Here is a 142092-nt window from a genome sequence, read left to right on the forward strand (position 1 = left end):
AAATGTTGTTCAGCATTATTAAATCAGAAAGTAGAAGTAGTTTTGAAGCACGATATACTGTATTTACATGATATTAAACGGACACTTTAATATCCTATGTCCAAAAAAAACCATAGTATGTCATGAAACAAAATGCCAGTAGTATCGTGTGGCATGAAAATGTCCACGTATAATATGCCATAAAAGTTTTATAAAATACCTCTGAGTAAAGGATGGCGTCCATTGCACTGTTGCTCCCACCAACCAACCAATACTGAACCAAAAGTCAGGATATTAACACATGTAATGCCCGTCCAACACATTTATGGAAATGCATTAATAAGGTGTCCTAACCAGCAGAGAGCAGCAGCTCCCAGGTTCAAATCAGTGTCCATTAAACCATCTTTGGATTTGAAGATTGACGAAGAACCGAGGAGAGCGATTTGAGTGCTTTTATTTCACAGGGGCAGCAAATACACAGAATTCATATAAAAACAAGTCAATGGCATTTCTTTACACAAGTGCAGAACACAAATAGAGTTCCTCACTGAGGTAACTTGAAAAAACAACACATGCTGCTTTAATAAACGATTTGCGCTGCTACAATAAGTAGCATGTAATGGAGTGTAGTGCATTGCACTTTTATATTAAAGAAATAGCATTCCTATTGCTACGCTTTCAAGACTCCATCAGATTGAGTCATTTTTTAATGCTGAGAATACAAGGGCGAGTTTGGAATGCGTCCAAGCACGAACCACGTAATAATCAAGAGAACGAGAAACACGTCCTTTCTGTCATTTTTCACTTTGCTTCTGGGATGAGAACTCTGGTGTGGACTCAGTTTGAGTCAGAACTAATATTAAAAAAAGCGCCTTTCTAATCTAGAAGGAGATGTGGTTGGTCCTGTAGCTCTGGATGAGAGAAATCAGTTCCGTCAGGTCTGAGATGTGAGGGTAAGTGTTCATGACTTGCTCCACCGTGCTCTGAGGGAAGAGGGTGCTCAGCTGGCTCCTCAGGCCCTTCCTCTGCTCGCCCGGCGGGTTCTTGGCTCGGCCCTGCGCCCACGGGTCCCTTGGCAAGCTGTGGCTCTGTCTGTAACAGGGCTGCCTCCAGCACTCCTTCTCTGAAAAGGGGCCGTGATGCGCCCCGTTCTGTGGAGGCAGAGTAGGGCAGGAGCCCCACGCCGGCTGGTGGTGGTGGTCCATCCTCGTCTCTTGGTGGCCGCACCTGCACTGGCTGCAGGCGGGGCGTTCGCAGGGCAACGAGCCGTTTTGATGAGGGTAGTAACCTCCCCCGCCCAGACAGGGCCTCTGGGTGTTCCCGCCGAAGGACCCCGAGAGGGAGTAGTCGTCGTGGCTCAGGCTGTAGCTGGCCACTCCGCTGCTGAAGCTGTGCGGAGGACGCTCCGAGCTGTAGGGAGCGTCCTGGATGTAGAGCCGGGACATGAAGCTCTCCATGGAGCCGAAGGCCTCGTCCACTTCGGGGCTCGGGCAGAGGCGGAGGCTCGTGTTGGATTGGCTTCTCGGGCTGCCGGCGTCCCTGTGATAGATGAACTGCTCGCTGGGCGAAGCCCTGTGGGACTGATCCTCTAGGCTGAGGGGCGGAGGGGTGGATGACGTGTATCTGAGCTCCGGCTGATACGCAGCCGGGCGGCAGTGCGTGTCCTGCAGGCTCGGTTTGGGAGAGAAGTTCTTGGCTTTGTCTCTCAGCGCCCTCAGCTCGTCGGCCACAGACAGCTGCGATTGGTTGGCTCGCTCCGGGTGGTAGAACTTGCACTTGACTCCGTAGGTACACTTCTTTCCTGATAGAACAAAAAGAAGAGGTTATTCATGGGATCCCCACACAAAAACAGCACAGCCCTATTCGTTTTGTCAATCAGCAAGGTATTTTGCGGCAATTTTCTGAATGCTCATTCACAAAAATGTTACAACTCCTAATGAGAAGAAAAAATCAGTTTAATTGAAGGCTGAAGAAAACTGTAAAGAAGTAACGCAAGGACAGAGATGTTCACACAGCTGCAGTTCCTCTATGGGACGAGAAAACATTTTGGTCTTGTGAAATCTTTTCTAAACCAGTTGGATCCTTAAAAAAAAAAATCCACTGGTCAAACCGAGTGGCAAAAGACTGGGACAAAAAATAAAAAATCTGCAACTTGATAATGTTCCCATGAACAATGAATTGCTCTGATGGACTGCCAAGCAGTTGGGTTCGGGTATCCATGTTGCCCAACGGTGGACTGGCTTTTAGGCTCTCTCAGTGGCACACCCTTATTCATAAGGCAATCCTTGGTCTGCTCCCAAACTACCTGTGTGTTTGCATCCACCAGAGAAGAGTCGGACAATATTCTTTGCGATCTCTGGACTTTTTTATGCTCACTGTTCCAAATGCCAGAACGGAAATGGGAAAAAGGTCTTTTGGGTACTCTGCCCCCTCATCATGGAATATGTTGCAGAATGTTTTAAAGCTCAGGGAACTAAGACCACTGACTGCTTTTAAATCTCAAATGAAAGAAATAGAGGCAGGTTTCCAAAAATGTAAATGTTTCTTAAATTAACTCTACGTCACTGTTTCTTAGCTCTTAGTTTCTTTTAACTAGTCTTGTTCTGTCTATAACTAAGTGTTTTTTATGCTGCTGCCTGTCTTGGCCACGTCTCCCTCGAAAAAGAGATTTTTTATTTTAATGGGACTTCCTGGTTAAATAAAGGTTAAATAATAATAAAAAAAAAAGATTCCCTGACTTTCCCTCCCACGTCACCAAAGGGGTCACTGTTCACTTGTCCAAGGAATAATATCCTGGAGTGGCACACCATTTTCCCATTTGTTTGTTCCCAGACGATGTCTGCTCGTGACCCCGACTTTTCATATTATTACGTCCTATATGTTTGGCTTAGTTTATGACCAACATACCTTCAGATAGCATCACATTCCCATCAGCCTCGGCTTACGTACTTAAGGCAGAGCTGCTAGCGTGGCTATGGACTCATCCCCCTCAGGAGAATACAAGGAAGTCTAACCTGAGCGCTAGTGTTTTTGTGTTGAAACAGAAGAGTAAAACCAACCGTAAGGACAGTGCTGCAGTTTGTTGTCCGGGGTCCACGACTTCTTCCGCAGAAAATCATCAATGGTGGGACCATTTCTCCCCAGAGGATCGTCGGGAGGCATAAACCTGCACCGGCACAGGGTCAAATATGAGGGTCAGGCGCCGTCTCTTGAAACATGCGAGCAGAAGAGCTGGCCCCGAAGCCGCCGTCAGGCTTACTTGTCATTAGCGAAGGTGTACATCAGCAGCCGCTCCTCGATGAACTTCTTCCACTGGGGGTTCTCCGTCTGCAGGTCTCGGTAGTTGTCGTTGGACACGATGATGCCGTCCGAGTCGACGGCCAGCTTGATGATGTAGCGGTCGTCGTAGCACACCACCCTCTTGCCGTTGACGCAGCGCGACGGCGTGTACACCAGGATCTTCCTCCTCTCCAGCTCATGGAGGACATGCTGATCTGGGAAACATGAATACAATCAATGTTTAAAAAGTCAGAAATGCTATATGAATGAGTCTTCCAACGAGCAGAAGATAATGGCCGACGTTATAGGCGGGGAAACCCTAACGGCTCCCATGGATAATGGACCAAGATGCACCTGTACGTATCAAACGAGCAGCCAACTATGTTTTGCAGAAATAACGTTTTACTGAGGCAGGTGACCTGCAGTGGAAACACACATGAGCTTTTATCTTTATCTTTGCATCCTTGTTGTGATAGCGAGCTTTACATTGCGACCATAAAAGGGTTGAAATTGCACTTGGCACCGAGAACGCTTCCTTGTAGCCCGATGACGCCGATCGCTTCCAGAAAAGAAGATGTTTGTTGCCGACTTGCTCAGACATGAACACAATACTGAATTTCTGGTACAATAAGGTAGTTACACTTCCTTATTGTTTGATCAGTCAAACGGGGAAAGTTCAAAACTTGTTTTTCCGCCGATTTCAGCGCTAAGTAATCTGAGCCGAGCAATCTCCTGCTCATGTCAGCTCTGTCTCAATATCGTAAAAGATACTCAGTGTTGTGTCTTTGCGGCTTCTACGTTTACTTCCGATTATTCAAATGAATCGGATCGCTTTGCTGATCGAGTTGATGATACCGGCAGTAGTCATGATCCGCATTACAGTGAATTTGTCCTTCAAAACACCCTTCTAATGTACCGCACACACTGTATGTCGTAACCTCTGATGGTGAGATTGCGTTCAACTGGGTCATCGTTGCAAGTGGAAGCTGATCTATATTTATTGCATTTACAGTAGATTGAATCTCTGTGAGTGCGCTGCGAGAAGGATGATCACCAGAGCATTTCCCCCTCAGCTCAGTGGAGCATTTTAGGCTCTTTCAGCTTCATGTTTTTTTTTTATTTATTGGGCCGGCCGGCGGATTCTGCTTCCATCAACCTCTTTTACAGCAGCAGCTGTTTCCGTGGACCAAAGCTGCATGTTTTTGGCTGATGATTAGTGTTTTTTTACTTGCTTTTAACGGTTTTTATTACTTATTTGTAATGTGCTGTACTGTAGCTTTGTGTTGTGTGCCCTTCTCCCCACATATAATGTTGCATTGTGTCTTTTCTCCTGTACTGTTTGCTCTTGTTTTATGTTTGTTATGGTCTGTCAAGGGACTACAGAATGTGAATTAGCTGGAGCTAAAATCTGGTACAGTGCATCAAATGGTGACATTTATGTTTTAACACTACGTGGTCCCTTTTAAATAAAGATATAATTATGAATTATTATTATTTAGCAGCTAAAGAGTCAGATCGTTTTCTCAGGAGTTGGTGGAGACCAAAAGCAGAGCTAAAAAAAAGTCAATATTTGACTTAATAATGGACCGATACACGGCTCAAAATGAATGGTAATGTTGCTTTGCGTCTGCTGGATGTGTAAATCGTTTTTTTTATGCCAACATGTTTGCCAAAAGGACTTTAATCGTTTGTTTTAATGTCCCAAAATCAAATTGTTGCAGCTTTAAAAGGGAAGCGGCATCAATGATGTATTGCTCGGTTGGCAGAGGTTTGTGCTCTCGGGAACCTTCTAATTTGTGTCGAAGTTCCCGGACGGCACCTGATGGATTCTGGGTAATGACTCCCACACTGGGAGTATGTCTCTGTCGCAGATGAACTGAGCCCGTAACACCTTGTAACGGAGCCAACAGCAGCATGAAAAGCCTTGATAATTTACATCCGGCGCTGGGACAGTGAACTTGTCTCTGTTGTGAACGTCAGTGACGTGAAGTGTCAGTTGGTGCAACCATAAACGAGGCTCGAATTCTGGTCGGTCCTGATTGGCAGTTCTTCATTACAACGGTTATTGTAGTTTTATTTTTTTCGCCACAACTTCCTCAACCAGGTTTTCGCGGCATCACATGACACGGCCCCATTCAGCCCATTGTGTATGAGCCACCTGCAGCTGTACAATGCAACACGGCATCCCGATTGGGTGAGGTCAGCCTGAAGGCAAAGAATGTGCACACAAACCGGACAAAAACTGAGCAAAAAGCGAGCAACAGCAACATGGCAGTTCTCACAATTCGCTGGCGTTTCCCTTTCTGACTTCACCACGGATCAGAGAGACCGGTCAGGTGACCTCACCTGTGATGGGCGCCTCGGGCCGCGGCTGCTCTTTCCTCCACAGGGGAACGAACACGGTGATGTCTCGCAGCCCTTTGTCCCAGAACCAGCTCACCGCCAGCCGGAGGCCCTGGCACGAAAACACTTTCTTGTCGCCATGGCTACAAAGACACAGAATCCAGAGTCAACAAAAAAAAAAACGACTTCTTCTTTAGTGTTTCCGTCCACCCAACTGTAAACACACACACACACACACACACACACACACACACACACACACACACACACACACACACACACACACACACACACACGTTTCAGGAAGTAGATGTGTTGCAAGGCACAGTTCTCTAAAACCCTAGATGAGGCGCGACGCTCTCTTATTAAAAAAGAAAGTCTTATTGTGAATTATAGTGGCTGACAAAGCATGGGCCACTTTATTTAATGTTTCTCTATTAGAGAAAATAAGCCAAGATTCTTGGCAAAAAAAGAAAACCATTATATTTGGCAGCATAATATGTGGGTCATCAAATCTAAACCCTGACTCCTTTAAGGAAAAAATAATATATAATAGCTGTTCCATCCCAAGGGAAGAGGTCCAGGTGAGACATTATGAGGCCGGTGTTCATTTTATCCCTGAAACAAAAGCGAGGGACGTGCTGAAGAGCCGCTGCTGAAGTAAACGAGGCTGTTTTGCTTGCCGGAGGAATCAAAAAGCTGCGTGCGTGCATTTGAGCGCCTGTGGTTCCCCTTTTCTCCGTCAGCAGGAAGTGGTGATGCCCTTTGAACACAACAGGGACCGAAGGCGAGGCTTGGCGTGAGTATTTAGGGGGGAATCTGAATACAGGTCTATCTTGCATATCTGTATCGCGTGCCGTGAAGCAGACTTTGAATGACGTTTCCTCGATCATTTCTACGTGCAGCCTCGGGCTCTTTTGTCAAACCCCATGCCGTCAGAGAGGCGGATCACTTGTTGAGGTTTCACTGCTTGGACGGGTTCCAATAAAACCACCGGAGACGCATGTTGGGAGCAGCGGCGCAATGGAAACAAGCAAACACTGGCTTGGAACCAACTGCCTGACATTCATGAGGATCTTGAATATGTACTTGTTTTTTAAAAAATGTGCCAGGGCAACAGGTTATAAACGCTGATATATTGAGTCAAGGGACATGCAGAAGCCAGGGATTTTTGGAGGTTGAGCCATAAGAGGGGCTTAAAGTCGGCATCATCTCAACTTTTTTTAACCTGTCCCTCAGTTCAGTCAGAAATGCGGCATTGTCCCAGCAGACCAGGACAACTGGCTAACTTTGAAGAGGCCCGTACAGGGAAGTGGAGCCTGATGACGGGTTCAACGCCTGAGGCCAACCACACACACACATGACAAGGTGTTACAGTAAATACTCTCTCCCTCTTCTTCCTCTTTAATCTCCCCTTGTGTCCTAACAGGAATATGTGTGGTGGAACCATTGCTCTTTTGTTTCCTCCTTTTGAATTTACAGCGTGCCCTCGGCCTACTTGACACGATGTTTGTTTGAGCAAATGCAGGCTCAGGACTTCCTTGTCACCAAAGTGGGTCAGGTAAAAGTTGGAAAAGGGGCGAGATTAGACGCCAGCGTAGCGTGTCACACATTAATTAATATTGCAAGTCCCGCCGAACGAGAATATCGGAACGGCTCAGATTGTGAGCGCGTCACTTTCTTTTGAGCCGTTCGGGCATGACGTCACGTTGAAGCGAGTGCACAGAGAAGGAAAACAAAAAAAGAAGCAAGTCGTGTTTTCACATCCCACATCTTTCAAGGGGAAGTGTGCTGCGATCAATTCTGCGAAGTGAAACACGAGTTAGGGACGGTCATGTGACCGGAAACTCACTTTTAGCACTAAAATAGAGCTGTTGTAATGTTCCTTTTTGATTTTATTGGATTATTCAAGTACACACATCTGTCACACCTGAGGGAATTTTTTATTTTTTTTCCAGGAAGTAAAGAAAAGAAAAAAAGGAAAGAATGTTTTCTCTTTGTCATGTAAAATATTTGGTAATGTTTGGATTGGCCCAAGAATGAAATGCCAGCGAGGCGGCGGCTGAAAGAAACTATGTGCATTTGCTCAAATATCATATCGAGATACTGTTTTATCCCACTTCATACTAGTACTTAGGTATATTTGTTTTACGACTACAGTTGCAGATTTTGCAAATCTCGATAAACCTCTAAAATATGTACAATGTATCAATATAGATTCCATTACATGTAAAGTTATTACATTGACCAGAATTCAAATCTTTCAAATATAATAAAGGCATCGCTTATTCTAAGAAGGACCATTCTGCTATACAAATACTTTTGATACGTCATTGAGTACATTCTGCTACTTTTACTCAAAGTACTGTACTTGTTCTACGTGTTCTCACCTCATGGCCACGTTGCTCCCATCGATAACCACTGGTCTGAAGCCAGCGACGGGCTCTTGGTCCGGTCCGGCTCTGGGTAGACTGGGACCGGGGCTGCAGCCCCTGGACACTAGCTTGGGGCTGTTGGGGACGCTTTCTTGGCCGCTGCCGCCGCTGCGAGTGTGGCATGTCTTGATCAGCTCCTCCAGGATGTCGTTGGTCTGGGCGTCGTGGCGCAGGCTCTCCAGCACCCGCAGGATGTCACTGTGCGAATACCCCAACTTCAGAAACCGCTCCACCTTGGCGTGCTGCTGCATCTGGCGGTCCATAGTGGAGCCCGATCCAGAACGGGTGATTCCTCTCCTCGGGTCGGCCTCCTCGCTTGTCAGCGTCTCCGTGGTAACAACCTATGTGTGTGTGTGTGTGGGGGGGTGGTTGTTATTTTAGAGCGGTTGACAGGTGTCACACAAAAAAAGAGGATAGAGGCAGAGTCAAATTCTCTGTTACTGTAAACACAGGAAACAGGGGGTTGAGGTTTGGCATCTCTGGTTATCACAACCTCATGACTTCCACGGCTGACGTCAGGGTGGTTAAAAAGCCCCCGTCTCTCACACACAACAACAACAAGAGGGGCCTGCACTGATCTAATTTGACCTCCAGTGCCACAGAGGTCCCGGGCCAAAACAGACATGAATGGAGCTGATGCGGGCGCGAGGGCTATTAATGGCTGGAGCCTCACCCCATTCCACACACTCACGCTTTTTATTGCTCGGTCTGGAAACCCCCCCCCCCCCCCCCCTTTGGACTTCATGACCAAAGACACTGATCACACTTTGAGGGCGAAAGAGACCGTTGGGTGACTCGCACCCCCTTCAGCGAGTACAGACCTTGAACAAAACCGAACCCATGTCCCCCTCTGAACTCCTCTCGCTGCACTCGCTCGTGCGTCAACCTGACGTTCAAAGTACGAGGGGAAACAAAAGACGTTTTTGTTTTGAAACCGAAGGCACCCTGATCTCTGCTCCGCTCCAAACCCACATCCTGCTGCTGCTGACAGTTCAGTCTGATCAACAAGCTGCAAACGAAGAGGACTCCAAACTCCAGCAACCTTTGCAACCCAGCAGCCCCCCCCCCCCCCCTCTACCTGTCTCTCACAATCTATAACACAGCAAGTCGGGACAAGACGAGCCCTCAGGCAGAGTAACATACGGTTATCACAAACACTGCAGCTGCATTTCAAGGGTCTGGTTCTGTACTTACACTCAACAGGTGGTGGTGGATCCGAGTCGCTCCCCCGCTGTGTGTGTGTGTGTCTCTCTCTCTGCGAGTGTGTGAGCTGTACTCAGGTCAGTGAGTGAGTGGCTCTGAGAAGCAGACCTGTCTGTGTGAAGCTGCTCTTATTACTCATTGGAGGAAGTGACTGCTGGCTGCTGAGAAAAAAAAAGAAAAAAACAGCAAGGAAGAGAACACTCTGTGAATTAGTGACTACTTCCTCATCAGGGCTGATCTGGGAGCCAGAAGGTTATTTTAGCCTTCTTTGTGCGCGTGTGTGTGTGTTGTGGTGAACAATAAATGCTGACTGTGACAAAGCAGTATGCAGCACCTGACAGCAAGCAATCGTTTGTACACATTTTAGTTTTTGTGAAGATTATACAGAAAGAAAATACAGAAAGGACGGGTTGGTTAGTGGGCTTTAGAGAGGAGGGTATGGATCATACTCTCATACTTATGGTATATTTGAAGAGGGAACCTCGGGTCACGGGTGTCACATGAACAAAGACAGCTGTCTGGACTGGGAGCGGGAATTGTTTTTTCCATGACAATCTTTTTATGTTGCTGCCATTATTATTTTTGGGTAATCCCAAAACCAAGAACTGGAGCAGAGTTCACCTGATTCGGGGAACTGCAGGGATCAAAACAGAGCCTGTGCCCAGTTACTAGACCCCAGAGCCTTCGGATGGAAGTGACCTACATATGCCCACAAAGACAGAACCAGGGGCGGACATCATGGAAAGGAAAGGGAACTATGAAGAAGACTAAAGACCATCTGATCACACCGGTCGGGGGCCAAATTGGGCCCCTTGCTCAGACCACGCCTCATTTTGAACTCTGCCTTCATTTTGTTCCCTCCTACACAACTGGGAAAGTTTCGTGACAATATCACGTTGACCCAATTTGTCCACAGAGAGCCATACCTGGCAAAGTACTCAAAACACACACACACACACACACACACACACACACACACACACACACACACACACACACACACTCACAGAGTTGTGACTGGTAATTGCGAACTATGGACAAAGGAAAGTAATTACTCACAGTGAAACAGTCTTTTGATGCTGCCTCTATTACCGATGTTTGCCCAACCAGGGTGTTGGACATGAATAATAATGACTAATGAGAGAGAGAGAGAGAACATGGGAGGGGCAGGAAAATAATGTGTGACGAAATTGCTGATTGGAATTAATACATAGGGTACAGCATAAGTTGGTAATTAAAGACGGTACAATAGGTTTTTAGGACAAGGGACAATTTTATATGGAAGTAAATAATGTGCTGTGTGTGACGGCAGCAGACGTCTGCAGCAACATATTGCTGCCATGGCAAAAAAAAAATTGCAAATGAGTCAGTTCTAACAGAACTTGTTAACAGGAAATCATTTTATCTTGTTGAATCACAAAGATGTCATTTTCTTTGTCAAACAAGACAAAAACATGTTTACATGAAAGTGTTATGTTGTTGCTAAACCCACTTGTAACACAACTTGTGGTATTGTTAACACATCAAAGGTGTGCTCTTCCATTGGAGGGAGGAAACTACCGGCCAATTAAAGTCACATCCTTTAGAAACAATGACTGGTTAACATGGTTTTTAAAACTGCATCATTTGGGAATTAATAATAATAATAAAACAAAAAATCTGTCATGGAAATATCTTGATAGAACTGAGAGAGTATTTATTTGAGCCACAAGTGAAGTTTGTCCGACGTCCATGGTCCAGAGGGGATGACTTCTAATACATCTTGGTGACCCCTGACCTCGTCCTTCAGCGCCACCAGCCGGTTATTAATGATCTTAACAGTCAACTTTGATGTGCCGGAAATATTCAACAAACATTCATGTATATACACTAACTCAAAAGTTTGGGGTCACTTAGAAATGTCCTTATTTTACAAAGAAAAGCACTGTTTTTTTCAATGAAGATAACATTAAATTAAATCAGTAATACGCTATACATTGTTAATGTGGTAAATGACTATTCTAGGTGGAAACGTCTGTTTTTTAATGAAATATCTACATAGGTGTATAGAGGCCCATTTCAGGAACTATCACTCAGTGTTCTAATGGGACATTGTGTTTGCGCATCGCATAGAAGACTAATGGATGATTAGAAAACCCTTGTGCAATTATGTTAGCACAGTTTAAAACAGTTATGCTGTGAGAAGCTATAAAACTGGTCTTCCTTTGAGCTAGCATCACATTTGTGGGTTTGATCATACTCTCAAAATGGCCAGAAAAAGTGAACTTTCATGTGAAACTCACCAGTCTATTCTTGATCTTAGAAATGAAGGCTATTTCACAAATTGCGAAGAAACTGAAAATGTGTCTGGGTGACCCCAAACTTTTAAACGGCAGTGTATTTTCAATATATTTGGTGACCCTTTAGCCTCAGCTGTACTTTGTGTTCAGTGCTAAATTAGCAAATGGTGCAAATGGAGGCTGACATGATGAACCTGCTAAACCAGCTCTTAAACTTATAGAATCTTCCCAAGCAATAATTGCAGTATAGTCTGCAGTATTTGACTTTGGCACAGTGGCTGCAACACGCTGCTGTGGAAACCAGCTGCCTCCGCCGGCATCAGTTATCCCGACATCAGACCCAACCCGGCAGAGTGAGCGGCTCATGCAGGCCAAGCAAGAGTCCTGGCTTCCAGTCAAGTGAATCACTCTGAAGAGAAGTTGCAACACTTTCATAAAGAGTTAGGTATCGCAGTTTTAAATCAGGAGCACCTTCAACACGCTGCTCGCGCTCAGCGCCGAGAATTTTAGGCATGATGAGAATTTTAGGCATTTAACAGATACCAGAAGTAGACAGCAACCCGCACGCTACCTGATGAATGGTGCTTTGAAAGTAACAAAGTACAGCTACTAAAATACCGCAATTTTGAGGTTACATTCCAAAGTCATGAGCGCTTTTTAGTGTAACGTCCCAATGCTTTTTGTTATGTTACTAAGGTTGTGGTCAAACCTATTCAGGATAAAAACAGCAGTGTATGACAAATATATCAAATATGTGGCGTAAATATGACTGGCATGGAATGACCACATGTAATATTCTCATACCGTGAGCATTAAACCTAAATGGTAACTTACACTCGAATGCCTTCAGTGCTCACAGGTGAACTGTATTCAGGTCTTCACCGCGCTTACGGGCACCACACCCGTCCACGGCGGTCTTGAACCCCATATCTGAAAAAATAAAAAGGCTTTCTCCGATCATGCATCCACTGATTTCGAAGTGTTCCCTTTTGTTACAACTGAGACCCGTCAGAGGCCCGTTTTTTTGGCCTTTTCCTATTTTTATATTTCTTATCCTTCCACCTGAAGAGCCCAGAATCAGACAGGTTCGATGTGAGCACCTTCCAACTGATGCTTGCCTCCTATACTGTAAAAACACACACTTTGCACCAGTGACCGTATGTAACGAGGTATGTGTGCATGGACCCTGTGTATTTGGTAGGAATTTAAAGTGACAGCGTGCCAGAAAAACCTTCCACTCAGCTACAACAACAGTGTCACCTTGTATTCGTCATGCTAACACACAGATGGCGTGACCAAGTGAGCTAAGCAGAACGCCACCGACACAAATCACACGTCGAGGGGACAACTCAGTTAACACGCTCGAGCGATTCTAAACACGACTTTGATCCTTTGTGCTCGGTATTGACTTCACGGGTCTGAAGGTGCAGGAGACCTGTCAAAAACTAAAAACGCTGCACCGTGTGCTCTGTGCTTGTGCAGGTTGCATGCAGCGCTCAGTCTGGGGAAGTCTCTGACTGCGGTTTCCCCCGGGGGAGTGAAGCTGTGCAATCCCTTTTCCACTCTGCTCGAAAGCAACCACCTTTCAGAAGCTGTTCACCTCCACTCCACAATACTTATCAGTCACGCCGAACACCACCCACACACACACACACACACACACAGGAAGATTGGAACTTTGCAGGGCGACTCTTTTCTAGAGAATGACACATCCCATCATGGTGAGGTGTACTGGGGATCACAGACAGAATTCAAGTTCAGGCTTGCACCCACAGTCCGATATTGCCCAATACGGTCTTCTTTAAAGCTTACTCATCGTGGATAAGGTCTTGGAAGGCCTTGTGCATCATGTCACACACATTTTCCTGGAATCGAACCAGACACGTTTGCATCACTTCTTTAGAATCAGACTGCAACTGAGAGCGTTGCACGTTGACACAACGTGAGGGTTGAGCAAAAAAACTAATACTTTATCAGCAAGCGTTTCGAATACGAAACACACAAATAAGAATAATTTTGTTGTATTTGTAACTCATCTCACACCTAAACATTCATGGAACTGTTTGCGACACGTTGGCTTTTGAGTTTGTGGAGTGAGAGGTGGATGTTGCGTCACCCGGCTCTGCGAGGTGGGTGGAGGGAGACACCAGTGAATCCCCTCGGTGCTTTGGAGACGGACATTTTCCATGCACACATTTTATGAATGCAAAAAAATAAAAACCCCAAATGTTAAAAAACTAAAGTCAAAGGGTGTGAGATTAACCACCTACTACTTTTGCTCTACTACTGAGCAGTTGTGGAAGTGGAAAGTGGAAGTAAATACCAAGAGGGGGGAAGTCTGTTGTGGAATTCAGATGACCTTAACAGAGGTGGAAACAATTACTCGGATGATTTACTAAAGTCAAAGTTGTAAAATTACAGTGCAGGAATACCGTCACAAGTCCTGGAGCCAACACTTTTACTTTAAAGACCCGATTCTCCCGTGTTTGTGTGTCAAAGCAACGAATGGGGACAACGATGGAATTCAAGGGAGACCGCTGCAGACGGCACTTGCTAAAAGGGTTGCAGTGCGGTAGTAAGTGTACTTTGTTAGGTTCCATCACCGGAAATAAATAATTAATGGGAAGAAGAAAAGAAAAAGAAAAGAAGAAGAAAAGACAGTCACATTTTGGGGGATTCTTTTTAATATAGATTTAAAAAAGAAGTTCGCAAACATTTGTTTTTGTGTTCTTCAGAACAATGTGACAAGGACTTGTTTTCCCTAAGTGATGCCATAGGAAGCCGGTAGTGAGGGCGGCTCGTGAATATTTAGATACCACATAATTCATGCTGAGTGCGGGCGACCTCTCTGTGGCTCCATTCCCACCTCCCTCACCTGTACCTACTCCTCTCTTTCTCATTGGACCTCTTGGAGGAGCTGCTGCAGCTCCGGTCCTTGTGGCCGTGGCCCCGATCGCGGCCCTCCTTCCCATGTTGGTGCTGGGCTTTGCTGTGTTTGTGGTCCCGGTCTCTGGAGCGGGAACGTGAGCGGGATTGGGAGCGCTGGTGTCCCGTCTTTCGGTCTCGCCGGCTGTCCCTGTCGTCCTGGAAATGTCACAGCAGTGGAATGTAAGTTCAAGGCTTGTATTGAGCATTTACCATTCTGTGCTACTTTATACTTCTACTCCACTAAATCTCAAATATTTATACTGCACTAAATGTGTCTGACAGCTTCACTTACTTAGCAGATTACAGTATTTTCTTCCCATTCCTGTGAAAACCACGTATCTCAGTGAATGTTTGCGACACACTGAAGTTCCAAAGTTTTGTGTTGAGAAAGCTCCCTTTCTTCTGAAGTAATCAAACTCTTGGATCAGCTGGAAAACGCATCATCACAATAAGCCGAGCACATGAGCTCATGAAAAGTTGACTTCTTAGAAATGCATTGTTCTCACAGGACAGGCACGCTGATAACATCTGGACGTGTAGAATATGAAGCATGTCTGTAGTTCAAATGAGCACAGTAAACTGCAACGTGTACACATGAATGCAGCAGTGACATTAATCCACAAACACAATATAGAATTGTAAAAATGTCTCTTTCTGAACCATCGTGCAGCGTCTTGTTCTTGTACAAAACGGAGCACACAATCTGTTTGTAAAGAAGACGATCTACAACCTAAAAAGCACGACAGACCATTCACACATACCGAGTGACGCCATCAGACATCTGACTGAACCCAACCAAGCTTTTGTGGTAGGTGGTTACCAACTTTAGAATTGATCTGATGCGATACCAAAGCTAAATATATGAGGGGAAGGAGCATGGGGGCTCTTTCTATGCAGTTTCAAACCACTAAGGGAGAAGTTGAGAGGGGATGTGTACTTCCTGGAAACGATGCATCTTTAGCGGACTAAACACAGACAGAGGTTTGAACAATCCTGCAATCCAGCACTGTTCAACCATCTGCTCTGTTTGGGATTTACTGGCTGCCACTTGAGTAGATGGGATTTTGTGGCGCTCAGCCGTTTATTGAACTATATAATTAGAAGATATTGTCTCATAACTAGAAGTTAACGGCACTCAAAAGAAATGCATCGTCTCCAACGGCCACAAAGAGATCATAAAGCTCAGTCAAGACTTCAGCAGGCATTTGGCAAGTTAACCTTCTCCATTCAACGCGGTGTTTACCCGAGTGATGATTACATAATATAAATCTGACTGAGAAGCATGACATTTAGTGTTGACTGTAAGCAGTCTTTTAATTTGGCATCATGCCATGAAGCCTGCCTCACCTGTCCAGCAGGATCCCTGATCCCCTAAATTAAAAGAACACATCGATGTTTTCAGAATAAGAAAAAACTAATTCTGGTGTAAAACCCTAAAACAACGCCTTGAATTTGGAATGTGCTGCCATTTGGCCACTGTTCCAAGTGTGAGGCGGTTACTCAACAACGATCCGAATGAGTGAACTTGTCTGTCTGTCAACAACCTGGTTACTGCACGCTAACAATGAACTGCAACTCTTTGCATAAACAGCTGCTGGTAGGTTTATTTTAAACTAGAGACAATGTTCCTGAATTTGTGATTAAACAAATGTAAAACAGATGTTCCTAGCCGCTTCCTTGTGTTAAAAAAAAAAAAAGTTAATCATACCTTTTCTTTTCAAATTAATACAGGCACTAGACTCCCATAGACTTTAGTTTAGACGTCACAAACACACGGGAAACAGAGTTAATGTAGAAAGCTGCATAGGGGAGGCCATCGAAATGTCACCATGGTTACTCGCTCTTTTCTGTGTTACTTACTCCGTCTCTCTTCAAACGGCTGATTTGGAGCGACGTTCAAGTGCCACTTCGACAGAGACGGACGGAATTTGTGCCACTACCGATCAAAAACTACTGCAGAATTATTTCTCCTGGGAACGAATGAGTCAGATTTGATCCTTTCCCACTGAAGACAGTTGTTGTTGTTTTTTGTCCAATGGGAAAGGGTTTTGTTGTTTTGTTGCACCATTGTTTGCACCATTAGTGCTGTTAGCACAGTTAGCTTCTAGCCGCCGGCCTGGTCTGAATTTTGAAATCAGCCCCTTTAATAATGCATGTATGCAATGAACTCAATCAAAACACCTTTGACTGGTGTGCTACACCCTACTAATATAACCAAAGAGAGTATAACACAATACTGCAATGTTGTTGTGTTGGCTTGAGGATGGATACCTTGTGCTTTCTGGGCTTCCTGCTGTCCTCGTCATCAGAATGATGATGGTGCCTCTTCTCCTTATGCTTCTTCTCGGAGGGCTGGTGGCTCGCCACCTCCTCTTCCTCCTCAATTATTAGGTCGTACTTGGAACTATTATGAAAAGTTATGGAAATCTCCAGGAAGTTGAGAAATCAATCGGCCACCGCAACAGTTTGAATAGCGCAGACTGATACGTTGTGACAGGAAGTGGAAAACTAAATCCCTGCCTATTAACACACAAGGATACTCTTGTTTCGGCTTCACTTGATCCTTGAGGGCAAGTTTGGATCGGTTCTCCGCGTCCTTCTCGTAGGCGTTGAAGTCATCTTTAGTATACTTCCCACCTAGGAAACAGAGGAGGCAGATTTAACTCAAAGCTGCTTATGGAGACTCTGTTCGGATTAGGGTTAACATGTTCACCCTTCAGAACAAAAAGAGAGACATTCATAACAGGCTTCAGTACGAGTACCTTTGCCCTTCCATTTGATCTTTGAGACCGACTGGCTGAAGTCTACGTGAATGCGTCGATCGTCGATGAGCACGTTGTCCATTTTGAAATAGGCCTTTTCACAATCTTCTTGCTTTGGAGACCGAAAGCATAGAAAAAAAGAAAGCGGTAAAAGGGGAAGTGTAATAGATGTAAATGTCATGATCTGGAGAAACAGATGATGTAATAATGTTATTAACAAATGTCATACTTTGAGTGGTAGTAAGAGTAATAAAACCTGTTGAGGAAATAACTTAAATATGATGTTCATCTTTATGAAAGCTCAAACTAACAAAAACATTTTTATTATCAATTAATCTGCTGATTATTTTCTTGATAACTGTTTAGAACAATGTTTTAGAAACGTTCCTAAACCGAGACAAATTAGACCACTAAGCCCCATTTAATATGATTTTGCCCCAGGGTGCCCTATCTGACTGATTATTTGCCGTTACATGCTATTTTATAGAAAGTGTGTGAAAGCCATGACCAAAGCAGTCATCGTGTTACTTATGGATGGAAATAAAGTACAAAATTCATAATTCCCCTTTTGCTGGGGAGCCCCTGGAACCCACTCAAGGACTCCTGGAAACCACCGATTTAGTCTTTAAAATATAAAAAAAAAAATTATGACAAATGTCAATCACACTTTCTCAGGTGACGTCATCGGTTTTGTTTATCCAACCAACAGTACAAAGAGGTTCAGTTTACTAAAGATATACAATCCTGGCCTTTGATATGTCAGACAACAATTCAATCATCAGATCTCTGCAGCGCTAAATAAATAAAGTGTGCAAGCATGAAGTCGCACTTCAAAAACTAAAATTGTGTCGCGCTGCAAACAAACTTCCTTGTTGCATTCTTCTGCCTGAACATAACGTACTGTAATGTACAAAAACAATTCAAAAAGGAAAACAAGCGTAACATCTTCCTTCAGTTCAGAATAATTCACTTGGCATCTGCCATCAGAGATCTAAGAACAAGCAAAGCATTCATTGACTGCTTATAAAAGGCGTTCGGAAAACACTGTTTAGGTGCATATTACTTAAACTATTAATCTTTCATATTTTTTGCTAAAATGATTTCACTTTATGCCTGGATGTCATGTCACTGGTGGAAGTCGGTATATCTCCAACAACCTGCCCAGCGCCCTCTAGTGGTATAGATGTTCACTGCACTTCACATCCAGCACTACGGTGCACCAAACTCCTGGGAACGAATGAGTCAGATTCGCCTCATTTAAAAAGGTTGAAGGTGTTCAGAGAACTGAAGGCCAGTGAGTGGCAAAAGACAGTCAGACCGAGTTCACAAGGTCACATTTTTATTCCCACAGTGGACAGCTAAATATAGTATACAGCTTTCACATCTCTAGAATACTTCTCTATTGTAATGACTCCAGCAGCCCATGTGATATGGTATCAACACGTCATAAGAACAACAAACAATGGTGTTCATGACTGACTTCCATGATTCACATCCTGCAGGGGGGTTTTCTCCTCCCGTCACTTTCACTAGGTGATATACTTCTCCTGTCCTCATAAATATGTAATTGTGTCTTAAACATTATTAACAAATGTCTTAAAAAGGAGAGCTTCCCTGAATATTTTTTGAGGAAATCACAACTTTTCTATGTATACTTTCATCAATACATAACTACAAGAAGGAAGACATATTGTAAATCTATGCAATATGGTTCATGATTGTCTTGTTAAGTCACCCTCATTGCACATACTCTCGTAGTTTGGAAAATATGCTTACGCCCTTTCTGTCAGAGAGCACACAGCAGTCTCTCTATGCTGTCTGGCAGAACTGTGAATATTCACACTTGTTGCAACTATTGCACTTGTTTATGCACTTATTACAACTATTTACTATTTAGTGAGTTTGATATTTTCACTTCATATTGCATCTCAATTCATGGAAGTTATTTTTCCTTAACTAAAAATAATTAGCTCAAGATCCATCCTCATGTCGCCAGTTTGCATCAATTCACTTTTGTGTGCATTCTGACCTCATGGTCATTATGCTGGTCATCAAACTAGGCTGAGGCTACTCTGTTAGGCTGTATATGGTGAGCTTGGGGGGTTTTCATGTTTATGATCACACTACCTGTCGTTCGTTGAACTATTTGAAAAGTGCGGGGTGTCTGCCTGAACGGTGCTTTGGCATGTTCGACGTGTTACTCCCTTAGTCTGTGTGGCTTTAAAACACGTTTTGCAGACGATCAGCAAAAAGCTCCTGAACTCCACAGTTGCCAGTCTACCGCAGCATTGATCGGTTAGTTAGTTAGTGTTATTGTGTGACTTTCGGATCCAAGCTAACGTGGCGTCCACAGCAGTACATTGCTTAGCTTCTTTAATGGTTCCCTTGTCTGCTTCTCCAAACTTGAATACATATAGGGAACACTGGGAAGCTACAGAATGATTAAAAAAAACGTAAGAAAAAGAAAAAAAGGACTCGCCCTTTAAACTGTACACAAAACGACACAAAAGTGCACATACGCAGTTGTCATTAGATAGTGTACATCACTTGGAAACACAAGATGCTCACCTTATCAAACTCAATGAAAGCGTAACACAGGGAATCTCCACTTTTCCAGTCTCTGATGATCTCACAGCTACACACAACAGAGAAACAGGAGAAAGGCTTTAGACACACACACACGCACAATTTCCACATGTACAAATCCAATATAAACATTTTGATCATAAAACTTGGATGGTCACCTTTTTATAGTCCCGAAGCGAGAAAAGATGATCTCCAGGTCCTCGTCCGTGGTCACTGGATTCAGTTTGCACACAAACAGCACGTTCTCTGGAGGCCTCATATCTGCATCCGGCAGGTCACCCACCTGGAGGAATGTACGACAACAGAGAGTGTATAAACGTCTCAGACTGCACCTGTGGTACATCTTCAGTTGCCTCTTCTTCTCACCATCTCCAGCAGGATGGCCTGGGTCTTGGCTTCCTTCTCCTTCAACCTCTCGTCCAACTCCTCCGCTGCTTTCCCATCCGTATCGTCGATCACTTCGTCCGCTCCGATTCGTCCGCTCTGCACAGAAACAGCTGTTATTGAGGCAGAAGATGCCATTTGTACATTTACTGTATGCATCGGTCATGTTTCTCCCTCCAGATGAGGTTTCTGGTTTCAGGTCTCGAAAATCTGTTTGCAGGTTATCTTAAGTCAAGACAGTGTTAGCTTTATATTTTTGTATGAGGGGGAAAAAGAAAAGTAAGAACTCTCACAGCCTTAATGAATCAACAGCATCATGGCACTCACATCTAGCTGCTCTTTGGTGGGCTCCGGCGATCCATCAGGCACTGGCAAATCAGGAGGGTCATCGAAAGGGTCCTCCAGGACCACCGTGTGGTTTAACCTGCAAGCAAAATTACATTCTCATCTCATGACTGGAAAAATGTACACTGAGATTTTTCTTTCTGCGATATAATACATGCATTTTTGGACAGATGGGATGCCACTCCATGTACTGTATAGGCGGTTTATCTGTATTTGGGTTTGGGTATTTGTGTCGCACCGTCAGGGTGCGGGGGAAACGGTGCAGTGCAGGATGTGAATGGAAACATATCCTGCATGCCAACGTCATTTCAGTTTCATAGCACTGGAGATGCTGTTCAGTTTCATGGCCTATTGCGTAATGTTACCTTTTTGGAAAAGGTTTGTTCACTGTAATACAGAAGAGTTTCTTATTTTTATAATGAAAAGAATTTTCCAAAGTTGCCAGTGGGCAAAATACTCCCTCAGTAAAGAGGATTTTTTAATATCTTTTGCAAACTTGCACTAACGTCTGTTCAAAATAGATGAAAATAAACAAAACCGTGACTCCTAAACCTGGATATGAACCCGACTGTGACTTCTGTGTAGCGTTACAAATCTAGTTCACCTGATATCCTGAAATGGGACAAAGTCCTTGTCCACGAAGGTCTCATTGATTTTGTCTAAGACCTCCAAGCCTTCCGTCACTTCCCCAAACACAGTGTGGACTCCATTCAGGTAGTCCAAGTTCTCACCCGTGGTTATAAGGAACTGAGGACAGGAATGACAGATTACAGACATTATGCAACACACCCAGCAGGGAGCGTTTGATCTGCAAGTTTAATATGATTCACGCTGAAAAAGCAAAAACTCTTCTGCATTCTTCATTTAATCAGCCGATTTATACAATAAATTATATTCAAGTATTTTTTTTTTTAACTTAGCTGATCAAACGTAACCATCAAACCAGTAAAAGGCATTTAATGTTACTTTTTGCAACTTGCAGGGCAAACAACTGCGTCTTATTCACCTGGGAACCGTGTTGATTGTTTCCGTTGTTCACCATGGACACCGTCCCCTTCTTCCTGTGTTTAATGCGTGGCGCTTTCTCCAAATCAAAAAACCGGGCCTGGTCCCCATAAATTTTGCTAATAAATCACACGGGAGAGAGAAAAGAAAGTGTCAGTGTTGAACTTGCGGTGTAAAAAAAAAACCGCAAGGGCGAGGATGACTGACCTGTAGATAGATTCTCCTCCACGTCCCGTCCCAGTGGGATCTCCGGCCTGCACGATGAAATCTCTCTGAAGAGGAGACAAACACAGAGTTACAGCAGTGTCCACCTTCAAAGCTGGACCAATAAATGAGGTGTCTTCACCAGAGCCTGATCATTAACAGAAGATACACTTCACGTTACTTTTGAGACAAAACTGTCCGCTGCTTTGTTAAGATCGTATGCTTGGATGGATTTTAGGATGTTGTGACAATATGATCACGAGGAGACATTATAACCTAGACAATATTGACATCCCCCAGCTGTAATTCAGAGTCAATCTAAGTGGGGATCACTACGTAAATGTAGATACGGTGTACATCAAGAAATTCCCATTGCAACATCGGCTGGTATTGTTTTTGGATTATTGATATATGGAACCTGAGCACTGCCACGTCAACTTGCTCCGGAGACCCAGTGCAACAGTGTGTGTCCTCACTACACACACTGCCCTGTGTCCAGTCAAGAAGCCAAGGACAGCAGTCATGCACCCTCGTTTGTCAGAGTTTGGTGAACAAGAACAACAATGATATAGCAAGTTGTGTTGCAGCTATTGTTTGGATTTGCACCAGGGGACCTCAGGGCCTGTGTATTTTCTAAACTCGGTTTTTACCTGCATGGGCAAATGCTTGGACTAAAATGAAAGTGTTGCTAAAAATGCATCTACATATGAAGCTGGGTGCTAGGTCTATACAGTTTTTCAATCGCGGTAGGGCATAATAGCGCCCTCCTCCGGTGAGTTTGCGCCACGGTCCACCCGATATTGACCCAAACCTTTGTTGTTACAGAAGTCTGCAAGGAACCGTTAAAGTTTTACCTGGACATTGTGGATGAGGCAGTAGTTGTAGTACTTTATCTTGCATAGTTTCAGGAAGTTTAGGCAAGCTGCGAAATGAGAAGAATAAAAAAAGAGCACAGGTTAAACCGACAGTCATTTCTACGACAGTGAAACACAGACAAACCACACGGCTATTGAGCGTAAATGAAGGAAGGACACATGAGGGGCTTATTCCGGTTGTGTTGTTCATGCCGGTTTACTGCTTGCTAATGTTAAAGAGGCAAACGAATAGACGCAGGCAAGCTAACAGCCCGAGCTAGCATACTGTACACTGCGCAGGCGCCGGTTAACGGCCGTTAAACTCAACCAGCAACCGGCTCGCGAGACGAGCAGCCGTCACGTGCGTATAATTTAATATTCTTACTTTTGGGCCTTTCTTCTGTGAACAAATCAATGACAATATCGCCCAACGTCGTTTCAAGGAGCACCGCCATGCTGACGTCCTCGGTCTCGCGAGAGAAGAGTGTTTTGGGGAAAAACTCCCCGCGCATGCGCAGCTCACGCGTCTCGCTCAATGTTTTTGTTTTAACGAACGCTGTCGTCTTGTCTGGCTGTTATCGCAAAATGGAAACGGCGGGTCTAACGATAGCAATGAGCGTCATCTCGCTCCTGTTCGCCTCGGCGACGTGCACGGAGTCTTCGCCCAGGCAACTGAATACGGTAAAGTGTCAACAACAGCGCACTGAGCCAAACCCGGTGATGTTGACGTTAGCATCGCGTTAGCCTAGCTCCCCCCCCCCCCCGGTCCTCCATTGTGTCACTAACCTCACGTCTGGTTGTCTCTTCTCTTTAATTATTGATCTCCAGGAAAACATCCTGATCAACGTGACGGCGGGGACGCTCGCTAATACGCAGCTGCAGGACTCCAACAACCTGCAGGTATACGGTAACGCTATTGGGCAACTTGTGTAACGTAGACGAAGGTACGGAGCTGGGTCATTTTTCAATCATATACATTTTTTCCCCAGATCAATTTGAACATATCGGTGGGCGAAGAGCAGGTGCTGGTCAATGACATCCCGGTGGAGCTGTCGGGGGTCACCAGGTTCAACTGTCAAGCACTCCTCTGTGGGTTTTCCTCTCATCACTCGTGACCAATCCAAGTACTAAACTATAATAACAGAAACCAGAAGAAAGTATGGATCTAACCCTTCAGAATAGACGTTGATAAAAAGGAAGTATTCCGCAGGGCCATTACATTGCAATTGCTTTAAAATGTGAGGCAAATTGCATGAATTGCTTAACTCTCAAATATATGTTTGTTCGGTTCAGCATATTTTGTTCCTCTTTTACTGTAGATTGTTGCCACACACCTTTGTTAAAAAATATACTTAAATTCTATCTGTCGCACTTTAACAACCCCTGCTTTTCTTTTGAGGGTGGCGACTAATATCAGAAATGATTCCCATCACAAACAATCCGTCTGGCAAAAACAAACATGTTTTACTTGATAAAGGACGTGACATTTATATCATAATCAAAAATGTCACGGACAAGGTTACTGCTGTTGAATTGATGGAAGTTAAACAATGTTGGAGGAATGGCATGAGCGCGTAAATTGAATACTATTTTTCCAGTAGACGGCATCAATGGAACCAGTGAGTTTGAGTCTGGGGACTTGGTGTCCACGGTCACTCGGGTGATGGTGAGCCAGAACCGACTGTACAGCGACTCAGAGGAGGTGGTGGCTCTGCAGGTGTTCAGTGAAGTGATCGAGATGGAGGGCAAAGAGGTAAGAGTCTCTTGGTCATGATAATTAGAGAGACTATACTCACAGAGCCTTATTCTTGCAACTTTATAAATGATATAAATCTTTTCAGAACGGATGAATTAAAGTAAAACAACTTTGATTTGTAACTTAAGCATTCGTATATGACTTCACACCCTTTTTGGGTTTGTATCCTGTAGGTCCAGCAGCCTGACATGTGTGAGGTAAAAATCCTGATGAGCCCAGATTTCCAGAAGCTGGCTCAGTTTACCAACATCTACCCCATCGGACACAGCGAGATCTTCAGGGTTCCCAGGGAGAACGACGTGGTTGTCACAGATCCGCCAAATCCCAGAAAAGGTATGAAAACCCGGCGCCTTTCCTGAGCCTCGTTGTTATTGTAATGCAGACACTCTATACTAGTCCAGTTTAGTGTGTGCGCTCTCAAACGTTCCTGTTTTAAAATCAGACGAAGAGCAGCTGATGTCCCAGACCACCAGCCAGTACCCCTTGAAGCACACAGAGACCACGCAGGAGGAGATCGCAGCACCGGGAAAGCTCCCGGAGACGCCGCTTCGCATGGACCCGGACCTGCTGTACGACGTCAGATACGACGATGAGTTTGATGTCAGGGAGCCGAGCCAGCCGGACCAGATTCAGATGGAAACTCCGCCCAAAGAATCGATATCCTCTTACTCTGTAAGTCTGGCACCAGACCTAGTTGATGGCGTTGTATTTTAAAGATACAGCAACTCACTGGAAACCAGTCAAACATATATAGTTTTAGAGATGAATTTGTACATTTACTAGTTCTCACATTACCAAAAGACTTAATACCACACTCTGCACTTTTCTAGACTTTTATAATTTTGAGCTAGCTAATACGGTGCATGGAATTCCTGCGGGAAGGCAGAAAGCAGCTTTATAAACCAGACAACCTCCCCATAAACTTTCAGGCCTTCGCCTTTTTATAACATGCAGTACTGGTCGCGTTCTTGTGCCGGCAAAGGAAATGCTCACGACTGCGTGTGCGTCCTTTCCTCAGGCCATGTGTCAGTGGGTGGAGGGAGTGAGGGAGCGTCTGAGGCGCTTCAGTTCCGAGTCGCTGCCTCTTTTCTTCCTGGTGATGTGGGTGGTGGTGATCGGCGTCGTCGGGTCAGCGGTCATCGTCAAGATCTTGGACATGTTCTTCCCGACCTGTGAACACAAGTGAGTTTGCGTCGTGGGGATTATGAGCACAAATAATCTGCTGGAAGGTGTACTTAACCGTTTCATCGGCGACCAAGCTGACCTTTCTTACTTGATAATCTTCAAAATGCTGAGCTCTTTTTTTTTTTTTTTTTACAGGCACATTTTTCATCTCAACCCTGTCACTCTCATGCCAGAGGACGAGAAGCACACTCTGCTGGAGAGCATAGAGTTAGAGGCAGAAGAAGAGGAAGAAGAGAAGAAGCCTTGAATGATAATTTACTTGGGCAGCTCCTTTTTAGTTTCAGTTTGTTCTTATTGATTCTTTAACTTTGGTTACCGTCTTACATTTTCAGCATTTATCGTGAGCTTGCATTCAAATTAGTGAACCAGCTGGTTTTGTTTTCACCTCGGTTAACGCCTTTGAGCACAATCGCCTCGGAGTGGGAGCGGGCCACCAAACTGATTTCCTGCTGGTCCTCCTCAAATTTAGTCCCATGTTTATTAGTATGATAGAGAAAGTGAGGGATTCACAGCGCCGATTTTGTGACGTCGGCCGCGGTGGTTGGAGCGTCGGTCACCCAGCAGCGCACCAACCTGCGTCTGCAAAACGAGCACCGCCGGTCTGAACGCGCATTTCTTTGCTAGTAGTTGAGGTTGCGACCTCGCCCGGTCACAGACCGCCGAAGTCGCACTCCGCACGATGCGAAGATGCAAAGTCTGATTGGTCAGATGGAATTGATGGAAAGCCCCCTTCTCTCAAGTCACAAATTACTCTACTTTGTTACATGTTCAAATAACACGTTAGTTTTTTTTTTTTACAAAAAAACGACCTAAATCATTGTGTGTGCTTTACATTTCACCATGCCGTAGCAACGTGGCTCATTCTTCCAAATTTGCCTTCATTATTGTTTTAAAATGTAACGCAAGAAACCAATGTCATATATATATATATTTATGTATAGACAGTTAATATATATGTATATAAATATATACATATATATTTAACTGTAAAAATGATTAAGTGACTCCCGCGAGACTTACTGTGTGGTTGCCAGGCAACCAGCGGAGACGAAGTCAGGAAGTCGGTGCTTTGACCCTTGCATCCGACACTGAGCAAAAAGGGAAATTGGCGCACATTCCTCAAATGTTGAACTATTCCTTCTAAGCAAACACAGACAAGACGACCTAAAGAAGCGCTCAGGAAAAAAAAATACTGGCAGGCTGAAAGGAGACCGACGACATAAGCAGATATGAGAACTGTAGGTTCAACAAATGAATATGAACAAACTGGACATTTCAGGGGCCGCACCCAATGAGTTTGAGTCTTTGTGTTCAATGAAAAGACGTTCTCGATGTAGCAGCTCTTGTACAGGTCACACTTTATTCTCACACAATGCTTTCTCCAAAAAATACACCCCACTGCTGAATGTGAAGAAAACTAAGGCAGAAATGCACTATAAGGAGTTTACTCAATCCCCTGTTTAATGGGAGGCGGGCGACGCCTCCTGTCTGTCGTACTTTTGACTGAAGATAAAGAAGAATAGACTTTGCATCTGTTGTTTACAGATAGTTCAGATAAAGTAGTCATATTTAACCTAAAAGGTTAAAAAGATGCTGCTTACTGTCTGGAAATGTTATTACAAATTGTGTGTCTGCACATTGAGTGAGACCTCTTCTAAACCCTGAATGTCACTACTAAAACAAACCACCTCCCTTTAAGGCCTGTTTTCCACTATTGAGGCTCATATATTGATTGTGTTTCTTCACAGTGCCTCTGTGACTAATCAGGGGGTGGGGGCGGGCTTAGCGATTGATTTTCTTTGATTGTTTTGATGTGTGGTTTCCTGTTGCCAATAATGGAGAGGGGAAGGGACGTTGTTCAGATTGCCTATGCACTCCAAGTGCTGAGACTGAAAACACAGCGCGTGCACCAGACATTACCGCAAATTCAGTGTGTAAATTATCGTTAAAGGAACAGAATCTGCACTTTGTTTTGACTTTTGGAGTGAAAACTGGACTTCACTCTGCATGGATGGTTTTTATTTTTTGGGGGGAGATTATGGACACAGGATTATGTGTGGGGGACCAGGGAGGTGGGCACAGGGCTACTTATTGGTTGAAAAAAGTGGGTTTAATCAATCCAAAACTCCAAGTGTTTCAACATGGTTTTTGTGTTCTTTTATTTTGAAATGTACTCGTCGTTCTTTTCTTTAAAAACACCCGTAAAACGTCAGCTAGTATGGAATAGTATTAGTCAGGCATCGGAAAGAAATCGAAAACAAAGTCGAAATGTTAAGAATAAAGTCAAAATTTCAATAAGTGCGCCATTTAACCCTATTTTGATTTATTCACAAAAGTTCAATTTTATGCTTTATATTTCGACCTATTTCTCAAAATTGTATTTTTACTTTATCCCTCCTCCCCTTCTTACCTGGCCCTTATACTCCTCCGTAGCTGTGGCCCTCACTGAGGTTGTGAACTTGTCTCCCAGGGGCAGAATGCATGATGTACTGCGTTAGCATAAAGGTGCATGTGTAGTCTAGCTAGTGAATGCAGTTTGCTGTTCTAGCAGCAAGTTCGACAGCAAAACTGAAAAGCTGCATGACGACTCAAAACCGCTCAACCCGTCTTGGGTTCAGCCTCAAATTCCAAATTGAGCAACTCTCATCACAACCAAGTCCTGTAGATGACACTAAGTTAGACTGCAAGGCAAACCATGTCGGGCATGAATCCAGATGTGTTGCTGAAGAATAAAATAACAAACATATAGTTTGATTTGCTCTTTGTTTAAATGTGGGAAAACCCTAATGTGTTATTATTTGAGACATTTGTGTGCATACATTGTATGAATTACAGCTGGACTGAGTATTTGGGTCTATAATCCTTCTGATTAAATGCTTTCCTTATGACCATCAAGCCTTCGTCCTGTGTGATTAATGTGGTTGCACACTGGACACTCGCTGCATTGTTCTGTCCCTGAATTAGGAGTATATCAGATGAGGACTTTGGATTTGAGTGAGCTGCCAAATGTCCCGAGGTGGGAGACTAGTATCAGTCTCAAGGGTTTTCATCACTTGGGACGTCGGCACTACTGGACTAGTCGCCGGCTTCGAGTTACCTTTTCATGGGTCCCGGGATTCGGCATTACGTGGACCGGATATTTTTTGGAAGCCTCCCTCCCTTCCTCTCATTCATGTTAGAAATTGGTCTCCTCAGTATCGACGGTTCAACAGTAGCTCAGTCAGTTATAATTGAAAGTGAAGGTTTCAGCATGTTGTCCCCCCGCCCCCTCCAGAAAACGTAATGCAAGACAATGTTAATATCTATCATCAATAACTTTATTCATAGAAATATCTTTTTTAGTGTCATCTCCAAAAATGTGAAAGATCCCACACAGTTCACACACATAAAATCAAGTGCACTAAAAGAACACAAAACAAAACAGGAGTAACATTTGATACGATTAGATACATCGCTACGCAGTAAATATTATGACACAAGGTAGCGGTAAAACATCTCTGGAATTGAAATTAACGGTCAGTGTGTTGCAAGAAAATGTACATCCTCCGAATTGTCCATTTTTCCTCAAAGCTACGGTGTAATTTGTCTTACATGTTGAGGATTTCAGGATCATTAAAAGAAACGTCAGAATTTGTGAGAAATAATAACCATTTTCAGACGTCGAGTCTTAAGTCCCCCTTTTAAGATTTTTGCATAACATTAACATAATGTACAATATGAAGAGGCGCCACTTTTAAAAAGCATGTATTTACCTTCAATATCACCTGACTGATACAGAAAAATGAACCGCCACAACCTCCCACACACATTGTTGTCATCCGACAACAATAGTTCCACATTTTTGGATTCTGGTGTTTTTCAGCATGACCCAAACTCGTCAATCCACTTTTCATACTTCTCCAGGTCAGTGGCGGACACGGATTTGGACACTTTCCTCATAGCGGACTCAAAGTCCTCCATGGTGGTGGGCATGTGCATCTCGTCCCGGGAGATGTTACGAATCTCCTCTGGCGTGAGGCCCTCGATTCTCCGCCGCATGGCCATCAGAGAGGCGTCCCTGCGGCAAAGCAACAACAACGCTAAAAATCACTTGAATGTTCCTACAATAATCCATTCAGGCTTTGCAATTATTGTGCTCTTAAAGGCAATCTTAATTTTTTCAGTAAGAGGTCCCGTTTAAGATTTGTTGCCAATTTATTTTTACTGAGCATTTCAAATGACGTAGGGAAATGGCACAACACTTTCGTTGAAGCTGTCTAGCAGAACTTTGGGAGCAGGACCACCTCAACTTTTTTGCTTCCTATAAATACCCACGAAACCTCTTCCTCTTCTTCTCTCCCTTTCTATGCCCATAAATACCACACATTTCCACTTGTGTTTGAACTTTTTGCTGCGAATTACCCTCTATTTCCCCCCAAAAAGCTATTATCTTTTAGTTCTTAGATTTCTATTATGACATGTTTCCTTTATTTGACTGTGAATATTATACAGAAACGTACTGCAGGGAGAGAAATGGCTATGGCAGGGGTGTCTTTAGGCCTGTTTTTAAAAGTTTTTTTATTTTGGTGATGTCATTAAATTAAACTATTGTTTCTCACATGGACAAGTTATTTATAACCAACATGCTACATATGTGCGTGCCCTCTGGTTTGTATGTTTTCTCCCCCTTTAAATTACAATCCAATAGCCTATCATCGTACTTAACTATAGGGCACTAGGACCTTGGGGAAGCTGCTGCGCTGGCTTTCTCACTATTCATGTTTTTTCTTCTTCTATTGAATGGGATATTTGACACTGAACTAGTTCATCTTTATCTCAGTGATAGTGTCCAAATGAGCATAAAATAATCACTGGTTTGTAAAAACTACACAGACAACAAAATATATGTAAATGTTGATCAAAATCCTATTCCCTTCTGCTCAAAATAAAACAAGTAAACAACTCAAAAGTTGACACTGTCAGGTCCATTCTCCATCCATTGGATTTGGGAGTGACGCGGATATAAAAGCTAGTTTAGCCGTCTTTCATTTACAAGCAGGAAAAGTATTTCTCTCATGCCACTTCTTTCAATCCTAGAAACGCCCCTGGGGTATGGCGTGCAGCTGTGTTTATGATATGATCCAGTAGGTCACTGGTGGACACCCAACCCTTATTGCGTTTTATTTATCCTAGCAATGACACGTATTGCCGCAATGACACGTATCGCCGCAACGATTATATTCTTTGAATACATTTGTTGTTTCATCTTCGTTTGAGAACAGAAACTACCGTAAAGATCAACATTAGCACTGTGAAGGATGGGAAACAGCTGAGGTGGCTGACCTGCACACGTTGGTAATGTCGGCTCCTGAGTAACCCGCCAACTGCTCTGCAATCTTGTCCAAGTCCACATCGCTGGACAGCTCCAGCTCCGTCAGGTTGATCCTGAGCAGCTCCACTCGTCCTTTGGCTGCGAACGGTAATGCAACAGTGAGTGGAGCATCAACCAGGTAACATGTATAGAAGGCTCACTCGGACTACCGACCGGGCAATACAGACAACTGCTCTGGGGTCCCTAAAGGCATACTCTGCTTTAAGGTCTATTTGACGCTAAATGGACCATAATTTACTAAATGAACATCATGCTGTATTAAAGAAGACTTGAAACTAGAGATTGAGACCATAAACTCAGGAGTACAATGTTTACTGAGGGAATAAATCAAGAGAGTAGAGTCATTTTCTCTTCTATACAACCGGAGGAGTCGCCCCCTGATGGACATTAGAGAGAATGCAAGTTTAAGGCACTTCTGCATTGTTTGCAGCCCGGAAATATGCACCACTGAAGCATTAGCAATGATGATCAGGGCATGTTGTCCTGCATTAGACTCTGATCTTGAGGCCCTGTTTTGTAAAAGGTGCCCTTTTACAAAACTCCTAAATTGTTTCTGGTCATTTAAAATACCAAAAAACTGGCATATAACAAACCTTGAATCAGGTGGTAATCCAGACAAAGGTTATTGCTGCTCAAAACTAAATATAATGAAACTTTGTGCACTGTACTGTACAGAAAACAAGGAATTTGGGGGCAGTGGGGGCTAATCTTGGCCACAGGGCCTCTCAAGCGGGTTAATCTGCTATGAGCCCACATTATACAGTTAATAAGGCTGTTGGAACTTGTGCAGTCCGTCTCTGTGCTGAACAGTAAAAGTTCACAGGTCACACATAAGTCTGCAGTAACTGTTTTTTGTTGTTGTTTTTTTCTTCTTCTTTTTAAAATGGTGAGACTTATGGAGGCAGTACTGTCAAGAAGTAAAAAAAGAAAGAAAGAAAGTGTACTTGAAGGCAGAGGGATGTAGATCCTCTTCTCCAGCCGTCTTCTCAGAGCCTCGTCGATGTCCCATGGGAAGTTGGTGGCAGCCAGCACCATCACCATCTTTGATGGATCATCGTTTTCTGACGCTCCACCAACACCTACACAAAAGTCACAATAATGGAAAAAGCCTCAGAAAACTGAATGCTTCAATTGTGTGCTATTGTTGTTCGTTTCCCGCAGTTAAAACGGTATATTTCAAATGCTGAGAAACAGGCAATACTGCAGAAAACTAATGTGACTTACAGCCTTTCTAAGAGCGAAAATAAAATGAGTAAGTGATACAATTGTGGTTGTGTTATGCCTCTTAGTCATCATACCATCCATCTGCACCAGTAGCTCTGCCTTGACTCTCCGGCTGGCCTCGTGTTCCTCTGAAGTCCCTCTACGGCTGCACATGGAGTCAATTTCATCAATGAAGATCGTAGTGGGAGCGTAAAAACGAGCCTGACCGAGAACACAACACCAATATACAAATGTCAAATTAATTGAATTTCAGAATGGATGCCTAATTCAGATTAGGTCTGCAGAATGTATCTGTCCTAAACATAATCTATAAATTCCCCTCCAAATTCAAAAAGGTGTATTAGGAGACTTTTGACCACTAGAGGCAGAAAGATTCGCGGAAAACTTGACATACCTTATGAAGTTATGGTCCACAAACTATGGAGAAAAATAGCTTTGAGCAAAACTATCACGAGAATCTATTTAACTTTTGAACTGTGGCATACAGGAGAGAAGTGAATTCTGTCAAACCCCAGTTCTTGCCCTAAAAGTACGCAATTTTTACTTGGGCATGTGATGTACCGTGTGCTTTATCCGACTTTGTCGAACTTTCACAGGAACCTCAATGACAACCCAAATTCCAAATATGCCGAAATCGTTTGAGAATCCTCGAAAAACCATGACTTGTCCCATAATTAAAGACTCACCATTTCAAAGAGAAGACGAACTAGCTTCTCAGACTCCCCTCTGTACTTGGAGGTGAGCGTGGACGAGGAGACGTTGAAGAATGTGGTTCTGCACTCGGTGGCGACTGCTTTGGCCAAAAGGGTTTTCCCCGTGCCAGGAGGTCCCACCATAAGCACTCCCTAAAGAAAAATGGGGTTGGTGTAACTAGTGTATTGCACGCTTTTATTTTAAAGTAATGTTATCAGAACAATATAACAGGCACTCTCGGAGCACCAGCAAGTTAACATACAGCATATAAATCTGTTTTCTTTTCTTTTTTCTGAACAGGTACCAGCAACATAAACAGTTCAGTAGTAAGGGTCCCTGTGAGGGACAAGCCACTCCTTCTTTTGACCATGTTCAGTTTGTTGCTGTTCTACTTCAGCAGCACTTGCTGGACTGTGTTTGAAGGCCCTAAACTTTTCTGCATTTGGCCAGGACATTGTCAACCGCACTGTTCTGCAGGGATACTTGTGTAGTCCGCTCCGTTTCATACGTGCATTCTCCTGACGACGGTGCGTCTTGAAGGAAGCTCATACGCGCCGTCATTCGTTGCGATTCTAAGGACGCTAGTTGGCTGCATCAATGCTGCGTAACGCCTTTAAGTGTTACTTCAGGCTCGTAGTACTCCGGTGATAAGACAATTCCAGTTTGCAGTGGTTACAAATAGCTTTGCTTTTATCAACTATGTCGTCTGGTGGAGATTTTAAATGAAAATGTCTATTTAAAGTGCTATCTAACTATCGCAAAACAAATACAACCAAAATCTCTTTAAATCAGCACCTTCCATGGTCTTCGTATGCCTTTGAAAAATGCTGGCATCCACATCGGCAACACGACCGCTTCTTTCAGGAGTTTTTTGGCGTCTTCCAGGTCTGCAATGTTGTCCCTAAGAAACAGAGTGGACACAGATTACGACGGGTAGATCTCGAGAAGGCCGGTGATCATCCCACCAATTCTTGTTCAGGCTGAGTGAAACATAATGGTGTGTTTTTTTCAGTGAAATCCAAACAGCAGTCCTTCCTGTGTTGTACGGACGACGTAAGGCTGGACGATTGAAGAAAATATCAAACCTCGATTTGAAATCATCATCACACACACACACATACAGGAGAAACCTCCCAGATGTTCCTCTGTCTAATCTCAAACATGAACACACTAAGGGACATTATTAAGATGATCGTGCCAGAGGGACCAACTCACCACGCGTGATCTCATGGGAGCGCAGATGCGAACAAAATGGAGGCTGATGTGGTGTAACAACTTGAGTTTGAAGTTCAAAGCTTTTAAGGGGATATGTTTGAAATGATGATATACTGAGCTTATAAGTCTTTTAAGTAGACAATTCAGCTCCCATTTATTAGACATTGGCCAAACTGCTAGTTAGAAAACAGCACAACTAGCCAATGACAGATGTCGAAATATTCTAATCTAATTAAACTAATTGCTTTCAGAAGTTGAAAATGTCACCTTTAATTGATCAGACAGTGATTTTTGCTAAATTAGTTGCAGGAAATGTTTTGCTTTGTGTCGTTTCAGTTGAAGGTATATTCATATATTCAAGTGGTTATAGAATGAAGAATAATACTTAAAAGTTATGAATCAGATTTTCAGAAAAGAAAGGATCAAGAGGATCCACCATCTTTTAAAATTGCCTTGTTTGCTATCACACATAAGACATAAGAAGACTGAGATGATTTCATAATCTCTCAGCGTCCAGTACAGCGAAACATCTGGGACATCAAGTCTGGCTTACGACAAAGACTGGAAGCAGGAGTCAACTGCTATGACAGCAAACAAGCACCCACATCTCTGATGAACACGTACCACCTCACATTTGGATTCTGAGATATAATATCTCTCTCCAAAGCTTCCACAAGTTCTTTATCATAACCCGTCCCGTCAAACTTCTTCACTTCTTTATCCTGGAAATCTCCCTTGTTCTGGAAAGCAGACAAAAAAACCATTATTGCTCTTCTCTGTTCCCATTAGGTTTAGTTTCTTCCAGACAAAAACAAAACTGGAATTACAGGCTTCGTGTGGCTGTAGGGACGCAGACTGTTTAATCAACAATGCAAATAGATGTTCCTAAATATAGATTATGCAATATAATGAGGGCGAAGGTGGTGTCAATAAACCACCGACAGGTTGCTCACCTTGTCGTCCTTTGCTTTGCCAGCGGCCTCCTTCGCCTCCTTCTTGTCTTTGCCTTTGGATGGTTTGCCTCTGTCCCCATTGGCCCCACGGGGCGAGTGCCTCTGCTGGGCCCTCACAGCCACACTCAGCCTGTTGTTGGGAGGTTTGCTGTCCTTATAGGGGTTGGCTGGCCGCCTGACGGGACAAGGCGAATGTCTGCGAAAAAGAGAAGTTCTTCAAGTCAATTTCCCGCTGATTCCAAACAATTATATGACGCATACTTTGTTTTGGGATTTATTCATGCTCAGGGCACTTATAAGTGATGCAATTAGCTTAGTCCAAGGCAATAAAAAGCATTGTCAGTTTAAAATCCAAGTAATAAAAAAAACGTTTGAAGCCGAAAAAAAGGGAAGAAAACCAGAAAAACTAAAGAGGCATTATGAGGTTTACAGGCCACCTTTCTAAGGGGCAGAGCAGAAACAAAAACAGGCCAACGTTATGGACTCACATTCACTAATCTCAATCATATGACCACATCAGAGCTATTGTGAACAGACAAACAGCTTACACAACCCCGATCACAACTCTGTGTTCTGCAAAGGTGAACTGGGAGTGACTAAATTGGTATCACAGTGAAGACAGAAAATCGACTTCGGCAAAGAATGAGAAAGCTTTAAAAAAAACTAAACAATAAATCAATACCGCTGCTCCACGTGCACAGGCCTTGTTTCGTAATCATCATGGTTACTGGGTTTAGCGGGCGTCGTGTGCTGTTGAAAGTTCTCCAGAGTCGACATTATGTCCTGAACTTGTCGATTCTCTTCGCTGATTTCCTGCCACAACTGAGAAGCAAACACAAGATTGCACATCGGAAAAGGCCGGACTTTAGGGATATTATGTTAAGTCAGAATTTGTTTGTTTGTTTAGCCAAGCATGCACGCATGCATGCATGCATGCATGCATATACAATAAAGAATAAAACATATGGAAAAGTAACATGCTCTGTAAGTTGTAATAAATGCAAATATAAAATAAAGAAATTAATATAATACTGAATGGATATACATGGACTACGTACAGTATGTACATGTTAAGATATATTGCTTATAAAGAGTGTATGATATACATTGACACACTGACAGATGTACATATTAAAAAAAAACGAACTGAATTACAAAATGTTAAATCCGTGGATGGCGCCATCTTGTAATAAACACGTGCTCTCCCGTTTTGTCTGATGTGTGGGGGTTTTACGCTGTAATTACCTGCTGCCATCTCTGCTGAAAACTGCTGTCCCGCACGGTGTACACGTACTTCTTGATTTGTTCCAGCAACCCGTGGTAAAGAACGCTGGCCGAGCTGTAGTTTCCCAGCAAGGCATATTCACGTGCCAGCTTCACGTTCTCGTTGATCTCTCGTAGACTCATGGTGCTGCGGGAGTACAGACAGCAAGTCCATGCACAACGGTTATTGCAGCTACTTTGACAGCATTGGCATTTTTATTTTGTATTATTATTTTAATGGTCACATCAGGAAGCAGAGGGTGTTTCATACAAATAGCTCAGAAGTTCAGGGTTTATACTGATACATTCCGACAAGACTATCAAACTACACCAGGATGATGGTGTCTCATAAAGCCCACATAGAGCGAATGTGATCAGACTGAGATTCAGTCCCGCAATCACGATGGAAATGACCCTAGAAAGGAATCTCTTTGAGACCTGCATGGACAGGAGGAATGATTAAAGTGACCAATAACTCTATAAATATGCACATGAGCATATCATCTACATCTTTAATACAACTTTATGTATTTAAATTATGTATTTTGTCTCACCAAGGTCAATATTGGTGCATTACTGATGTGATTCTTACCAGCCAGATACGACATTAGACAACAGTGTTTTCACTGTCACTACAAAACTCTGTGTTTCCACTATCCATTATACTCATTGAGTCAGAGCCGCCCACTGACTCGATTCGTACTGCCATAGGAATCCTCAATGCATAATAATGCCTTTATTCATCACTATACACCAAGTATCAGATCAGTAGATATATCAGGAAATATATATTACATTATATTTCATTTAGCTTACGCTTTTATCCAAAGCAACATAACATGCATTCAACCAATTCAGAACACATGAGTGGCACAGTAAAACTCATGTGTTGAATAGGCAATGTGTTCAACAATGTAATGTGTTCAATGTAAACTGTGTGTTGTGCTATGTAAAAATCACCTCATTACTAATGAAATTCAAATAAATAAAAGTCAATATTTATGAACAACCTTGCTTCATTTGTAAATTTGTTGAATTTTGTCCACTCATATCTTGATTAGAATTGATTTTCTTGATTTTATCCAAAAAAAAAAAAAAAAGAGTAGCACTTTAATTCGTAAATGTGTCATAACAAAGTTAAAGGGCAAATATTAACCATATTTGCTGTTTATATTGCTTCTAATTGGGATGAAGAAAACATCTGTTGAGTATTTAAACATACAATTGTTTGATTTGACACCTGCTGAGTAACAAAAAAATGAACACCATACAAGGGTTAAACTACAAAGTGCTATAAGTAAGTGCTACTAAAGTGCTAAAAACGTGCTACTTTCTTTATTCAAGGTATAGTCGTATATAGTATATATATATATATAAATACAAAAATGTACATCTATGTATCAGCTAATTATGAACATCTTGATCTTTGTTTCCCTTGTGCTTCTTGTTGTCCTGCTATTCACAAAACTCCCGTTGTTACTTTGATAGTTTGTATTTATTTACGAGCTAATTTACGTACAGTTTAAGGGCATTTCCCGCATCCAGTGAAATATGAACTCACATTCTTGCTCCCTGGATTATCCGGAGCTCACGTTACGCCCAACCGAGACACAACCGTTTGTTTGTGTGGCAAACCGCGACACAAAGGTCTGCCGCACAAGATGCTCCCAGTACTAAGAAGAGACTATTAGCTCCTCTGTTTATGTTGGAGGAACACGGAACAGCTGTCGGGCAAAGTGGCTGAACTACATGCTACATTAGCGTCACCGCGTCACGTTATCAGTTAACGTCACGAGCAACATCCTTCACTCCAACAGACAAAACATAAAAGAGCACCGCTGAAGTTGGTTTGTACTAATTGTTGTGAGTAAGGAAAAGTACACAAACGGGTGTGTAGTGGGTTATACTCAACTTGTCAGATGTACACACGCAGTCCTCGCAATGGCAGGTCAAAGGGAGTTTACGGAGATGAAGATAACTAAACGACCCGTAGCCGTTTGTAGTTCTGTTTACATCCCGGAAGTCAGCGACGGCGAACGTTCCGCGTGCAATAAAAGCTCTCGAGCCAACTCGGCTGGGGGAGTTTGCACTTCCGCTCATGAACTTCAAAATAAAATGGAGTTGCTTTCAAACGTGAAGACAAACGTGACGAATCGATAACAACGTGCAGGACAGGAGTAACACCTGGAACGTGGACGTGAGCAGCAAAGGGAACTGACAAAACTGTTTTCAGCCTTCCCAGAATATTATACATCAGAGGTTCAACTCCAGTTTGGCGTCAATTAGAATAACACCATACTGTATTTTGTTCTGGATATAAGACCAAAACGAAATTCTCTTAAAATAGAGATGAAAATAATATTAATAATAATAATAATTAAAGCTGCTCGCAACTGTGAGCGGGCCTTAGTATATATTTTTTAAATATATATTTAAAATGGCACTAGACTACATGCATCAACATAATACATTTGAAGTGGATCTTATAAATTCCCTTCATCAGTTCCTTAACGTATAGTCCTGAGAAATAGGCAAACATTTACGGGAAAATCACACAAAACTTGAAATGGCCGACGTGGTACATACGCCTACCAAAGTTTTTATATCTATGTCAAACGTACTGCGAGGGCTGCTTTGTTGAATTTTGTTGAATTTTCTCCTTAAAAGTTCATTGGAACTTTTTTGTCTGAACACAATGAGATATCAGCAAGCTTTCGATACATCTTGATGACATTGAACTATTAATGATCCACAGAAGATTTTGTAAGAATCGGACCCAGCCTTTAGGAGGACAAGAATGTGTTTTTCCAAAAAAACAAAGTGGCGGAAAATCTATTTTTTGTAGAGCAGACACAACCAGACATGTGTGTTAAATTTAAAGGGTTGTCAAAAACGTTAGTTTTTTAGGGGGCGCTATCCGACTTCCGGTACGGTTTAGAGCATGGTCCCAAGAGACTTTCTATTCAGTTTACATGTGTTACATATGCCTACCAAGTTTCATACATGTAGGTCAACCGTAGCGCTGGGGCTGCTTAAATGAATATTTGTAGGGGGTGCTATCAAGCCGAAGTGCCATTTTGAAGCATTACAATCATATCAGGTAACTACATCTTTGCTTGTAAATGTGTTTGCCAAGTTTAATTACGTTTCGAGCATGGGTCGCCACGGCAACAGCGTTACACGAAACATCAAAAGCTTTGGGGGCTGGCATCATGAAAGTCTTATGTTTGTGTAGAAGTAATTGGATGTCGATCTGATTGACCTACTAAGAGAAGCAAGCCAAAGTATATACATATTTACTTCCTGTTACCATTAGGTGGCGCTATGACTCTGATTAAAAATTAGACTGCACATGTCTTCAGGCCTGGAGTCTCACCAAACATGTGAAACCTGGAAAGGATCTTATAATGTGGAGTCGAGTTACATTGATTTATTCAATCATGGCGAAGGATTGAATTTAGCCGATGTGCCGTCTCACCGCCGTTCAACGGATCCTTACAATCTTCACAGTGATGCATTATCAATGTCTTAAGTCTCTTCCGACAAATTTAGAGAGTGATCTGAATAATCTGTGAGGACCAGGATATGAAAGTAGAAAACATGTAACTTCCTGTTGCCACTAGGTGGCGCGATGACTATGATTCAAAATTATCATATGCATGTCTTCAGGGTCAGGAGGTCATGACATATGAGAAATATGGAGCAGATTAGATAATGTACGGCCGAGTTAAAACAAAAATGGTGTTTCTTTGCCGCTGCACCACGCTCACGTAGTTCGATATTAAAAAAAAATCTTTTTATAATTTTTCCCTGCAAAGGTCTCAACATCATATTGCCCGAATGTGGAATCAATCAGATGTCATCTCTAGGAGGAGTTCATTAGAAGACAACGCCTGGAAACAAGGAAAATGCCAAAATTGAGTGATTCACTGCAGCGCCCTCTAGTGTTTGAATATTATGGTAAAAATTGGGTACGTTAAGTCAGGATCGTCAGGTGTGCCGTGGGAAAATGTCCAATTTCACTTAATTGGTCCAAAAAAATATTATTTAGGTGTTTTTTTGCAGGTCCACAAGACCTCCAGAGTTCAGCAGCTGGTGGAAAACCAACCCCAAACTTTAGTATTTTGTTGTAGCTGGAGGTAAATCTTTCCAAGACCAATCTGCTTCAACAGATCCATCCACATTCCTGACATTCCTCTCCAAAGTTGTGACACCAAATCACTAGAGCTAAGTTATTTGACACTTGTATATCTGCAAATTACTTCATTAGCTACGAAGCAACGAACAGCAGATTTCACAGACATATGATATTCACATAGGCGAGTATGCACCGTGTGTTTGTGTGTGTGTGTGTGTGTGTGTGTGTGTGTGTGTGTGTGTGTGTGTGTGTGTGTGTGTGTGTGTGTGTGTGTGTGTGTGTGTGTGTGTGCGTGTGTTTTCTAACTCCCTGTCTCCCTCTTGTGGTCGCAGGTCTGAGGCTCAAAGCCATCCTGGAATCAGAAGTGGTTTCTCAGAAATGGAGGCGTTAGATCTGAGGCCATATGCATGAGGTGTTTTTCTACCACCAGTTATTCCAGCAAGAGGCAGTCTAGTTCCTGGTTCATCATTTCTCTCTTGCTCACTCATGAAGCAGCCGAGAGCAGCCCTGACTAATGGGAGCAACTCCCTTTGACCTCGTTGCTATGTATGACGTCAGCATCAGGATTTCATGAATACGGACTGTTGTTGAGGGATGAGGGGCTTCTTGCCCGTGAGAGGGGGAGGAGTTTTAATTCAGAGTTTTCCCAGAGTTTAGATACAGGAAACATGGAAAACCATATGTGAAATAGATTTATCATCTATACCATATCTCATCTAGACACCACGACAGCTACTATCTGGACTTCCTTTACTACTGTGATATAAAAGGAAGGGCTTTTTTAGTGACTGAGCCAAAACAAGATCCTATTAAGATCGTTGAGAAGATGAAATACTGAAATTATCTTCAAGTAGAGTATGCTATGAATCACTTTTAACTTGAGATCAAGGCTCAGTGGAGAAACCAGAATTAACATCTGCAGGGAATTGAGTTGAGTCTTGATCATTTCTGAATTAGTGCATGAGTTAACATGCGCGTCAGGCGGCTCGGTCCTCCCCGCCGTCCATCAATTCCTGATGATGAACATCTCGTAGGTGTGCGTCTTCTCATGGATCCAGTGGTGACTCTGACTCCTGTGGGGTTTGTTTTAGTGTTGTTGTTGTTCCTCATCGGGCAGAGGCGTCACCAGCTGGTGAGCAGCTTTCTTTGCTTCACAGTTTCGTCTCACACCAGCTGCTGGTCTTTGTTTTTAGCATCTCATTGATCGCTTTGTGATGACCACCCTGCTAACGCTCAGCTCTGCCCACAATTTGCGTTACTCGCTCCTACTTTAAGCTTGATTTGTTTTCCTTCACAGGCCACTCCAAAAGAGGAGCAGTGACGAGCACTGAACAGTTCAGGTTAACGTGGGTTGTCTGGCATCGAGTCTCGGGTGACCTTCAAAGCATTATCTGAAAATGGATGTTATGTGAGCCATCAAGTGGCCACTTTGTGGATTATTTATCAAAATACCACAAAGTCATCCTTCGTATGACATTTCTCGTGATGGGATTCCGATAAATGCCACGGTGTTTAAAATGTGCTCTTTCAGGTCAGAAACAAGCAAACAGAGAAGTTTAAGCTGCTATCATTAGTTAAATGATTGAAGTATAAAGGACATGAAGAAAAGCAATTAGTTGGATAAAGGTTGTCAATAAACAGTTCAATTAGTTAAAGGTCTACTATGAAGAGTTCAAATAGTAACACAAAATATTGTATTTTTGGTTAATGTTTTTAACTTTTTAGCTTCTTTTTAGCCAACATAAGTAAACGAGATCATCAGTGAGAAGATTGTCAAGTGTAGAGAGTTATTCTTAATCGATGCCACCGGTTGGATTGTGGTGAAACAGCTCCAGACTCCAGCAGAGACCAGCTGCAGACGGAGGCTCCGATGGGAGGAGGAGAGCTCAGACGGGGATCCAACACCGACACCACGCCGCTGGAGACCCAAGCCTTATCGCCGGGCCCGGAGGGAAGAGAGGCCCGGGAGGACCGGGACTGGGCGGGGCAGACGGTAACACTCACACTTTTGTCCACAGGGACGAACAAAATCAACACAAACTGAAAGTTCTTTGTAGTAACTTTAAAAATATATATATTTATGCCAATTCAAGTGGTGAAAGTATGACTGCAAACTTGGTCAAACCAACTTGAAGACTCACAATTGAATTGCATTAAAAAAGTTACTTCACAATATTCACCCCAATATAATGAATAAGCTCCGACAACATGAAGGGGTACTTGAGCTTCTCTACAAGGGCTGTAGGGGTATTGGAATATAAAAACATTTGTAAATAACTTCTTTGGTTTGATTGTAAATCAAATATCTACATCGTTATGGAGTCTTGTGCTATAAACTGACCTCTGACCACTCTTCCCACACAACACACCTGGCTGAATCATAAACGTACGCGCTTCAGATTCAGCCGGGCTCGGGGTGGCCTTCTGGTCCGCTAAATAAGTCCCGCTGTTGTTCGAGATGAACAAAACCTTTGAGGCAATGTCAAAAGTGAGATAAAAGGGGAAGAATATATCGAGGATTTCACTTGCTTGGCCCCGCCAGAGAATTTCAAACAGCTGGAACGATTGAGTGAGCTTCTCCAGGAGCAGATGAAAGGAAAGCGGACAGGCCTCTGCAGAGAGAAGGAGCCAGTGAGTGAGTGGGAGAGGGAGTGAGGAAGAAAGTGGAGGCTGCTTGACAACAAGGATTTCAAGGAGTGATTCAGCCTACACTCGGTGTCACAGCATACTCAACCCTCTCGGTCACTCCTTCCAAGAAACGTCTGGGAGGTCAAAGCTGCCTCTGCAACAGAGCCGGAGGGCCCCGTGTAGCCGGGGTGCTCGTTCACCGTGGTGCAGTAAAAGGGGCTTCGCCTCTGTCAGCGCACGGCGGGGCCTCTGGGCCGAGATCCCTGCCAGGCCACTGCAGCGGCCAATGTAGCGCCTCAGCTCTCTATTTTGGTGTCTTACAGTATTTCCCCCCATCTACAGTAGAGGGGAAGTTAAGAGTGCTGCAGTGCTGCGACACAGCTGGCGGCGTGCCTTTACTTTGGGCTCCTCCTGCTGGTGGAGATTGGGGTATTGCAGTTTTCTTTTTTCTATGCTGTAATCCCAGTTGTAAATAAATAAAGAGTTGTGTGTGTGTGTGTGTGTGTGTGTGTGTGTGTGTGTGTGTGTGTGTGTGTGTGTGTGTGTGTAAGAGGACGAGCACTCTGACGGGGTTGAGGCTCTGCAGGCTCCTTCAAGAAGTGCACAGAGGTGAAATGCTGCTGTTCTTCAAGGTGTTGCTCTTAGAGAGTGTTGGACACAAATATTATCTGAGGGGGAGCCCTACGGTTTGAATATATAACCTGCTTTCATTCACAAATGAATTGTGAAGTCTTTAAATATCGCCTGATGTTATTGTACTACGGTTCTTATTTTTCTCATCATTTAATCCGTCAAATTTGTTTAATGGATGAATCATTTAGTCTCGAATGTCAAGAAAGAGAAAAATGTCCATCACAATTTCCTCGACATGTGACATTTTAAGATGTTTTGTTTTGTCCGACCAACAGTCCAAAACTCAAAGATTTCTCATTTAGCAAATCCTCACACACAGAGAGGATTTAGCAGGTATTGCTTTTTACAAAATGATTTAAATGATTAATTAGAAATCAAATCAAATAGCTAAGTTTTTCCAATTAAAGGCATTGGAAAAACAAAAAAGTTTAGTTTTGTATCTACTTACATATGTTGACATACATGTAACTTTAATTTTTTTTAAAAAGAAATACAGATGTGACCTTTAGGACTCAGGGATGTGTGGAGGGAGGCGTAATATTCTCATTGATAATACATACATACATAGCAGTGAATGAAAGAAGTAGAGCTGTAGCCATTTGACAGAAAATTAAGCGACAACTATTATGATCATGAATTAATAGTTGTTGTTTTTAAAGCAAATATGCCAAAACTTCACTGGTTACTGTTGCTCAACTCAAACTAAATATCTCTGGGTTTTAGACTGCTGGTCTATTTCATGAAACAAGCAATGAATGAATGAAGAGGAAATAATAAAAGCAGTGCAGATCATTCATTGTTTTTATTGATAGGTACAACATGAAGACAATAAATGAGGTGTTGTGTGACATACTGTGAACAAAGTACACTGTTCATGAACGAGCAACAATCACACAATTATTATTCTATCTCTATGTCCCCTGCTGCAGCCAGCATTCCTCTGCCTCCCCTTTCGATAACACACTTCATGTGATACCATATTGTTCATCTATATTCTTGCATACGCCTTTGTTGTCAGACAGAAGACCTGTGTACATTTACACAATCGATACATACGCTCTACATTAACAGTAGGTGAACAAAAAGTGCTGTAAATTCATGCTACAGTGCTGTGCTAAATCAAGATCTAGAAGTATGCTTTTTCACGCCTACAAAAAAAACAAGTTTGAAAATATTGTTTAAACTTCTGGTAAAATGTAATTTCGGCTGATTTGTTTACAAAAAAATCTTTACGGTTATCACAAAGAAGATAATAGTATTCAATAAGTTACCCAACCCCCCTTTTTTTCTTTTCTTTTTTGCAAAAGAAGCCAGCCTGAAGATCAGTTGAATTATTTAAAACAGTTATTGAAATATTTTTGAGCAGTTAAATAAATCCCATGTGATGCTACAGTTTGATGTGTATAATCGTTGTAAACATTAATCTCGTACAACACATTCAACGAGGAAATGTATCGATGCATTCTACTGTATCTACATCATACAGTCAAATACTAAAAAGTACAAAAAATAGTTTATGCTTAATGAGAACTGACCCGAATCCCATGACGATGAAAACAATCGGACGAATTTCACAGGCATGCGTTTCACAATGTGAAACATCAGTGGTATAAAAGTCGTCCCGAGTAAGGCTAAACAACAACAACATGCCCTCTGATGCACAAATCAAAGCGTCACTCGACAGTGATGTGAGAGAAAGTAAATTAAAGTGCCTATTGCGTAAATAAGTTACGATGACGATCGCTGTACACGAGTAGAGGTTTGGATCGGGGTTGCTGTCGGCGTGTCGGGTGCGGTGACGGGTGGAGGCGTCCTCGGGTGTCATCAGCGCAGTGAGTTGGTGGGCATGCAGTCACACAGAGCCCTCCTCTCGGCCCGCAGCACCAGCGTCTCCGTCTGCAATGGACAACAACAACAACAACAACAACAACAACAACAACAACATGTCACTGCATGCAAACACAAACCTTTTTTTTGCTGCTGTCATCTGTACGACGAGAACAATGTGTAACCAGAGTCAAATTCCATGTATGTGTACACACACACGGCCAGTAAAGCTGATTCTGATTGCTGGAGGTTGTTGGAGCTTCATACAGATCTCAAGTTTCACTGTAGACACTACTTAAGTCTGTATTTTGGAATAATACACTTATTTAGCTGTTTTTATTTGCAGATCATTTTTCCAAAAGACAACAGAACTGATCACCCGTGAACGATGACGCTCTTTGTGGTGAAGATGGCAATAAAACATTATTTATTGACTAAAAAGGTTGTTTTTGTACTTATTTTTTTTACATTTTTATGTCACGTCCTATTATGAATCATAGAAATATCAGGTCTCTGTTAAGAACATTCATTATTAGATAGATAGATAGATAGATAGATAGATAGATAGATAGATAGATAGATAGATAGATACTTTATTCATCCCCAGGGGGAAATTTGTTTGTGGCAGCATCAAGCACGTTACATAGTAAACATGCAAATATTAAGTTTGGGAAAAACTCAATATATACACAATACAATCATTATTGTAATCTATTTATGATTAGTGGGTTAACTTATGTTGCTTTTTTTGGTATTCTAACAATATTTTTGGAAAGCATGATACAAACGTCATGTATTATTTGCTCGATACATTTATATAAATAAAGACAACACTTATGTTGTTTATACTTTTTTGAAGAACCTGACTTCCGTGTGAAACCTCCCACATAAGAACACATTAAATACAATTATGTAAAAACTACAGCATGTAATAAAACCTCCAATAACCAATGGTTCAAAGACAAAGTTATCATTACTAATTGTTCTCTGCGCAACTCATCGGCTGGTGAATCATGAGCGGTTAACACTTATTAGGCATGGGACGTGAAAGATCTCTCCCACTGAACCATACAAAGGGAATAGTACTCTGCTTCTGAGGAGGAAACGCCGCCTACCCTGGCATCAAGGTTGAACGCGGTCTTCTTTAGATCCTGCAGGGCCCTCTGCATGAACTCAAAGGCATGACAGTCCACACATGGGCGACCTGGAAGCAAGAGGAGAGAACTCAGAAATTCAGAGATGCACACATCAGGTCATTTTAGCCACAACATGCGAGTGGTCACGGTGGCAGCAAAACCTGTGAGAGTGTTTTATTGCTTTTTGAGTACATTTAATTCAATTTGTAAAATGATTATTGTGTCGTTTCTCCTTTTTTTCCAATGTGCTTTAAGGAGCTATTTATTTTTGATTTGTATTCATTTTAACTTGGCAGGTCTACTAATAATTCACATTTCCATCTTGACAAAAGTAAATAGATAACTCGGTCCCAGGGCTTTTTATCGTCATGACAAAAGGGTCAAATTTACAATTATCACCAACGGTGGCTGCCATACAAAATCATAAGGATGTGTCTTTAAACCTTGACATTGTTTGAACCTAGTGGAAATGGGTCGTACAGTAGCAGCGTGGGCCCATTTTCATGTTGTGATATATATATATATATATATATATATATATATATGTGTGTATATATATATATATATATATATATATATATATATACACACACACACACACACACGCACACACACACACACACACACACACACACACACACACACACACACACACACACACACACACACGCCAAATAGGGTGACCTACAATTCCCACTAAGAAACCCATCTCTGTGGGGACCTGCTATCATGAGACTATGAAAGCATCTCTGTGGCAGACACGTTTCCACCTAACAAACATCATTTAAAAAAAATTCACCTGCACGGAACAAGCTGAAAAATCCAAATGTCATATTTAAATCCACCTACTTTCGGCCGGGATGACAGTCCCAGTGTCCTGATCCGCATCAGCTGCACCGAGACAGAGGAGCTGGACCGCCAGAAGGAGCCCCGCTGCCTGTAGATATCCACTGGACGCCATGGTGTTGTCGTGGGCAATTACCTTTTTGGAATTAGAAATTAAAAAATGTGCGTGTGTGTGTGCGGTTAAACACAACAACGGAGAATGTCCTACTCGACCGCAAATCAATGGAATAACAGAACCACGCAGGCTTTGTTCAGAAGACAGTCCCGTTTTTATTGGTAAATATATTAAATACATATTTATATAACATATTTATAATACATATTTTTTGCAAACTGCATGTCCACCTACCGTGAATCAGTCGATGATATTTAGCCGTACACCAGATCAGCGCAAGATACCCACCTAGGTTTGTTTGATGTAGTTAAAGGGAGTGCGCATGCGTGTGGCTCATGAAAAAAAATTGCTTTGGGGACCAGAATCAAGACTTCCGGTTTAAACATTTCAAAGTAAAAGCCTTGACAAAGGTGAAATTAAAACACAGACTTTATAGATGTGTAACTAGATTATTATCAATTGTGGGAAGTAAATAAGTATATTTTATCAAATGCTGCATTTTGATTTTACATTTATATTTTCTGTCACTCCACAACATGACAATTGACGATTTAAACATACCAAACATAGGATCAGATTATTGAGTATATGTTAAATTATCTGGCGTTTATTAAGTAGTACTAATTGGCTCCATCTCGATCGCCTATACTGGTCTTTACAGGCAATTACATGAGTAATAATATACAAAACACTTTGAACCTTTCTACATAATTACTCTTTTACTTTGAACTTTAAGATCATAGCTCTCTTCTTCTGTTTGAACTGAAGTAAAGGTAAGTATTTTGCAGTATAACAATGCAGTATTGCTACTTTTACTTGAACTGAATACTTCTTTTGATAATCATAATATAGAATACATTAATACATACACAGTGAACATGTGTTGGTAACTGCAGACCTTGTAATACTTTTGTAATTTACATTTAATTATTTCAAAGTAAATAAATAATACTGCGACATTTAATGTTATTTGATGTGTTTCATTTTCATTGCTACTTAGGCAATGTATCTAGAATACATGTTCTCTAAATTAGGCACTAAAGAACAATTGACCATTTACGTTGGGAAGAACTGAATATGAATATACAAATATATAAAGTCACATTAAAGTAGAATTCCCCCGTCGTTCACTTTATTAAAAAAACATACAACATATAGACAAAACAAACTGACCAAATCAGAGTTATCACCATAGCATAAAAAGTGAATTATACCTGTTTTGTTTTTTATTTTAGATTTTTTGTATCACGGTTCAACGTTGTCAAATGACCCCGACCTCCGTGTGGGCGGGGTCCTGACTGTTTTCTTAGGTAGCCTGTTAAAATGCCCGAACTCAAAACACTTCTTTTTCCAAGATGGCGTCGATGAAGGACAGCGACACCGGGCTGTGGCTTCACAACAAATTGGGATCCACGGACGAGCTGTGGACGCCCCCGAGCATTGCGTCTCTCCTCACCGTGTCGGTGATAGACAACATACGGCTGTGCTTCTCCAGTTTATCGCCTCCGGTGAAGCTGAAGCTCCTGCTCGGGATGCTGCATCTCCCCCGGCGGACCGTTGACGAGGTGGGTCGCGGTGCGTTAGCTCGCTGTTAGCGCGTGACCGGGAACGTATAGCTTTCGAACGAAACAAAAAAAATACAGCGCGAGGAAATGAGCTCGAAACTCCGGCGAGCTGCTTAAAATAAAAATAAAACTTGCTTTTTTTTTTTTGGACCGCCGGGAAAACGTCTAACCTGGTTAATAAATCAGCTAAAGTTCACGTCAGCGTTACTGCCGACGGTTGACGTCGTTAACCGCGGTGAAGGAAACACAAAGCTGCCGTTATTCCCGCGACTGTTCCCCAACATTTCACCTCTGGAGAACACACGAATTCTCGTCGACGTCACGGAGCCGCACGACTAACTTAACGTGAACACAAACTCGCAAGGTTTTTTTTGTTTTGTTTCCCCAGCAGTGTTTTTTTTACTGCGGAGACGACAGGAAACATTGAGCCGAGCGGTTCCCCCGACAGACATTATGGTGGTGGGATGGGCACGGGAGAGCTCACTGGCCGGGCTGAGGGCGGGACCGGCATCCAGTCCGACATATCACTTGTGGAGCTGCCTTAACGTTACACGCCCGTCATTCTGGTCATGCATTTGCAGGCAGGGTGTTATGAACACACCAGAGTCTGCTCGTTAATATATAATATACACTATTCTAGTGGTGGGAGAAGTATTGAGATATTACGCACTTCTTTATAGCAATACTCCATGATAAATAAAAGCTCCAAACAGCGCAGAAGAGTTAGAAGGAAATGTATGCAAAGTATTAATAACTTGACAGAATGTTTGTTTTATTTTGTATGTAGTATTAGTGATATTACTAATTAGTCTTTTGACTATTACACCTTTTTTATAAATGTGTGTAAAATGTCCATCACAGATGAAGGTGACACCATCAAGTTGCTTGTTGGTTTTCCCCCCAACAAACAACTGATAAATCAATAATTTGCTTATTTTCTTTTAGTATGTTTATCTTGAACAATAAGTCATATGTTATAAACTGATCATGTGCCTTGTACTATGTGGAGTACAAGTATATTAAATAAAGTAGAATATAATAGAACTGTTGTAAATATACAAACGTTTACAAAACTAAAACCTGGTTTCTGTTTTGCTTTGCCTACAACAATAAATCATAGAAATGTGCTCATCTGTACTATTGCTCAGCAGATTCTCTTCTTTTGTAAAGTGAGGACAGTATTTATTGTGCAGTCAGCAGGTGAATCTTAATCCCAGTCGTACCTCGTGCACTCAAATGATCTGAGATGATTTGATTGCGGCCAGATGTCTGCCTTCACTTTAGTCGATGATGTCATCAGTTGTGAATACTCGGTAACGAGATCAAAATGAAAGGTTGATCGATAGAACATGTTCCCTCTCAAATGTGCTGAGCTTTAATTAATTGGATCTTGTTAATTAAATGCATTGTGGATTTTCTGTCTGTTGGTCCAAAAGAACGTGACGTTTAATGAGCACATTTAACTGGCTGATTTTAGATTAATCTTAACTATTAAATAGTTTTTTAAACTGTAAGAAGTCATTCTCACACACACAAGGCGTCATTCTTTTTGTTATTTAAAGTGGTTTCTCTAACGCTGTCCTCTTCTTCTCTCCCAGATGAAGGAGGCCCTGTCGGAGATCATCCAGCTGGCCACGGTGGACTCGGAGCCGTGGGTGCTGATGGTTGCTGACATCCTCAAGTCCTTCCCAGAGACCGGCTCTCTCAATCTGGACTTGGAGGAGCAGAATCCTAATGTGCAGGATATTCTCGGAGAGCTCCGGGAGAAAGGTAGGGACATTTCCCCCATTTTGGCAGTATTTAATTGGTCAATCAGTATATTTCCAAAGGCGGAAATCGTCTGAAAGAGAGGTAGTGCTAATATCTTGGTTCACAGGGATGTGCAAGCATTCATGAGAACGAATGATGTGTTTGGTGTGAAACGACTTTTAATATCCACAAAAATATTTAAAATTTGCTGACATTTAAAAACCGGCTGACCATGTGCATGTCAGGATGTGAGCGTTGGACACTTAAACACACAGACGGAGATATGCTGTAATCTGTAATAATCTGTCCTGTGGTACATTGCTGGTTAATCTCACCCCCTCCTCTCCCCCGCAGTGAGCGAGTGCGAGGCATCTGCCATGCTTCCTCTGGAGTGCCAGTACCTGAACAAGAGTGCGTTAACCACGCTGGTGGGGCCCCTGACACCGCCCGTCAAACATTTCCAGCTGAAGAGGAAGCCCAAGAGTGCAACCCTCAGAGCAGAGCTGCTACAGAAATGTAAATTACTAGAAACGTCAACTAATACACGCAGTACCTGTGTGTTTTTATCTTCTTTTTCTTGCCTTTGGCATATTTGTATTTGCTTTACATTGGTTATCATTGTGTACAAGATGTGTATTTGTTTATTTTTGTTCAAATTTCTACTTTGCCATAGAGGTAGTTGGGTTTCCCTCAAAGTAAAATTGAAGAATCTTCAATTGTGCATTATCTTTTATCTGTTGTGAAATCTTTTGTTTTCTATTCCAGCCACAGAAACAGCCCAACAGCTGAAAAAGACAGCCGGAGTGCCTTTTCACGCCAAAGGGAGAGGACTGGTCAAAAAGATTGACACTACGAGTGAGTTAACGATCTACGAATGCATCCCACACCTGCGCTCTGAAAAGTGCCAATCCTAAACGTTCACATTATCACTTATTCCAGTTGTGGCCAGGACATTTCTTTTATTCTGACTTCTGTAACCATTGCTGATACATGTGTCAATATTTGCATCACAGCTCCTCTTAAGGGGATTCCCAAGGCCCCGTTCCGCAGTCCCACTGCCCCCAGTCTATTCAGCCCTCCCAGTAACCGCACGCCTATTGCCCCTGCACGGACGCCCCTGCGTAAAGAGAGGGGGGTCAAGGTAATGTCAGATTTTAAAAAAACACGAAGAGAAAATTTAAAACTGAATCCTGCTTACATGCATCATCTATGTTGTATTTCATTTGAGAGATTACAGACACATTTCACACAGTTCATTTTTTATAATTTATGTCTTTGAGGTTAGAATTTCTTACAATTGGCCTTTTTGTTGTGGTTTCTTTCTCAGCTTTTAGATATTTCGGAGTTGGATATGGTCGGAGCTGGAAGAGAGGCTAAGAGGAGAAGAAAGACTTTGGGTAATTATATTTCCATCCCTCCATCAGCCCAAGTTTTAGAGCGACACCATGAATGTTTTCGTCAGTATTAATGTTTTCTTCTGCTTTTAGAAACGGAAGCTGTCGAGAAAGCAGCCAAAGAAGAAGCGGCAGCAGCAGCGGTGGTGGAAAACACGACGCCCGACTACGCTGCCGGCCTCGTCTCTGCACAGGTGCTTGACTCCACATGCTAACATCACTCATTCTGGGTTTTCTCCTGTTTGGTCTCATATTGCCCACTCGCCTCTTCCTACTCGGTGTTTCTCTGGGTCTTTTGTAACGCATCCTTTTGTTTTGTTTTACAGAAACTTGGGCCGTTGAACGAGAATCCTCTGCCGTCGACGAGCTACCTCCCCGCCACACCCAGCATGGTCCCCTCCTCCTCGTACATCCCCAGCTCCGAGGCCCAGCCAGGTTAGACGAGACCCCCGCAGCGTCGCATTGTTGGCTCGAATACAAACTTCTCTTGCAGCCAGTAGAGAAAACCCTGCAGGTTTCAAACTCACAATGTCTTTTTCTTCGCCAACCTCCCGTGAAGCGAACGCTGGGGGTTCTGGACGGGACACGCTGCAGTCGGCTCGCCAACCAGAGGAGTCGGCAACAGCGGGCGCTGGCGCCACCGCCACTTTACCGGGCCAGTACAAACAGAGAACGCCGATGTACAACGCAGCCAACACGGCTAATCCCGCAACGCCGACGTCCCCCAGCACACCGGTCTCCACCCCAGCCAGCAACGGGCCCCCAGCAGCTGCGACGGCCACCCAGCCGGAGACCCCCACCCAGCCGCCCAGCACACCTCAGACCCCCACCCCGACACCCACCCCCGTGCCACCACAGCCCCAGCCCAAAAAGAATCTGTCACTCACGGTAAGCTGGAAACGGAGCGTTGTGTCGTTGAAAGACAGGATAAAGGTTGTGTAAAGCGCCTCCTCAGCATTACTGAATCTGTATGTAAGCGCTCGGTGTTGCTAAATTATCTGCTGCACGCCGTTTCTGCTCCTCAGAGAGACCAGATGTACGCGGCCCAGGAGATGTTCAAGACGGCCAACAAGGTCACCAGACCAGAGAAGGCCCTGATCCTGGGCTTCATGGCTGGATCCAGAGGTAAAAAAAAAAAAAACAACATTTTGTGTCTCAGTAAACCTGATCTCATCTTTCTCACAACGCTCTTTCAATACTGAGCGACTGACTTTACACTAGGGATGTTAATAATGAACCGCTTAACCGACAATACGCATTTTGACAGTTAAAGAGTTGAAGAAATATTGTTAATTAATAAAAAACTGAGCAAAACTCAGAAGCAGCTATTCAGCTCTGGTCCGCCTTAAAGTTCACCTTAAGTGAGCCTGAGCCAAAGTTGGTTTGGGTCTTTAGTAGTTGTAGAAATTATTCAGACAAATATATTGTTGACACTCTGTACTCATACATTCACAGCTTTAATGTTGCTGTCTCATACTCAACAGCTAAACTAATTGATGCATTGGTGACTTGGTGGCTGCATTTGTCCACGACAATTCATGCAACATTGCCATTTAACATAAACGTACCTGCTCCTTTTGAAAGGTGGATCCAGTTCTAATATTATACTAACTGCATTTTAAGACTTTATCTATGTCGACTGCATGGAAGCATGGGTGGTGTTTGAAAGGGGATGTCTTAAGTTTTGTTATGATTTTCTTCAGTGAGTGAACACAGTAGTTGTGAACACTGGACTCTTTTAAGACTGGCCTTTTTATTCAGGAAGGTGTTTTTAACTGTGTTATCACTGTCAGCTATTTCTTTTTTATTATAGTTTGATTTAACTGTTTTTTTGTTTTATATATTGGCTCTGTGGCACTCTGAGATTCTTTTGAATGAAAAGTGCGTTACAAATAAAGTGCATTATTATATTTACCTTAAAACGGAACTAGATTTTGGCCAAAGTCCTGTGTAATGCAGGTATCTACATTTCCAGTCTTTAACTAGTAGTCTCTAGAGGAGTTAATTAATTGAATTGAAATCAAAACCAATGGCTTAAATACACGACAGTCGTATAATTAAAGATGTCCCTGATGGTTCCTGAACACAAACCTGGTCGGCCCAATAACGACCCTTCTGCTTCCTCCTCTCCGCCTCGCAGAGAACCCGTGCCCGGAGCAGGGGGACATCATCCAGATCAAGCTGAGCGAACACACGGAGGTCCTGCCCAAAGCCGACGGCACCGGCAGCACCACCATGCTGGTGGACACAGTCTTCGAAATGAACTACTCCACGGGACAGTGGACCCGCCTCAAGAAATACAAACCCATCACCAATACCTCTTGAGGCGCTTCACTTTCTCCAAGTCACGCACCCGACATTTCTTATCCACTTCAGAGAAATCATGTTTACACACTTACAAGTATTTGCATTCACATTTGGGCCAAATCAAGCACCGGGCGGTTGAGAAGTCGTCACGGAGAGAAAGATCCTCCTTGTTCCTGCACTGCCAAAATGCAGGACTCCCAGAAGAACATTTCTGTACTTTTTGTTTGGTTGTTTCCTTTTCCCTTTTATTGTTTCAGTTTTTAAGTCTCCTCCGATTCCTGAATGATGCAAAGATGCTATGGTCAGAGATTTGAATCTGATCAGAGGAATTATTCTCACGGCAGGCACCTTACAGCATTTGTACTCTGAGGTACAAGCATGTCTACAAAGAAGAGAAGACGGGCTGTCTGTATTTTCCTGTATGAATGTCACATTTGCAGTATATCTTCAGAACCGAATTGGGGTTTGTGACGACAACAAAAAGAGAACAATAATGACATGTCAACATAGCTGACCAAAAAATAAGAAGAGCGGAAGCAATTAGTTCTCAACGCTGACAAGTTCTGACTGGAGCCTTCTGGCGGATGTCATCGGTTTTTCATCCTTTTTCTCCAAAGAAGGGAAGAAAATAAAGTGGCAACAGTCTCCAGTGAGAGGTTTCTGTTTTATCACTTTTATGGAGTTCAGGGTTTCCTGTTGGTTCTTTTTGTTTCGTGTGCCTTCCCCTCCCTCCATACGTTACGGTTTGTTTAACTTGAGTTGGTAGTTAAACAATAGCCAGGTTGTAAAGGAACGTGTTTCTCTGAACCTGCTGCAAATAAATAGTGTTTTCTTATAAGCGGTGAAGTCATAAATGAGAGAAAGTAGTCAGACATTATTTTTTTTATTAAATTAAACCAAATTGCAGGCTCCACAATTGATTAACTGCATTATGCAGCATTCACATCACCACTCCACTAGTGTCAGCGTGTTGAAACACGTTCTGCTGTCCCGCCCTGACTGTTGTACCCGTCACATCTACCCACGAGATCGCTTTAGATTAGGGTCACCTGTTCAAACTCAGGTAAAGATACGCTTTGTTAGAACACAGATGTTTGTTGTGTGGGTGTGGAGGGCGTTCAGGACCGTGAACCTGAGCTCTGTGCGTTAAAGTGGTGGCACAATGCAGCCGTACAGATGCCCGTCCAACAAGGGGGAATTGTCCCATAAAAGGCAGGTATCTGCACAACACAGGACACAGCTGACGGACACTAGCACCATGTTAAAAGTATTATATTCAGTCACAAAAAGCCTTGTTTTGTGTGCTAATTTCAGTGCTCAATCTCCACCGATATAAAAATCTATTTTTCAAGCGTGTACTCCTGATGCAATCTTCTCCCTAATCTTATGTTCCTGGAACAACTCATTAGTGCAAACATGTCTCATTTAAACATTCAGTGATTTGATTGTTCCTCTTTGTACTACAGCAAGCAGCAGGGCCAACAACAGATTACCACAATCTCCGGTCTGACCGGCTCCCGTCTGGAGATTTGGTAATGGCTGATGTGAGCGTTTGGTTTTAATTGGCCCCGGGGTCCCTCCAGCCTCCGAACGCCTTCTCCAGGTAGAGCGCCACCTCGAGGGTCAGGCGGTCCTGCAGCTTCCCGGCACCGACCTGCACCCCCATGGGCAGACCTTCCTCGCTCAGACCCAGAGGGACCTGGGTGACCGGCAGCCCGAGGATGTTGATTATAGCTGGAGGAGGTAGGGGAAATAAGATGGAGGGGCCCAAACAGTGAATAAGTAGAGGACATGTAGATATATCTATAAAAGTAATGTGTAAAAGAAAACTGAAGAGGCATTAAATCCTTCCAGAGAGGCAAGACTGTTGAAAAATGATGACTGACCCGTGTAGGCGACGTCAATGGGACGGAAGAGCGGGTGGTGGTGTTTGGGAGCCACCCTCGGGTGCGAGGGGTAAAGAAAAATCCCGTCAGTGCCGAGCAGCTCGTCCAGCTCCTTCTGCAGCTTCTCCTTCTGCTGAATGATGAAGGCAGAGGGTTTGGTGATATGGGTCATCTCGATCAGGGCCAAACCTGAAAACACACACACACACACACGTTAGTTTTACAGCTACAAACAAGAACACGGTTGTATAAAATGTATGCAATGACAGCAGTTTCAGACGTCATGACTGCCAAGAGGATTATCTTCTCATTCTTTGTTTTATTTGACATGACTGATGGCTAGTTTCCAAAAAATAAATTGTGTTTAATTTTGCACCGTATTGTTGGGAGAGCTCAATATTAAATAAGTCATGAAATATATCATTACATTAATGAACATATGTAAAATATATATATAGAAATGTATTATAAAACCTTTTTTAAATATTGCAATACAATTTCATTCCATCAATTGATTCATTATTTTCTCATGTCTTTCTTTGTTTAATATTGAACACGTTGGGGTTCCATAGTATTACAGCATTACTAACAATTAACATTTTATTGCAATTATCAAAACTTTGCTGCTTTTCAAATGTATCATCTGAGTTTTAGTGGTAAAACACCTGCAGTTCTTGCCGATTTTCTGTGTCTTTGGGGTTTCCCTTTATATATATTAAATGATTAAAACCAGTTAAAATAAATAATCTTTTTTCCCCTCTTACCGATAGCAGCCATGGTGTGCTCTGATTTTCCCATCATCCATTTCAGCAGCTCCCAAAAAGGCCACACGGGTTGTCCTTGTCCCATGAGCTCAGAAAATGGCTTTGGGGGCTGAGGAAAGGAAACAGTTTAGACTTTAATTATGTTGCGTTTCTAAAGTCTCTCACAGTGTGTGTGTGTGTGTGTGTTTTATCTCAGGAACATTTCATTTAAAACAAGTATGAATGAGTCATCAAATACCTTGAAACAGTAGTGAACAGGTAATACACACTAAATATGAGTCGAGATTTCTCTTTGTCTCACTCTCTCTGTGCCTCACTATGTGTGTCTCTCACTTTCTATACAATATTTGAAGCCTAAGTATTTAAAATCCACTTGAGTAATACAAACTAAATTTAAAAGAGAAAGAGAAAGCAGCCAGAATAAAGAAGTTATTGTCACAATAATCTGCTTCTGGTAAATCTCACAGGGTTTATCTCAGTAGCAGTAATACCGCTGCGTACATGTTCTGAGCTTAATGTGGATACGAGCACGCAGTATTTTTCTTATTTTCAGTTCGAAGAGTAAAGCCAGTTTTCCCCGTTTGTGCACGAGACTGCCGACAGATCTGGGTCTGCATTTACCACCGAGCTGATCTGTAGCAGTGCAGTTTTATGAGTGAATCATGTTTTTAAAGTAACTACAGCTGTCAGATATACGGAAATGTAGATTACAAAATATGTGTGTGTGTGTGTGTGTCTGCAGCTAAACAGATTAGTGAACAATTTCTTGGCAGCAGGCTGCATATAGAGGCTGTTCATTTGCCTGCTTTCTTTCACTTATTACATAGAGAGCCTGACTTCTGTTATCTTTTATTCTGCGGCCTGAAACTGATAAGCCTTGACATGCTGGGACACGCTGGCATGAGGCCAACAGGAGGGGCCTACCTTGCCCTCCTTGTCGGGAAGACCCATGTAGGTGTCCCAGATCTGGAAGCTGTAGCGGAGCTCAGGGAAATGCACTTCTTGGACGTTCACTCCGAGGTCAGCCTCCAGGCGCTCCACCACCTGGAGGAGGAGGAGAACATCGTGGGAGGATTGTTAACTGTGAGAAAACCTTCCTGATGATGATGATGATGATGCAACTTTGTACACACCAAAAGACACAAAGTTGCCTTCGACGCACCTTCCTCTGAATCTCAATGAGCTCTTTGCTGACTGGGGACGTTAGTGGAGAGCCGCCGTCGTGAGGAATGGTGAAGAACCGCAGCTTCTTCAGGTCGACCTTTCTGTCTAAGGACAACCTGAAGAAATACTGCAACTTAGACAAACATTGCACCTCTGAGATTTGATCTTCGCCCACACTTTGAAGAGTGTTGGTGTGTTTGACACACGCTCAACTCAGCTCGGAATAGGAGCGCTTACATGTGAGCTTTGGGTCCCGCCATGATCTTCAGCATCGGCAGCAGGTCCTCGGCGTAGCGGCACATGGGACCAGCGCTGCAGTACTCGTCTTGTCTTCCGGAGGCAGAAGGGTAGTGGTTCTCCACGGACACGACGCCTACAGAAACACATGCCTCACAGCGAGGTACGGGATAGTCATGTGTTCCTTCAAACAGCGGGAACAAGCCGTCATCTCAACACTGATATTATTACCAAGTTTATTTGCCGAAATCGTTGCTCATTTACACATCCAGCCTTCGGCCTTTTCTCTATTTTACATAATTTCTTAAATTCACCTTTTAAAAAGGCACTTGCATATGTGATATATACCCATGTGTTACATCTAAAATTGCAGAACAATCTCAGCTCTCTGTATAATGAGGCACAATTGTCATAAGGCACAAGTGTAAAGTGATAATATGCTTCGATTTTTAAAAATTCGACATATCTCTTGTGAACACATAGCTTTACTCATGTGGACGAAACGTTTTGATGCTTGAAATTGGTTTACAAAAGGTCTTAGGTTCACAAAAGCAGTGAAATATATAAATAAAATGGTAGAAACATGTAAATAAAAAGGTCTAAAACCAAATTTTGTATTATCGCTTTTGAATAGAAATGTGGTCCGTCACACCTTTCACCAAAATGATAGAAATGGGACTGAAACCGTATCATTTAATTGTTGGTTTCTTCCATTTCTGATGAATGCAAGTTCAAAGTGTAAAGTGTGGTTTTGAAGGTAGTATTTAGGTACAACTAAGGACTGGCTGGCATTTATATACACATTGGACATTTAGTTTCTCTTACCCGGTGTGGTTTTATGGCCAAATATTCCGTTGAAGAAACAGGGCATGCGGATGCTGCCGCCGATGTCTGAGCCGATGCCAATGACTGCGCCGGCTCCTCCCAGTATGCTGCCCTCGCCACCTGAGGCAGGCGGGGGAAATGAGATATAGATATTAGTAATTAAGGATTGGTCGGTTTGCCCAACAAAACCAAGACCCCGTTAGCCGTTCTGAATACATGCGTCCAACCTGAACTTCCTCCTGGTATCCTCTCGAAGTCGTACGGGTTGTTGGTGATGCCGTGGAGGTGGTTGTTGGACTCGGACCACATGGACAGCTCACTGGTGTTGGTGACGCCCATCGGGATGGCGCCCGCTCTCTTCAGCAGCGCCACCGGAGGAGAGTCCACCGTGGCCACGACTCCTTTCCTGGAGATCAGACCCGCGGTGAAGGGCATGCCTGCAGGATGGAAATGTGTCCAGATGTTATCGGTTTCAAATGAAACAAGTCACTTGATGCATGCTCAGTACTGTGACTTCTGGAAGTTACCCTGGAGGGCAAAGGCCTCCTTGACAGAGAGCGGGACCCCCAGTAAAGGCAGTCGGTCCTCCAGCACCTCCTCTCCTCCAGTTTCCTCCTCGATCAGCTTGTCCACCTGCGACGCCTCCTGGAGCGCAGCGTCAAACCTGGGCGGAGAATTATTCGACCCAAATCTGTTTAATAACTGTTTTAAGAAGGCTTAATTTCAAGATTATGCTGTAAACATGGCAGAATGTGAGCGTTGCGTGACAGTTATTACCATTTCATTATTAAATATACTTTACGGTGACAAATTACAGCCTTTCGGTGCAAGTATGACAGATGATGAGTTAAATGCTAGTGTTAAAGATAAATTATAACTTAGCTCCCACAATGACACATTTTTATTAATAAAAGAATCATGGGAGCACAATATGGCAGGAACTATTATTGTATCATCAATTCATCTGACAGTCACTTGTTCAATTGTCTTTTGTCTATGGATTGTCATGAAATAGTGAAAAATAATTCAAATGTTATATTAAAAAGCCGCAGCTCTTTAGCAGAATAAACATAAAAAGTATCAGATGACAGAGGAACGATTCTTTCTTGCCTGTCTTTTGTAACGGCGTTCAGAAAAGGGTTGACTTCCTGGATCCGGTCGATGTAGGCTCGCACCACCTCGACACTCGACACCTGCAGACACACACCAGTTAGACTATACAGGTGCTTTACACCGGTCAGAATGAGATGCAATCATCACAGGTGCATTCCTCCAGGTGAGACATGGCACAAGGTGGTCCGAGACAGAGGAGAGGGGGAAAAAAAAGACCCTTCATCATATTAGTTGTGCATATGAATATGCGTGGTCTTACAGGTGGGCTGCAGTTACCATTATACATTATTGTGCTATTTTTATTTTATTTAGCTGACGCTTTTATCCAAAGCGACTTACAATGAGTGCATTAAATCATGAGTAGAAAATCAGAACAAGAAGAATTAAGAAAGGTACAATTTCTTCAAGAAAGCCAAATACAAAGTGCTACTTTTTTAATTCAATTAGTCTGTTTATAATCTGTAAACTGGAGATATTCACATTTCACAAGCTTAAACTGGAGCTTTTTGCCTAAAAAGGACTTGGAAGAATAAGTTGAATGGTGACCTCCTCCTCCTCCTCCTCCAGCTTGCCTTACAAAGTAAAACACACAATGACACACTCACACCTTTTTAGGAAACGGCTAGTACTGTTGTGTCCACTTTGCAACAGTGGTGCATAAAGTACCCAAAGGTCGTACTTGAGTAAAAGTAAAAGATACCTTACTGGAAAATTACTCCAGTAAAAGTAAAAGTCACCTATTAAAATACTACTTGAGTAAAAGTCTTAAAGTATCTGATATTTTCTGTACTGAAGTATAAAAAGTATTTTTCTGATATAAAATGTACTTAAGTAAAAGTACAAGTACATGCTTTTAATAAAACAGAAAGGGCCAGAATTTTGAGAATTATGAAGTGTATTCTTTTAAGTGCTGTGGCCACCATGACCAAGGACAAGGAGTTGTGTTGAAAATAACTTGTGTTGGCTGTGATCCATCCACATATATTATGTTCAAAATAATATATTGTACCTAAGTATACTCTTACATCTAGTGATGTGTCCTTTCGTGTCGAGGCTTCGATGCGCGTGTCGAGTAATCCAGGTAGATTTTGGTGAAGCGCGTATCGAGGCTTGTGTCGATGACGTATGCGGTGACGTTCGAAGCCTCGCGAGCCGGCCGTACCACGTGACTGATTCAGAAAATAGTTTGTGGGTTTGCCGTGCGATTTGAAATATAAGAGGCAGAGAAACTCAATGGATTTCCCCCTTCCTCTCTGTACCCAGCTTCATGTGTGCCTGTGAAAGGGTATTTTATAAAGCAGGCGAAATAGTCTCAAAAAGCCCAGCACAGTGGAAAAGTTCTTATTTTTAATTTAAAAAAATTGGACACATCAACAAGCGGAGCTGAGGCTTGAAACACCGATCCTCTGACTGAAAGTCAGATATTCTAACCACTGACCCACAGTCACATCACAACCCTCTCCCAATTTGTTTCGAGTTTTGATTTTGACCCCGCCATTATATCATAAAGATAGACACAATATAAATAAGTTAATAATTGATGTATTGGCGTCACAAACATAATTTATTCCATTTAAAGCTTCACACACCAAAGCCATGGTGTCGTTATGATCACTCTGCCTGTTTTACATGCATTGTCCACTTGGTGGCGCAGTAGAGCAAATGAAGCTCCATGAAGCGTCGGTACATGAGCGAACCAATTGGATGGAAAGTTTCAATGCTTCAGGAAGCTTCATCTCGCCATCACTACTTGCATCTACTATGAACTTAACATCATAAATCCCCACAAAGCAATATGGCACTATGAAGAAGTTGTAACAGTGTGGTTATAAGTATGCTCATTCCGCCCGGTACCGGTCTGAGGGGCCCTTGGTACCGGGCCGTGGGGCCCTTGGTACCGGGCCGTGGGGCCCTTGGTACCGGTCTGTTGGGGCCCTTGGTACTGGGCCGTGGGGCCCTTGGTACCGGGCCGCACAGGAAGAATGAATGAAAGAATGTATCGGAGTAAAAGTACCAGTTTTCTTTGGTAAATGTAGTGAAGTAGAAGTAAAGGTAAACAGAAATATAAATAGTAAAGTACAGTACAGATATCCAAAAAAACTACTTAAGTACAGGAACGAAGTATTTCTACTTCGTTGCTATACACCACTGCTTTACAACGTGCATTATATTAGGGGACCAGGTGCTACCGGGCTGTAATCAGACTAAAATAATAATAAAAAACACCTACAGGGATGTAAGAAATTAAATAAACACACTGACAAGCTCTTGAGACTGACAGATAAAAGCTGCAGCTTTTAAGAGTCTAAACAAACAAAGTAAGAAGTGACCATAATGACTAATTGCTCAAACTCGTCCCTGCAGCGTACACACCTCTTTTCTCCGGATCTTCCTCGCGAGCTCTGTCGCCGACACGACCAGCAGAGGGTCGCGGACGGGCGGCAGCTTCTTCCCCGCCTCGGCGGCCGCTCTGCGCGGGGACAGCAGCCAGAAGAGCCCGTAGAAGACCCCCATGACCGCCTTCAGCACCCAGACCTGGGCCTTCTCCAGCCGGGTCAGGGCCATGCTTGCGCCGCGGGACGGAGGACGGAGGGTCGGAGGGTCGGCGGCTGTGGTCGCGCCGGGCTGAGCTCCTCCTGCTGGGCTAACTGCTGGTGCACTGGTTCAGAAAGCTGCTACATCACGTTGACACAGGTTAGACGGGACGCACCGGAAGTGCATGCTTTTATTTTGTAATTTTTCTTTCTTTCTATATGACCATTTTAAATAACATCTGTACGGGTTTTACGGGTGTTTTTCACCATTCTTTTTTTTTTTGCGAGCAAAGAAATATGTATGTCATTCATTTATTTTATTGAACGCAAAAAGATAAATGTGTTTGAATGCAAACCCTGCACAATGTTGGCTATAAGTCTGTCGTTTATTAATTAATTATTATGCCTTATGTATTGTTTGTATTGTATTGCTGCTTTATGTTCTATATTGTTGAGAAAACTATATTTACTGTTAAATTACAGTATAATAACTATAGCTGACATCTCACAATCATCATCAGTAGAACAGGAAGAAGACCAGGAGATGAAAAAAGATAGTGTTTAGATCTTGAATTAAGATTTGTATGTATTTAATCCACTATTGATCACTATTATGAGGGTCCAGAATTAACTAAAACTCAAACTTGTATGTAATACAGTAACACTTTCAAATTCGAGTTTTATTTTGAAAATAATGACCGGAATACATCCTTTATTATATCGGCCTCCAAGGTATCAAAGTTCAAGTTTGGGTTTTGTGATTATCTCTTTTGTGCAAAGTCATGAACATGTACAGTCTGTCTGTCTTGTCATTTATTGCCAAACTGTAAATTCAAATTCATAGTTTCATAGAATATTAACTTTTGTCTTCAGACAGAAAACAGGTTCTGTTTCAGAGTTAAAGTCACGTCACTGAGAATATATAATAAGATTATATTATGTTATTAAGGCTATGCTGAGGCATACAATTAATGTGCAATATTTTTTGCATGTGAATAAAATCTACCAATGCTTTTCTTCTACAAGCAGAAGTTACTGAGAACATTTACTTAAGTACTACTTAAGTACAAGATACTTGTATTACTACACCACTATATTACTGAGGCAAACCTTGTACTTTTCACCTCGTTACATTTAATATTCAGTATTCAGGTTGATGATATTAAATTATATATATAAACAATCAAAGCAGCAGCAACATTTTCTCAAGTATTGTACTTTACTTATTATACTTATAGAGTTTTTCTATTTAGTTTTACTTCTACTCAATTACACCCTGAGGGGCATATTTTGTTGTTTAGTCCCACACATTTATTTGACACTTTTAGGTATTAGTTACTTTGTATTTTTTATAATGATATACTATTTATTATTATCTAATTATCTATTAATAGACTATTTCTGGTCGCACGCAGACCAAATATGCTCCAGTGAAGTACCGGTCTGTCACCACTAGAGGGCAGCATTGCTGAAGGCTGTAATGTTCCCTCTTTCATGTCTTATTCAACAAACAGAGCACGTATACACAAAAACTGCCTCTGCAATGCAGGTCAGTGGGTTAGTGGATAATCCATACTGTCTGAGTTACACTGCACCACTAACACAATCAGCACACTGCTCACACCTTGTGTTTTAAAAATAATGGTATTTAAACATTTAAAATACTGCTTTATGTACACTTTAAAACAGCCTCAGATCACATCTTATCACTGCAGGTTCTTGCCTTTTATCTAATTGATTTAAATTGACATTTTTAGTAATAAATATGACATACGTCTCACTCCAATACATGTATTTGATAGCTATCGTTACACTGCAGATTATCCTGCAGCTTGATGGTTAAATAATAGCTTTTTTAATGTTAAAAAATCAGCTACATCAGCCTGATGAGTTTGTCTCACGGGAGGAGGTTTGTGCATTCATCTTATTAGTTGAAAACGTCAAATTAGGGCTTTGAATAAAAGGAAAAGTGAAATCAGTATTATCCCCAGAGAACTCCCTGCTGAGCAATTTATTGATCCTCTTTCTTTTCAGGAGGGACCTCATTTCACGGCCTGTTTGGAGATTGGGAGATGACGCTCAGAGGCAGGACGTTTCTCCCAGGACGAGGTGAGTGCACTTTATGTTCTGTCAACTGGAGGAGGGGGATGTTTTTCTGCAACCTTTTGCTCTCGGACGTTAACCTACAGCCTGTTAACCCATTAACACGTCGCTGAGAGGCAATACTTGAGCAAACAAACAGCGTCTTCTGTCGACAAAATAAAGCGATGGTCACAGAGTTGAAAGATATGCTCTCCTCGAGGGGAAAGACATCACACAAGCGTATCGCAGTCCCAACCGAGTGAAGAAGAACACATCATTCATTACCTGGGAGGTGAAACCTGAGGCTCAGAAAACTACCGGGCATGTTGAGACAAGAGGGGAAATCAGTGAAAAACACACCATTTGCAGTGTTTGTATCTCTGTGCGAAGCTGAAGGACAAATGCTGCCGTCTGGGAAAGTGCATAAAGCAAATGTAACAGCACTTTACTGCCCATCATTCTGAGATTATGTCGTGTCTTTAGCATGTGCTGTTTTATGGGAACCGTGAAGCCTTTGTGAAAGCAGGCCTTCAGGGTAAAATGATACGGGGTCAGCGAACAACAGAGGATGGCTTCAGGCTCTTTTGTATCGATTTCCGTCCTTTTTTTTCTTGCCTCTGTTGTCCCGGGATATATATATATACACACACACACACACACGCCACATGCCATCTACCTATAGCCCATTATTATGACTCTCACAATGTCTGAAATCTGTTAATTTTAAACTCTGTTCTCCTTGGAAACAATCACAACCAAATGGATCACATAAAGTATTATCCAACATTTCATTTTCCTAATAAGATAACCCCCCTCTGGTTCCAGTCATCGCTGAGTGGACAGTAATTTACTTTACTTGGATGAAGCAGCACTTCCCTTTGATCCACTTCCCAGCGCCTCCACTCTGCATATGTCTGTCCCTTGAGGTGTGTGTGTGTGTGTGTGTACACGTGTGTGTGCGTGTGTGTGCGTGTGTGTGCGTGTGTGTGCGTGTGTGTGCGTGTGTTTGTGTGTGTGTGCCTAAGTGACCATTTTCATTAGTGAAGCTAATTTACCCAGAATAGTATTTGCAGGGTGGAAGAAGCAGGTAATATTTTACGTTTTTTTTCCCCTTAAATCATTTTTTAGATGTTTAGCTGCTTCGTAATGCAATTTGACTCCCATCCACTGTTTGAGAGTGTATCGCGAGGACATTTTTTAATAAAACCATTACCTATTATTGATAATGGGGCCTATTTTGTCCTTTAAAAACCATCATAATGCAGCAGCACCTCCACTCGTCTACTCAGCAGTAGTCTTTCATCCCGCGTGGGAGGAGGGGGAGGTTGAAAAGATGGGGGTGGGGATGAGGGCCATGTGGCAACTCCACTCCCTCACCCCGCTCACCCCTCTGCTCCTCCTTTGGGGACAGGCGTGCAGGCACAGGAGACAGCTGGTGTTCTCTACAAACCAATTATAAAGGCCCCTGGCCCCCCGCCTGGCTGCCTGTTAGGGCCGAGCGGGGGGAGAGAGTGTGTGTGTTAGCGCCCACAGATGAGTCTTAACGTGGGGCCGCCATCGGGACGCTCAGATGGGACGCACAGCAGGCTCAGGGTATAGATTTTACTGTCCAGACCTGGATGTATAGGTGGAAATTGGAATTTCATATGCAGAGGGCTTGATGTATTATTTACGTTGTACACCGTATCAAAAGCAGGCGTCCGCCCCGCAGCGCTGTACAGATTTCGGGGGTGGGAGATACAGTGTGTTGTTTATTTTTGATACAAGCATCTCAGCTGGAGTAGTTTTTATTATTACAGGTTTCGTTTAGTGGGTGAGCTTCCTCTTCATCTCCGTAACTAACCGCTCGTGGATCAGTTTTGGTCCAACATCTGTTATCGTAGGGATTGATGCCTCGTGAAGGAGATCTGAACAGCTCAGGTGTTGGAAGCAGCAGCAGCGGGCTATTGATCCTGCCGGGCGTTGTTAAAACAGGGGATCTGAGTGAGACCCAGCCTCATTAAAATACTATTTTTTTATTATCACTCATGAGACCAGAAGGAAGATGGACTCACATTGATTTTAAGCCCAGTTTATAATGAATGAAAAAATAACTGTAATTGATGGAGGAGTTTGTCGTTACTGTTTTCCTAGATGAATACTTTGTCCTTCAGTTAGTAGAAGACACATACAGGACTGTTTAAAGCAGCTTTTAATTTGGATATTTCACTAATGTAAATTGGTTTCTTTGAGGTTCTTTGGCTTGGTTTGATTCTAATGTCAACTTATCATGTGGTCCCTTCATTGTCGCTGGTGTTTTAAAGGTGCAGTGTGTAGTATTGTGTAGTATTTTGGCATCTAGTGGTGAAGTTGCAGATTGCAGCTATCTAACACTTCTCCCATGGGCCAAGCGGGTCGTATCTAGAACCAGTGTTTTCTTTGTCCCTTCTGGGCTCCTGTAGAAACAGAACCAGCTCTGGGATGAGGGCCCGCTCCGTATGTAGATATAAAAGGTCACGAAAACACACTTAAGGACCACACACTGTTTCTTTGACAGTACACAACCCTTTCATTTACTTTGACAATTTAACTTTCCACTTTGAATTTTTACAATTCTTAAAAAAGGATGAAAAAACTGATGCAGCAGAACCATTATTCCATGCATTCTTCTTCCTTGTTAAAACCTAGCGCCGACATTACCCACAATGCACCTCGACCACAGACAGCTTGGTCAGAAAGTCTAGTGTGTTACGTTAGCAGCTAATTTAGCCTCAAGGCCTCTATGAAGAGCGGGTTTGCCTGATATCTAACATTTAGTTATTAGCACTAAACACAAATTACAGCTGAGGCTGATGGGAAGATTATTTACTTCCATTCTTTTAGATGCAAATATCCATTAATAGAAAAAGTAAACACAACATTCAAATGAAGATGCCCACATTATGTCTAGAATACTATCTACTAGCCATTGTTTAGCGTTTGCTATAAAGTTAGGAGAGTTTGGTTAGATTGTCTGGTTGTTTGCTCTTCACACACATAGTTTAGTTATTCCAGCGGTAAGTCAACAAAGACAACAGAAAGCCATCAGAGGGAAATATCTGCCAAAGAATATATAGCCCCTTCCGAGTGATAAATTAACCCTGAGACTAGTCTGAAAGGTCAGTGGGAGTCAACGTAATCTCCTGTCTCACACACACACACACACACACACACACACACACACACACACACACACACACACACGCATGAATGCTTGCACATTATCCCCACACACAGGCTCAATGAAGCCAAACTGGGACTCAAGACAGATATAGCAGTCAGTGTGATGAATAAGTCATCAACAGCTCTAAATAATAAATTGTCAAATTATTATCAGCAACAATGGTGTGACTTCAGTGTTTTTCCTCTGGCTTAAGGGCAGAGTCAATAAACTTATTGATAAATAATGCAGTGGGAGACTGCAGCAAGGAAGAGACAAACCTGCTGCCACACCTCCAGCTGAATGTGTTAATGGTGTGTCATCTCTCTGAGAATGTGGCTGTGAGGTGTGAGCTGGCTTCACGCTGTACAACACACTTTTTTATGGCTCTTTGGCATCCAGCACCTTCTGGGTTCCCCACACAATGTTCACAATCAGCTGTAGAGAGCATACATATGCACCTCGGAGTGAGTATCATCTTTTGAAATCTCTCCTCAAACCAAGCATAGTTTCATCTGACACTCGGTCCTGTGTCTTGTTACATAAATCTCCATTTTATATTTAAATGTGCTTGTAATATATACAGGAAATATAATCCATTACAATGGCTTCTTTTTAACTAGTGTCTGTATAACATATATTGCAATTGGCTAATAATGTGTCCTTTGTTTCAGGCCAATGTGGTCTAATTCCAGCCACCTGGACACAGCTTATATTTGTCTCCTTACATGTTTCCCATCAGGCTAATTTGAAGAATTTCCACAGAAAAGTGTCCACTCAGCAGGTTTGAAGTCGGGTGGGCAGTTAGGAGCCTTTAATTGTGTTTTTGTCTCGGTTTTCAAATTGATTTAATATATACCAATTTAGCTGGACAACATGTATTAACACATCATAGTAAACAGTTCTCTAACCTTTTTGGCCTGTGACCCTTCACAGCCTCGCCATAACTTTCACAGGTTGCAAGAGGTCAAACTCTCGGAAAAGAAGTCAACAAAATGTAAATAGAAAAAGTGTTTTCTTTCCTCTTTTTCCTGATTGTTAATCATCTTTTGACCCCTCAGATTTATTTTGCAACCCCTAGGACTACCTGCTGAGCAAAGCGAGTAAATGCCTATACAATCTCTGAGTTCTATGCGTGTCCTGTTTTTTTAATAATCATAAATATGTTGAGGAATTAGCACCAGTATATTAAACCATTAACTGAGGCAGGTAAAATGCTACTTAGCCTTGAGGATAGAAGAGCTCATCTTTCCTGTGTGCCCCAGACCACTAAAGAACATCATTTAAATCCTCCTGAACTAGACTCAAATATTATATACAGAATGAATAAAGGAATCCAAGGAGGATCTATACAATAACAACAACAACAACAACAACAATAATACTATTATCAAAAATAATAATACTATCTACAGCATAAGGGCTCTTAGAAGGCTCTCCATTCTGTGCCAGAAATATGACACATTACTATTTGAACACATGTAGATAGAAAGAGTGTAGAAACACAACCAGACATAGCTGGAGGTCTACTGGTCCACTGGTCCAGTGGTCTACTGGTCTGTGAGTGCTGGACCGCCTCAAACGCCCCCACAGGTGCGTTGTTGCGGTGATCACGTGTGGCCCCGCCCCTTCTCGCCGCGTCCAATAAAGCGCAGCGAAAGTCGCCGCTCCCCTCCCGACATGCAACCAAACGCACACGGAGGCAGGCAGCGGGGACGTAAAACGAAACCACTGAAGCCCGTGTGTGCGTGCGTGTGTGTGTGTGTGTGTACGTGTGTCTCTGTGTGTATGCATGCATGTATGTGTGTGTGTCTGTGAAGGCGGCGCACACAGATGATTAATTAGTAACATAAAGCTCCGGTTACCGGGCCGGTCTGGGCTCTGCAGAGGACACCGGCGCATACATCCGCGTGGAGGTTCTGTTGAGAGAAGAAGGCCAGGTGAGTCCGAGTCTCTGCAGGGGAACACGCGTGTGCCTCTCGGTGCAGTTGTGCGTCAGCGTTTTCTTCTTCTTCAGTTTAAATCATGGAGCTGAAATGTGTGTGCGTTTATGTACCCGGAGGGGACTTCAGTCCGTGACCGACGAGTCGAGCTCACAAACTCGGCACAGTTCGGGCATCCATAATTTAACAAGCCGCAGTCAGGCTGGGGATCTCCGCGACACGCACAGGTCCCCCCAGAGCATGAGCGCGCCCCCTGCCCCCCCATGAGTACCGCCCGAGTGATTGGATCAGTTGTAACGCGCGTCTGTGTGCAAAGTGCAGGTATAAAAAAAAGAAAGAACCAGAGGCGATATCTTGCTACATCCACTGGAGAGCAGATTGCACGTCACGCTGACTCATTTGCGAGCAACTCTGATGGATTCGGGTTTCCTCCTAATGCCATTTATTATTTTTTTGCATCATGTGTTTATTCATTGCGAGCGAAAACGGTGATGCAGATATAAAAACGCTCTCTCTCTCTGTCTCTCTCTCTCTATTTCTCTCTCTCTCTTCAGTTTAACAGGCTGCAGCGTCACGGAGGCAGCGCTGTGCGCACTGGAAACCCGGCATCCAATTGGTGGAGCCGGGAGGGGAGCCCCGGCCCTTTTCCACTGCAGGAGGAGCAGAGTTTAAGGAAACCGAAAAAGAGAAGCCGCTGCCAAGACAGCAGCAGCAGTAGCGGGGACGCAGCCTGCGCAGTTTCCAAAGCGGCGCAGCCTCCTTCTGCTGCACGGGCACGAGGGACTTCACCCGAGCTGCGCACCGACTCTGCAGGATGCGGCGCTGCATAGCTGCGTAGTTTTGGTAGACTCCGAAAGAAACGAGCCCTGCTGCTCCGGACGTGTGCAGGAATTTCCCCAGCAGCAAATTTGGGACAAAAACGCGTCGCTGACCACAGCTGCGACGTTTGGTTCCCCCCGCGGAGAGCGTGTCACTCCTCGCGTCGCCTTGGCGCGGACATGGGAAATGTAAACAGTAGTCGGGCTGGATTTTAAACTACGCACACGTCCCACGTCCTCCTCCTCCCACCTCCTCCTCCTCCTTCTCCTATCGGGGCGTCCGAGATGGAGATGGAGACGAAGAGGGTCGAGTCCGAGCAGGAGGGAGAGGCAGAGCCCCCCATGCACAGCGTCCACGGGACCAACCGGACCAGACCGTCCTCCTACCGGGCCCTGCGCAGCGCCGTGTCCAGCCTGGCCCGCCTGGACGACTTCAGCTGCGAGAAGATCGGCGCGGGGTTCTTCTCCGAGGTGTTCAAGGTGAGAGGAAGTGTTTTATGGCTCCCTTATCTGAGCACTTGTATGTTTAGGACACACTCAAAGTGTAATGTGCACATCCTCCAGGTCTCCGTGGTTCCACTAGATTCAAGTTCATGTGTGTTTTCTTGTTTATTATTAAGAGTGTGAACGGAAACGAACATGTTTGACAGCTGTGAGTGAGTTGTTGACTTCCTGTTCACTGGTGTGATCTCTAAAACGTATCCATGGCAACCAGAGCATCTCAACCCAAACACCAAGATGAGAAGGTGATGCTGAATAATCACAGGAGGAAGTTGATGATTTTTTTTGTGTGGAAAGGATGTCGTTATGGTGGAAAAGTACGCCTCACTGTCTTGTGATGGGGACCTCCGCTCAACACGTGTTTGTGGTGACCCACATGTTGTGTAAGGGGAACACGCGTGTTGGGGTGTAAGTGGATCCGGTCAGGACAGGTAGTCCTGGCCCACGTGTAGGTAACCCTAGCGCTCGCCTCTGTTCAGACACTGCTGCTCACTTGCATAGAGGCTCATTCTGAAGGTCACATCATCACTGATGGCTCTGCCAGGGCGGTGTGATGTCACAATACAAAGGGAGGTGAAGTGAACTTATATGGTGAGGTTTGTTGTTATGGAAAAACATGGATATTAATACAAGTTGTAGGTCTTGTTGGGAATGCGATAAAGGAAGAAATAGTTTCACTTGAGCCGTATAAGGCTTTCACTATCGATTAATCTGTTAATATTTACACTTTTAATCATCTCAAAGATTTCAGAAAATGTAAAAACATCTATAATGTCCTTCAGTCCCTTGGGTGACTGTCTTGTTTTGCCCGACCAACTTTTCAACACTTGGATATTTAGTTTATTATCATATGAGAAAGAAAGAAAATCATCAATTCCTCCAATCTTCCTTGACTAAGTGACTAAAACCTTTATCTGATGATAAAAACATGATCCCTAAACTTGCATTCACGCATGTTCTTTGTCAGTATTGCAAGGCGGGATCACTGAGCGCCACAGCGGTGGTAATGTTAGTGTGATTAGTCTCCCAACATAATTGTACTATCGGCGAGTCAGAACATGCATCAACTTCTTTTTAAATGAATGCATTGAAGTATGTCAAAGTGTTGAAACATGCTTCTCAAGTGTGAGGATTTTTCGTCTCTTCTGTGTCGTGTTACTGCTCTGCACATTAATTCACTTTCCTGCTATTGGATTGTTGAATAGTCAAACTTGAAGATGTCACCTTTTGTAATTCTTTTGCATCAAATTATCAATTGAATAATCATAAAATGTAATTATACCAAGAATATCCATAATAGTTGCATCCCTTAACATAATAATACTAGTAAAATACTCCCTATAATCACACTTTGTATGTAAAGTGACTCTTTAGTATTATGATGCTCATGTGCAAGTAGCCACAACTGCACATCTCAAGCAGTCCATCAACATTGATGCAGATTGATTTTCTGTTGATCAACTAATCTATGCATTGACTGTTTCAACTCTACTTTGTAAATGTGTGACCGAAAGATCTGAAAATACTGAGGTTACTTGAACATGTGGGATGGATGGATGGGCGAGATGTTTGGCCTGAAGAGTGAGTAAATAAATGGCCTCAGTAACTCGTGCTGCCATGTTTAATAAGCCGGGTAGTCCGGGGACATTGACATTTCATCAGCTTAAAGTCAAAAACTTAAATGTGAACAATCCAGTCTTTAAAAATGAACGTCCAAGTCAACCCTCACCTCAATAAATGCGTCTTATTGTGTTGTGCTGCACTCGGTCTTAAGCCCCTCCCTCAGCGTTGCCCTTTGAATGGCCAATGAGAATGCAAATGTCAGCGTGTTTACTGCCGCCTTGTCAAATTGGCACTTAGGTTTGGATCGGCTTGCCCTTTTTAATAGCGGCCATATAATTGCTAAATTGTTGCCACGGCTATCAGTCATATTTAAAAACTTTGCTACCATGACTGACTGATTGTTCCTGTATCCTGGTGAGTTCAGGGCCTTTCTGCCCTGCAGGAAAAACAAACTCTGAGCGATGTTTGATTTGCTATTGAATATAGAAGTTGTTAACATGTGTATGGAATGGACGTCCTGCACTTGGCTACGTGTGTGTGTGTGTGTGTGTGTGTGTGTGTGTGTGTGTGTGTGTGTGTGTGCGCCTTAGTGCAGATCAATGGCGGTTGCAGACAGGCTACCCTTCACCTCTCCATTGTGCACTTGTGTAACCTGAGAAAAAAAAGTTTTTCATCTTCCTTTTTAATAATCTTCAAAGGAGAGTTCCTGGTGTGTGTGTGGCCCTTGTGCAATACTCCCCACTTCTGTTTTTTTGTCTTTTTCTTTCCCCATCATCCTCAACCTAAAAACGAAAGCAATACAAAACCCTCAATCAGAGACATTGCACCATCACTCAACGGTTCATTTAACTACAAGGATTAACTGAATATTTATTCGGTCTTGTTCTCAAGGCTACAGTTTTTTTTTTTTTTTTTCTTCCACAAACATTTGGATTGATTTCTAATTTGACTATATTCCTGCTGTTTCCGTTCTGATAATGAATTTGTATATTGGCTGTCCAAGAACAAAGAAGCGCAGGCTCCTTATGAGATTTGCTTCTCATTTAACCTCCTCCGTCATTTACATGAGACATGGAAATCTCACGACATTGTTTTCAAAAGCTTCCACAGAGAGACTTTAGTGCCTAATGGTCTTGTTGAAGCCTTGTTTGTTTTGATCAGTATTTGGCTATCGGGAGCGATCCGAGGGCTTGTTGCTAATCTTTTACCACACCAGCAAGATTTTGTTGGTTTCAAAGAAATAGTTCAACAGTTTTGGGGAAAACCCTCCTTTACTTTCTTGCCAAGAGTTGGATGAGAAGATCGAGACCTCTTTATGCCCGTCGGTTAAATCTGAGGCTACAGCTGATTAGTTTAGCTGAGGCTAGCAATAAAGCTATGTAACACATTTCCCAAAACATTGAACTATTTATTTTATCTATTGTATGTTTAATTGTGATCTGCCAATACATGGAAAGCTTTAAGCTAACTCGTATTTTTAATTTTGTACATTCTGTTTCCTGTTGCTTCGGTCCTGAAGTGTCTGTTAGCCGGGTCTCTTATCTTATCGGCGCACGGCACAGGTAGAGAGTCTGATTGTCTCGGAGCTCAATTTTCCTGATAATTTCATGCCGGACGACAAATATTTTCCTTGGTAATGGTTGCGAAAAGTGGGCGGTGACACTGAAATTCAAAATGCATTAACACGAGTCACGTGATAATTTCTCCAGAACAAAACTAGTCATCATGGTAATTATCATAACGGCTGCGATTTAGCAAGATTAGACTGTGTGTGTGTGTGTGTGTGTTTGTTTGTGTGTCTCTGGAGTGGCTTTATGCTCACATGAGATATGATGATAATAAGATGGAGAGTAATTGCATAAAGAGGGGATTTAAAACGGACTGGAGACTCCGAAACACAAATACTGTCAACCTGAGTGAGGATGATGATGATGAGTGTGTGGCAGCTGCTTGTGACAATGTGAAGGAACTGGGTTGCCAAACACTGCTGTGTGTGTGTGTGTGTGTGTGTGTGTGTGTGTGTGTGTGTGTGTGTGTGTGTGTGTGTGTGTGTGTGTGTGTGTGTGTGTGTGTGTGTGTGTGTGTGTGTGTGTGTGTGTGGTTCTCATCTCGGATAAAAGTTCAGTATTATCGTATATTGACTTTCAGTAAAATTGTTACAAAAAAGCCAGTTAAGGTTAGCCTCTTACAAAATGTGCATATATTTAAACTTCAGTTAAAAAACACAATACCAAATTTGGTCATTAAAGTTGTGAACATATTTGTAATTTTGCATACTTTGCCATATCGTCATTAGAGCTGCAGCTCATGAGTCATTATCAATCAACCTGACTATAATTTTCTTGATTACTCGTTCGGTTTAGATAAAGACAATAAATCCAGATTAAAGTGAATAATGCACCTATTTTCAGTCCAAAATCCCAAAAATATTTAATTAAATAATATAGAAAACTGAAACAACCAGGGAATTGCAGAATTACTTTTTAATGTCAATATTTGATTATCAAAATTGCAGCAGACCACTCACTAGGCCACCAGGGGCATCACAATTTATTAGAGCCCCATTTGGCACAATTAGTTTTTAAAACTTAAAGCCTTGCTTTAATTTCCGGTGGAAACATAATACATGCGCGTTGCAACCCTAGTCCTCTTCCTTTGGATTAAGTTGATTGTCTCATACATGATCTTCCTGAACAAGACGTGAACTTTTCTCACATCCTAACGTTTCTGGATACCTTCCAGCCACAACTCTCCTTGAAAGAGCACCTGCATGAGAGAAAGAGACACTGATAGCGGGACTCTCCCGTCGGGACGTGTTGGGATGTGACCGCTTCTTAGTGAATCCTCGCTGCCGGAACAATGGCGGCTCCTCAAAGATAGAACGCCAACAAAGAAGTTGCGTTCGCACACAACGACCATCCGTCATCGGCTGTCACCTGTGTGCTCGGTTTAGGAGGCTGTGTGTGTGTGTGTGTGTGTGTGTCTGTCTGTGTGTGTCTGTCTCCGTGTTGCTGTTGGTTTTGGAGAGCCAGTGCAGACTTGAACATCAGCAGCTTAGTGCAGCACTCTTCCTTTTATTATTCCTCTCCTCCCTTGCTGCAGTCTGGGCCGGCTCATGCTGCCACTCGCCGCACAAGTACTTAGCGTTGTTTATGTTCCGCTCAGCCGCACAAACACGAAAGCGCTGAGCACGAGATATGCCCATCTTCACGTGCCCACCATGTTTATGGCTTAAAGGATTTCAGATGGACGAGGGATTGAAATGGAGAAGTGTTGGGCAAGAGTTGTGTAATAGTTGCACAATCAGATTTCAGATCCTCTTCATTATGGTGTTTTTTTTTTTTTTTTTTTTTTTTTTTTTTATGGGTTCATGTCAAGAGTGCATGTGTGTTTACATCAACGCACAATGAGCGTTTCCTCTCGTCCACATGTTGGCACCGTGGCCGCGAGACCTCGAGGAAGGCCGCTCCCCTGTGAGAAGGTAAACACACGGCTCAGTGTTTGCATGTGTGCGTCAAGTCGGGGATCAGAGGAATGGTGAAATGTTTGTGTGTGTCTGTGTGTGTGACTGTTATCTGTACGTTGTGGTTTTGGAGTTGCGCTTGAAAAGCTTTAACGGGACCATCTCTTCCCAGAAACTGTGTCCCTGTTTCTGCTTTTCATCCCAGATACTCTCTACCAAAGGCATCTTCTAAGTTTACAATAATTTGTCATGGACTCCTATCCCAAAGCCAAAAATCCCAAAGGGCAAACTAAAGGAGCACTCAAGTGATTTTAGTGTTGCACTGGCAAGAGACGAATAAAAACAGGGGCCGAGAAACCCTGCATTTAAGTTACGAGTCAAGCTCCAACAATACTGAATCCTACATTTCCCATAATGCATCTCAATGCAGTCTCATTATACCCTCTCTGTCTGGCCCCATATTCAAACTCCCAGTCTCAAACTTTTAAAGTTGGCTTTCTGACCTTATAACCTCCACTGACCCGTCACTTTCACAGGTGATTTGTGGGAAAACAGGTCAGTGATGTAACCTGTGTCTTGAGTGACCCCCTCATGTTTTAGGCTTATGCATGTGGATGAAGAGGGGAGGGGGCGTGGTCAGCCCGGTGTTGCTGTTGCGCAACAGGCCGAGTGAGCCGTCTGCTACCTGGATCAGGTTGTGTGTCTGAGCCTCGTCCACACAGAGGGGACCTCCCTGCTCGCTCACTGATGGACCCGGCTTGGCTGAATGCTTCGTTTCAGTCGCCCGCACACATGCATTCACACTCTTGGCTTTATTCTTTTTTTTTTTTGCTTCTGCAAGCTATAACTGAGAGCAGAGCCTCAGGCGGCGGCTTAAGCCTCGAATTGTTTTGTAGGAGAGGCTCATTTTCTCAATTCTCCAACGCACATAGAGAGAGTGGAGTTCACCCCCTCGGGGACTTTTCACTCACGGTCCGTTCACACTTCAGCTCAAAGCTCGATTGTCAAATTGGTTGAAGCTTGTTTGTTTTTGTCTTTGAGCGATTGCTTAAAAAGCTGATCCTTAAGGCAAATTTTGCTTTAGTCTGGTTTTAAAAAAGCTGCAGAAATTGCACTTTAAATGATGATGATGATGCTGTTTTTGAAGGATACATCCAGTTTGTGTGTGCCTGGCTACAGACCAGTAAGACTGTAAAAGTGCTTGTATCATGTAAATGTCACAATAACACGACTTTGCGGAATCCATCATTTATTTGGAGCTCTTCAGTTACGGTAACGTAGGGAAGTTGGGAGTTATCATTTAAATCCTCAAGAGAAAAGAGTTGACCCAGTGTCAACCCAAGTCCCCTCTGGAGTAGCATGTGGGTTTATTTTCTGCAGAGTTTTCTCTTTTTCATCAGAATTGTGGACGCAGACACAAAATAATCACCTACATGGAACAAGCACAGGGTTGTGGCTCCCATTGACAAAAAAAGTCCACGTACTTTATAATATTTGAGGGAATTAATGAAATGTCTTTGAGTCAAAATCTCAGTTTTAATTGATGTGTTAATTTCATTTTAAACTACTGGTTTGGACATTTTCTTGCAATTTCTCTATTGCATTGCTTAGAATTTCTATCTTTAGAGGCCTACAATCGCAGCTCTTTTAAAGGTCCAACACGTCTCTTTTGCCCTTGTGTGCGCCCTCCATCTGCGGTCTGACACGTCGTCCTCCTCCTCCGCTCTGGTCTCGCTGTGCATCAGCCGGCCCCGCCGGGCCGCCGGCTAATGACAGACATCGCTGCACATGTTGGCTGCACGGAGCGAAAGATGCCGGCGACCTTTCCTCTGCTGACTGCAGCACTTTACAAGGCCGAGTGTTTTTTGAAGGAGAGCTGTAGGGTGTGTCTGGCCGCATGCATGCGAGTCTGTCGTGTGTGTGTTTGTGTAATTGCTCCATATCGTGGGGTAATCTTGATGAAGGCGTGGACATTGGCATTCCAGTGGCGAGTCCGTGGAGATGATGACCAGTAAAGTGGTTGGTATAAAGAATTTCAACAAAGAAAACGCACGTTGCGCTCTGCAGTGTTAATCTTCCACACACACACACACACACGCACACACACACACACACACACACACACACACACACACACACACCTGAGACAGACAGACTCTTCGCCCTTAAAAATGATGAGTGAGAAGTCCCACCACTGCTGCATCAGCAGTTGGCTCACGTTTGCAATGTAACATGCCTACCTTAGTGTGTGTGTGTGTGTGTGTGTGTGTGTCACTGTTGAGTCTCAGGATGCCAAACAAGCATGTAAGAGTTTCTTCAACTAAGCGAGAAGGCAGATGTGTGCAGGGAAAAAGTGTGATGTAAATCCACAGCCATGCAGAGCCCGACAGTCCTGCTTGCCAGATAAATCTACACTAAGTGTGTGTGTGTGTGTGTGTGTGTGTGTGTGTGTGTGTTCTCTAATCGGCTACAGAGCTCCAGCCTACAGGAGGCTGCATCCTCCTCTAAGTGCTGTTAATACATAAAGATAAGTCGTGCAGTTTGAATTTCTGCTCCAACTTCCTGTTAGCGAGAAGAAGCAACTACTGTGTGTGAGATTTACACGTGTGTATCCATGCATGTGTGCAACACTAAACTACAGGCTGAACAAGTGGCTCTACGAAATGATCTAGTGCGGCTGCAGAGATCGACTCATTGACTGGCCTTTAGGATGATGTGTGTGTGTGTATGTATGTATGTATGTATGTATGTATGTATGTATGTATGTATGTATATATATGTCTATCTATCTCTCTATCTCTCTATCTCTATCTCTATCTCTCTCTCTCATTACTCGCTGCACTATAGTCTTGTCTTTAATAGGCTTTGTAGTCAGTTTCCATCCCCACTCTGATCTGGAGCCCAGCTCAGATTCAGACCTCTCACTGACTTCAGCTCAACACTCACTCCCAGACCTTGACCCTTCACACACACTCCCCCCTCCCTCACCCTTTCATTCTTTCATTGCACACTCATGCCACTAATGAAGTCACAACCTGAAACCCTCCCAAGCCGGTTCAACTTTATTATTAGTTTGGTGGTTTGCGGTCGGCATTAAAAGCCTGATTGCAGATCCTAAATGCAAACAAAAGTGTGGCCCAACAACCAAAACTCAAAACGCATGATTTGCAATCTGCTGTTATAAGTAGGGTTAGGTTTGTGTGAAAACAAATTTCCAATTTTAAAATGCACCAATATTACAGATCAACTATGAAGCATTTATCAAATATATATAATTATTAAAAACGTGTAAGGAAAATGAAATGCTGCATATTGCCAATGGTCTCTCCTTCTCTGACTTTTACAGTATCCAACGCTGGTAATTACACACATGCAGTACTGAGCCTTCTCACTCCAGTCACACTCTCTCTCTCGCGCGCACACACACACACACTCTCAAACTATTATCACACACAAACTAACACACACAGTCAGACGGACTCAGAAACACCTCCGACTTCTTCTCTCAACACACCGCCAGAGATTTTAGTGCTCGTCTGCTGCTCGTGTTTCTTGTTGGAAGTCAAACTTTTGGAAGTTAAACTACTTGCCAGGCGACTATGCACCGACGTGTAGCCCGAGGGGGGGAAGCACGGCGCGTCTCCATGGTTACCATACCAGACGAGGCGAATGCCGCTGCAGCAGCAGGTCGGGGCACAACAGCAGCCAAAACAAACGAAGGAACTCAGCTGACCTGCTAATGTTTCATGGCCGGTTTCCAAAAGTACCTGAGTGGGAATATAATAATGTATTACTTCAGATGGTGTTGACTGATAGGATTGATGTACTTGTAATGAATTATGTATCATAAATACCACACTGAAGGCCTTCTCTGTTGAGCTATAGTTGTGTTATTTGTGCCTATGTGAACGTAAAGGTGTTTTAGAATTATGCTTCTGATCAACGGTCATGTGTTTGTTTTATCACTTCAACTGGTGCAATATAAATACATTTTAGTCTGTCATTAAAAAAAAACTTTAAATTCCAAGCATCAACATTGCACCCTATTTAAAAAAAAAAAGAAAAAAAGATATTCTCTTTAAAACGTGTGTATGTATTATATTGCTATTGCGGATTCTTTACTGTTTATTTTATATTTGACTGTCTCTTGTGTGCACTTTACCTGTCTGCTGCTGTAATCCTGCAATTTCCCCACTGTGGGACTAATAAAGGAATATCTTAAGTGCATTTTCTCTTGCTACATCACATCATTTCCTGTGGTTTTGATTTCTATACACATTACAGCCAGGGAGTTTTGATGAATGAAACATGTTGTTGGTCCAGGTGCAGCATCGGGTGTCCGGCCAGGTAATGGCTCTGAAGATGAACATCCTGGCCAGCAACAGAGCCAACATGCTCAGGGAGGTCCAGCTCATGAACCGACTATCACACCCCAACATACTCAGGTCACTAAAACATCCTTTTTTTTTATCTCTTATACGTCTGTGTCTTTCTTCAAATATATTCTAGGAACTGTTCTCCTTCTGCTGCTGAGTGTCTGTCTGCTGTGTTTGCAGGTTTATCGGAGTGTGTGTGCACGAGGGGCAGCTCCACGCCCTCACAGAGGTGAGACGCTCATTAACCTGCTGCTGAGGAGAATCTCTCTATTCCCTGTCGACAGTGCCGAGCCTTTCCAACATTATGTGCATTTGAACGTCCAACTGCATGAATAGAAAAACATTAATTCAAAGCAAAGGTTGATTTATGGAAAAAGGCTTATTTCAATTTGTCTGTGACGGTGGCCATTATGTAGCAATCAAAATTAATCAGGCTCATCTTCATGTATTATACAAATAATATTCATATTATCTTAGTTTTTTCTTTTTCAAATGTATATTAAAACTTGTTTTGACCAAAATGAACAATTTAGTCCAGGTATAGATATTACAAATTGTCATGTTTGCCAGAAAGAAAATGACATAACCGACTAATATTTGCACATTTTACTTCTTGTTTAGACGTTAATGGCGTTTATAACCCAAATTGAAAATGTAATTTGTGAATCTTTAATACAACTATTAATAGTGCAGGGCTAACATGGATATTTACTCTTGAAACACCAACTCTGGTGTCTGTTTCTGCACTTTTTAAAGATACTGTCCATTTTAAGGTGGCATCTAGTGGTGAGGGTGCAGATTGCAACCAACTGAAACTTCTCCGGTGAGCAAAGCATGGAGGAGAACTATGGTGACCGACGTGAAAGCATGAACGGCTCGATCTTTAAAAAAAAAAAAAAAAAACATGACTTATTTCCATGTGATTATACACTAATAAAAACAATATATCCAATTTCTGTCAATATATCCCCCTAAAAGCTACACACTGTTCCCTTAAAAAAAAAAATATATATTACTATAACACACCCTTTTAATATTCAAATCTTTCTCTGTATTTCCACGAGTAGATTGTTGATCCCATCTCTTTGCTGTAAACTCCAAAAACTGAGATGTGTTTTATTTTCCATACTTTTTAAATCAGATTTCATTTATTGTTTGATCAATGAAGCACCAGCTCTGTCGGTTTCTATAACACCGACCTGCGTTACAGACTGAGGTCGGCCACTTCATGACACTTCACCTGTTTCTTGAATGCGTTGGATTTACCTGCCGTTGCCGCGGTAACTGAGCTGCTCATCAGTGGAAAAGGGGATTTGGTGTTCTGCGGTCTGTACCGGTAGTGTTTGTTTGACACGTCATTGAAAAGGTCATCAGGTTTCAGACATACGGGGATTAAAAAAGGACCCGTTGAGTGTTTTAGCCGCTCAGTGAAATCCCTAAAGAATCGACTTTTCTGTCCATTCATCTTTTAGCCGAAAAAACATTGTAATTTCCTTGTGATTTAAAATGTATACAACTGAAGTGTCCCAAGTGACCTCTGTGTTGTCACACCTTTGTTTCCTTCTTCTGTCACTATCCCCCAAAAAAAGTGCCATCTTCAATTTACAATTATATAAAACGGAATAAAGTAGTAAATCCTCACATTTTAGACACGGCATCCGAGAAATAAAGCTGCCACAAATGACGGACTTGTATAAATGTTATGTCACCAAGGAGCAGTAAAATACACTATGGACTTATCAATGAAATGGGACAATAAAGGAAGACAAAAAGCTGATAAGAGACTCAATATTTATTCATGTGATGCGTATTTAATGACTGACGGTAACATTCACGTGGGAAAGTTTTTTTTTTAGGGCCCAATTAAACAATATGGAAAGGATGGAAGCATCTCCTTGTGCTTTGATGTGTGAGTTAATGATGAACTCTTTGTCGCCGATGACCCAGTACATAAACGGCGGTAACCTGGAGCAGCTGTTGGGCAGCGACGTGTACCTGTCCTGGAGCACGCGCATCATCCTGGCCCTGGACATCGCCCGGGGACTGCAGTACCTGCACAGCAAGGCCGTCTTCCACAGGGACCTCACCTCCAAGGTGACACAAACACACACACACACACACACACACACACAGAAACACACACATGTCAGCGCATCACACACACACATCGCTGAGCATCAGGGGGAACACGATGACCTACAGGCGCACACATGAGTCGTGTAACTGCAAATGCGAATGCTAATTTATGTCTTTAGCAGCAGACGGCTAATGCTGCTGTTGTGCTAAAAGATCATGAGGCCCCGCCTCCAGGTAGACACCAAAGAAAGGAAAGTGGCACACTCACAAGCTAGAATTAATGGAAACATTATGTATGTTTATAAAAAACAAATAAAAGAGATTGATGACAGTGAAGTAAGATGTGTAGATAAAGTTTACAAACCAAAGCCAGAAGGGGAAAAAAAGACGAGGCCATCTTTTGTTTATACTCTACAGATGGAGTGTCTGAAATCTCAATTTACTCTGCAAAGGAAATGTTGACATGCTGGAAACTGTTGGCTATTAGCTAATCGGATTTGAGGAGGCACTGCGGTCGAGTCGACGTGGTGAAATAATCACTTCATTGAGGAAAAAGGCACAGAGAGCAACCGCTTCTGTTCATTTCAAGCGAGGTGGAAACCTCGGCGGTTCTCGGCTGCTGACTTTAACGCGGCCTCCTAAAAAGCTTTTCCAGCAGATGAAAAAGCACTGCACAGAAACGTCTCAAATCCCATGCTGAAATACACACAAAGGGCCGCAGGCAGGCCATATAGAAAGGAATGCTCTCGCAGGCGCATGAACACATTTAACCGCAGTAATCGTGATGCGCTTGACCTCTGACCCCTCTTTGCAGAACTGCCTGGTGCGCTGGGAGGGCTGCGTGTGCTCAGCCGTGGTGGGAGACCTGGGCCTGGCGGAGAAAATCCCAGATTATAGGTCAGTCCGTTCATCAAAAGTTATATCAACACTCTGTGATAAGATAAGTCACGCTCAATAAATCACATTCCTCCGCTCTCTTTTTGTCGTATACGTCTCCCTCAGGCCATATCTATCTGAGCAAAGTGTTCGCAAATGTCTGCCGCAGCTTCTCTTTTCTCTCGGACGAGACGCAGAAAGAGACGCATTACTCACATAAAAGTCTGCGTGAGCCACATGTGATGCCTCCTCTCCGAATGTTGTGGTTACCCCCCCCCTCTGGGGAAGTTTTTATTAATATTGCGAGGCGGCCACAGACTCACTTCTCTGTTGCCGTCGTCTCGTGGTGTTCCTCCTCCAGCTGCTTGTGTTTTATAAGTTTTATTTTCTTCAGCTGGTTCTCCAGTGACATCATATCTCCCTTAACGATGCAGAAGGAAAGGGTAAAGGGGTTGGCTGTGGAATATAAAGTTACAGGAGTCATTGTGAATTATGGAGTTGCGCAAATAAAAACTGTTAAATGGGGAAATAAAAATATAGAAACGTTTGAAAATATAAAGTTTATCAGCCATACGCAGACAAAACCTCCAGTATGAAAATAATTGCATCTCTAGTTCCAGACTTTGGTGGATTTCCATGCCCTTAAATATTGATTGCAGCCACTTTAATGAATAAAAAGCGTCATTCCCAAAATGCTGAACTATTCCTTATAGAAATATTCCAGTTAAATCCACAAAGTCAAACGGTAAAGAACTACACGACTTCAGTAAACTAACTTTGTCTACGCCTTGACATCACTTCTCCTCGACGTCAATCTGAGCCCACGACTCAAATCAGACGGTTTGTCTTCTTAATGAATATTGATCAACAGTCGGGCGGGGAAATTATGGCAATATAGAGCATAACACACACTCACACACACACTCTTACACTGTAGACACACACTCAATGTCCCATTAGCTCCCCATCCCGTACTCGCTCTATCTGCAGTCATTTAGTAAACACATGACTTGCTGACATGAAACAGCTGCCACTGTAACCTGGCCTGTGTGTGTGTGTGTGTGTGTGTGTGTGTTTGTGTGTGTGTGTCCTCTGGCTCCGTTTTACGGCGGCCACCTTTTCGTGTTTACACAAGTCTGTATGTCACTTGCATTTGACGAAATGCGTTGCATGCACGTCCCTTCAGCTCAACACAAAGCGAGGAAGTTCATGGTTCACACATGCAGGGCCTCCGCCTGAGTGTTGCTCATTGTGCGTTTGTGCATACCTGCAGCGTTCACGCACAAAGCCTCTGTTTGCTTTAGCGTCCGTTTCAACAGCAGCTGGTGAATTGTGTTTCCGTCCTTTTCAAGGTCATGTTTGCGTTTTTAATATTTTGGAACAAACAGCGTTGTATCCTGTAGCGGAGCCACCAATGGGTGATGTTGACAACTCTTTTGAATGTGTGCGTTTGTGTTGGATTGCTACCACTGTCTGTGTGGTAAGGAGGAGAGGAGGGAAGGAGATGAGATGAAGGGATTAGGAGAAGCACTCCAAATAAGGTCAAACTATTTCAGTCCTTTTGCTCTTACTGGATCTCTGCTGCCCCTCGTTCTAACAAGTCATTCCTGTCCTTTACTCTCCGTCATTCTTCTGCTGTCCTCACTGTTCATGCTTTAGTTTTCTCTCCATTTCCTTCTGCACTCTCTCTCTCTCTCCTCCTTTTTTTTTCCCTCTTGTTTCTGTCGGTCTACTTCTCCAAATGGTGTTTACGTTGGGAGCCACTGCCGTCTTGGCTTCTCATCTTTCCCTCTGCCATCACTTCCCTCGCTGTGTTTCTTTTTTTTGTGCAGTATCATAGCCCACAGTAGCAGATGGAAATAGCACAGAAAGGAAGTGTGTGTGCGTTTGTGTGCGCGCATTCTTATGTTGCTTCCTTTTTTTTTATTCGGCTAAAGTTGCACAACGATATCTTGATATCAGAACTTAAAAACAGTTTTTTTTATGGTTATAGAGGAAGTGCACACAAACACTCGGAGTGTTTCATCCCATAAAAGCTCTCTCTGCCTCTCCATTGGGCTCAGAGTTAACTAAATGGAGCGTGACGCCTGCTTCACCTGATGGTCTTTACCTGATGTTCTTCTCCGACCATTTGCTTTTCTGTTGTCTCAGATTTCCTTAATGTAAAATTAGTTTTCATCATTTCTCTTTCATCCGAGGGGACTTTGCTCTTATCTGATATCCTGTAGCTGTAGAGAGAAAGCCTTTCTTCTTCTTTTTTGTTTACCAGGGTAGCAACTATTAAATATATTAATGATCAATTACATTATCATTTTCTCAATTACTCCTTTGGCCCTAAAAAGTTAGAAAATTATGTAAAATTGCCATCACAATTATCCCCAAGAAGACAGTTTCCCAACAGTCCAAAATATATTCAATTTAACAATTCAAAGCAGCAAATATTCCCATTTTGATCGGCCAACTGCTTAATCTATTGTTTCAGATTCATCGTCTTATCCCAAGGCATGATTCATTTTTATTTTTATTTAAAGTAACATTATTTGTTTTTATAAATGTGTGAACCAACCCTTTAACGGTGCCTTTTTTTTATTAAACTCAATTTGTGACTAAATTGAGTTATTTTCTTTTAGGCAGTTTAAGACCAAAGCATCACAACTGGATTTAGTGTCTCATTAAACAATTAAGACATTTTGAGGACTTAATATTCATTCATTTTAACAGACTAATAAAGCATTAGAGAAACATGATTTCTGTTAAAGCTGTTATATACTTTACTTAAATAAAACCCAAATTGAATACAACAAGATCCTTTTAAATGTGTTGTGAAACGTATCAAATGACGCTTTCCTCTCCCTCTGTTTCTCTCCTCTTCGTCGCTCTGCAGTGAGGAAGAGGACCAGGAGCCTCTGGCTGTGGTGGGCTCCCCCTACTGGATGGCCCCGGAGGTGCTCAGAGGAGAGGTGTACGACGAGAAGGTACTGACCGGACGCTGCCGTCAATACCGCTCAGCTGCAGGAGCTCAAGGTCCACAGTGGGCGTGACGAAGGCAATCCAATAAAGCCAGTACCCAGGCATTGAAGTCGAGCAATAAATATTTCATAAATCAGTTATTATCTTGAAGGCAAACAGGAATTTAGTTATGCAAGAGGTGGACTGCTTGGCCTGTATTCTTCATTTTCCTATGATGGGCATCCTAATTGCCTGTTGCATTTAAAAGATGATGATGATGACGTTATGCAGCCTGCACGTGCTCACAAGAAACTTCAAATTAGTATAAACTAGATCCCGAATGTAGTGCAAAATATTACAAATCCACATCATTTAAATCATTTCCCAGACCGAAAACATAAGCAACTGTAATTTACAAGAGAAATAAATCTAGATTTTGAATCTGTTCACCAGAATATTTGAGTGTTTTGTCTTTTAAAAATGAACTGATTTATTTAAAGTTGGATTAAACCAGAATCTAAGCACCCAAGTAAAATATAAACTGAATATGGTAGTTGTCTCCTTGTTTTTAATCTTTAACCCGTGGATGTGTGTCTCTCTGATCGATGCGTCTTCCTCTCTGCAGGTGGATGTGTTTGCATACGGGATCATCCTGTGTGAGACGATTGCGAGGATACAAGCCGACCCCGACATCCTGCCTCGCACTGTGGTACCAAGTCCTCTTTAATGTTTCCTCTGTTCCCTTATCGTCACATTCTCATCATCTCATGCACAACTCGTGTCTTGGAGCCCTTTTATGATATCGTTGCGTGAATGATGAAACCGTTATTGATAATATGCAAGTCAAGGACAGCTGCTGTATTAATTTACAGCCAGAAGTCAGTCGGTATTTCAAAATGTTGTGCAAGCAGAAATGTCAAACTGACAGTTTCACTGCATATTTTAAACACATTGTCTATGCAAAGTGTACAAGCAACAACACGTAGTAATTTAAAATCAGTTTGTTTAAAAACTTGTGTTCTGTAGATGTATTACATTTACAAAACGCACATTTTGCATTGCATTTTTTATATATTTAGGACAAAGCCTCAGTGTTAAACTCAAACTGAATGCCTTTCAAGTTAAGACGAGAGCATTTTCCCCCTTGTGGCCATTTAATATACATCAATTGCAGACAGCTGTCTGGCACTACTAGCGCACCTAAACATTAAACAGATGGTGGCGCCACCTTTGGTCGTAATGGGACTTTTGCTTTTAAAAATCACACTCATTATCACTTGAATGTAAATTCTCACGTGCGTTTTTCAAAAATTTGTGTTTTTGAACAGGACTTTGGTTTGGATGTAGTGACCTTTCAGGAAATGGTGGGAGACTGTCCTCTGGACTTCCTGGAATTGGCCTTCACCTGCTGTAATGTAAGAGAGGCACACACACACACACACACACACACACACTGCTGTTCCCATCTTTTTTGCTAGGTCACCTGCATCATGAGCCTTTTTTTTTGGTCTATTTTTAGTGAGAAGTTTTCTGCTCAGTTGTAAGTGCATTAAGGTAATGCACAATACAATTTAACTAAATCCTCAAATGATTTACAGCTGAGTCAACACATTATAACCATTAATTTATTGCAAGCCTGTTGTTTAACACTGTATTGGTTTTAGTTGCAACAATGTCGCTTGGGAGAAGAGAAAGTACCTTTTGCCTGACCGCTTTCTGACCAGATTCCACACTTAGCCGGAGCATTGTCCGTTTCTCCTCAATGATGCGGTCGTGTTTAGACGGAGCAATTGTCGAGCGCTCTGTGACATCATTTTAACTGATAGATGAAGCCCGAAATGCTACATGGGCTAACACGCTAACATTAGAGGAGTGGCATCCATCCATCCATCCTCTAACGTCCAAGCCAGGTTTACATCGCCTCAATTTCTTTTAATAAAAAGATTGCTGACGAGATCAAATCTGTCTTAATTTTGACTTTCATTCAAGCGCTTGTTCAATCTGTCGACTTTGTTTCTGTCAGATGAATTCAAAGCTCCGTCCGTCCTTCTCCCAAATCGTGGTGGATCTGGAGAGGAGGCAGGCTGAGGCCGAGAGGAAGCAGAAGGCCGAACCGACAGTCAAAGGTGAGTCACCGACTCTCTGAACTGAAGGCGCCAAAAGGAACACGTGTTTGTTCCTGCAGATTAATAATAATAATAATAATAACATTGTCCCTCACTCTTTTTTTTCTTCTTTTCTTAAAGCCGTCTCTCCAGCGATCGGCCCGTTGCGGAGGCGCTCCCTCTGCCTCCCGTCAGATCCTCGCCTCTCCCGCAGCAAATCTGACATGCTCCACCCCCTGGACACGCCGCCCTCCGTCACCATGGCCGCTCCTGCTCGAATCAACCCCTTCTCTCAGAGGGAGGACCTCAAGGGCGGCAAGACCAAGCTGTTCGACACGCCCAGCAAGTCCGTCATCTCCCTCACCTTCACCCTGCCCCCGCCGCCGGACTGCGACGACGCCTCTGGGTCCGAGACCGACGGCCGCATGCTGCCGAGGAGGCACCGGCGCTGCCACTCGCTGCCGTGCACGCCGCCTCCGCACCTCGCGGCGGCGCCGAACACCGTCCTGACCGAGGAGTCCACGTCTGAGCTGGACACTGTAAGCGACGAGACGAGCGGAAGGAGCGAAGAAGAGAGACTGTTGAGAGGAGAGAAGGCGACCAGGGAGGGGAGTGGGGTCGATTCTGGTCTCCCTCTGTCCCTCGAGCCGCTGTCGCTGGACCAGGAGGAAGGGGAGGAGCCTATGGATTGCAGCAGCTCCCCGAACACACAAGACAGCGCCTCATCTCCTTACTCCGAACTCTCCCCTCCTCCGGTCCACTCCTCGACGCCCCTCCAGTCCTCCATCCCTCCCTTCTCAAACGGCTGGGGCTCGGCCATCTCCAACGGGCCGCCCTGCCTGCCCCCCCTCTCTCACCTGGATAACAACAACGTGGTCGTGAGTCGACCCTCGGGATGGAGGGCCACGAACGGCACGACCGCCACCAACAACAACGGGTACCACTCTCCTCCCAGCGACCCCGCCGGCTCGTCCCCGTTCGGCTCCGGGAGCCGACACTCCCTGGACCAGGAGGAGGTGGTCTCCTGTCCCGGCTGCTGCCTCGCGGGCCTCCGCTTCCCCTCGGCGTGTCTCCGAGCGCCGCCGCGCAGAAACCTTTACAAGAACTTGAACGGGGATCGCGCGGCCTCACGTGGGCTGCTTTGTCCGGCCCCTAAAGGCCTGCCGCCCTCCCCGACCCCCACGACCACCACCACCAGCCTGGAGCCGGGGCTCGCCTTACCGGGGGCACAGACATAAAACACACACAGGAAAAGACTCTGCACCAAAAGCTCTTCCCTGGACTTTAAGTGGGTCCTCTTAGCATTTGCACAGATTTTAACGCAGCGATACCTGCTTATTCTCCAGACACACTTTTTTGGTGCAGATCGGTTTACTGAAACACACTCCAGGCTGACTTTCCACGTCTTTGCTGGCGGATTGTCGCATGGCGCCCTCTGCTGGGCTGAGGGCGCCACGCAGACATGACTGATGAGCGACGAGGCCCAGAGCTGTCCGGCATGTAAACGCTCCTCTCTGGGGGCCGCTCGGTCGGACCCTGTATATTCGCGGATGTTAGGATTCTCGTGACTGAAGATACGTCGACGCTGATGCTGAAAAGAGGAATGTTAAGCTTAGTATTATTACTGCTGCAATGATATTTGATGTTTGGTGCTGTTTCTGAATGAACAGGCAGTTTTTGCTTTAATGTATTTAATTATCAAGAGGGTGTATGGTGCACTGCTGGGCTGTGTGACTTTGTGTGTGACAAGATATATGACATATGAGTGTGAGGTGGGTTCAGCGTGAGAGGCTGGATGTGTGTGTGCATGTGTGAGAGGAAAGAGTGTGCTGTACACCGCTCTTACGACCATTTTGTTGCTGTATGATCTCTATTGGCCCTTTGGGTAAGCACTTAAACTGTATTACTGTTGTTAATAAGGAAACTATGTTTATTATAATTACTTTTGGGAATGAATGGTCAACGACCTGCTTAAGAGATGTACAGATTCTTATTATTTAAAGATGGCATTGAATAAAAAGATAGAATGCACTTCTCCTGACATGTATCTGCTTTATTTATTTAGCTGAGAGCGATCTCAACAACCGTTAGATGGATTAGCATGAAGTCACTGAGACGTACATTAATCCTTTAGGATTAATTATAATAACCTGTAACTTCTTACCTATAGCCACCATCACATGGACATTTATATTTGTATATTACTTTGCTTTATCAGGTAGTTTCCACTAACCCTGCTGTATTATTTTGACGTTTTTAACATTTAGCTTGTTAGCATAATGCAACAGACAGCTTTTTTCTCACCATATACAAAACCCCTCACCTATTATGTTTCAGCAGTTTTAGTTATTTCTGTGCTATTCCACCTTTTTTTTTTTTTACCCGTTTATACATTTATCCCAATTTGACGAGAAAATAGACATGCAATTTGGTTGAAAAGCTTATAATTACAAACTCAAATATATTTCTCCATATTCTCTGTTATATAACAATCAATGTAAAAAAAATCAAAGGCAAAATTCTAAATTGTCACATTTTTCTGGTAGGCACAGAAATGGTTTAATAAAACCTTAGTTGAAGAAAGAAGAGAACACCACTAAACCTATATTTGCATCATGAAACAAGTTAATGTTCGGCCTGTAAGTGTCTCTCAAACTTCTCGTCCTCCTCTAAGTAGATTACGGTCTTTCAGCTCTCTTAACAAAATCACCGGCCTTCAATTGAATCCTTATCTCTCCACCCCTTCCACCTCGCCGCTCTATCACTCTCCCTGCAGCTTACCTCATCTCCTCAGTGCGTCTTTACGCGCTGTCCTGCTTTCAAAAGGAGTCGGTCCCCTGCAGCCCTGCACAATCTCACCAGAGGTCAAAGAAGTTGCCATGGAGACGCCAGGCGCCACCACGCTGGGATGGTGCGTGGTCGTCGCTCTGCTGATCACCGGTGAGCGCTGACGTTAATGTCGCAGTCGAGGTGTTTTTTTACTTGACTTCTCTGTCGCCGGGTGCTCATGCTTGCAAAGTGTTAACAAAGTTGTGAGCATCAGACTTAGCGGGTTGATGAGCATCGGTGTGACCGTGCTATTTCGGTGTGTGTGTTTCGTGTGACCCTCCCAGGGTCGACTGGATCAGTCTGCTACACTGCTGTGGAATCACTGGACTTAGGATGCCTCCTGCGGTGGGATTGTCCCAGTGTTAGTCCTAATACCACCTATACCGTGCAGACAAAGACACAGGGGTAAGTCCTGCTGTCTGTGCGCGTGTGTGTGTGTGTGTGTGTGTGTGTGTGTGTGTGTGTCTGTGTGCGCGAGACAAATCCTGTTAGTTCATACGTTTTCATGTCGTTGCTACAATTTGCAAAAACTTTATTTGCAGGCACAAAACATTTTACCTGTTTTTGTTTTTAAGGTTTCATTGAAACATAAAATGTATATATACACGTGGTTATTATTTATACTTTTATATTTTATATATATATATATATATATATATATATATATATATATATATATATAGTGTCAGAATAATAGATGCTCATGATGTGTATATACTATTCTAGTTTTTTAAAGGTACATATCTATAATAAGTACTTTTAATGTTGTGACACTACAATTTCTCTGTGTGGGATCAAAAACAGTCCATTTTAATGTTTGATCATTATTGTCTATTTAGTGCTAAAGTTATGGTTTGATAAGAATTTCTGTTTTACTTTTAAAGCACGAGAAGGGAAGTAAATTGCCATTATATGATGCATAGGAATAAAAAAAATTAAAAAACGGGGATAAAAAGGTTTTGTAGTTTTATTTGCACATTTAGAATACATTTACAAAAGTATAAGATAATGCTTGAGATGATAATAGTGTTTTTAATTTTTCAAGCAAAATGTCATATAGGAAGGGGAATACATTTCAATAACAAGCGTAACAGCTGAAGAAAAGCAACATTATTTAGACAAAAAGAAAACTACTGATTAGAAAATCAGTCTTAAAGTTTTTTTTTTTTTTGCCCATCGAAGTAAAACCGATCTGACAAAGTCAAGAGGCCACATGCTGATGACAGTCAACCTTGACAATAGATTCCACAAAATTCCTATAAATTCAACATTTTGTCTGTTTCTTTCATGCACATACTTTTCCATGTACTCTTGTGTGTACTCTGGTTGCAGGGACCCCTGGCACGACGTCCCGTGGTGCGTTTGGGTCTCGTCCCACAGTTGTGACGTCTCGCATGCCTTCTCAAACTTTGAGCTGTACAACATGGTCCGTGTGGGCGTCCACCTCAGCCCCATCTCCATGGTCTGGATGCTGCCGCGCAAGTTTGACTACAGTGACTTCAGTCAGTGAGAGTCAGCAGGTCCTGCATTACAACCGTTTTTTAAACATGTGTACAGAGAGGCTGCAGGTCCCCGTCTCTGTGTTGCACAACTTTATGTTAAATATGAACATGAGCAGCCTCTCTCTCCTTGTCCTCCTCCAGCCTTCAGTCCTCCTTCGGTCTCGGCCTCTTTGAAAGACGACCAGCTGCTGGTGAAGGTGCAGTTCCCCTGTGCGGCCAACAGGAGGTGCTCTCTGGGGAGGTGTTGTCCCATCTCTGAGCTGATCGACCCGTGGACCACAGTGACTGTCTACAACCAGCTCAATCAATCCGAGTACCAGGTTGATATTCATATTTACAAAGCCAACAACCTGCATATCTAGATGAAAGTCGAGAAGTCTCATTAAGAAAACGAACGCTCAGAAGTGGACGCTGCTGACGTGCTCCAGTAAAACTGTAAAAAAGTGAACCCACTGTAAAATCATGCATATTTGTATAAGCCTGCAATGGGATGCTGCATTATTTTTGGAGCTTCCCTTTAATTTTGGGCTCTAGGGTCCCGCTAAGAAGGGGACCCTAGTATTTCACTTTAATTTGTGCTGTGTGCCATCTTCTTTACTCTTAACCAGTAACACATCTGTTACTGTTTATTTTGATACCAATATTATTAAAATAGACATTGTGGTTGCAGATATACTCCTTTTTTAGTTTGGGTATGCAACTTTACCCAATTAAAGAACAATTAGCTCTGTTTTTAAGAGCATAAAATCTGAATTTAAAACTAGAAAACACAGATTTTGCCATTTAAAATCCCCTTGTTGTTTATTAAAATGTTAAGTTTTTTGTGTGATTATGATGGCATCCTTAAGGTAAATTAAATGCAAAGGTCCCTCTCAATGTCGGTGAATTGCTTCTACATTTTGAGTCTTGAGAAGCCGAGTGCTTTGTGGCCCTGCAGAGCCGTACGGTCTGGACCCAGGAGCCGGTTTCCCATGTGGAGTTCTCCGGTTTGGCTCCAGGTCAGAACTACTGCGCTGTGGCCAACTTCTCCTTCCCGACCTTCTCCATGGCGGCATCCCCGAAATCTGCCCCTCAGTGTGTCGAGACGGTTTCCAAATCAGGTGAGAGGGAAACTGAAGACGAATCCCATTTTAACTTTTGAAGCTTTGAGGACGTTGAATCCCATCATGACCTTTAGCATCTTGAGCGCCATTAAGTTTGAGCACAATTTAACCCCAAGAGGGAAACAAACCAGCACAGAGGACGTGATGGATCACGAAAAAGTATTTTACTGTGCAAAAACAAGGCAATTTCCTCTCCCATTGATGAGTGAAATGTTTCCCAACCTGAAGGACCTGAAGGTCACAGTATAAACCCAGTGGTTGCAAGATATGACATCAATTATATATATTGTTCATCAAATAAACGAGAAGGTGCCAATTATAATGCAACAAAATAATCTATAAAATGAAAGAGGAAACGTGAAAAAGCAATACATTGATTTGACTTCACAGGTCGTGCACATTTTAGATAAATCTTATAAATATTTTTGAAAGGCAAAATGTCCAAGTATCATTTTTAAATAAATACTGTCGTGCTGCAGAGATGTATGACACCCTCTAATATTGCAGACCATATCGTAATTGCAATTATCATAAATCGTTCTGCCCGTACATTTAAAAACTATTGCTGAGTTTCTCACTCTATAAAGGTTCTCAACATCTTCTCCAAGGTGTGAAAGTTTTCCAAAAAGAGTGTTTTGTTTGTTGCAGTAAACACAAGATAATCATTTGCGTTGTCCAGCTCCTCCGATCACAACACACAATATTATACCTCTTTCAGTTTCGTTCGGTGTACTGCCCTCTACTGGCGTTGTTCATGTTCAGCTCAGGCCTTGAATCAGCCATCTTGATGAAGACCATCCCAGAGGCTTTCTGACAATCCTCCCACATGTGTAAACGCCCTAAGCTGTTTAAGTTACTTTATGAGAGAAGGTTTTGCTCGTTGCATAACTACTTAAGCTACGTTCTGCTGGAAAGATATTAAGGGTCGATAATCTACGTCTTACACCAAGAAATCTCACATTTAACAATCGCAACATTTATCCATGACCCTAGAACAATGGGCAATTAATTGATTATGTGCTCTGATTTATTCAATCTTTGCCTTTTTCTTGGTAAATACTGGTTTGTTTTTGGTTAATAATTCAAACTTAATAAAGGGACGATCATGCATTGTGTCAAAGGTTAAGATCCAGTTCAGAGGGCTTTGTGCAAAGGGCTCCGTCTCATTCTGCAGCTTCACTGTTGATTCCTCTTGTTCACCCTGCGTGTGAATCTCTGCAGTGTTGGATGTTTGTTGGGGCAGCGGTTGGCTCGACCTGTACTGTGTTTTCTCCTCAGGGCCGCTGCCTGCGTTGTTTCTGGGAATCGGGCTGACTTCTCTGCTGCTTCTTCCACTTCTCACTGTGTTTCTGAGCAGACCAAGCGACACGGCAGCACCCGAGGAAAATCCACCCAAGATTCCAGTTTGTTTTATTTTCTGTTTTTACTCGTCTCAGAGTTCATTGTTTCAAAATCAACCGCCTGTTATGACACATTTGTCATCTTAATTCTTTCGTTAAGGCGTCCGGTCGGGATCCAGTGTCTGTGCTCCCCCTCCCCTCGGCCCCCATCGACCCGGGAGACATCCACCTGGAATTTGCTGACGACCAAATCTCCGTAGAATCCTCCTCGAACCAAAACCAGACCTCGACACACACCGGTGATCCTCTCCATCAAGACCCCAGCCCAGGGGCAGCGTACTGGGACACCGGAGGGATGAAGCTCGAGCAAAGCCCCAACTCGGGTATCAGCATCCCACTTCTGTTCTGATGAGACTAACGGACTCAAAGACTGAGAGCCAAATTACCATGAGTGTTGCTCTATGAAACTATAAACGTTGGGCAATGACAATTAAGCGGCCCAAATCATTTTGGGGTGTTGAAAGGGGACAGTTGAGTTCCTGGAACTTATTTGGATGCCACTTGGACTCCTCGTCCAATGGAAGGATGTCATATCTCATCCGGCCTGGGAGGCCTTGCGACTCCCCAGGAAGAGTTGGAGGACGGGGCTTGGACTCTCAAATACCAACATCATGTCTGCCTAAAACAATCTAGCAATGGTTTTGTTTCATTCAAAGATATCTGTGGAATTTATCCCACAAACTGCGAATAAACAAAAAGCAATACTTAGTGGTTTTGGGTTGCTGTTAGCTGGACACAACAAGCAAGTTGATGTCTTGAGCGTCAGTCGGCCGCAGTGAAGGTCAAACCCCACGACAGCAAACGCTTACCTTGATGAAATGTCTGTGAGCAAGTTAATGGATGTCTGTACTTGACCTCTGACATTCATTTCTTATTGGCCTCGAATGGCGTCCATTACCAGCAAGATGAAAGGTCCTGACCCGATATTGCGAGCCGCCAGATGACCTCCATCATGTAATTCTGTTCGGTGGTGTCTGCCATCGATGGCTCCCCATTTTAAACGTATAAGCACATTCTTCTGCCTGCTTGTTCGATATGAGTCAGAGTATCGACTGGTGAGCGAGAATCCCCAATGAAGCAGAAATAGTTTATTGTAGTATACATGTCCAAAAGGAGCTGTTTTTCTGTGTATGTACAACTGATTCAGTGAAAAATCTAAATCTGGTTGCGGTTCTTCCCCCGCTGCCTTTTTGTGCCGAGGTCCAGTGACTCTCAATTGGCCCGTCCAAACCATGAGCTTCATGAACAAGAACGCCTGACCCCCCACGTGCCACCCCCACCCGCCCGAGGTGATAACAGAGGACAGTTCTTCTATCGTTCATCGGGCTTTCTGACTCACAGTTGCCCCTTCGGCGCTTCGCCGCCTCTTACCCGTGACCGACACCTCATCCGGCCTCCTGCGTGAAATCGAGCAACATCTTGACATCTCGCTTTTCAGCCTTCTGTTTTGCTGGTGTTGCATTCTTTCCGCAACATTGGGGAGCATTTGGGGGTTTTGGCCCTCCAGCATTGTTTGTTTCCCCTCTCTAACTTCTCCAGAGTCCACAGAGACCTTGGGGGTTATCCAAAGCTCCGTGTACGAGCCAGTGTGTGTGTGTGTGTGGCTTTTATTAATAAGATTAGTGCTTATTTTGCTTGTGGAGAGATTAATGTATGAAGCAAGAAGCTGGCATTTGCAAATGAGCCCCTGACTACACAACAGCGGAGCTGGAACACGGGCGACCCTTTTCTTTTAATTTCTGCTATTTCCGTGTGCGGCTTGTTTCTAGTCGTTATAATTTCAGATAATTTTTGCACTTGAAATGCACCTTTTATAATTAGTGATAGAGAGCAGTAGGTTTTTGCCAAGACTGTTAAAATTGTTATTGGACTACTTCTAATTAAAAACAAGTTTAAAAAAAGTAGTAGTAAAGCTCTAAATTGTCTTTGTTCTATTGAGTATTAAGGTTTTCCTGAGTTTCTTTTCAAGTTCATCTGTGGCTGCTTAGAACACACAAGAGTTACTCCACAAGAGGAACCCACTCGTCAGAATAGAATATATTTTAGGAAATAAATGAATGCGCTCTTCTTTCTATGTCTGGCAGGAAATGCTTAGTCACTCTCTCTGTGACTCACCAAGCCTCTGGAGGTTCGACCCCCAGCGTCGACGGTACGACCGTCCACAGATGGTCAGCAATGCTCAATTTAAGAAGCGCGCCGCGCGCCATGAACGCTGCTTAGCAGCACGACTTTGGGCTTAAATGATGAAAAACACAAACAAATGTCCGGAGCGTTCACTTGTATCAACAGTCTTTATTTGGCCATACACTTCATTCATTCATTTAATAATTAATATACATTATATACACATAAGCAAACAAGGACCGCATGTCCTTGTTCAACCATCTTGCGGGAAAAGGTTGGCAGTGCAATCTTGGCCTTTTTAACAGTGTCATTGGGTTTCTTTCTTTCATACACACACACACACACACACACACACACACACACGGCGTCCGTCGAGTCAAAGCCATACCATCAGTTGCTCCTGCTGCAAAAGTTCGATGCAGTTCAGCCTCTCTGTTCTGCTCATCTGCGCCAGTACTGAATAGTGAGGGGAACAAAGTTTCTTAGATTTAACAGAATAGATAGTGGCTCAATACAATGTGTTTTTACATCATTAAATGACACTGGCTTCAGTATATCTGATGCAGAGGTAAAATCAACAGTTGGAGATGAAATGTGCTTTAAACAGATAAGCCATCAAAGAACATGTTTCACAATTAAACCCACAAAGATAAATAATGTGCGATGGCTTGAGAGCTCCACACAGGAAACACAACCCCAAACAAATGGCGTAAGAAGCTCACGCGACAACGGAAACCGTTTCTAGGAGACACTAGAACGTGATGCAGGAAGGACACGCTTTGCCAGCAAAAAGGTATAATTTGGCTTATTTTCACCACTTGCGTTCAGCCGACTTCAACAACAATCTTGTGCATGTGCATCACTTTATAGTTTTCCCTGGAAACACTTTCCCTTGTCGTTTGTGCTACTTGCAGCAGCTTCTATATTCTCTATTTGCAGCTGTTTTTTCTGAGCACTGTGCATGTGTTGTCAAATTGAGTTCTTCAGTCATTTATGCATATAATAAAACAAGAGAGAAGAAATACACAAGAACATAACAAAATGCAAAGGTGTTGTGAGAAGAAACTTGAGGGCTTGTAAAAGCAAAATAATCTAAAAGAATGAAAATACACTTTCAAACAAGGATTACAATAAATATTTACACGATCATGCCTCATTCAATGTACTCCGTCATAGACTATCTTCTTTTTTTCAGAATTAAGAAGTGACCGACGTGAAGCAGAAAAGCTGTTCCACATAACTGGATCTCTGGATGTAATGGAAAACCGGCCACGCCTAGTTCTGTAGAACTTATGTACAAATATGTTGAAGTGGTTTTCTTAATTTGCTTGTGTTTTGTCAATTTCATGTGTAATTTTAAGTTGCAGTGTGTTGAACTGGACTGAAGATTCCTCCAATTTTGTCATTTGAATGATTGTAAGTAATACAAATTAGCTGAGGTTTGTAAATCTGATTATTCTTTTCAATCTTGTTCGCCTCGCCCATTTATTCACTTCCGGATCAGATGAAATTGTATTCGTGCTACAATTAATGTATGTCCATCAGCCATCACTGACTCGCATATGAGAAACATTTTTAAATGACTTTGTGGTGTCTCAAGATGTAATGGTTCCGCAATAGGGAACTGCATAACGGTGCACCTGCAGGTTTGGACCAGCATACAGAAGCACATGTCGACAGTGTTTTTGTAATAACTCGCTGCCAAAAGAGTAAACAAAGGTCTGCACAGGGAGTAAATATATAAATATGAGTTAATCTAGAGAGGAAACCAACCCGTCTGTCTGCTTGCTAGTTGGTTATCTATCTCTCACCAATTTGGTGGTTGTTGATTTAATCCATCAGTATTTTTTAATACCCCATGGCTAAACATGCAGTGCAGACATGTGTCTATCCCTTCTGGCAGTGAGAGTAAATACACAAACACTGTTGAAATATGCTTCTCTCACGCCAACCGGTCGATCTCTCGCAGCCAGAAGCTCCTCACAGCTAAGAAAAAAACGTCCAAATGTGCGTTGTTTAAGTGAACTGATCACATACTGATAATCTAAATGGTTGCTTTATCGCCTGGAAAATGATCAAAACCTAACCACATTTGTTTTCAATCTCACCAAAGTAATCGCACTTGTAAACGACAATGACTGATTTATGCTAATGTTAAATGGGTACACAATTCATAGTATATTATATAAATATTCAGTGATGCCAGTATAGTCATTACGCTGTGAGTTTACTGTGTGTTTGAGTACCTGAGCAAACTTGTGTATCTGCTCGACCACAGCAGCAAACAGAGCGCCCACGCTCTCATCAATCAGACTCTGCATGTAATGGACGGCCTCCTCGTCCGACAGGTCCAATCTGAACTTGTCCTGCACCTGAAGGAAAAGATTGAGGTCCATTTTAAACATGATTCAAGATGCACCAGTGTAATTACTTGGCTCCATCTAAAGTGCTCTGATAAATGACTCCTCCATCAATCTGGTGTGACCCCCTAAACGTATTCCTTGTCCAGTATTAACAAACATACCTTCTTAACGGTCTTGTCAGGCTCCAAGGCGATATCAGGAATATTGGCATCCACCATGAGAGAGAACAGATTCAGGATCAGGTTGGAGTATCTGAAGAAATGGACGGAAGGAGGACACTTTTACTTTAATAGTTCAATTTATGGGGTAATGTGCTCAGGACCAGAAACACCTTTATTTGCACATACAATACATTTGACTTGTTTTGTTGCATCTAGTGGTGCTAACGGTGCAGACAAAAGTGCGGAGAGAGCCAACAGTGTGTTTTTTTTTCTTGTTTTTTTTTTACATAGATAATAGTTGTTTGCTTCTATATTAATTCTCTAAATGCTGAATATTTCTCCTTTAAACCAAAGGCTGAAATCAAACAAAAAAACTGGTATACAAATCAGGTGGAAACACATAATTCATCACAGCATGCATGTAGTGGACCTTTATTTATTTTTGTCCAATTTCTAGACGCCTACAACTTAAACCAACAAAAAAATATATAAAAAAAAAAGGGTTAAAAACATGACTGTCCTCTCCAAAAAAATAATGTAGTAATTTCTGTTTTCTTGTGTGTCCGGCCCCTCACCTCCTGAGGTGCAGGAAGGCGGTGTAGCACTGCTTCCTGAACTCCTGGTACTGCTCGCTCTGCATGCCTCCCATCCCCTCCACCATCTCTTTGCTCAGCTTCATGGGTGGGGGCAGCGGTTTGGGGTCTCGACCCAGGATATAGCCGAAGTCGATGTGGAAGAGCTTCCCTGAATGAAGAGAGGAGATAATATTCAAAAACTGCTCCATAAAATAGGATAATCATAATAATAAACCAGTATCTGTTTGCCTCACCGGTCTTTGTCAGTAGCAGATTGTCCAAGTGTCTGTCTCCCACTCCGAGGATGTATGTTATGACACAGTACCCAGCTGGAAGGATGCAGGGAGAGAGGGTTAGACTGTTTTCTGCAGGTAGAGCATACCAACAGATCCAACATGGCCCAGTTAGCTCTGACTCACCGCAGCTCTTGACGTAGGTGTCCATCACCTCCGAGCTGATGCCGTAGGGTCCCTTTTCACTCGGGGCGTGCTTCCTGAAGAAGCTCTGTGGAAATAAAACAAGGTGAACAAAAGGACAGATTACGTCGTTAGTCATCTTATTTGGATCGTTTCTACGCCTCTGCTCACCTGGATGTTGCCTTCAGTAGCCAGGACTTCAGCAACAGGAACAGACTGAACAAACTGCATAAAACCTGGAAAAAGAATATAATTACTTTTAGTTAGAGCAGTAATAAAACCAATTTGATGTTTTTACCAAATATTTAGCACATTAACTTGTATTTATTGTGTTTATATGGGAGTGATGAGTGACGACTTCTCACCGTGCTTGGTGCTGGTGGCCAATACTTTGTAAGGCGTCAACTTCAGGTCCAAATTCTCTTTCCTCAACAGCTAGAAGCCAACAAATTATATATATTTTACAACATTACACAAAAAGCTCTGCTAATTAAGAAGATGTTTACAGCAGAAAAGAAACTCCAAAGAGATACATCACTAAGTGGCAGGTGGTCGAATCAAATCAAACAAGAACCACCACCGATTCCCCTTAATAAACCAGTTTAAGAGCAATCTTACTTTGTCCATGAGCGAGATGATCTGAAGGATGAGCTGATCCTGCCTCAGATCGTCTCCATGTTTGAAAATAACGGGGTACATGGCTCCATCCTCAGCCTTGAAGATCAGCTTCGCTGGCATCAGAGCGCTCTGCCACAAACACACAGAGGGGAAAAGATCAAGAACAATTTGCAGAACGGATGATAAAGAGATTTGTGAGGATGAAAGCTACTCTTTCTGTACCTTGAAGAGCGTGGCTGTCTCGGGGACGATGCCTCTGATCCTGATCTGGGGCTCCAGAGGAAGAGGAATCGGCTCGATCTCTGAAAGATTCACCTTCTCGTTGTCAGCCAGCAGAGCCTGCAGCCTCTCCGTCTGCAGACACACGGGGACGCTGCTGTTAACACGACTCACAACACTATATTGTAAAGGTTTAGCAAGGCTTTGCATGCGTAGGTATTCCGTTGTTACCTTCTTCTTGCGATTTCCGCTCTCCCTTTGCACGGCTTTCATCAGCTGCACCAGTCGGTCTACGAACGTCTGCTGGGAAGCCAACAGCGACCGCATCACCCTCACGCTCTTATCGCCCTAGAGGGAAAGGGAATTAAAAAAAAATAGATAGTATGAGTTGTACCTAAACGGATATTGATGCAGACATGTGTTAAAGATAAAAGTCTGACATTTTGATAACTTTGTATTCTATATCCATATAATTTGCTGACCTTGAGTAAAGCCTGACTGAACCTCCTCATGACGTTCAGGTACATCTCGTGTGTCTTAGGATCTCTCTGCTGGGTGTCCTGATCCTCACACTCCACGATCACATACCTGAAGAAGAAACACGCACACAGATGAATAGAAACACAAGGACATTTTTAGAAATAATAAACTAAGCGGATTTGAACTGCTACTCACCAATACAAATAGTTGGCAAGTGTGGAGTTCTTGCAAGCACGGGAGATGAGAAATGTGCACAAGTCTTGCTACAAAGAGATCCAGACACAAGAAGACGTCAATGCCAGGCTGAAACTAAAATATTATATATCCTCCCCCCTTTATTGGACTTTTTTGGCACAATACTGTGTTTTTGACTCCCTATTGCTTCAAAAACTGGTGGTTGTCCATGTGCCATGTGCGGATTTTCAGGTTCAAACTGCATCACCTAACGGATAGTTTCTTTCCTGCTCTACTTTTCTCTTCAGTGACATTTTGACTTCCTTACCTCTTGACTCTCGCTGTCTGCAACTTCCTTGCCTTTCTGCGTGGCAGTGGAAGGGCCAGATGTGCCAGGCAGGACCTGGGAACTACAGAAAGTGTGAAAAGAAACAATCAACAGTCGGAGACAATGGAAACGAAAACTTTAAGGGTACTTTTACGCAAACTGATGAGATGGTGTGTGTTCAGTAACGACTGTCAGAGCTCCGCCTCCAGATTCTGGCCGGAACGCCACAGAGTCACGCCAGTAAAATCATAATACCCTAAGAGTTCATTACAGCCTCTGAAAAGAAAATAATCAAATTCTGCAATGTCGAAACTACTGGGATAAATTTAGATCTAGGCCGTAAAAACAAAACAGGAAAAAAAAAAATCCCTTGGAGGTCCACCAAACGTTTTGCTTCTCAGTGTAATATTTTACACAACAACAGAACCGCCACATGTGTCTTGCTTCTGTCAAAGCTGCTCGCAGTGCTGACTTATTTATGATCCACAGACGGAGGAGCTGATACTACTTTTCATCCAAGTACTGACCTGTCCATTGTCGACTCATCTGAAAGTCCCTGGCTGTCTTTCTTGCTGCCTGGCTCCAGGCCGCCCACAATATCACTGAAGTTCTCGTACTTGAGCGCCTGGACCAGCTGGAGGAGATACATCAGTAGGTCCTAGCGAAAGAGGAGACGGAGAGTTTATTCACAAAGTACTTCACATTTGGCATTCAAAGCTCAGGTTTAAACAAAATCATTAAACACGTGTTCATTTAAAAAGGTAAATTCGATGTTCAGAGCATTGATATAGAAGCAAACAACTATGTTGAGAGGCCTGAGAGGCTTTGGCCATGTTGAGAGCCATGTAGAGGCAATCCCTCAATCATAACTATGCATAAGTATACTTTGGAAAACAAACTTTGGTATAAAGCTTTGTCTCAAGAGACTTAAACGTTGTATACACACAGAGAGTCATCATCATCATCCACCCACACAGGTGTATATACACTCCTACGCCTACCTCGTCATCTGCCTGCTGCAGGCGTGCCACAGCGTAGCGTCTAACAGTCGGGTTGGTGAACTGGGAGGACAGCAGCTCCAGGGAGTCCTCCACATCCATCGGCCTCCACTTCCCCAGCAGCTCCAGAGCCTGCTTGGCCTCCTGGGGCAGATCCCAGTTGACACACTTGAGGAACTTTGTGAGGGCCTGTAGAGGAGGAAGAGGAGGAGGAGGCATTGAACAGGAAAGAGAAGAGGATTGAGACTTCAGCAGACTTGGTTATAGTGGAGCAGAATATAAGAAACACACCCACCTTCTCCTGTGTGGTGAGGTAGTATCTGAACTTCCACACCAGGTCCTGCTCTTCAGAGCTCAGCTGCTTGGTGGGGGGGTAGCTCACAATGATCTGGTGGTGCATACAAACAAATACATTTCAGTCATTTATAAAGCAGACATAGAAAATAATTATCTAGGGATTACAAGCAATAAGAAGAATGTGACGTAAGCGGACATTTTAACTTGTTTATTAAATGAATGACATCTGGGATCATCTTTTAAAAAGAAAGGTAATGGAGGCACTTTGACTTGCAAGGAAAAGAAGACGGCTGCATATGAATTATCTATATCTGTGTACGAGTTACAGTCAAAGCGTCGGTAAAATTCCCAGGAATTCAAAGCCAGAGCTTCATTCAATTCATACGTTCATTCAATGTAACCACCAGGGATACTGCTGGAGTACTCATTGGTTGATTTAATAACTGTCGTTTCCCGACTTTTCAAGAACTTAATGTGAATTCTTCTGTTATTTGATAGGAGTAGATGTATTCAACATTTGGCTAGCACCTTTACAGAGGCGCTATTATGATAATACTATTTCTATTAATAATACTATTTCTATTTATGCCGTTTCTACTATTCTTAAGTCTATATTTTATGTCTGTACTATTGTGAAGCACTGTGTGACATCGGCTCCTGAAAAATATACATAAATAGACTTGCTAACTTTCTACTGTTGGATTCAATTACAAAAGGACATTATATAAAACTAGAGACTGCGTGTTGCTTACATTAAGCTGGTCGCGTGTGGCAGCGTTGGGCTTCAGGTCGTGATCCGAGGGCCCACTGCGGAGGCTACGAGCCAGTTTGTGATGCTTGCTCTCAACCAGGTTCTCCTGTAGGAAGAACATGAATTGGAAAATACTGCATGTATAGATATAAATACACTATAATTTAAGCATGCTAAATTATTGTTTTATTTGTACATGAAATTCACATTGTGCTAAATTATTTATTATGTACATTATCAACAATATCAAAGCAATCGTAAATGCATTTTTTCCACAGTTTAAGTGGGTTTATATATATATATATATATATATATATATATATATATATATATATATATATATATATATATATATATATATATATATATATATATATATATATATATGTGTGTGTGTGTCTCTCACCATCCCCATCTGTGGGTCAGGAACTTTGACGATGTCGCAGCTGGTAGGAACAGATGATGCATCGTCTCCATCCTAAATGGGGACAGAGTGAGATACACCAATCAGCTGGCACTTTAAAATACACATTGTTGATACATATGCATGTAAATGTGAAAAAATACCTTTTCATAGTAGACAATACTGTATTCCTTGTCATTTGTTTTGACACGGGGGAACTCCACCATGAGGTACATGAAGTTCGAGCTGCGTTTCTCACTCTGCAGAAACACACATGAAGACATTTAAATTCAACTCAAAAGACAACAGTTGGTAAAAGACAACTGTGAAAACATTTGTGCATGACACACGCATCTTTTAGGCCACTACTGAAATAGCCGCTGCATTCCTCCCACATCAGCAGACAACGCCAGTTGAGACTTGTCTGTACTTTGCAAGTCAAAATGATAATTATCGACGTCATGGAGATCGGTTTCATGATTGCATGTAGAACTATGCAATCATGTTTAGATCATATTACAAGACAAAGAGTCCACAGCAATGCTAGCAGCTCAGTTGTGCTTCTAACTTAATGCTAACATTAGCATGTTAAGCTGGTATAACATTCACCATGTTTAGAATTTTAGTAAAGACTAGAGTACTGATGGTAATGTCATGAGTTTGGACCTGATGGTGGTGCTAGATGAAAGTTGAGGGTTAGCCAAACAGATCAAATTTAATGGCAATCCAGAGAAGACATTCCACACACAAAGATGATCAACCATATGGTGGCGCTAGAGGAAAGGTCAGGGAGAGTCCTGAAGATTCCTCCTCTAGGCACTATTCAAGTTATCCATCAAGTAGCTGTTGAGATACTTCAGCTTGGAGCAACATTTACTTTTCCACTTGGGAAACAAAAAACTGCCGTTTTGAAACACAATCCAGCTAAACCCACTCACCTCGTTGATCATCTCAATCTCTCTGAAGGTCAGACGGTCCAGCCAGTCAACCTTCACCATGTGGCCCTGTCGATGGGCCTTCGTCAGCTGGATGGAGAGAGAGAAAGCGAGAAAGGAGGAGGAAGAAAGAGGGGACGGTAATGAGGAAAAGGTCTACCAAAAATACCAAAAAATAAAGAGTTTGAGGTTTCAGCAGAACGGGTCACAGCATGGTGGCTGATGTGAAAACAGCGCAACCAATCATGCACAGATCCAGTGGCAGCAGCCAATCCAGCACCTCCGGACACACACACTCTGCAGCCAATCCACTCATCCCTCAGTGTGGGTGTCGGGAATGTGAGCACATATTTGGCCATGAACAGAAAGCCCACAACTCAGCTGGTTAGAATTAGTACTCACTCTTAAAAACAACATATGAACTGGTAGCAGCCGAGAAAAAACATTGGATGTGATTAAGTCAACTGCACAAAAATCCAATCAGATGACGTTAAAATGAAATGAAATCCCTGTCGCTTTCCACTAAATATTCCAAAAAAGTTGCAACAAGTTGACAAACTTGTTTGTGTGTCCACATAAACATGCACACACTTACACAAAATATACTGACAGATGGCAACAGCAGAAAACCTCTAAATGAATGTGTGTGATGCTCTCAAGAATGCAGCCGTACACCTTGACAGACAAGTGTTCACGCCAAAATCTGGGTCAAAGTGTATTTGTAAATGCACTAAATGGGTTTCTACAACACACAGGTTTCCCACCCAGAGCAATGCAAAGAGTTCAGGGATTTAACAGATGAAGGAAGGATGTTTAAATCCGTAATGTAAACTTCCCAGACAGAGTCTGGATTGTCCTCACGAGGTAATCCTAATTGAAGGATACGAGTGATTTGCAAATACATTTGGACCAAGGCCTTCTTCACACACATACACAGTCTGCATTGCCAACACTAACTCCTCCACTTTTACTCACATCACTGAGTACCTGCAGGTCAGGGCCCTGGAACAGATGATGGTATAGACACCACTTTGTATCTGTGGGGTTCTCTCCTTTACGTACACACAATGTTTCTTGTTCACGCTCCATCATCATATATCTTTCCCTTAATATCCCTTTCAGTCATTAAGTCACACATGCACAACATCCTGTCCTCCCCAATCCTTAACCCGGTTCTCCTGTCCACCCACATAGAGTATTGTACCTTGGCGAGCCTCCCCATCTGGTCCTCTGTCAGGCTGCTGCTGGTGCGTCCTGGTGTGGTGGTCGGCTCTCCTCCATCCCCCTCCACACCCGGCCAAACCTTCAGGTCATGCATCCCTTGTCGGAACATACTAGAAGAAAACAGGAGGGGGTGTTTTACTTTCCACATATCTGTGTTTTTTGGCTGTTGTTTTAGCTGTGATCAAAGCTGATCGTTCAACCTGGTAGTAAAACACATAACTTTATAACATTGTATCAGTAACAAACAACAAGCAGCAGTGAGAGTTTAGACTCACCCGTATTTGCCAAACAAGGTGACAGTGGTTCCTCCAACGGGAACGGCTCTGCCGGGCCCATAGACGTCCCACACTGTGAGAGCAACCTGGGCACTTTGGGGAAGGTCTGGGTACTTGACTGGCAGCCGCAGCCACTCGTTCCAGCTGCGCAGGACAGCAGGAGAGAGGATAGAGAGGGTAGGAAGAAGGAGATAAGGGTCTGAGGAACTGAAATGTAACTCCAGGAAAATTATTTGTATCTTTTCAGCGCTGAAGATGGTAAACATAAATAGGGCACAATGAGGGAGGTCGGTTTTGATGGCAACAATATTCTAATAAACATTGCAGAGAAGTTTTTTTTGAAGGATAACTGTTTAATTTGATGTCACAAAGAGTCACAAAGAAAGAGAAGGTTAATGCTCACTTCCAACGCGTGCTGAAGGCTTTGTACGAGGTGCGAACTGGCAGGGCGAGAGGTTTCCCTTCAGCAAACACCTGGCAGGTGACGTAGAGGTCCGAGCAGTTCTCCTGGTAGAGGCCAGAGAACCGCAGCATCGGGTCTTCGAGCAGGCCTTTGTAGCTCTTCTGCTCTCGTTTCCCCTCTAGACTTCCTCTGGAAGAGCAGAAACAAGAACGAGTAGGGCGGGGAGGAAGGAGAGAAACACACATGTTTTTAAGGGTGATGTTTTTAAGGGTGCTCCAACTAGCTCCTTTGCAAACAAGTCAAAATCTGGGAACTTTTTCCTTGGAAGGTTTGCGTTTTCCCTTAAACATGAACTTATTATAATTGTCTGTTCATAGACTCATGATTAATTGTACTGTTTCATTACAAGGTCAGACTACATCTCCAAACTACTTTAATACATCCTTTTGGGATTTGTAATGATGAATGTGACATTTACTTAAGTTAACTGTTTGATTTGATAAACAGTCATGGTTTAAAGTCAGGAAACACTTGTAAATAGACAGTGGCTTTCCAACACACACACACACACACACACACACACACACACACACACACACACACACACACACACACACACACACACACACACACAACCATAGCAAGCATCCTGTCAAGTCACAAGACAGATTAGTCACACATCAAGTACTAAACTTACATCTTAAGTTGAACGTTGATATCCAGGTCACAACTGTAAACATAGTTGAATTTATCAGTGTCCATCTTCCGACGGGGAGACACTAAACTTGAACCAGAAACCTGACGGCTTCAACATGAAATCCCGGTCGGTTATACGAGACTTTGCGAGCAGTTGTGTTTTGCGACAAGGCCTCGGCTCGAAAACACTCCCCGGAACCCCGTTTAAACCGTTGCTCACGCGCACAGTTACGTTATCAGTCCGGACACGGGTTTAAAAAGATAACTTTGAGTACCTGTGTTCACGGGAAGGACATTATTTTAACGGCTGTCTCGCCGGGCATGATTTGGATATTTTTGATAGCTACAGTACAACAACAGAGCAGCAGCCAAAATCTACCGTTAAGGCTAAAGTAGTCAACTCTCGATGCAGTAGGATTGATAAGACTGGGCAGCGAATTATCGTATCGGAGTTTGATTCGTCGAGTCTGATTGGAGCAAGACGGAAGTAGAAAGGGGCGTGGTTTATAATAGCATGCCTATTAAAGGCACAGTGCACCCAAGAGTGTAAAAGTTGATAAAGCATTATTTTGACGTGATCGTGGTCCTGAGCCACATAAATAAACAAAATAAAAAATACAATAAATATTATATATATTACATATACACGTCTTATTATATATTTCCTCTTTTTATTTGAACGTATTATTGTTATTATTATTGTTGTTGTCATTATTATTATCGTTTCAGTTCATGATGTATTTTTGCAGTAATTATAATTATTATCTTTTGTTAAAGTTTTTCTTTCACCCTTGAAAGTATATTTGTTGTATTAAGAGTCCATGTTGGCATAGAGCATGCATCATTATACACATTTGTTTATTTACATTTTCCCAGTCAATATAGTTGAATGATCATAACATGAAACAGTTTAGAAGCACCTTTACTGAGCAATATCCATATTCCTTTTGTCAAAAGGTGTATTTGCCTAAATAATTGATTAAAAACTTAAAATCAATGGGTTAAAATATTGTTTATACGTATTTTCGTTATAGTTAATGCAGTTGTATGAATATGTTCTGCAAATATAAGCATTAAGGATAACAAAGAAAGTCATGAATACATGATTAATTGATTTTGTCTTTGATTTGTATTTATGATTTATTCATTTTGTGTGCTGTTGCCAGAGCCTTCGCAAATGTTTTGATTGGGAGAGTAGACAAATAATTTAGTTTATGTAGAAATTATGTACATTTTGTAACAACATGCATTTTATTTCAAATGTAATGGTATTTATTTGTTTAGACTAATAATAATGCTATATTGTATGTGTATTGTATCAGAGAGATACAATACCCTGTTCTCTTCTAAAATTAAAGAAACTAGTATTCAGATAAATTGAGGCACAACATGTTAGATAATATGAGGGTATAAATTAGGCACTCTTAAAATGTTATATACCGTAAATGTTGTATGTAGATATAGATTATTTCAAAGAAAAACAGTTTTGTAGCAAGATTTCACAGGCCTCTTGCGGCAAAGCTGCCCTTCTTACGAAACACGATGACAACCCCTTCAAACTTTCAAACAGAAAGTTCTTCCCAATTAAATCGCACTTCTCACCAATTAAGTGCACATCCGTGAAGGGCAACGGGTGTGTGATCGGAAAATCCTCATCTTTTGTTTTGATGAGGTCCTCCCTTTTTTATCAACGCTGACGACAAACGGTGTGAACTCATCGTCAGGGTATTGTATGGGACCCACAGGCTCTGGAGAGGTCAGCACCACCCGAGTTTACTTCTGGAAGAACATCTGCCATTAAAACATCTTCCATCCCCCGAAGCAGCATCTGAATTAAACCAATTGAAGATGGAGGAACTGTTCTCTGACATGCACAAACCATCTCTGATCACAGGTGTTACTATTTATTGTTACCTGTACATTGTTCATATGACAACAGTACTTGAACTGCAGTGAGTCTCCATGGAAACGACATACTGCTTGAGACAGGCAACTGTGAGTCATTCAAATCGGATGAATGAAGAAGCACCCCCGACTGATGAGGGAGGCCTATCAACACTTTCCGACTACTGTGGAGGTACCAGAGAAAAGGCACGTTAAACACCGTGTTGTGGGGCCCCGGGGTCCTGGGGCCTCCTGTGAGAGGAGTTTTCCTATGATCTCTCACCTCAGACTGAAAACTGCAAACAACTGGAAGAAGATGAGCTAATGTTTTGTTGGCCCAGGCAGCTACACTGCGCTGCATCGTCAGGTCAGATCAATGTGATATTCTTAAGATAACACAGAAATGCACACGCCTGCACAACAACGTACTGCGCACTATAGAGCCCAGTGGATAATGGATTTGTGGGTCTGATGCAGATATTGAAATCAACCAAATAGGCCAAATAATGTAGACACGCCCGAGGATTTAAGTTCTGAGAGTAATGACCTCCTGTGATAAAAGAGATGGGATAGAAATACTGGAAAAAGTGTATCAAAAGTGTCAATGTTTCTTAAATTAACTCAACGTCGCTGTCTCTTATCTTTTAGTTTCTTTTAACTTGTCTTGTTTTGTGTTTTCTGTCTGGAACTGTGTTATGTTGTATTATGTTGCTGCCTGTCTTGGCCAGGTCTCAATGGGACTCTGCTGGTTAAATATAGGTTTAAATAAAATACAAAAATAAAAGGTCTGAACAGTTTTTTATTCTTTCTATTGGTCCACTTCCTTAGTTTTTCAGCTGCATCTCATGACCTTTTATCAGCGTATTAAGATCATGTGAGAAAGCTCCAGAAAAAAGAAAAAAAAATTAATTATTGCTTTGACAAAACTTTTGTCAACATCTTCAGATCAACTTCTGTTCGAACTGTGCATTCATTACTCCGTTCTAAATGACTTTAAGCATCGTTTCTCTGCAATATTGGATTTTCCTTACACTATAAAATCCAATACTGCCTGATAATATTGATTCTCTGATACAACGGTTGAGCTCAAAAAAAGTTTGTGTACAGTACATGTGATATGAAATCTAACACATAAATAATATTCCCTGACACTCTGCATGTCCATCATTCCTTTGGGGTTGGACGCTTGAACGGGACCCGCATGAGGTCACAGACTGCAGTTAACGATGGGACATCATACCTCATCATCACACATGAGATAATCCTGCTGAGGTAGACCGGGGTCAGAGGTTACAGCAGGCCCCGGCAGCAGAATATGCACGTGTGCAGACTAGTGAGTATCACGAGATGGGTGAGAAATGAAAGGAAACCCAACAATGTCTCTGACCTCTACTGGACGAGCATCATTCTTCTAAAAGAAAAACAATTACTGTCGGTGGTGGTAAAACCTTTAAAGGGGTTTGAGATCTGGTCACTGCTCGGCCATACCGCTTGAGTTACATCATGTTCATACTCGTCAAACCCTTCAGTGACTCCTTGTTCATGAAATGTTTCTCCACCAATGTATATCATGTTTACCTTTAGTTTGAAAGCACCCTTGAGAGATCATCTGAAGCTCTCTTAACTCTATATTTTGAGTTTATAAAATGTAATGTAGAGATTTCAGTAGATTAGTATTTAGGCATGTGTTCTAGCCGTGCATTAGTCACTTCTTCAGTTTCTGGACAGCGACCTGGCCGACAAAAGCGAGAGGTTGAGTGGTGATGAATCATGTTTGATAATTCCGTTCCATCCCTCTTTCTCTTGCTCCCACTCTCCTTGGACGTCACCTCTCTTTCTCTCCCTGCCCTCCGCCTCACCCCTCTCCTACCCTTTCCCTCTCTTAGTCACCACATGGATGTGTCATTGTTTCTATCACTTCAGAGGTTCATGCCCGCTGAAGCGCAGCAAGGTGATCTCCGGAGTGCCAAAACAGCGCCAAGATCTTCACCTCCTCCAAACAAACCACCACCTCCTGATTCCCCAATGGATGGCACCGCCGACACCTTCTTCAGCCAGGCCTGTGGGCCACATGACGCTGCTGACCACACCTCCACGCCGTGGTCGTAAAGCCCCGGGATGTATAAATAAGGGAGTAAAGGGAGAAGTGGAAGTAGAATCTGACCAGACCAGATGAAGATGGAGCTCGCCGGGGTTCACTGGATGCTTGCAGCTGCAGGGTTTCTTCTGTGTACCAGTGGTGGGGCTGCTGCACCCATGTTGTGCCACTTTGACTCCAGAGGTAAGATCATGCTTTAAAATGTTATCTGGACTTTAGAAAAGGAAACGTAGATCTTCATTCTTTTAGGATTCATTGTTGACGGCCATGTGTTGCAGCACTGTGTGTGTTCGAGGGGAGGCAGTACTCGCTGGGTGAATCCTGGATGGACGCTTGTACGCAGTGCACCTGCCTGTACCCTGTCGGCGTGGGCTGCTGCGAGACGTGAGTAAACCCGTGTGGTTCGGGGTCCAGATGCCTGCAGGTACTGTACTGCAGCTTTAGCTCCAGGGAGGCTGAACTAAATATATAAGTTACTTCATAGTTGTGGATCTAAATTGGTGTGTCTTCATGGGGGACTGTGTGATGCAGCGTAGTATTCAGGTTCTTTACTTGAGGACATGTAACAATACTACGATTTATAAAAACTCAGCGACTCAGTTTTACTTAAGTACCAGCAGCAAAAGGTACCGAAGATGTAAAAGCAGCTATGATGCAGAATTTAGAGTGTTTTATTATCTTACTACAGCATTTTAATGTTGTAGCTGGCCGAGGCTCAGTGGTATTATTCTATATACTTGAGAATTTAAAGGATCTATTAAATGTGTTTTATAATCACATTTTTCAATATGTTTTAAAGCTTCATATCATAGCTTAAAAAAAAGGAAAATATATGTAGTGGAGTAAAAACAACCATATTCTCTCTGATGTGTAGTTGAGTAGAAGTATAAAGTAGCATAGAATGAAGTTTTTTAAGTAAAGTACAAGTACCTCAGAACTATACTTTAGTACAGTGCTTGAGTAAATGGACGTAAGTTACTTTCCAGCACATTAAGAGCTCAAGAACATTCATTTATGCTTTCATTCAGGCTCTTTTCTTGAATATTTTAGAAGATCAACCCCATAACCTGCAACTTCTGTTGACTTTTAGGAGTGTTATGAGTTTACAGTCCACATTGCAAATACTAAAGTTTGGCGTGCAGGGGAAAGTGTTTTCTTTAAGCCTTTCTTGCTTGAAGAACTGCATAGAATCTTCTCCTTTCCCTTGATAACTGTCCAGGGTGCAGCGGCCGGTGGATTTCCCTGCGTCGTGCGAGGTGCGGGTGGATTCTCTGACTTGCAAAGTGTCGCTGGTCCAGGCGGCCGACCCCCGCTTGCTCTGCTACCCCGGTGAGGTCATCAGGGACCCCGGCCACGGGTCCCTTGAGCCGCAGCAACACATCGTGGGGTAGAAACCTCTCAGACCAGCAGCTATCCTGCTCAATCAACTCGCCTGTGAAACCATTACTCACGATAGTTAAATACCAGTAACCCTTCTGTATGCATACTGTACTAATATACAACTTTAACAGCATCTGTACTTTTTGGATTGTATTATCAATGAAGGAAATGTGAGTTAAGTGTGTCTGTGAAAATATATTTAAGTAAAATCCAGCAGAGAATATTTCTCAGCCCATCAAATGATACAGCAGTTATACATCAAAACATGCTTAGGTGTCACTCTATTTTAGATTAAACTTAATTTTCATTTGTTTGAAATTAGATATTACAGTAGGCTGTTTGTCCAATTCCTTAATAATCCAATAATTACTAACTGTAAATATAGGCTTATACATATATATATATATATCAATTCTTGTTGGATTTGACCTGTTCTCTGCTGTAACCAATTTACGCTCAAAATAAAAATCTTGTTTAAAAAAAGAAACAATGTTGCATTTTGTGAAGTAATGATTGACTTCCTCACATTTGATCCAATTTAAATCACACTTTTAATATTTTTCTCTTGTAGTATTTACATCGTAATAAAGCATTTTGCTCAAGCTGAGAGGAAAAAAATGTTAACAATAAAACATTTTGAATGAGAAAATGTTTTTCCCATAAAATGAGAGAGTGAGTAAAATAATCAAAAATGAAATAAATAAAGAAATATACATCAACCGCAGAGATAGTTGCACATCGTGGGGTCCAAAAAGAAAGATGTATTTGAAGTTAAGATGCACTGCAAAAAACACAAGTAGCATAATATACATATGGAATCCATCACTAGCGCTGCATATACAATAGAAACAACGACTAAATTAATCCCTTGTTACTGAAATGTATACCTCAATTCTCCTCTGGGAAGAAAAAAAACAAACAGTCTATGTAACTCACTCACTGACTTGCGCACGTACACACACACACACACCCTCAGAAACACTTTAACTCGTGACAATAGTGACTGCCGTGTAGTTACGGCTTTAAGAAGATGCAAAACTTAAGTTTATAAAGTGTCAGTGTTAAATACTCAAAAGGTAAAAAGTAAAAACCTTCAACCTTTCACCTGTTCTTAACAGCTGTGACATCAACAAAGTCACACACACACACACACACACACACACACACACACACACACACACACACACACACACACACACACACACACACACACACACACACACACACACAAACAACAGTCAGATGTTAATGCTGTTGGTCCCTGAAAAGTGGGACATGTAGGATGCCAAGGCCGGGTTGGTGGGCAGGACTTTGATAGGCAGATTCCAGCTGAAGGTATCCACGTCGACATGCTCCGCCCCCGCCCAAACTGTAACCTCCGATTGGTTCTGCAGAACGGTGGGCGGTTCCATAGGCTCCCGGGCGGTGACGAATTCAAAGTGAAGACGCCACCTCAGCATCACTGTTCATTCAAGCAGAGTTACAATTTTAGTTGTTCAGTTGATATGTGATTTATAAGTTTGCACATTTTGTGGAATTCAAAAGGAGCTTGATGTATTTATCAGAAGGCATTAATAAGGACCTAAACAACTCTTACATTTTGGAAGGTACTATGTGTAAAATGCTTCATATTTAATGTGTGCATGATTTCTATTACCATTAAGTATATTGATGGCTCATGAAACACACTATTAATGAAAGCTCTAACAACCAAAAATAAACTGTTATCATAATGTCAGGTTTGGATTAAACTGATCTACAGGTCATTGTATTAGAGTCTGAGATGTTTAACCAAAAGGTACATAAAGATTTTCAGCTCCAACAGGCCAATCAATGTCATTTTGAATTGCTCGAAGACGGTGTAAATATAATCATATTTGCAAGCATGGTAAAAAAAAAGTGATCTCTGAATTATGACTAGAAACATCACATTTGATATGTCTCAGCCTGCTGATGACTGACCTATGTCTGTGCTGAAACCCGGCGTGACGTTGAGGGGGATCGGGAGAGAGAAGTGGCTGGAGGCGGTGTGCAGGCAGGACTCCATGTGCCGCCCGTGTCCAGTCACACTGATGACCTGTCCGGGGCGCCGCTGGTAGTGCTGCTGGATCTCCTCCTCATTCTGAAGGCTCACAGAATACTGGAAAACATATACACAAATATGGTAAAAGTTTGAAAAACTAATGTGTAAAAAAACAGGGGGGGGGGGGGGCGAGGGGGGGTCAGAAAACAAACCTGCAGGCAGGGAATGTCTCCCTCTGAGAAGTTGAATGTACCAACGATGTCCTCCCCGAGTCTGTAAACGGTCTTGAAGATGCAGAACTTGGCCACTTTCCCACGCACATTGGTGATATTAAACATGTCTAGACAAAACAAAACGAACACACAAGTCAAATGTGGCCATCCAAATAAAAAAACTGTAGAAAACACAACTCAGAAAAGAGGATTAAAAGTAGAATAACTATTATTTAATTTTTTAAAAAGGTCAATATATCTTGATATCTTAAACAGATAAAAGTGAAACATGCTTTGGGTTAAGTTATATAATACAGTGCTTTAAACAGAGCAGTGACTCACGGGGGCAGCGTCTTGAGGTAGTGACCATCAGCATGTCCAATGCTCTCTCCAAAGGCCGAGCATCCCTGCGGCTCGCATCCTCTTCCTCCAGGAACGGGTTGGACGGGGAAACCTCCTCATCCTGAGGGAATGGAGGCTCCGGCATGCCTACAGGTTAGACAGGAAAATGTCAATATGCAAGTAATCACTTCTCCTGCGGTTTTAAAGTGTAAGTGACACACCTCATTAGCAGTGGAATCTTTGCAGTACATAAAGCGCATTTAAAGTAGTCCAAATGTGTCTCACCTTGCAGAACCAGCACTCTGAAGGGAACCCTGAGTAGTTTGATCGGAGAGTTGACTCTCTGGCAGCCGATGGTCAGTTTGTAGACGTATTTCACCGCCTGACCACGGAAACTAGGAGGACCATCTACGGGTACGATCTCACTGTACGAATCTGTGGGAGAGAGAATACGCATGCCACACTGTTTGAATCACACGCGGAAACAAATATGTTCATTTTTAAATGTAAAAAATACTGGATATGACATATTTTAAATCTCTATAATGTAAAGTTGTCATTTAGAAAAGCAATCACTGTGGTTTGAATTTCTTCCTTTTAAAAGTAGGCTTATTTTGTCATAATTTTAGGACATTCAGAGTAGAGTTCACTTAATGTAATGTGTTTTTCACATATGTTCACACATACAGGTTTTGCTCTGCCCAGGGTCCAGACGCAGGTCACAGAATAATATCTTGGGTGGTGTGTCCAGAACACACTGACCTCGCTCTCCTGTAAAAGAAAGGAATTAGTGTTGAAGCAATTTCAAGCATTTTACACAGTTTAAAATAATGCTAATAATATCCAGAGCCTTTTAAATCTTGGTTTAACTTAAACATAACACATACTCCATGTAAATATACTGCAATGCATGTTTTTATATGCTTGATAGTGATTTGGATTTCTGCCTATCTCAGGTTACATATTGTCCTGCCCCACTAACCTCTGTTTGGAATGAGCACTGTGTTGCTCTCAGCCTGGACGTCCTGTTTGTTGCCTTGGGCCGGCAGGGCCACTCTGCTCTCACTGGCATGGAACTGGCAGTGGATCTGGGCACTGGCCCATGCCAGCATCTCACTGGGGACACAGCCAGAAAACACAAGAGTTACACAAAAGCATTTACAGAGTGACTGGTTAAATGTTTTAAATGGTCCCAGTCCATATAGGGGTTAACTTACAAGTCACTAGACAGTAAAGAGAATGATGTACAGATCCACAAATTAAAAAAACAAAACATTAAAAAAGCTCCCATATAAATAACAGTGCTCTCTGGACACAGCATGTTACATCAACATTCACCCACATTTTCACACGATCAACAATTGCACATATTATCTACAATTCTTAACCTCCCTTTCTCTTACTATGTAGACTGTTGACGTCACGCACCAAAACACCAGCGCAAAATCAGTTTGTCCACAAATACCAAGATACTATTTTATCTGCCCTTGGGAATTGCCAGTGGTGGGATACCAGTTCTTGTTTTTTGCACATAAGGCTTCTATCTACATTATATTTATTATATGATTCTGTCTAGTACTCTTTGTGGATTTGGATGAATCTCAACAGACAGAAGGTAGCATCTTTATGTCCATGTTCAGGGCTATGATGAATAAAGAGGTGAAAGGAGGTCAACCCTACCAGCTGGCAGAGGTGGACAGGTGGGACATCGGGTTGGTGAAGGTTATGAGACACTCCATGAGCTCCCCGGCGAGGAAGACGGGGCCCCGGGCCATGGAGGCCACCACCTCGATCATCTGTAACGTTACGCACCGACAACACTCACGTTACCGAAATGAAACATCACATAACTATGGTGGCGAATGAAATGCCTTGGGATCCGAAAACACTTTGCTTTGTTGTCCTAGTAAGATCATAATTAAGTTAGTGTTGTTTACACGTACCACAACAAGATGGTCAGACAGAAGTTAACTTGTTGGGTCTTGCTTGCTAGCTAATGGCTGATGCTGCTTCTAGGGTCATTTAAATGCATACCTTGTCCTCAAACGTTACTTCGGAAAGACAGTTCCGTCGTCGTATCACAGTGGGCACCTAAACTGACTTCTTGAATAAAAAGATGCACAATTTGACTTTCTTTTCGGAAGAACTAGGCATTGCGTATCTAGTCAGCTAGCAGTCCAGCCAGCTACAGTAAACAAATACATATCCGGTGCTTCACGACCAATCACGAACCAAGGAAAAGTAAAACTCCTAGGTTATGACAACAAGTATCAGAAAAAATATATTGTATTGAAGTTTAGGAGGTCTTTAACTTCATGGCGATATTTCAATAGTTAAAATATGTCTTAAACGATAAAAAATGGTCAGTGTAGAATCTCAGTAACATTTTTTAGTCGACCATTTAGAAGACGTCCCGTGGCACAGTAGACGAGCGGAGGGATGTTGCTATGGTAACTCGGAGGGAGGCCCACTCAATATGTAGAAATAATCCTTGTTTTTCTCCGCTAATACCTCACAATATACATAATTAGTTTTATAACATAATTTTTAATTGTAATTCATGTTTTATTTGCCAATAAATATTAATTAGAAGTAAGATTAATAATAAGTGGGTGTGATTACAGTCACCCCTTTTATGACCAGAATGGTACAGTCTTAGCAGCGCCTTAGCTGTACATTGTGATCTACTCCCTGGGTGAGGTTTGTCAGGCATAAATTACTTCAAACCTGTTTACAGATTTTGACCATCGAGCTCCAGAAACAATTCGCCATTCTTTGATTTTTTTTTTCTCTACGGTAGACTCAGTAGCTTTTTTGAAGTGTATGTCCTCCAATATTGCAAAAAGAGGCGGTATACGAAAGCAGCCTGAGAGATATTGTTATCTGAGAGTCAACGTTGAGGGCAAAGTATCCCGCCTAACAGCGACAAATGTAAACGATTTGCACCGAGAGCGCCTCGTTAGCTGAAGCTACAGGGTCCCAACAGAGGTCTGGTCTGGAGCAGCAGTGGGATGACGCGGTATTTAAACAAACATAATCAACTCTTCTTTCCTGCTGTTAATGGCGATTTAGCTCGTGGGGTTTATCTTACGTTACGTGATTAATTAATGGCAACGTAACACACTGTTATATCTGTCTGCGGCGTTGCAGCGTGCTCCATATCGGCCGTCCTGTAATGTACAGCAGGTAAAATGTGATCACCACTTTTAAACACATTTTTGTGTGTGATCGCCTTTGATCTCATTGTAGGTGTCAGATCAGCATCCACAATACGTCCTGTCGGTCTCCTGCTGTCACCCATCCAGCCGCAGCCGCTGACACATCCGGACTCCATGCAAAGAGGGCAACGGGGGTCTGCGATCTCTTAAAAAAAAACATTGCTGCATCTGGTCTCCGGTGATATGAACGTCTGGAGCTGTGGATGCTAAATTCTCTCGTGGATATTAATGATGTTATAATGGAACTGGCACCTTTTACCCGAAGGAGCAAATATTTAGCTGCAAGTATTCAGAGCTCGTCAATTGAGAACCGGTTTACCTCACAGGAATGACTCTTTGCATCCACTCAGTGCAACTTTCTCTGTGTTTTACTTTGAATGCACAGTAAGCTCACTCCGTTGACACAAACTGGTGACAACTCCCTGTTTGCAACCACAAAGTGTGTCCTTGACCCCCATTCATACGCACTTTAAGCTCCCCGTTGGGTGTCCTGCTAAAATGAACACAGAATGGGGAGAGAAATCCTCCGCGGACCTCATGAGTCGGTACGTCTCCAAGGAGACGGGTTATGGGGTGCCCAAGGAGGGATGGAGGATCTGTCTGGCGCACGAGTTCAAGGAGAAGAGAAAGCCCTTTCAGGCCAAAGATGTCTCACTGTCCAATGTCTTGGAGCACGTCGGGCTTGGAATCAGGTGAGACATCCCCTCTCATGCACGACACATGCACATGCACTCTGTCTACAGGTGGATTACTCTGATTACTTTTACATTTCACCTGGAGGGTAATGTCCAGTCTTTATGAGGAGATGCAGATTAAAGGGCAGCAACGTTCCAAACAGCTGATTAGTTAAACGAAAAGGAAGTATGACTTCTTTACTTGTGGCAGTTTCAAATAAATCAACAGGTCTGTAAGTCCACACCCAGTTTGATATAATTATGGAAGCCACACCTCAGAGGTTGTCACCACTATTGACACAAGCTGTTCAGTTTACACACGTATGTCATAGCAACCTGTAGTCTGGAGCATGTGAACCAATGAGGTGGATGTTTCCAAGGGGTAGCACCAGGGGAGCTGCCATGTCTCAACATATGTCTCAGCAGGGAGCAGGTGTGAAGTGCAATCCTGCCTGGGAAAAGGTTGAGGCTACCACAAGTAATCATGTTGAACTTTCAAGGCACTCCAATAATATAAAATGATAAATTGTGCACATTGAGACAGTTTAAAAGTGTAATTTTAGCATTGACCCTTTAAACCCACACTCTAACCCTAACCCCTAATCCTAGTTATTGTTTGAGTTGTGTTTAGAGTTTGTACATGGGGATTATATATTATTGTAGCCCTGATTTTTATGTTTAATTTGATACCTAACATGTTTTGTACCATGATTTTTTTTTTCTTTGATTTTCCTGATATACACCAGTGTTAAACCAGTTACTTTATGACGTCATTTTAAGATACTTCCATTGGTCCAGAGGAGATGAGGGAGTGGGTGACATTTATTTAAAGTGATATACAAGCTCTGATCCATATTCAACTTCAAGGTGCAGTTGCTTTACTCCCCCAAGACCCAAAACGTCTGCAGCAATGATGGCAATAGGGCTGAGGAGGCCCATTACTCATAGTTCTGCTTGTAAAAGTCCCAGAGAGTATACAGCTTAAACCTCTGCAGCTAAATGGTCACCCTCCAGTTACAGTAATACAAAAGAAAAGAAATCCATCACAGTTCTTCTTAACATCTGCCGATGTGATGGCTTTTGTTTTGTCAACAACCTGCTGACATCCGAGAGGCAGAGTGATACATTGGAGTGTTGGGCGCTGGGCCAGCAACACTCTCTCTCACTTATTTCCATCCCAGAGAGCGCGGCGGTGACATAGTGAGTCGGGCGTGAACGTCATGTCCGTCATCAGCCATGCGCTTTAGTGATGGAGACTCGGATTCTTGTTGACCAAAGAAAATATGTATCTTAGTGAATAACAAGCTTTTACATAACGTCACCACGGCTACGTTTTCGGCTCCTGCAGTGCGGTGTTACCACACGGCTCGTTGACGCTTGATATGTCATTTTCTTAAAGCTGTGACATAGAGGCGCATTATTTCTACACGACATCGTACTCAGCTGAGATCCAACAAGTTCCCAAAAAACTGTTAACGTTGAACCACAATCTTGCGTCACTTCAGAAATCTGTTGCAATGGCAATATTGCTTTAAAACTAAAAACACACTGTTCCCGCTTTTTTTTTTAGGCCAATGCATACAAAAAAAGAGCCTACAAAGCATTTTCCCATTTCTCACCCGAGGTGTGTCTCCGTTGGTTAATCTCCACGGCGACATCTGTCAATCATTGCACAGATTGTAGTTGTTATGAGAGAGTAGGTTATGAGATTATAATATTAGACCCATGTAGAGACGCACCTTCAGCTCTTTATCACTGGAGCGAGAGGTTTTGCAATGTGGGATTACCATAAGACTATGTCCAAATACTGTAAATAAGTTTAGCTTTTTGCACACTACACTGTACCTTTAAACAAACAAGAGAACAGTGGAACAAGTTGCTTTAATAAGAACTGTTGACTTTGATGAACCAGGACTGAGATCCAGGTTAGCCAGCTGTTTTCACCTGTATTCAGAGCCAGATGAGGACTGGCTGTTTGCATTAGAGCCGAGCCGCAGAACAACCAGACCCTCACAATAATGCAGTCTGCCATGGCTTCAAATAACTCGCTTTAACCGATCCTATTCATCTCCTGAGTGGAGCGGACCATTGTTGTTCCTCTGGTCTGAGCTTTTCCTGTGACGCTGTTGTTTGCAATAGTCCGGCCCTGCAGTGACATTCTCTGCAGTTGCACGGAAGAAAGCCCTTTAGTGGACCATGCGTTATTTATTATTCCGGTGTGTAAGATCATAATGCTGAGCACAAAGCTACAGTTCCCTCTGTTAGACATAATTGATGAGCCACTTTGATGTTATGACGCGTGACCAAGGTTTCTTGCAGAGTAGCTGGGCCACCTTTATTTAGAATAAAGACCACGCTATGGAATAAAACGGTAAGTTTAAGGCATCCACTTTCAAAAGTGATGATTCATGAGATGCGATGCTTCAGGATCCGAGAGGCTTACCTTCTGCTTAAAGCCCTGCGACACTGAAATGTTTGCTGAAGCGGACTAATCCTATAGACGCTTGTGCTCTCTGGTTTCCTCCAGTTGAGGAGTTTCTAAACCGTTTAATGTCAGCCCAGATCAATCTGCCTCGGCGTAAACATGATCCCTGCTGCTGTTAAGACACGAGATTTGTTGCACTCTGCCATGAACTAATAACCCGTCTACTAAAATGCAACCCCTCAGCCCTGCAGCAGCGCTCTACATTATTTGGCATTTTAGCAGAAAGTCGACCACGTCCGGGAGTTCAGGACACAAACACACATTGATGACTCGCGTTAGCGGCGCTCTTCTGAGCCGTCTGAGCTGTTTGAAACCTATTGTAACACGGCCTCATTAATATTTTACACCACAACCCTGGTGTGATGGCGAGTGCTGCAACTAGACACACACATTCCCGCACACGTGTTACACACACTCCCTACTGCCGACATGACTCGGGTAAAGTGGAGCGGCCACTTTGACTTCATTCTCCTCAACTTGCAAGCGCTTCCTTTATACAGTTGCACAATTCCCTCTTTTCTTTGTGTGTGTGTGTGTGTGTGTGAGCGTGTGTGTGTGTGTGTGCTAGAATCGGCTGTAGCTACCTTTTTTTTAAACAAGCACGTAGATGATAACCCATTGCACACATGCTTGTGGTGGTTAATTGTTAACTCATTTGATAAGAGCCTATTCATAATCCTTTAACACATGACTGTAGTTCGGGTGCATGTCATGCTATAAACTGTGTATAACCGACTGTCTGAATATTTGCTGGTTTTCAGCCCCTATTCTTTCACTTTAACCCTTCCATTTATGATTTGTACAGTAATCTGTGTTCTTGATACTGTTTTTGTCCAGGTATCTAAAATGGTGGTACAAGAAGACCCAGGTGGAAAAGAAGGCGCCATTCATCGATATGTTTCGGGCCCAACCCTTACGTCAAATATACGGTGAGTTCAGGATCTCACAAGGGTTGTAACCATACATTGGTTTGGACGTATCCATTCAGTGATCAATGATCCAATATCATGGATGCAAGGTGAAAACACAGAGTCACATCGCCACCTTTAAGATGCATTTACGTCCAAACGTAGGTCCTTCCTACAAACTCAAACATGACAAATGTGGAGCTTTATAGTGAACAGGAGGTCTAGTTTTATTTGTATTCAAAATAATATATTGTTTTTCATTTAAATGGCTGAAGGCGCTAAGTAATAAAATCATAGTTTAATTAGCTTTTTGTGACTTTATATATAAATTATACTATCTCGTATAGTTTGCAGCCCACTGAACTGAATAGAAATCATGGCAGGCTTTGTGATTTCAGCAAATATTGTATTGTTGTCCAGATAATCATTTATATCACAAGGTGATGACCCTCATTTGGGTTCTCCGTATCCCTAATGGATGGTCGGTGCTCAAGGCTCTGATTTTCTCTCTAATATGGGAAATTAATTCTATTTTGAATTTGACCGTTCAAGGTCTTCAATAATTGAAAAGGGACTGAATCCAAGTTGACGCCATCCTCTAATTTGCAGGCGCTCCACTCGGCGGCATTGGAGGAGGAACCATCACGAGAGGTTGGAGGGGGGAATTCTGCAGATGGCAACTGAACCCCGGGATGTACCACTATAAAACCGTCACAGCAAACCAGGCACGTATGATCTCAACCAGATGGAGGCTAAGCTTACTACATCACAAAGAAAGGATGTTTATATATTGTAGTCCATTTTTGGGATGAGGTTCATATGTAGTCGCATATCTCAAGACTTCTTTGAGTCTCGGTGTTTGCCAGGAACAGTTTCTGTTCTCATCAGCAAGGGGCTGGTCCTTTATCGAGGCCGTTCCTATAAAATAATGGAAACAGTTAATCTACTTTTATGGATCTGTTTTGTTCTTTTAAACTGTAATTTTCCTATCCGCCTGAACCACTGGCTAAATGTCACATTGGCATATTTCCAATGCAGCCACAGTAGAGTTTAACGCGAGTTCAATTTTTTTACATGACATTTCATTTAGCTGACGCTTTTTATCCAAAGCGACTTACAATAAGTGCATTCAACCATGAGAGTACAAACTCAGCGCAACAAGAATCAAGAAAGTACAATTTCTTCAAGAGAGCCAAACTACAAAGTGCTATAAGTGAGTGCTACTAAAGCGCTTTTATTGTTATTCAAGATTTATTCACACCCCTGTCTTTCCTCAGTTCACAGTGTGTTTGCTTCGAGGAGGCCAAACGGTTTACCAGCAGGTGTTGTCCGTCGAGCGTCCTCCCACGCTACAAGGCTGGAACTGGGGCTACTGCGGAGAGTACGCCTTCTACCACGCCTTGTACCCGCGCGCCTGGACCGTCTACCACCTGCCGGGGCAGAACGTCACCTTAACCTGCAGACAGATCTCCCCCGTCATCCCGCACGACTACCAGGTACCTGAGGCATCCACGGCTTTCATACCATCCAATAGACTGAATTCATAGGCTTTTGTTTTGAAAATAAAAACACAGATTACAGACGTCCGATTAAAATCGTCCGATATAGTGCAGGTTTGTTGGTATCAATGCATGTGCCTGAAGATTGTTTGTGTTTTAAGATCATTTGTGTGTCAAAGAAATAACTTTCTGCCTATTTATCCTGTTTATCGGTATCGGCCTGAAAAATCCAGTAAGACATTGAGTTATGATACACGCCGTGTCTTATCTCTATTTGCCAAGCAAATTAAAATAGGAAGCCGCTAAACGGTGTTAATTAAGACCAAGCTCAATTCAGCTGAGATGTTGCTTCTAGAAAAGTGATTCCTCCACGTTTCTCCCCTGTTCCTCAGGACTCCAGTCTGCCTGTGGCAGTATTTGTGTGGGACATAGAGAACAACAACGACTACGCTCTGGACGTCTCCATCATGTTCACCATGGTGAACGGGTCGGGCCACAAGGACGACAAGAGCGGGGGACACTGGAACGAGCCATTCCACCTGGAGAAGGAGGGGGAGGCGGTGTCTGGGGTCCTGCTCCATCACTGCACTGCCGTGAACCCTTACACCCTGTGCATCGCGGCCCGAGAGCAGGTTTGGGTTACGAATAAACAGGATTGGCAACAATAGTCTCCGTTATCTGGAAAGTGGATTTGTAACAATCAACTGGTTGTGAAATCTGAAGTGTTAGTGAGCATGAGGCTTTAGATTTACCAGGAGCGTGTGTGTGTGTGTGTGTGTGCATTTTTAACAGCCTCTCAGGGAGGTCAGTCACCAGACGGCGTTCAGCCCAAAGGGAACCTGCAGCGGCCTGTGGATTGACCTCGTCACTGACGGACGGCTGGACTCTCCTACAGGTCAGTGCTGAGGTATTATGAAGCTGATCTGAACCCCAACTACTCTGACTCAATGCTGAACCTTAATCAGTCGACTCTTCAATCCTCAAGCTAGCTACACAGGGCGGGTGTTGCTCAGGAAAAGCAGTGGGATTCATAATCACACGCGTTTAAAAACTGTGGAGGGAGGAGACGGATTCATAGCGAAGGTTGTTGTTTCCCCTCATGAAGCAGAAACATGGGAAAGTGGAAAGAAGTCAAATGAAAGAAACTGAGTCACAGTAATAAAAAACACCCACAGTAGTAATACATGACTGTGAGCAGATATAACAAAGTGTGGTGCAACCCTCAACCTGTCAAAAAGTTGAAGTTCAAATAACTTTCCATATTGGGCATAAAATGACATTTTCAGTAGGACAAACGCTTTGGCTGTTGACTTATTTAAGTGGTTTAGTGAATAAATACAAAGGCAGTTAAACTACTCTATGCTTTTAAAGTGAAATGTTAACCAACCTGCACTTTGTGGCATGTTCTCTATTATGGAGTCAATCTGTTTGCAAAGCCCTGCGGTGGGACACGTAGTTTTGAATTTGATAGAAGATGCCACACATGTCCACGCTGACCTCCCTTGGTACCCTCCCCTCCCTCTCTCCCGCTGCAGGGTCCAGCCCGCCGACGCCAAAGGGAGAGAAGGTGGCAGCGGCGCTGGCGGCGGGCTGCTGCGTGCCGCCTCAGAGCCGCAACAGCCTGGAGTTCTGTCTGACCTGGGACATGCCCACAATCACCTTCGGCTCCAGGGAGAGGGAACACATCCGGTACGACACACACACACACACACACACACACACACACACACACACACACACACACACACACACACACACACACACACACAGGGATGTGTACATGCTGGGGTTTGGCACAGCTACGGGTATCTTTCTCCCCGTGTTTCTTCTACATGAGCTTTTAACTGACCCCCACCCACACTAGTTTTATCTTGTTAACTTTTTTTTTTTACTGTGGTGTTTTGGTTCGGGTCACTTTTGGGTGTCGAGCACAATCGAAGCTTGTGGCTGTCCGTACGCATTCATCTTTTTTAAATCCCTGTCACGGATGCATTCTTTGCATTTTTCACATTTTCTTCCATGAATCATTGACAGCGACCAAAGCGGATGTTTCCCCGAGTGCAACACCCTTCAGTGACGACCAAACAAATATCAGGGTTCTTACGGTCATGGGAAACCTGGAAAAGTCATGGCATTTTAAAATGGTTATTTCCAGGCCTGGAAAAGTCCTTGAAAAAAATAAAATCCCAAAAGTTTTGGAAAAGTCATGGAAATGTGTTATATTCATGTGTTCATGTCGTTCATTTACGATGAGTTTGAAATAATTAATATGCTTTTAAAAGAAAGACGCTCAAAATATAAACAGGCATACATACAGGCGTCTATATAAATGTTTATTCTTTTAATCAAACTATTGTCTCTCATTCATTTGTGTCATTTAAGGTTTACTGTATGCTTTGTATTGTCATTGTTAGTTTAAATACTACATTTACTCAATTTTTCATGTTTACACTGAGATTTCACAAAATGTTTGGTCATGGAGATTTGGTTTAAAGTCATGGAAAAGCCATGGAAAAGCCATGGAACTCCATTGGTCAGAATGTGTATGAACCACATACTTTCAATGTCGTTGATTGAGTACAAAGCCTTAGGCCAAACTGAAATGGCCACACCTCCGACCTCATTGTGAAATACTGGGAGTCAGACATCCTAAGAAACAAAACTTTTCTGCTTTTGTATTAGCTGATGAACATGCAGTGTCCTTGTGCCGCTAACATCCGCTTGTGTCGTCTCCAGGAGATACGCTCGCTACTTTGGGAGCAAAGGCGACGCGTCGCCCTCGCTGAGCCACTACGCCCTCACGCACTACAGGCAGTGGGAGAAGAGCATCGAGGAGTGGCAGAGACCCGTACTGCAGGACAGGTAGCTTGAGTTATAAGAGCTCTGTCGGCTCCATGAGAAAATAAAATGACATCAATACCAATCCCTTGGTTTTCCATCTATGAATGCTGATGGCTGGTCGTGGCTCGTGTTGCAGCTCCCTCCCCTCCTGGTACAAGTCGGCCCTGTTTAACGAGCTGTACTTTGTGGTGGATGGAGGGACGGTGTGGACGGAGCTGCCGGAGGACGCTGACGTCAGCGGCGGCGTGCGGAGCGAGGACGGCGGTCTGCCTGCTCAGCCCGCCGCCGTCAAGGAGTTCGGCCGCTTCGCTTACCTCGAAGGTAAGACGGCGGTTCTCAGTTTTGATGTGACCGTAAACTGAATATCTTTGTGATGTATTCGGGAACATAATTTGCAGGTGAATCGATCATTAGTCCCTCCAGCTGTTTGTCTCATGTTACTAGTTTGTATATATTTTTAATCATGGTCGAGAAATGATTAAAGTTGATCACTTTCTAGGCTTTCTTATTGATTTAAGTTAAAAACTAATTAGTAATGTGACGTATCTGACATAAAAGTGAACAGGAAGTAGTGTCCCAAAAAAAAAAGGGACATAGAGTTACAATGAACAATATACCACATAATAAAAATCTGACGTTTGTGACAATTCTTGCCTGCAGGATAGTAGATTTTTGATAGGTTTTGGGGTTTTGAATACATGTTAACTGTCGCACAAGAACTTTTTTAACTAAATTGACACTCTTTCAGCTGCAGTACAAACACTACACAGTGACCCACATCACTACGCTATTGTTGTGTCACAGGTCAGGAGTACAGAATGTACAACACCTACGACGTGCACTTCTACGCCTCCTTCGCTCTTATCATGCTGTGGCCCAAACTCGCCTTGAGTCTGCAGTACGATATCGGTGAGTGTTTCATCAATTAGCTCTTCGATAAAGAGTCGGACGGTCTCACAGCTCGAGTCTCTCCTCAGCCGGCAGCGTGGTTCAGCAGGACCCAACGGAGCGGCTCCATCTGATGAGTGGCCGCTGTTCTCCCGTCAAGGCCAAAAATGTGGTGCCTCACGACATCGGAGACCCAGGTAAGAGACAGACGGTGTTTGATCGACTACATTTTAGGCAATCGTGGCACTTGAAACTCGTTTATTTTTGATTTCCTCGACACGACAGACGACGAGCCTTGGCAGAGGGTGAACGCCTACCTCATCCACGACACCGCAGACTGGAAGGACCTGAACCTCAAGTTTGTGCTGCAGGTCTACAGGGACTTTCATCTCACCCAGGACAGTCAGTACCTGCAGGACATGTGGCCCGTCTGCCAGGTATAGCTGCCCGATATCATCTGTTAGATTTCATTTGTAGTAGTAACGCAAAACACGAGTATGTTGCACTCAGCCGTCTGTGTTGTGGGTGGTCTGCTAGGCGGTGATGGAGTCAGAGATGAAGTTCGACCTGGATGGAGACGGGCTGATTGAGAACTCTGGATATGCAGACCAGACTTATGACGGCTGGACGGTGACGGGACCAAGGTGAGAGGATGAATACACAAGGAGGCCCTGAAAGAAACACACATCAGTAGAGACAAGGTGGCAGAAATACGCAGATGAGTGATGAATATTCATTATTCTCAGTATAGAGGACTTGGGTTGTTTACTCGAGTCATTTCAGGTGTTGTGGTATTAAGTAATTTAGCTTAGTGCTCAGCAACACTATACCCTGTCACTCAAAGGTAAGACGGACACACACACACACACACACACACACACACAGATATTCAGGACAAAGTAGACTTGTCTCAATTTCAGCAAACATGTAGGCCATGAGATGAGTCTACTTTGGTGTGTGTGTGTGTGTGTCACTATTTGCACAGTCAACACCTAATACTATTACATTCTGAACCTTGAAGCAATTAATACTAGTAATGTTGCCCCTCTATTTTAATTGAATTTTACCTTTTTAAAAAGGTCTTTGAATTAATTGCAATTTTTTGATAATTGCATTCACGACTTTAAGTCTGACTCGGCTGGCAGGGGGAAGGAAGCGAGACAAGGAAATGGAAAAGGGCATGACTCGTGACAAGAAGGAAAATTTGAGCTGCTTCTCTAAATGTGACCTGAGGGATAGAAGCCGTAGCCAAGATGAATGATGATGAGTTCAGCTTGCAAGATAGAAGAGGACAAGTTCCAAAGCTGGGAAATGAACTTGTGTAGCTGATTCCTACGCTGGAAATGATTTGAAGAATAATGTTGTTCAATTAAACTTAGGATCTTTAATATATACAATATTGTATTTACCCCCCACTGATATCATCTCTCATGAGGTTTTATAAAACTTCTAAATACAGGTACAGTTTTTCAGAAAAGCTTTTGTTTTTCACCGCTACATTTGACTCATCTCTTGTCTTTAATGTTCTGCAGTGCGTACTGTGGTGGGCTGTGGTTGGCGTCCCTGTGTGTGATGTGTAAAATGGCCAGACTGGTGGACAGCGAGGAGACATACAAACGTTACAAGGACATCTTGGACAGGGGCAGCGCCGCTTATGACAAACTGCTGTGGAACGGTAAGTTAGACGAAATCTCCTGAAATGATAAATGATGTCATGTGAAACCGCCTTTACCCTTCTTTCCATTTGACTTTCATGTTTAGGAAAGTACTACAACTACGACAGCAGCGGAAGAGAACTTTCCAACAGCGTGATGTCGGACCAGTGTGCTGGCCACTGGTTCCTGAGAGCGTCCGGGCTCGGAGAGGGAGACTACAAGGTGAGTTAAAGCACCTTTTAATGTCATTTGGCTCAGGGCTGAAGATGAGGAGGGGTGATGCACATTAACCTGAGGCCGGAGAAGAGGTGAAGAGGTTTCTCTTAACTTGTGTCGTTCCAACAATGAACAGGAAGTCCACAGTCTCGTCCGAGCCGGTCTCAGGCTTCCAGCAGCACGAATCCAACCGGTTCTTGGATCAACTGCCACTCTGTTCACTTTTATCTGCATCACATGTTTTGTCTTCTTTGATCAGAAACCGGATTAAGCTTTCAGTTATATCCTCCTTTAGTCACGCTCAGTTGCAAAATAGCTTTTTCAATACTGATACAAATCGAACTCTGCAAGGGAAATAGTTTTCTGTTTTTTTTTTTTTCTGATCATGATCTGATCCTTGAAGCTGCAAATTACACAAACTTTAATAAGGTGACCTTTTCGGGTTGGGACCTACATCAAAGCTTTGTGGTCTTATTATCTCTTCCTCTCTCTCTCCCTCCAGGCTTTTCCAAGAGAAAAGATCCAGAGCGCACTGAAGTCTGTCTTTGACTTGAACGTGATGAGCTTCGCTGGAGGCCAGATGGGAGCGGTGAACGGCATGCGTCCTGAAGGCGTGCCGGACCGGTCCAGCGTCCAGTCGGATGAGGTCTGGATCGGAGTCGTGTACGGACTGGCAGCCACTATGATCCACGAGGTAAGTGTGTGTGTGTGTGTGTGTGTGTGTGTGTGTGTGTGTGTGTGTGTGTGTGTGTGTGTGTGTGTGTGTGTGTGTGTGTGTGTGTTCTAGTATCGACTTCACATTCAAGGGGTAAAAAGACGAGTAATTATTCAAGTAATTTATTATTTGGAGGCACGTTTTGTTGCAGTTCTGTGGTTTTAATCTAAAATGTTAACTCTTAATTATGACTTCCGCTATATAGAGATATAACGGTGGTATTGATCTTCTCACTTCTCAGTCTCGTAAAGACTGCAAACCAGCCCAAAACACACTATTACTACTACTATAGTGACACAAAATGTAACGTGATGATAACTGCTCACGCCTCTGTCTTTTCTTTTCTCAGGGTATGCTGGAGGAGGGTATGCGCACGGCGGAGGGCTGCTACCGGACTGTGTGGGAGCGGCTGGGCATGGCCTTCCAGACCCCTGAAGCCTACTGCGAGAAGGGCATCTACCGCTCTCTGGCGTACATGAGGCCTCTGAGCGTCTGGGCCATGCAGCTCGCACTGAGCGCTTCCCAGAAGGATCGGCCCGCCGCGTCGGCTCAAACCGGAGCCGCGGACGGGGAGCAGGGACCGGATTTGAGCGAAAAGGAGAGCTAGTGGCCGAGCCGTTGGACCGGTGGGATTAGAGGAGTGCGGGTTCCTCTGGAACTTGACCTCCACACTCCCCTGCAGCCGCCGCCCTCATCTGCACTCCTTCGATCGGTCACCTTGAGTTTGATGCTCCGACGGTTTGTTTTGCTTCAGGAGTTGAGCGTTTTCCAAACGGTTTCTGATTTTCCTTTTTTTTTTGTTAAGTTGTGCAGTGTAGGGTGCTAACCAGGCAATGTCGAAGTCATAGCCGGTGTGTATTGCTAATTAAAATTTGACCTTGTGTTTCAGCAACATATTGTCTATTTGCACACACGTACACACACACATGGAAGCACTACATTTCACATCCTGTCAATAATAATTCTATCATAGTTTTTCAATATTTGAGGACTGTTTTGTGTTAATAGACCAGACACATGTAGTCATTGTTGTCTTTTGACAGCCGGTGTGAGTGAATAAAGTCAGATTTGAAAGATTTCGCAATCAGAAATATAGACCATTGAAAGAAAAGTCAATTTGAGGATTTCCTCTACTTACATGATGTGATATATGATGAATAGTGTTGGAAATTAAGTATGACTTTTTTCAAATAGTATTTGGTGCCTTGTTGCATGTCGGCCATATCTACAGTATATTAATGTAGCGGCTACATTTACTGTTTTATAAAATTCAATACTCATGACAATCATGCTGAATAAATGACTGAATAAGATATGAAAGCAGGATCATTGTGTTGTTACTTAAATGTATATGGAAAATATTTCAGTAGTTAGGAGATGCATGAGGTGACACTCGTGTTTTACTGTTTAAGTCTCCAAGACTGATGACATGAAATTGACACATTTAAAGGAGAAACTGAATACATGAAGATTAGATGTGACCAAATCCTACACATTGCTGCTTTAATACAATATTAAACTAGAAGTACGGCCTCGCAGTTGTATAACTCCAGTTGCAGTTTACGTCCATGTCTTACCAAAATATCATCACTTCATTTTACCCTATTAGACATATGTGTAAACGTGTCATAATTAGCATCAGATTTTTTTGCGTTATGGCCAAAAGCACATTTTGTGAGGTGACCTTGACCACCAAATTCTCATAAATTCCTCCTCCAGTCCAAGAGGACAGTGTCAGATATAATGAAATTCCTGAGATATATATCGTTCACGAGAATGGAAAGTACAGACGGACATTTATATATAAAACATAAAGCATTCATCCATGCATAGATTCTTTATATCTTCCAAAATGATTGATTCAATATTTTAATCAGGGATGTTTTATTCGCTTGTAGAATAAATGTGTTCTGCTGTTTTGGTTACTTCAGGGTGTTTCAGGTTTATAGACATGTGTAGATAACCAGATACTAAACATAACAAATAACATACTTTTTATTTATGTATTCCATCCACACCATCAGCCGATGGGTGAAAAGTGGTCGGGGGTTGGTGTGTTGTGATAAATGAGGGCTGGGACAGGGGGCTCGTACCACAGCTTTAAATCTGGACGCAGTTTTCCAGAGAGAAAGTGGGTGTTGGCAATCCACCTCTGATCCTGTACAAGGGGGCTCTTCCTCATATGGCCCGGCAACCAGAATGAAGCCTCGGCGCCAGCAGCGGCTGACTGAACATCTCCAGACTCATCCTGTTTGTTAGACAACAAACAATAATGAGTTTATTAATGAGAAAGGCTGGCAGTCCCACTAGCCACTAAATTGGGCTTTACTGAGGCAGACTGTGACCAACAAAAACATTTAAACTGAAAGGAGAAACAGGGTTATTTTTATGATGCAACACAAACAAAAATTAAAATCACCATTAACAAACTTAGTGTAGGAAGCAGGGAAGACCACGGGGCAGCCGCAGCGGCACCAGGGGCCGAGTCTGAAGCGCCTGAAGCTGTTGAGATCGGCAAAGGTCACTTTTCCCAACAGAAAAATAAACTGTTACAAAATGTAGAGTCCAATTTCTAGAAGAAATTAGCAAATGCAAGTGGGTGGGGTTTTTAGTTTGAGTATCAATAGAGTTGTCTCTGGCTGTTAACCTAAAGGTTGGTGGTTCGAGCCCACCAAGGGTTGTTTTGTGCTTTGAAAAAAGAGCAAACTTAGTTGCCAAGATCAAGGCTAGGCCTCTAAAAACTAACAAATTGCGACATATCATCAGATCTGACCCTTGATCAACAAATATCAAATTTGGCAATTGCTTAGCGACGATGTCTCTGGTCTTAATCAGATAAGGAGCTGACCTTTCAGGACAAAGGAGAGGTAACTTCTCCTTTGATAACGAGAACTGGTTCAGGTCAGTTCTTGCAAAAACCACGACTCATCACTTTCTTTGTTTGACCGTGGCTTAGGGGCGTAACCCTCATGTTGCATAAGTAATGCCTGTGACTTTTCTTTAGTTGAATCTAGTGTCAGACTGCATTGGAGTAGCTGTTACACACTTTCACACAAAATCTTCCATCACAGGCCGCTTATATTCACGACCTCGTTATTTTGGTCACGGCCTAGAGTTCGTGACCAACATTTTGTTTGTTTTTACATCCAACTTTATATTAAAGTATTGTATTGTCTTAATTGGATTACTCAGATTGCATATTACTCAATATTTGTGTCAGCGTGGCTAGAATGTTTTATTTCTTTCTCTATAACTTTACTAGAAATTGTTATTTTAATGTTGCAATAAAATTCTTAATTAAATGAGTAAATACTCATTACAATTTTTTTCAAGTAGGCTTTCCCATGTGGGTACAACAAACAGACTATTTATTTATTGAATTACCAGAAACGTGCTATATTGTGACATTTATTGTTATCGCGATATGAAATGACCTATATGGGGATAGATTCCCTAAACGGCAAACAAGTAATTTAACTGCACAGTGTTCATACCGCTGTGTAGCGTGTCCACCTATGCAAACAACCTCAAAACCGTAGTAGAGCTTTGAGCCAAGCCCCTGTGTCAGGCTCATTATCACAATACTGAGAGCTGTTGCCTTCATAGATGGGTCGGATAATCTCAGACAGCGCCAGAGCAGACACACACACAGACACACACATAGATGCATGTGCACAGACACACACACACACACATAGATGCATGTGCAAAGACAAATACACATGCACACGTGTATGTGCATGCAACCCCACTGAACTGTCTTATTTCAGATTAATCTCCATCTACTTCTGTCCTTCCACTAATCTGTCTGTCAGTATATCTGCCTCTGCTCTGCTGGATATTACAGGGCTCTGCGATCACATCAGCCCTCTTCCCTGAACTCTCTCTCTTTTACCAAGATGTCAGTATACGCTCCAAATAAAACCCAAATCAGGAAAAGTGGCAGGTTTATAGGACAACAAGAACCACATTGAGTTTCAATCAACGCATTGTTTGCATAGCATGGACTCCAGTACCCTATATTCCGTCGTAAGCCTTATCCAGTAAACCAAGTAAACCAAACACAAGTAGACAGCTATGCATGGTTAGAAAACAAGCCAATAATTGTGTTTTATGCATCAATTACATAGCACACATTATTTTGCAATAAGAAAAGCTTCAGTTCACCCAATGGCTGTCTTATGCATAAAAAAAAGAGAAAAGCTATGCCGTCCCTGGGTGGGCTTGAACCACCAACCTTTCGGTTAACAGCCGAACGCGCTAACCAATTGCGCCACAGAGACGAGGACAATACATGTATGACAACGCTCGTTTTTAAACTAAATGCCCGGGAGCAGTGCGGGATGACATGATGCAAAAACATTTGGTATTTGGTGACGAGAAGTGGTGTTTCATTGCGCAGCTAGCAGTAGTGATGTGTCCTTTCATGTCGAGGCTTCGATGCGCGTGTCGAATAATCCAGGTAGATTTTGGTGAAGCGCGTATCGAGGCTTGTGTCGATGACGTATGTGGTGACGTTCAAAACCTCGCGAGCCGGCCGTACCATGTGACTGATTCAGAAAATGGTTCGTGGGTTTGCTGTGCGATTTGAAATATAAGGGGCAGCGAAACTCAATGGATTTCCCCCTTCCTCTCTGTAGCCAGCTTCATCTGTGCCTCTAAAAGGGTATTTTATAAAGCAGGTGAAATAGTCTCAAAAAGCCCAGCACTGTGGAAAAGTTCTTATTTTTACTTAAAAAATTTGACACATCAACATGAACTAACAGAGCCGAGGCTCGAAACACCGATCCTCTGACTGAAAGTCGGATATTCTAACCACTGACCGACAGTCACATCACAACCCTCTCCCAATTTGTTTCGAGTTTTGATTTTGACCCCGCCATTATATCATAAAGATAGACACAATATTTTTAAGTTAATAATTGATGTATTGGCGTCACAAACATAATTTATTCAATTTAAAGCTTCACACACCAACGCCATGGTGTCGTTATGATCACTCTGCTTGTTTTACATGCATTGTCCACTTGGTGGCGCAGTAGAGCAAATGAAGCATCATGAAGCGTCGGCACATGAGCGAACCAATTGGATGGAAAGCTTCAATGCTTCAGGAAGCTTCATCTCGCCATCACTAGCTAGCAGAGTAATAGAATTAGAGCATGAACATCTTGATTTCAGGGCCGGTATATATTTGTACCGTTTTTATACTGTTTGAAAAAAAAAAAAAAAAAACATGTCTGGGCGCATACCTAAAACAGTCATAAATTTAAAAAGGTAATGCGCCCAACGTGGGGCTCGAACCCACGACCCTGAGATTAAGAGTCTCATGCTCTACCGACTGAGCTAGCCAGGCAACTGATGTTAGCAGGAGGAGCGGGGCCACAAAACTGCTGCTGTGCCACGCCGGGAATGTAGAGAATACAAGGGATATAACACTGCAGAGTCAATGGCAGTTGTTGTAATGATATACTAACGGTTCTACAGTGTTTTTTACAAGCAGTATAGGTGGCTTTAACTGTGAATTATCCACATCAACAAGCAGAAATCGAAAACTCCAGAAAGACTAAAAGTTGTGCGCCCAACGTGGGGCTCGAACCCACGACCCTGAGATTAAGAGTCTCATGCTCTACCGACTGAGCTAGCCGGGCTGCTGATGTCATTATGGGGGGCGGGCGAGTAAAGGTTTGGCTGTGTTCAGCTGTAGTCTACATTGAAAAGTGGCTGACGGTGTGACATTATGGTCCATCAAAGTGAGCAATCCTCTGTTGATAATTATGTAGTCTCCAAAATAGACCACCAAAACAAGCAGGGAAGTGGTGTGATGCCCGTATATCACTGGTCAAACAGAAGGTTTTGTTTCAGTCAAGAAGCCTCAGCCTCCTGAGAATTAAGTTGCTCTCAATAATTGATACAATAACCATAGAGTGGTATCAGAGTATTAGAAATGCAAACATACCTTTAACTTTGCTGCTTTCTGTTCCTAACAGTAAGGTTACTTTATGCCTACAATTTTTTAAAAGAGTTATTTGAAAGAATTCCAATAACATGCTTTTGTCTGTCAAACAAATGATATTTAATTAAACTGTTAAAATGTGTTTTGTAAAAAAAAAGAAAAGAGTTCACCAGTAAGGTTATATTACCGAGGACTTCACCTCAAAATGATGTGTACCATTGACCATGTGGGCAGCTGAACGGCGGTGAGTTACTGACTCAAATGCTAACTTTACTCCATATTTACCGATAAGTTATAAAAACAGTTCTCTTTAAAAACATGAAGTTCACACATTCACGACGTAAGAGGTCATACTCTAAATACCGACGTCTGCTAACATCAATAACACCAAGTTCATTCTAACTAATGCTAATGTTTTAAGCTAACACTGTGCGCAAGCGTTAGCACATTTTACCTGACAGCTAACGTCACCAGTCAACCAGTAATTACCTGTACACTCGCATCAGAAGCTAATGTTACCCAACAAATGCATATATTTAGTTCCCTCGTTACCAATCGTTGAAACGTGGTGTCGGTTACTTTCTTACCGTGAGTCCGGACTTGACGGTAGTTTAGCGAGCTAACGTCGAGCTCACGTGCGTCGGTTGCTCGGCGCTGGGACTCCGGTTGCGTCTCAAAGAGAGACGATAAAGTGTTGCAAAAAGGCCTTTGATGCGTCATAAATAAATGCAACACTTGTCACTGAGCTAAACAACGTTTTAAAGAGTCTAATTAACCTGCGACACACCTTGTTGATGCTCCAGCGATCTTTAGCTGCGGTTACGCCGGAGAGGTTTTTTGTTTTTTTAATTGTTTTTTTCCCCTCATCCGGGATCTTTAGCGCGAGAGAGGGGGGGAGGGGGTGGCTGCCGCAAATGACGTAAACAAATTAAAAATACTTTTGTTTATACTAATGTGTTCTTTATCCATACTTAACAAGTCTATCTAATGTCCTGTTTTTGCAATATATATATATATATATATATATATATATATATATATATATATATATATATATATATATATATATATTTATCGTAATAAAGGTGTAAGCACACCTGTATGACCCCGTTACGCATCATTTGGGAATTATACATTTATAATGTCGGCCTACATGTAACAACTAAATAATATCCGTAGTATTAATTCCATAAACCATATAACTGTCAAATCCACATCACATTAAGAGTACAACACTTAATGAACACACAACTATGTACTTAAAGCAGCAGCACGTCAATCTAAAATGTAATGCAATCCATTTCAAGTAAAAGTCCTCGACAATATAAATACTGCAAAGTAATCAATATTGAATGGATAAACATGGAGTGTGTGTTTTGTACAGTATACTGTGTATACAGTATGTACAACGTGTATTAGTTATATTGGCAGCACATGATAATTGATGCATATTAAAAACGGTGTAACAATATAATATATATTTACAAAAAAGAAAAGAATATATATATATATATATGACGGTGGAAATACTCAACTCTGTTTGTGTTTGAATAAAGTATTGGACTCAGGTGCTCAGGCTTTAATTTAACATATTGATTTCCAACCTTATAGAAAGAACACATACTTTTAATCTCACTCATATGGACACATGGTGTCAAGCAGTAACGCACCGGTAGGTGGAGCCCTTCAGCTACAATAAATCCCTGCTGGTTTTAGGTGGAGAGATAAAGCAACCTCTGCATTACAATAGTTTGTATCTTCGCTTCTCAGCAAAACAGAGTAAACAGAGAGGATCGGTGCTGGTGCCTCGGCTGTCTGTTATATACATATATAATATACATATATATATACATATATATATATATATTTGAATCTGTGCAAACCCGGGTTGTAAGATGTAAGTAAGCTGCACACAAGGAGCCGCGACCAACCCACGTGATCAAATGCGGAAATTGACGATCGAGAAAGTGCAGCGGAGAAAAGACGCACGAGAGAAGAGGGGTGTGGTGGTTTTGTTGCCCGCGTGCGTCCTGAGCTGCTGGCTGGAGGATCGAGCCGGACCAAACTACTCGTCTCCGGACAGACTGACGGAAATCTCGGCTATCTGCACAGTTAGATGTACGAGCGGCACCTCCAGTGAATAAAAAGCAAGGTAAGCTTTGACTGGAAACAAACCAAAAGAAATCTGACAGTTTGTGTTAACGCGACAACTTTTCGGGGAAATAACCATCAACGAGCATGGAGAGACTCACCTGTTGGTACAGCACATTGACTAACGTGCATATGTTTATGTTCCTGTGGCACCAGATAATTAAATATATATAATTGTGAGTGCTGTAGCCTCTTAGCTACACAGTGCGTCTATGTGTGTGCAAAACACTGTTCCTGCTATGCTGTGTAGACGGACTGCTGCTGGGCACGTTACTTCTGATTTAACCTGCTACTCATAATGTAACGCTATATTTATACTTCAGTTACAGTCCTTATGTGATGATGTGTTATTTTGAACCAGTGCGTTGTTGCTTCAAAGGTGAATAAACAAAAATCTATAGATTTCTTTTAGTACTTGCGCAATTTAAAAGAGAAAAAAGTAGAATATCTCGTAAAATAGATTAATTTTGATGCAAATAAAGAAGAAAAATGTGTCTACAAGGAGGAATCATTGCTACTGAAGTTACTATTGATGGCACACTCAATATAGTGCAGGATTAAATACATATGTTGAGAGTCCAGTGAGTCAGTGTCCATTGAGTGGGAAGATATAGAATGAGAGCTACAATACTGTATACAGGGTGAACAATGTTGTGAGCTAATATTCATTTGAAGTTTATGCAATACCAGAAAACAGACACCAAATTAAATTAATTGAGTGATAATGTTGCAGACTCATTTTCTGTTGATCCACTAATAAATGAATCACATAATTGTTTAAGCTCTAGTCACACAGCTAAATAATTGGTGCAACAAAGAACAGAGGGAAAGCGCCACAGGGTGAACAAGCAGTGAGATAATGTTTACTTTGTGTGTGCTGTCACTCCAGGATGTGCTTGTTTCTCTCGGGGAAGATCGGATCATTTTCTCCAATAACAAGCATAAATTCAAAGCAGGATATTGGGTACCTGTTGCTGCCCTCTGTGGCATCTGCAATTTTCATTTGTCTACTGTGGCACAGAGGTGTCGGGGGCAAAGCTTGGTTGTGCTTCAGGATTTAGATGAGGTGTCATGAATGTAAATTAAGTCCAGTGCTCACACCCTTTGAAGATGACTGGGAACCAGTCTGTGATGCAAATGAACAACCGTCACCACTGCAGGGGGAACTCGGAGAAAATGATCCATTTAAAATGATAATTCCGCTTTATAACAACAACTCAGGTTATGTTTATATATTATTATATCATTATTATTATATATTATTATATTGGAAGTTTGGCCATCATTTCTATGGATTATGATACCTTTGTACTCACCAATGTGTGCCAGAGCCATGGGAACACCTTGACATTGTAACGGCAATGTCAGAAGAGCTGTTTCCGTCCAATCAGACATGTGGTGCCACCCTGCTGCTCTCAAAGGTGCAGGCGTGTCCATTAAAATCTCACCAGTGGTTTTCTAATCATAGCGACCCATTTAGGCGCCCAAAACAGACCTGATATTTCCTAATTTTAAGTGGATCATTCGCTAATTCCAACCTATTCTTAGTGGATATGACATTTTTATGTTCCATGAAAAGCCAAAACTCTGGATCCCTGCTGGCTGCGTCTCAATTCCCAGCCTCACTACAATTAAAGTA

General features: G+C 42.7%; 12 protein-coding genes across 12 annotated transcripts; 5 read left to right on the plus strand and 7 right to left on the minus strand.

Moving 5' to 3' along the window:
* Positions 1-435: 435 nt before the first annotated feature.
* LOC306733507 (putative ribonuclease ZC3H12D) lies at positions 436-9315 on the minus strand. The gene is made up of 6 exons (XM_079214758.1): positions 9231-9315; positions 7992-8377; positions 5605-5744; positions 3239-3473; positions 3039-3145; positions 436-1780 (listed from the first exon to the last, which is right to left on the minus strand). The coding sequence occupies exons 2-6, from the start codon at positions 8297-8299 to the stop codon at positions 861-863; spliced, it is 1710 nt and encodes a 569-aa protein (XP_079070884.1). The 5' UTR covers positions 8300-8377; positions 9231-9315; the 3' UTR covers positions 436-860.
* Positions 9316-14195: 4880 nt separating this feature from the next.
* On the minus strand, positions 14196-23041 carry ppil4 (peptidylprolyl isomerase (cyclophilin)-like 4; the record flags this gene model as incomplete). The annotated part of the gene is made up of 13 exons (XM_079214641.1): positions 14196-14602; positions 16718-16850; positions 16987-17083; positions 17209-17320; positions 19777-19843; positions 19953-20077; positions 20161-20277; positions 20506-20602; positions 21128-21270; positions 21530-21647; positions 21736-21800; positions 22587-22654; positions 22972-23041. The coding sequence occupies 13 exons, from the start codon at positions 23039-23041 to the stop codon at positions 14390-14392; spliced, it is 1425 nt and encodes a 474-aa protein (XP_079070767.1). The 3' UTR covers positions 14196-14389.
* A 102-nt stretch (positions 23042-23143) lies between these two features.
* Positions 23144-26053, plus strand: ginm1 (glycoprotein integral membrane 1). Its single transcript, XM_079216256.1, has 8 exons — positions 23144-23267; positions 23415-23486; positions 23576-23675; positions 24185-24339; positions 24516-24675; positions 24785-25014; positions 25361-25524; positions 25663-26053. Exons 1-8 carry the CDS (start codon positions 23172-23174, stop codon positions 25772-25774), a joined length of 1089 nt encoding a protein of 362 aa, XP_079072382.1. The 5' UTR covers positions 23144-23171; the 3' UTR covers positions 25775-26053.
* A 2783-nt stretch (positions 26054-28836) lies between these two features.
* On the minus strand, positions 28837-38248 carry katna1 (katanin p60 (ATPase containing) subunit A 1). The gene is made up of 11 exons (XM_079215629.1): positions 38159-38248; positions 36229-36394; positions 35666-35805; positions 34984-35179; positions 34655-34770; positions 33611-33716; positions 32809-32967; positions 32197-32323; positions 31843-31977; positions 30850-30976; positions 28837-29584 (listed from the first exon to the last, which is right to left on the minus strand). Exons 2-11 carry the CDS (start codon positions 36388-36390, stop codon positions 29386-29388), a joined length of 1467 nt encoding a protein of 488 aa, XP_079071755.1. The 5' UTR covers positions 36391-36394; positions 38159-38248; the 3' UTR covers positions 28837-29385.
* Positions 38249-44527: 6279 nt separating this feature from the next.
* nicol1 (NELL2 interacting cell ontogeny regulator 1) lies at positions 44528-47843 on the minus strand. Its single transcript, XM_079215513.1, has 4 exons — positions 47804-47843; positions 47458-47590; positions 46588-46676; positions 44528-45541 (listed from the first exon to the last, which is right to left on the minus strand). Exons 2-4 carry the CDS (start codon positions 47567-47569, stop codon positions 45470-45472), a joined length of 273 nt encoding a protein of 90 aa, XP_079071639.1. The 5' UTR covers positions 47570-47590; positions 47804-47843; the 3' UTR covers positions 44528-45469.
* A 1081-nt stretch (positions 47844-48924) lies between these two features.
* nelfa (negative elongation factor complex member A) lies at positions 48925-55312 on the plus strand (the record flags this gene model as incomplete). Its single annotated transcript, XM_079216069.1, has 11 exons — positions 48925-49134; positions 50733-50904; positions 51238-51399; positions 51649-51738; positions 51897-52024; positions 52211-52280; positions 52371-52471; positions 52604-52712; positions 52837-53165; positions 53303-53402; positions 54418-55312. The coding sequence occupies 11 exons, from the start codon at positions 48925-48927 to the stop codon at positions 54600-54602; spliced, it is 1656 nt and encodes a 551-aa protein (XP_079072195.1). The 3' UTR covers positions 54603-55312.
* A 167-nt stretch (positions 55313-55479) lies between these two features.
* Positions 55480-63138, minus strand: faah2b (fatty acid amide hydrolase 2b; the record flags this gene model as incomplete). Its single annotated transcript, XM_079215070.1, has 11 exons — positions 55480-56318; positions 56471-56659; positions 57235-57343; positions 58159-58278; positions 58397-58514; positions 58636-58771; positions 59461-59580; positions 59688-59897; positions 59988-60124; positions 60571-60653; positions 62947-63138. The coding sequence occupies 11 exons, from the start codon at positions 63136-63138 to the stop codon at positions 56143-56145; spliced, it is 1590 nt and encodes a 529-aa protein (XP_079071196.1). The 3' UTR covers positions 55480-56142.
* An 8275-nt stretch (positions 63139-71413) lies between these two features.
* On the plus strand, positions 71414-91052 carry tesk1b (testis associated actin remodelling kinase 1b; the record flags this gene model as incomplete). Its single annotated transcript, XM_079214916.1, has 10 exons — positions 71414-71608; positions 80979-81100; positions 81212-81260; positions 82979-83125; positions 83922-84004; positions 86868-86958; positions 87558-87641; positions 88261-88347; positions 88956-89058; positions 89179-91052. 10 exons carry the CDS (start codon positions 71414-71416, stop codon positions 90273-90275), a joined length of 2058 nt encoding a protein of 685 aa, XP_079071042.1. The 3' UTR covers positions 90276-91052.
* A 7102-nt stretch (positions 91053-98154) lies between these two features.
* pik3c3 (phosphatidylinositol 3-kinase, catalytic subunit type 3) lies at positions 98155-109377 on the minus strand (the record flags this gene model as incomplete). Its single annotated transcript, XM_079216053.1, has 25 exons — positions 98155-98451; positions 100242-100367; positions 100520-100610; positions 101095-101263; positions 101349-101423; positions 101514-101598; positions 101682-101746; positions 101876-101945; positions 102129-102257; positions 102351-102482; positions 102579-102695; positions 102830-102935; positions 103023-103090; positions 103330-103411; positions 103857-103987; positions 104331-104516; positions 104623-104715; positions 105377-105481; positions 105782-105853; positions 105943-106038; positions 106717-106803; positions 107918-108047; positions 108213-108356; positions 108616-108804; positions 109313-109377. The coding sequence occupies 25 exons, from the start codon at positions 109375-109377 to the stop codon at positions 98437-98439; spliced, it is 2628 nt and encodes an 875-aa protein (XP_079072179.1). The 3' UTR covers positions 98155-98436.
* Positions 109378-113367: 3990 nt separating this feature from the next.
* msmp1 (microseminoprotein, prostate associated 1) lies at positions 113368-114689 on the plus strand (the record flags this gene model as incomplete). Its single annotated transcript, XM_079214774.1, has 3 exons — positions 113368-113476; positions 113572-113677; positions 114513-114689. 3 exons carry the CDS (start codon positions 113368-113370, stop codon positions 114682-114684), a joined length of 387 nt encoding a protein of 128 aa, XP_079070900.1. The 3' UTR covers positions 114685-114689.
* A 522-nt stretch (positions 114690-115211) lies between these two features.
* Positions 115212-119046, minus strand: rgp1 (GP1 homolog, RAB6A GEF complex partner 1; the record flags this gene model as incomplete). Its single annotated transcript, XM_079214779.1, has 8 exons — positions 115212-116135; positions 116636-116813; positions 116909-117036; positions 117251-117397; positions 117536-117685; positions 117938-118021; positions 118233-118366; positions 118931-119046. 8 exons carry the CDS (start codon positions 119044-119046, stop codon positions 115912-115914), a joined length of 1161 nt encoding a protein of 386 aa, XP_079070905.1. The 3' UTR covers positions 115212-115911.
* A 1920-nt stretch (positions 119047-120966) lies between these two features.
* gba2 (glucosidase, beta (bile acid) 2) lies at positions 120967-133662 on the plus strand (the record flags this gene model as incomplete). Its single annotated transcript, XM_079215068.1, has 17 exons — positions 120967-121160; positions 124465-124556; positions 125145-125260; positions 125813-126031; positions 126427-126666; positions 126827-126929; positions 127570-127723; positions 128771-128896; positions 129012-129196; positions 129680-129784; positions 129853-129960; positions 130049-130200; positions 130301-130407; positions 131296-131438; positions 131525-131640; positions 132137-132328; positions 132699-133662. The coding sequence occupies 17 exons, from the start codon at positions 120967-120969 to the stop codon at positions 132954-132956; spliced, it is 2610 nt and encodes an 869-aa protein (XP_079071194.1). The 3' UTR covers positions 132957-133662.
* Positions 133663-142092: the final 8430 nt, after the last annotated feature.

The sequence above is a fragment of the Taurulus bubalis genome, assembly GCF_910589615.1.
Source record: "Taurulus bubalis genome assembly, chromosome: 3".
NCBI classification, from domain to species: domain Eukaryota; kingdom Metazoa; phylum Chordata; class Actinopteri; order Perciformes; family Cottidae; genus Taurulus; species Taurulus bubalis.

What these genes read in the sequence shown, in the direction of transcription:
- katna1 (XM_079215629.1), bottom strand. Translation starts at nt 36,390, where the DNA reads ATGAGTCTACGAGAGATCAACGAGAACGTGAAGCTGGCACGTGAATAT. An exon ending in GCATACGAAGACCATGGAAG is followed by an intron (nt 32,968 to 33,610) that starts GTGCTGATTTAA and finishes ATTTTTCTTTAG; the next exon opens with GGAGTGCTTATGGTGGGACC. An exon ending in TTCGTCTTCTCTTTGAAATG is followed by an intron (nt 32,324 to 32,808) that starts GTGAGTCTTTAA and finishes GTTCTCGGTCAG; the next exon opens with GCTCGTTTTTACGCTCCCAC.
- LOC306733507 (XM_079214758.1), bottom strand. Translation starts at nt 8,299, where the DNA reads ATGGACCGCCAGATGCAGCAGCACGCCAAGGTGGAGCGGTTTCTGAAG. An exon ending in GCCCGAGGCGCCCATCACAG is followed by an intron (nt 3,474 to 5,604) that starts GTGAGGTCACCT and finishes CATGTTTCCCAG; the next exon opens with ATCAGCATGTCCTCCATGAG. An exon ending in ACTGCAGCACTGTCCTTACG is followed by an intron (nt 1,781 to 3,038) that starts GTTGGTTTTACT and finishes TTGTTCTATCAG; the next exon opens with GAAAGAAGTGTACCTACGGA.
- nicol1 (XM_079215513.1), bottom strand. Translation starts at nt 47,569, where the DNA reads ATGGCGTCCAGTGGATATCTACAGGCAGCGGGGCTCCTTCTGGCGGTC. An exon ending in GACTGTCATCCCGGCCGAAA is followed by an intron (nt 46,677 to 47,457) that starts GTAGGTGGATTT and finishes TCTTGCTTCCAG; the next exon opens with GTCGCCCATGTGTGGACTGT. An exon ending in CGTTCAACCTTGATGCCAGG is followed by an intron (nt 45,542 to 46,587) that starts GTAGGCGGCGTT and finishes TGTCCATTGCAG; the next exon opens with ACGGAGACGCTGGTGCTGCG.
- ginm1 (XM_079216256.1), top strand. Translation starts at nt 23,172, where the DNA reads ATGGAAACGGCGGGTCTAACGATAGCAATGAGCGTCATCTCGCTCCTG. An exon ending in TCCGCCAAATCCCAGAAAAG is followed by an intron (nt 24,676 to 24,784) that starts GTATGAAAACCC and finishes TTTTAAAATCAG; the next exon opens with ACGAAGAGCAGCTGATGTCC. An exon ending in TTCCCGACCTGTGAACACAA is followed by an intron (nt 25,525 to 25,662) that starts GTGAGTTTGCGT and finishes TTTTTTTTACAG; the next exon opens with GCACATTTTTCATCTCAACC.